Source organism: Bemisia tabaci, chromosome 10 (genome assembly GCF_918797505.1).
Source record: "Bemisia tabaci chromosome 10, PGI_BMITA_v3".
In the NCBI taxonomy this organism is placed as follows: domain Eukaryota; kingdom Metazoa; phylum Arthropoda; class Insecta; order Hemiptera; family Aleyrodidae; genus Bemisia; species Bemisia tabaci.
Genome location: NC_092802.1, coordinates 19774643 through 19887877, shown reverse-complemented (window position 1 = coordinate 19887877; position 113235 = coordinate 19774643). Strand labels below are relative to the sequence as shown.

The 113235-nt window shown below is 38.8% G+C and overlaps 5 protein-coding genes across 14 annotated transcripts; 1 reads left to right on the top strand and 4 right to left on the bottom strand.

Moving 5' to 3' along the window:
* Positions 1 to 16217: 16217 nt before the first annotated feature.
* Positions 16218 to 42195, top strand: LOC109036913 (alpha-amylase A). 4 transcript variants are annotated; one of them, XM_019051333.2, is made up of 11 exons: positions 16218 to 16460; positions 17399 to 17613; positions 18042 to 18208; positions 19970 to 20147; positions 27520 to 27635; positions 29149 to 29279; positions 29945 to 30061; positions 31325 to 31443; positions 31684 to 31894; positions 34787 to 34914; positions 41430 to 42195. In XM_019051333.2, the coding sequence occupies exons 2-11, from the start codon at positions 17428 to 17430 to the stop codon at positions 41805 to 41807; spliced, it is 1731 nt and encodes a 576-aa protein (XP_018906878.2). In that variant the 5' UTR covers positions 16218 to 16460; positions 17399 to 17427; the 3' UTR covers positions 41808 to 42195. The 4 variants fall into 4 exon arrangements, with proteins under 4 accessions (XP_018906878.2, XP_072160959.1, XP_072160960.1 ...); XM_072304858.1 differs by having other exon boundaries at positions 16218 to 16494; XM_072304859.1 differs by lacking the exon at positions 16218 to 16460 and having other exon boundaries at positions 17377 to 17613.
* Positions 42196 to 42342: 147 nt separating this feature from the next.
* On the bottom strand, positions 42343 to 57010 carry LOC140225579 (uncharacterized). Of its 3 annotated transcripts, none has more exons than XR_011900616.1 (4): positions 54763 to 57010; positions 47786 to 48018; positions 46615 to 46735; positions 42343 to 45461 (listed from the first exon to the last, which is right to left on the bottom strand). XR_011900616.1 is itself a non-coding variant. In XM_072304861.1 (4 exons), the coding sequence occupies exons 3-4, from the start codon at positions 47991 to 47993 to the stop codon at positions 46704 to 46706; spliced, it is 240 nt and encodes a 79-aa protein (XP_072160962.1). In that variant the 5' UTR covers positions 47994 to 48018; positions 54763 to 54880; positions 56028 to 57010; the 3' UTR covers positions 42343 to 46703. The 3 variants fall into 3 exon arrangements, 2 of the variants coding, with proteins under 2 accessions (XP_072160962.1, XP_072160961.1); XM_072304861.1 differs by having other exon boundaries at positions 42343 to 46735; positions 54763 to 54880; positions 56028 to 57010; XM_072304860.1 differs by having other exon boundaries at positions 42343 to 46735.
* A 7851-nt stretch (positions 57011 to 64861) lies between these two features.
* LOC109036897 (astacin-like metalloprotease toxin 3) lies at positions 64862 to 81260 on the bottom strand. The gene is made up of 8 exons (XM_019051316.2): positions 81153 to 81260; positions 79293 to 79377; positions 77276 to 77408; positions 75642 to 75819; positions 74645 to 74749; positions 72774 to 72906; positions 68235 to 68366; positions 64862 to 65115 (listed from the first exon to the last, which is right to left on the bottom strand). Exons 1-8 carry the CDS (start codon positions 81258 to 81260, stop codon positions 64862 to 64864), a joined length of 1128 nt encoding a protein of 375 aa, XP_018906861.2.
* An 813-nt stretch (positions 81261 to 82073) lies between these two features.
* On the bottom strand, positions 82074 to 105297 carry LOC109036892 (cholesterol 7-desaturase nvd 1). Of its 5 annotated transcripts, XM_072305461.1 has the most exons (9): positions 102729 to 105297; positions 100723 to 100834; positions 99094 to 99317; positions 96161 to 96359; positions 95087 to 95275; positions 93751 to 93929; positions 85749 to 85994; positions 84578 to 84760; positions 82075 to 83183 (listed from the first exon to the last, which is right to left on the bottom strand). In XM_072305461.1, the coding sequence occupies exons 3-9, from the start codon at positions 99253 to 99255 to the stop codon at positions 83022 to 83024; spliced, it is 1320 nt and encodes a 439-aa protein (XP_072161562.1). In that variant the 5' UTR covers positions 99256 to 99317; positions 100723 to 100834; positions 102729 to 105297; the 3' UTR covers positions 82075 to 83021. The 5 variants fall into 5 exon arrangements, with proteins under 5 accessions (XP_072161563.1, XP_072161565.1, XP_072161564.1 ...); XM_072305462.1 differs by lacking the exon at positions 100723 to 100834 and having other exon boundaries at positions 82074 to 83183; XM_072305464.1 differs by lacking the exons at positions 100723 to 100834; positions 102729 to 105297 and adding an exon at positions 101548 to 102650 and having other exon boundaries at positions 82074 to 83183.
* Positions 105298 to 106155: 858 nt separating this feature from the next.
* LOC109036921 (uncharacterized) lies at positions 106156 to 110205 on the bottom strand. Its single transcript, XM_019051342.2, has 2 exons — positions 109762 to 110205; positions 106156 to 108225 (listed from the first exon to the last, which is right to left on the bottom strand). The coding sequence occupies exons 1-2, from the start codon at positions 109801 to 109803 to the stop codon at positions 107902 to 107904; spliced, it is 366 nt and encodes a 121-aa protein (XP_018906887.2). The 5' UTR covers positions 109804 to 110205; the 3' UTR covers positions 106156 to 107901.
* Between the last annotated feature and the right edge of the window lie 3030 nt (positions 110206 to 113235).

Genomic DNA, 113235 nt, shown 5'->3' with positions numbered 1-113235 from the left:
ATTTTAAACTTTTTTTTTTTTTTTTTTTTTTTTTTTTTTTTTTTTTTAAGTTGGGTAAGTTAACGAGTTGGATAAACAGGGTGTTCCGTGCCGCCTAAAGTTCAATTTCAGCTGCACAGTGAGAAAATCGATTAAAAAATAATTATGTCTGTTGACCTGAATTCATTACACGCGATCACTAACGAAAGTTTGACACCATTAAAGCCAGTCGACATGCAGTTTTTGTATCTATTTTTTTTCTAAAATAAGTCTGATGTGGCTCAAAACGTTTTTGACCTTGCAATGTTTCCAAATTAGATCTTGATCATCAATATCATTTCTTTATCGCACTTTTAGAGCCCCCATCTCTCTGCCCCGCATCGTATACTTCAAAATCACTGCGGCGTGTAGAAAAACGTGCTAAAATCGTGGAAAATGATGACACGAGGCACATTTAATTTCCATTTTGTGCGTTTGATGGCTTTTTGGCCTCTTTGGCGTGTCTCCGGAATTTTCCATTGCCCTCGCATTTTAAACTTTTCCGAAAAATCGACTCTTAAAACGAATTTCGCGTTTTCCTAATCGTGAATTTTTCGTCACTTCACATTTTCATGCTGCAAATGTCCCGCTCTCAGGATTATAACGATTTCAATTTTTTCATTCTGGATATCGATGGCCAAAGATGGAAACCACGTATCTGCTTTGCATAATCTCCTCATCAGTGGCGTGGCGTGCTTTTCGATCCATCGATATTTCTCCATTTGAAGCTGTGGTAGATAATCGATTATCAAGGTGTTCGCTGCGAACATCCTGTTAATCGATACTTTTCCGTAGGTTTAAATTGCAGATCAATAGATATATCGCAAAGCACTCCACGCTACTGTTCCTCATGCTATCATATTTTTTCGAAGAGAAACGAGCCAAATTCATAGCTTGCAATTGTGTACAGAATATTTTGCTGACAAAGAAAGAAAATCAAAGACGTTTTTAAAGGATTATTTGTATGTTGACTAATTTTCTTACAAAATATAAAGTACAACAAAAATGCTGTAACATCAAATTTTCTGAATGTCGACGGTGAAACTATCAGACTACGGAACTCGGTTTGCGACGTTGTAGACTTCCTGTCATACTTTATTTTTTAGGTGTAAAACTACTCAACGTCAATTCTTGAAAACTTCCGTTTTTTTCCTCCCTGTGCGAAGAAAACTCTATGAAAATTTAAAGAAATAAAATTAATTTGTCCTTCTTCAAAAAAATAAAATGGGAGCGGAGATTTTTAAACATCGCCAATAAAAGACACGTGGTCTAGTAGTTTCACAGTCGATTTATAATCATACTCATGCTACCCAGTGGATTGTTTGCCTGTCTAGACGAATTAAAGATTTACTTCAAGTGGAACATGTTTTTGAGTAAGTGTACACAGATTGTACACCCTACTTACCCCGGGTCCATTACAGCATTCACCACTGATGTGTGTACATATGGTGGTGGTTAATATGCTTTACATGTTCCAACATCGTTTGGGTGTAAGCGAGAGTAGTGCCTATAATGCAAAAGCATAGTCTCATCTTCAAAAAAGTAAAACTTATTCTCATATTTATTTTATTTAGGAACTACAAAGTATAAACATAATTACTCTAACCCCCTAGTATTTACAACAGATGAAAAAGTTGCTGTAGAGTTTAGACATAAAATTCCAAATGGAAGTGCTGTTATTTTTCAGCTCGAGTGATGTAAATTAAGGGTATGTGAAACTAAGGTTATTTTTTTAATTTTAACCCACTCGAAAAGACATGAAAAGAAAACAAACAGTTTCATCCCCTGTGGATATACTTCGCAGTTCATCATATTTTGTGACGAAAAATCACTATAATCCACAAGAAGGATCAACTTTATACTCTTTTGAAAATTACTGAATGTTCGTGAGACATTTTCTCGTTTGTGATGAATCGGTTACTCCCTCTTAATCATATACGGATACGTATTCGAAAGATCAAACAGGCGATATTGTATCGATATCGATTGGCTCAACGTGTAAAAATAGCCTCAAGAGTTTATAGAGCAATCTCAGGGAACGGGTTTGTTTGTGACAGATATTTGATTTCTGTCAGTATTAAATGGCAATGGAAAGTAAAATTTACGGGAATTTTCTCATTTTAAACTTTTCCTACTGCAATCCTAAAATTTTTGTTCGAGGTTATGTTCTATTGTTTTGGACGAAACGATACATCGAACTACTATCGAATACAATCTAAAAGAAACCACATAAGCCTCCTCGAGGAAATAAGCAGTGTGAGGAATGGAAATGAACATCAAAGTATATTAAAACTGTATGGAATATCTGGAGAGTCTAGCATAATAAACCTACGGCGCTGAAGATAACTATTCATGCATAGTATAACTAACACAAGGCTGCATCGATCGTATTTGAAGGCGACTTTGACCGTCGGACTACACTCTGATTTCTGATGCGGTCGAAGCAAATTGTCAGTGGTCAAAAAGTTGATTACAAAAAGTGTAATAGAGGAGATCTAATCATATTCCAGCGTTACATAATTTCCATCATAATTCGTCTCATTACTTTAACAATGTATATAAGTGTGACTTCATCGATAACTTCCCTTGATGGTACGTTACTCGCAACAATTCGCTACCTTCCGACCAAAGTACCACAAGCGCCATTTTCACCGCGACATTGAGTCATGAACAGTTTCGAAATACCAAGATGCATTTACACTTGAAAATGATAATTTTCTCTACAACAAAAATGTAGAAATTTGAATAAAAATCGATCAAAGTTGAGTACTTTCGATTCACAAGCGTCATTTAGGAGATAAGTATCACAAGTGCCAAGTTCAACAACCACTCACTTTTCTGATTGCTTACAATTTTTGTCACAGCAACCCTCGGAATTCCTTGAAGCTACATTTTTTCGTATGTATGTGCATCTCGTTGTTTCGAACCTAAGATTCGTTTTTAGAATAAAAATGAATAAATATGGAAAATACTCCGTCGAAGTTGATGAAGTTATGTATCACAAGCGTCATAATTAAGAGCACAGTATCACAAGTGCCAAGTTGGGATCACATGTTTGGGATTATACTTTAAAATTTCAGTATCAACAATACTTGAATAACCTGCAGCAATTCGTCACTTCACATCACAAGCGCTATTTTTATCAAAATTGAGTTATGGGCGGTTTCGAATTGATGAAACGCAAATCATGATTTTTTTAGAGTACAATTGAATAAATGGACGTATTTCTGTCAAACGAAACTATGTGCATCAAGATATGAACCCCGAAACCCGTAAGAATGTATGCATAACAGGGCTCACGTCAAAATGCACTTAGTTCCGTTTGACAGAAACACGTCCAAATGTGGAAAAACCTCCGTTAAATTTGAGTAGCTCCGTATCACAAGCGCCAGGGATTCTCAGAATGCCCTGAGAATGCAATATCACAAGCGCCAGTTTTTAAAGAAAAACAATGTAAACGTTTTTTATTAACATTCAAGGCAGGAAGTCATGCTGGATTAGTATTCCAAGTTTCAAGCCGAAACTGTTTCTTATGCGGTCACAAATAAGTTTTTCGCATCTTTTGAAAAGTTGGCAAAGTGGTGCGTTTGACACTTTCGCCGGAAGGTGACACATGGACCATAAGACAAGATATGAAGTTAAGCATTCTGATACATGTTTCTTGACCAAAATTCTACGTAAAACATCATTTGTGCGACAAAAATTACTGAAATTAACTCCTAACCAATATATTTAATGTTTCTTGACGCGTGAATCCAAACCTCCCGCTCATGAAAACCCAATGGTCTACTTGAGTCAAATCGCACACTAAAAAGTACCATGACACCCTTTGCGATATGAAAATATGCCAACCTCAGTCTTGTCGCTTTGGCTCAGCTGTAGCAAGTTGTTTATGGTTTGAACAATACAAGGTGGGAAATGAGCAGTGCTGCATTCAGAAGCCTGCCGAAACCGTTGTAGCACGCAATTGGACTCACGTAGAGTATTGAGTTTCGTGTGATCGGGCAATTCAAATTTCCCGTAATCAATGTAAAATAAAAACGTTGATATCTTAGATAGGAAATGATTTCGGTGATTTTCGATGGAAGAATCGTGTTGTCCGTAAAGTTTTGGCTCAGAAACATGTATCAGAATCATTGAATTCGTACCCTGTCTAGGGTTGTCGGGGGGTCCACGGTCCAGGGGGTCTGGACCGCTCCCCCCCCCCCCCCTTTGTCTATGCCACTGGTCACAAATGTGATGAAAAAAGAATAGCTTGCAGCAATTTTGCAGCGAAATGAGAATTTTGAACGAACCCTCATAGGAAGCTAAGAGCCACCAATCGTGAATAACAGGAGCAACACTCGTGCGAGCGCAAAACATGCAACATGTTTTCATTTTCTCCTCTCTTCTCTTTTTCACTCGGTTCCGATGGGAGAGCATGATTTTCAACTCGACATTAAACATTTTTGCGCTTTTGTAATTCGCCTGACGCGTGTAGGGTGACATTTTTCCGGGGAAATGACGTCAAAAATTAAAGGCTACATAATTTTCACTCGGTCATGTTCAATGTCTTTCCTAGAACAGATTCCACTTAAAGCAAAAAGTTGTGGAAATGTCAGACGCAGAGAGGATTTCCAACACAAAAGTTTGATTAATACAGGAGGTAGAACGCAAAAGATTATGTAGCATCACGTCCATGGTATTGGACTCCATGCTCACCCTTGATATATTTGCCTGCTCATCTCGTCCAAGATCTTGGACTCCATGCTCATCGCTAACCTTTCTTACTTCTTTGCTTGAGCATGAAGTCCATTAGCAAGTAGACGTCTCTTACTTTTTAAAGTTCATCATGATAGAAAATCGTATACTTCTCTTATCTAATTTAACTTGAACTAAACTAACCTAACCTAACACCTAACCTAACCAATGCAAACATCTTTAAGAAAAAACTCTTTTTTTCGTCTGTATTTCACAAAAATTGTCTTAATAAATTTGTGGACCATACGCTCGTGTGTTGTCAAAGGATACCTGCATCCCACAATTTTGGACGCTATGCTCACTTCGATTTTTCTAAAAAATTACCCCTCATTAAAGTGAGAATGGAGTCCAAGATTTTAGACGTGATGAGCAACCGAACATTATATAGGTGATCATGGAGTCCAATTCCATAGACGCGATGCTACATTACCCATCAGATTCCTTGAAAGCGAAATTTCACTCTTTCTAAAAAGATCCCGAGGTAATGTAGCATCGCGTCCATGATATTGGACTCCATGCTCAGCTATATGATGTTCGGTTGCTCATCACGTCCAAGATCTTGGACTCCATGCTCACTTTAATTAGAAATAATTTTTTGGAAAAATCGAAGTGAGCATAGCGTCCAAAATTGTGGGACGCAGGTATTCTCTGACAATACACGAGCATGGGGTCCAAAAATTTATATGGACAATTTTTGTGAAATAAAGACGAAAACATGTGTTCTCGGAAAAATTGACATTGCTTAGGTAAGGTTAGGTTAGGTTAGGTTAGGTTAGGTTAGGTTAGGTTAGGTTAGGTTAGGTCAGGTCAGGTTAGGTCAGGTCAGGTTAGGTTAGGTTAGGTTAGGTTAGGTTAGGTTAGTTCAAGTTAGATTATATAAGCGAAGTATAGGATTTTCTATCATGATAAACTTTAAAACTAAGGGAGGTGTACTTGCTTTTGGACTCCATGCTCAAGCAAACAATTGAGAAGTTTAGCGATGAGCATGGAGTCCAAGATCTTGGACGCGATGAGCAGGCAAGTATATCAAGAGTGAGCATGGAGTCCAATATCTTGGACACGATGCTACATAATCGATCCCGAGGAACGACTGTGGGGGAGGTTCTGCCAATTAGATGGTCCGGAGTGGTCGTTCGAATCCCGTCCGATGTAAGACCAGCTCCCGCTGCCAGAGCTTCGACTTCCGCGGTTGACATTGGTATTCTCCCTGATTATGACGGGACCTGGACGGGGGCCACCTGCAGCACCACGTCCTCCTGGACGTTGGACGGTACCTCCCTGGCCGCTTCCTGATTGGACATCGCCTCCACTGCCTTGTAATACGCCTCGTTGAGGGTCACCTCCTCCGTACCGTTGGACTTCTTTGACGCGTTGCGATAGCGCCTCTTCTTGCCTCATCTGAGATTCTTCGTTTTCCCTTTCTCGCTTCTGCTTTTCGATTCGTCTGAGCACGAATTCAGCGCACCTCCTCAGGGAGACAAATTGTGTTCCGGCAGGCAAACAACCGAACAATTTCCCGGGGATGGCGACAGAGCAGGTATAAAAGCTGTCGATGTACGTGCACACGGAACCATGGATCACGGGACACTCTATTTTGTAGTGAGAGGGGAGGGCTTTGAAGGCGTTGACGGCAGTGACGCAGTCTTTCTCTGCATGTCGATTGGTTGGCGTAAATTGATCTTCGGCGGTGGGGCGGCTAGAGCGGGCCCTTGGTGCCGCTTGTTTATTTCTTTCTTTGAGAATCTGAAGAGCCCGACAAGGGTCATTAGAGCTTTCCTGGCCTGGTTGCATTCTCGCATCGATCACTCTGGTTACTCTATTGATGTTTTCCTGGGTATCGCTGGATGCCGGATCACCTGAACTCCTGGTTCTTAGCTACAAACAGACAAAATATTTTAGAGCGATCCACCTTACTGCGATTGATCGATCACAATGTGCTTATCACAGAAAAAAGGAGGTAGGAATTGTTTGATGATATGGATGTCGCAGGCAAATAGTGAAATCAGGCATTTTGTCAAATGCCCAGGCATATAGTCAAATTTTAACAGTCTACTAAATTTTGTCAACGATTTTTGTCAATTTTTTGTAACGATTTTTGGCAGTTAAAAACAAAACTGGCACAACAATCACGGTGTTTCTGTTACGCCCCGTTGGCAAAAGGGGCCAGTTGCGCTGGTCATAGAATCGTATTTGGATGCTCAATTCTTATAGATCAGCTAAAAATAATAAGGTCAGTCTAAATAGCAAGCCTCTACGTTCAATATTAAGGTGATACCAGTTCGACTACGTCAGAGAGCTTGACAAATTGAGATATCGCGCTTTGAAAAAATCGGATTAAGAGGTCAGCCACCACGGTAGTGACACTTTAGTTTCTTCCACCTTGCTTTCATCCGAGTTACACGTTAAGTAACCAGTGCAAACGCGTGTTTTCCTGACTGATGAAAGCAAGGTGGAGGAAACCAAGTAGTCACTACCGCGGTGGATGACGTCATAAACCGAATTGTTCAAGGCGCGATATTTCGGTTGATATTGAACGTGGGAAGTTGCTTGCATTCTTGACCCAAAATGTACCATCTCAACTGGCTTGCATTTGAAATGATTCGATCAGCTTGAGTTATTTACATATTGTTCATTCTTAGACGGCTCATTTCCTTGAGAGGTCATGTATGATTGAATTGTAATTAGTTAAGCTTTCTTAAAGGCAGTGGGGATTTTGCAAGTTGGCAAAACTGTTTTCCCTCCATGTAAATAAATTATAAATATCGATTTCAGGTGAAGCAAGCTGCCTCAGTAAGAATCGATTGTTTCACATACATTTAAATGGAGGAAAACATTGTTGCTAACTTTCAAGAAGCACCAAAGCTATTTTTAACATAGCTCAGCGAAAAGGCAATTTTAACGAATCTTCAGTGAGATTCAAGAATGTAAAGTTGAGAACAGACATTTGCAAGAGTTCACAATCATTTCATCCCACACATAATTAAAAAACGCAGGAAAAATATTGCAAGTTTTGAAAATTTTAAAGTAGGTTTGTACGTATCCTAAAGTTAGTTCAAATATGGAATTTCCTGTCCTATTTTTTAATTTTTACAACAATGGAAAAATATAACCCGAATTTTCCGTCAAGTAGATTTTTTCTTATATCAATAATATCATCTTTCGAATCAAGCAAATGTCTGATTTATACAAGCAAATTCTTATTCAATGTGACCTGCTACACTAAAGAGACCCGTTTTCTTAGCGATGAATTTAGGAATATCACTACTTGAATGAAGTTACCTTGTTTTACCATTACAGATGTGAATTTAAGGTAAATTTAATAGAAATAATACTTTCATATAGTTTGTAGTTCCCTGTGCTAATAATAAACAAATAAATAGGTAGATAAATAAATAAATAGATAAACATTTATATAAATTCGAATCATTTACATACTTTACACTGGTCCAGAAGTTATTTTGTCCACTGCTCCTTGAGATCCGTTAAAATTACCATTTCCACGATGCCATGATACTTCTTAATACGTTGCAAGTAAGTGAAATTTGAAATTAGAGATAAAAAAAAATAAGAAGAAGAAGAAGAGAAAAATGCTACGTTAATGATTCCGTTAAAGCCCGTTAAAACACTATGCTACCTATATGGGGCCGTATAACTGTAATACAACCTTTGGCTTTTGAATTGATTTGGTTGGATCAAAACAAAGCACAAGCAGTTAGTTATCGAATGAATCGGAAAAGTTTTCTGCATAAACTCACCACTCGAAGATTAGTATTACTTGAGTCGTTGCGTAGTGTTCGCCTCTCCGAGCCTTGCATAGCCACCGTGTAGTCAACAGCTACAGCCAATGCAATCACAGTCAAGATTGATATAGACCCCATTTTAATTGTCTCTTGCACCCTGGAGGAATGAATTTCATTCGCTGTGGGTGTGGAAATGAAGACACTTCTCACGATGTCAAATTTGAGTTGGTACCCTTCTGTGATGAATAAACTTTACGCACTATTCCCCTTCAAACGAACCCGTTCATTTATATATACGAGGCAGAGTTACCGTCGAAGCCAATTCAATGATCCCAACCGCCATGCTGAACTGCTCGAGTCTGCTTTGACGTCTCTTATTATAGGATAAAGTTTCCCGAAACGTCACGACTCCGATGGCTTTTCGCCTCTTAATTTTGGTTTGACAGGATATTCTGGGAAAAGATCTAAATTGTCCGGGGGTGTATATAGACGGTAAATGTCAAAAGATTGTTAACTAGGTCAAGATTTTTTCAGTTTCTACATATTTACATGCCAATAAACACCTCGTTAGCTCTAATTGTTTTCTTTTGACGACGTATCAAATGTTATCATATTCGTTTTCTATGGTCTTCCACCTGCAATTATAATAATTGTAATTACAATTGACTAGTATCCATGTTTGATTCGTTGATTTTTCAGGCGCACTCTTGCTTTATCATTTAATTCAATATTCATTATTCATATTAACTTCATCGTTCTGATTGTCCGTAAACAGCTTTTACCTCCTGGCCATCAAGAGTAAGGAAAATGAAGTGTTTTAAATTGAATGAAAGAAAAAATTTGTCCACCGTTTTGTTCAGATTATGAAATTTCAATATTCAGCATATCAAAACTTATGATAATTTTCAGCCATTAAGGATGGCTAACAAACATTTGGAGAGGGAATGAAAAAATTATGTTTAAACACTTCAAGTTGCGAGCTCTTGTGGATCAAAAGTAGATGCAGTTAGCCAAATTTGGCTTGTCGTAGGTATCAGAAATACAATTTGCATTCTAATGCAATCAATTTTAACAGTTAACAGTATTTCGTCTTTGGCAACTTAAAAAAATAAATTTACTTAATCCAAAACTGCGCGGAAGGTCTAAGAAAATGTTTAAGAATTGTGCGAAAAAGGCACAAGGATTGTGCGAATAGAAACCTTAACATCTGCTACAGGAATGCGCGAATTTTAAATTTAAGGTAGAAGTTTGGCAAAGCAGGAAAAAATTGGAAAATAAACGCATTAATATGTTACGCTAGTTTAGATTAGTTTGTTGACGAATCATCGATGACTTACCTTCTGATGATAAGTGCAGTGATATGATTGAATAATGGTCGAGGCTAGAACTTACCTAACTTTTCTCCGAATACAATATTTAATCGGAAGAATCGAGGCAACTTTGGCATGCTCATGCGGCGTTAAAATACAGCATGGGCCTTTTAATTTCTATTATTCGATGCAGCGATTATTGTAACGGGAGTTCGAATAAATGCGCCAAACAGTGCAGCCGGCGTTAAACGTATGCGCGCCTGCAAGGCTGCAGAAATACCTCACGCATTGCGCCGAAGAGTGCGGTCGGCGTACAGCCCATATCAGCGCCTACAAGACTGCATGAATACTTCTCGCATTGCGCCAAACGCAGTGCAGTCGATCAGTTGGCTTGAAACTCATATTAGCGCCTACACAAGAATGTATGGGAATGCTGTTGGACTGCGTGTCATCATTTTTGACTTTCTGCTGAAGTTTTTACCATAATTAAAGGGGATATATGTATCCTCATCGTAACGATTCAGAAATTCAGACGATATTTAATTTTTTTTTGGTTACTTTAAAAGAAAATAGAACGAATAAAAACATCGCGTCGAAATTTTCGATACTTTTATTTGAGATCATTCAGGTAAATTCACGGAAACTTTTCAGAAATACTGCGTGTAGCTTTTTCAAAATATACATTAAAAATAAACCATAAAAGCGATGCATAACGTTGCCATCAATGATAAATATGAGCTCGCTTTCAGGTGCACCTGTCGGGTTTTGAATCCATTCGTCTCTTAAAAAACTTGAACATGGCTGTTTTAAGATTTTTTACGTGTAGTTTTTTTTCAATGGTTGGCAGTCAGAGTCTCCTACTTCATTTTTTAAATGTCTATGAAAGCTCTCTGGGCTATTCGTGCTGCGAGAGCTATCCATCGAAGCGAGAAATACCCGTAAATACCACAAACTGTCAAAGTTGCCAGTTTAACGCTTGCTCGTCGAGTATTGGATATTCGCGCAAACATGTGAGTTTTCAGTAACAGAGAAATTCGCGCAATCCTATGTACGAGTATATCCAAAAAGGTAAAAGAGGGGGCATTCGCGCAATTCTGCGCAACCGCCACAAATGAGCCTTACCGAGTCCATTGTCGGCCGAGAGTGTTTGAACCAAGTGTGAACCAAACAATATTTTTTAACACGGCGCACAGCAGAGCGAGTCAATAGGAGAGGTCAGACAAAATTTGGAAACTTTAAAAGCTTATAACTCCGTCTATACAAAACTTCGAGGATCTAAAAGTTGCTTGTCTCTTTCTTCGTGAAATTTTCTTCTGTAAGTTCTGTATTTCACCCCTTGAAACTTAATGTGACAAAATGAACATCAAAAATCGCAGTTTTAGTCAACAATTTCATGTCCGATCTCTCTAATTGACTCGACTCGAATCACTGTGCGGTGTCTTATAAGAGAATCGCGGGCCGTGAGTGGCATTCGGGACTCAAAAATCAAAAATTCATCAAAAATCATTCAGCATTTACATCAAAAATTATTTTCGCAAATTATGGTAATTCATGTTGACCAAAGTCAAAATAAATTGAGAAATGAGCTCGGGAAACGTGCTGACGGCATAGTCAGTATCGCACGCGCGGAAATTTTAAATTTTCCTGGAAGTGGGTAGAGGGGGGAACATTGAGTCCGGGAAGCTTTTACACAAATTAATAATAGGAAAAGTCTGTTTTACCGACAAAGAAACTGAAGAGTGATGAAAAAAAGCGAGGTCACATTCGGATTCAGCAGCTTTCAATACAAAAGAATCTTTCTACCATGGGCCCAGGTAAATCTATAGGGTATAACTTGCATGCATGACAGATATGCGTCTAATTTCCTCATTTTTCCGGAATGAAGTCGCTTTTCCGGAAAACAGAGAGGCGATAGGTAAGTATAAAGGCCATTTTTAGATTTAATGGCGCAATACGAGCTGTTCCCACTTCCAGGGAAATTTAAAATTTCTGCGTGAAATGAAACACCGATTCTCACGTAATTTCAGCGGAAAAATCCTGGAATTTCCCTGGAAGTGAGCACAGTCTTTTTTCAGATCCAGTGACGCAAAATACGTCGGAATAATTCTATCTCGTATCTGAAAACAAATGTACCTACATTCTGGAGGGGGCTGCAGTCGCTAAAACACCAAAAATTACCATTTTCCCGGGTAATTTTGGCTTTTCCGGAAAAGTAGAGGCCGACGGAAAAAACGGAGGTCATATTCGGATTCAGCGTCTCATAATACCTAGGAGTTACTCAATCTTGTCCGGGAGACTTTTTTTATTTTGTTATTGTCATGGGAACGGAGTTCCCCATGATATTAGAATCGTTCCGTTGCTTTCGCTATGGGATTCCCTATACCTCTGCGACCTTGAGCGTTTCGCCCAGTCTCCGATTTTTGGTTGATTTTCCGATGTATCAAAAACCGTTGTATTTTTTAGCCAATCATGTCTCTACGTCAAGTTGTGTTGATTGCTAAAATTCGCTTTCAGCGAGTTTTTTTCCACCTTGAGATGTCGTGTCTGACTGGTAAATCTGCGCAGAACCACGAAGTTCCGTTTTCAGGCAAATTCTTTTTTTTGGGAGGTTCTGATTGGTTATTTTTCGCCATCAGTATTCTGTTCGTTGGTGCAAAAGATCGCCTACCTCGGTGCTCTTGAGAAGCCGCCATTATCCCACCTCAAATTTGAAAAATAGAAGTAAAGAAATAATAACCATCGTACAAGGTGGAAAATTGCTCTGGAGGACTCGTTACGGATATATGAGCCAAAATTGGAACTCGATTGATTGATTTATTCCATGAATACAGAAATATTGCCTCAGCTTACTGCCGCGATAGCAAATGCATACTGAGATGAACCTTGAGACACATGATAGCATAGGCAAACAATGTCTGACAGAGAGAGGCGCTTAGCTCATTTCGATCATATCTCAGGAACTACGAAGACGCGAATCGCTCAAGGACAACTCTTGTGATAAGTCCCGCCCATCGTCCGAGTCTTTTAAATGCTATTTTTTCTCGGAATATTGCGGTTTCGTGATAGCCTAGTTGACTGAGGCGCCCCATTTTTTTGATAAGGTGCGGGCAATAGGTGATCGGGAGTTCGATACCCGGCGATGGGAGTTAATTTTTAATGGTTGTATTGAATGTTTTAGACCAATCATCAAAAAATAATTAATACTAGATGATAAATGTACGAACATCTTCTCGTGAGTTAATATATTAAACAAAAATACTGGAATATACCTCCTTCATGTAATCAGCCACATGTTTCCCCAAATTAATGACGTTATTTTCTTTTTTTCAATAAAGTTTATTTGCATTCAACGTTCGTAAGTTAAGCAAGATGTACCTATTGATACAAATAGAAAGACATGAAAATAGTATGTCTAACATTTCAGTTGTTTTTTTTTTTTTTTTTTTTGTCTTTTCAATAAAACAAATTGCCTTGGACTAGAATCAGTGTATCTCTGAAGACAAAAGCTAAGTTTTTTTATACAGAAATACTAATATATTCATCCGTTATATACTCAGGGAGATGTTGACCCAAATATTGATGTATATTTTCTCTGTTCGCCCAAATTAATGATGGTATTTTCTTTTTTCAAAAAATAAATAAAGCAATGACATGAAAGTAGTATAGTGCACATCGAACATTTCAGTTACATCTATTTGAATGAAAAAATGGCAACTTAGAAGGCACATAGGTCACTTATGATGCGTATTCGGGCATATGTGTAGAGTAAAAGTATCATACTTTACGCCAAAAAAGCGAAACTGAAAGTTAAATGCGTTAACTTCCGAAAACCACGTATAATCCAACGAAAATAAATAATTGGTAAATAACAGCTTTCTTGTATGCAAAGAAAAAAAAATTAAAAATGTTAAAAAAGAGATGTTGACACAAAATTACATAGCCCCTTCAATTCTGAAGATACTGCAAACGAACTGTACCTTAAAATTTTCATATTCCAGAAGCTAAAGTTCCCATGACGAATATTGCTATCGCTAGCGATTGCAAAAACCAACTTGTTTTAATTTTTTTTTTCATTTTATTTATTTTTTGTTAAACAGTACTATTGCCACGAAGTATCAAACCAAAATGGCGGCCGATTTTGGCCCTTACATGGACTAAATCAGGACCATTATTGGCATGATTTTTTTTTTCGAATCTGCAACCTTGAAAACATACATTAACTGCTCTCTTTGCGCCACATTTGACGTTTTGACCGCTAGAGTGCTATAATCTGCTGCCATCTTGGTTTTTTGGCATTTCCGCGGGCCAAGGTGTCCGTTTGACGATTTCAGCTCCACCAATCAGAAGCCGTTGAACAAACTTATTTGCCTTCGCGACAAAATACGCTATGACTCATGCTCGTATATATAGTCGTTCTTTGAATACCTGGAGATCCTTTCTTTAGAGGGCCACATTAGGACTTAATACATATATTTATGTTGAAAGGAACTATGTGCATAGTCTTTGCGCGAAACATAGTTCCTTCTAGCAGGAATACGTCCATTTGGTCTAAATTATGACTAAGGGATGTTTAAGGAGGTCCTTGACACGGCATCATAAAAAGGAAAACTTTTGCAAACCTCGAGTGAAATTCAGCAGTATGACTTTCGGAATGGATTTTGGAAAGGGATTTTAATGATTTTTGTGCGAGTACACGTATGTGAGAGCGATCTAATCGTATCGTTATCCAATCGTAATTTACATTTGGACGTATTTCTACCAAACAGACCTATGTGGAGGTGAGAAATATGGGGTGTGCTCGTCGAAGCTGCATAAGAAGCAATGTAAAAGTGTGCGTGATTCCTTTTGAAGAATTGGAAAAGCGGGATTTTACATTCTATCAAACAGACCTATGTGCCAACTGAATGCGGGATTCATGAGCCGCGAGGATGGGACGAGAGCGTTGTGGACAGGGCTCATGAGTTAAAGCAGCCCACGAGCGACAACGGCGACGGTTTCTTCGCCGCTGAAGTCACTGGCGCTTCATTATTCTTATTCACTCTTATGGCCAGAGAACTAACGAGCACACCCCTTATTTCTTACTTGCACATATAGGTCTGTTTGATAGAAATACGTCCATATGAGAGTCGAGTATGAAAATATTTTCATTTTTTCGGTCGTTCTTTTGCCGACGCGGGCCTAAGAGAGCGCGAAGCGCCGTCCAGGGGTTGGGACGCGTAGGGGCCGGGAGCATAGCCCCCTAGTACATTATAATGAACGAAACTATAAGTTGCCAATTTACACTAATCGTCTTTTTGTTCTTTGCGCTCGGTAATATCGATGATCTTGCGAGCCTTGCAATCAAATTGCGAGACAAAGATCTCTTGAAGTCGACCTCTGAGTGAGAGCCACATAAAGATACACCCAATTTGCACTCTTATGTCACGAGAGGTAGTTAGAGTGCTGAGGTAGATACTCAGGCTTATACCTGATAACACGGAAACACGGGCTCCACATTGACTATAAGTGTCAGTTTTATTGCTTGTAAATCCTTGTTTGACGCTGATTTTAATGGTCGCAATCAGAGTCATTCTTTCGACAGCTGAAACTTCCTGAAGAGCTTACTTATTAGTATCTTTGTTTACTCGCTATGAGTGTTTGCTTTTTGGTTTGCTGACACTTCATACTGTAAAACTTTGGGAATGTCATAATATAGCCCATTTTTATATATTTAATACTCTTATTTTTTAAATAGATAAGTCACACGACAATGAAGTACACAAACATGAACATGAATGTACATTGTACATTCTGAAAAACCACATATAGGTCCAAGTAGTTTCGAAGTAGGTTGCGATTTTTCAACAATATCTAAATATGCCGCACCGTAAAGCAGCAGGCTCCAAAACAAGTCTGCGATATACTAAAACCTCTCACGGGTTTTTTTTTAAATGTTTTCTGACGTTTTCGTTCGTTCCCATTAAAGTAATAAAGAACGAACAAATAAATACTTCAAATTGCCTTTTAGCGGTATATTCCTTTACAGCATCATCAGGTGCTATTTTCCATGAGGAAAGAAAACAGAGCTGAAGAATTATAAACTAATTCTTTTTTAAAATTTATTTTCATCTTTGGACAAAATAAATGTTAAATTTATTCTCGGACTTTACAGTTTACTGATCTGTAGTGAGGAACAAAATTTATAAGTAGCACCATCAATTAATTGGGTCAACGATGAGGGTAAACACTTAACAATAATTGGAGTAATTATTCCTCAATGAGATCTTGACGATCAAACCTGGCAGATATCTCATTTATACATCTTTCTATGCCAAAACCTGTGATTTTAAGCTTGTAGTCGTCAAAGCTTACAAAGTGTCCAAATTGGTCACATCCGGATTACATTAGTCTTTTTGAGCGTTCTAAAGCACTCTTAAGATCATTTGGCTCTTCAGTACTAAGCCTTCCCTGATAAGAACTTGAAGTTGAATACTCTGTTTACCTGAACAATTTAGTTTTAGAGGTAAATCATACCTACTGCTCGTTTTCTACAAAGTGAAGTTTCTCAGAAGTGATTAAATAGTTGTGCACGATTTTTCTCTGATAGAACGTGGTCTTCACATAAGACGGAAACCTATTTAATTTTAATTTCGTCAAAAAAGAGCAAGTAAGGGTGAGAAAATTGAAAAAATTAATTGAACTTTAAGGTGAGAAATCAATATTAAAATTTGTTTTTTTTTTCTAAAATCTTACGTCTTATCTCATACCGTGAAAAAGTATTTGCTTGTTCGAACATTTTGAATATCAGTGGAAGTCGGATACGTCGCGTTGACGCGTGCCTTTTATTTCCTTCTCCCCAGGTCTTACGTACTAGACAAGCAACCACTGCATGAAAAAATGTGGACGCCTATTAAGAGCACTTCTCAAAATTAAATCCTAAGACGAAAATCATGAGTTCATAGAATTTTTTATCAATTACTATGTGCTTACATCCAAACGTAATTTTTTAGGCGTATTTAGAACCATCCCTGAAGCGTTGGCGATATGAATGAAAATTAAATGGTAAAACGGAATTTAAAGGTAATATTAAAGAGATTTTGAGGGACACACTTTTAAGGTTACAAATCAATTGGATGCTCATACCCTACGTCTGAAATTTGAATGTAGGGAGAAAGGAAAAAGTTGTAGTGATTTGTCTGTTTTCTTTTCTTCGCGGAGTATACTGAGAGACGAGTTTCACCTAAAATGACTAATATCTCTCATTTTTTTTTGGAAATAAGTAAAACAAAAATTATGATTAATAATAATAATAATGAAATCACTTTTTTATCCAAATACCTCTGATCACATGATTTTTTGTCAACCACGTCATTGTTTCAACCGCAACCACTGGTGTTTTGTCCACTTAAGGTAAAGAGTTACTCAGGTTTACGATGGAAGCTTTTTTTTATCATGATCTCCAAAGAAAAACCCAAAAATAAACATGCTCCTTCTGATCCGAATTTGGTACCTACATGTATTTCTGCGTCTCGTAAGAAATGTGCAGAAACCATTGATAATCATGTAAACACATGCAGTGTAGACGATCCCATCAGCCGCTCTTCTGTCCAGGATTCACACGGACTTCAAAAGCGTAGGAAATGAAAAATGCACTTGGAATATTTTCTTGCCTTGCGCTTTATTGGTTTCAATCGATTATGGGCCAATTTGATCTGGGAATGGAAGGAGACAGAAGAGTAATCGTTCAACTTTTTCAATGGCCTTTCGATGACATTAGACGTGAGTGTGCAAATGTCTTAGGCCCCCAAAAGTTTGGAGGTGTTTTGGTGAGTATAAATTTGATTTCCTATACCTCAAAGCTTTTTGAATAGTTGTTGGTGTCGTCCGTTGAATGTAAATGTAACTACAGCCAGCAACAAATTTCATTCAATAAATTAATTTGGCAATAGGTCAGAGCACTCAAAAATATTTCTTACAAAATTCCAATTTGAAAAATTTGAGTTTTAGAAGTTTTAAAACTCGAGTCCTATTCATAATTTGTATTAGAGAATAACAATTTCATTGAAATGTATTATCCTGAATAAAACACATTTCTTAAAAGATCACATTCCGTTCCAAGATGTAATTATTAGAATTACCTCCAATGTGCTAAAATATAGACCTCAATTTTTAAAATATGTTCATATGTGGGCAAAACATTTTGAAAATATTAGCTCGTGGCTTAAATTTTCATTCATTTGATTCTTTTCTTTAGACAGCGCCTATCACTGAAAATGCTGTGCGCAAAGTCGTGGTTAATGGCAGAACGATGAGACCTTGGTGGGAGGTTTACCAAGTTGTCTCCTGGGACATTAATTCAAGGCATGGAACCGAACAACAGTTTAAACAAATGGTTGAAGAATGCAACAAAAATAACGTCAGGTACGTTAAAACAACTTAAAATTCTCGATTCAGATTCCTGAGAATAGAAAATGTACATTATGACGTGAGCCCTGTTATGCATATGTTCTTATGGGTCTCAGGACTCATGTCTTAATGCACATAGTTCCGATTGACAGAAATACGTCCAAATAGTGTTCCTTTCTCACCATAGGTGAGCCGTCGCAACCTACGCCGTAAAATCATTACTTGCTGAAAAATTATTCCAATTTTACTACTATTATTTCTTCCATCTCCTGTGCATGAACCCGAGAGGAGTGCAAAACATGTCAACAACTACAAGACAAGGTGCAAATTTAAGCACTATCATGTATGTTATCCCATCAAAATTTATCGTGAAACACGATTTATTACACGACAATTACTAAGAGTAACTCATAATCAAGATATTTATGTTTTCCGCTGAATAAATTCAAACTTACCGCTCACTAAAACACCAAATTCTTCATCTTCTTGAGTTAAATCTCTTAATAAACATTATGCCGTGACAGTGTTTGCAGCATGGAAATATGGCAAACTTAGTCTCGGCGCGCCCGTGGCACGCTGCATGCGGCGCGGCGCCTACAAACCTAACAGGGATACTTCACGCATTGCGCAATGCTTGAAGTATCCCTGTTAGGTTTGTAGGCGCCAATGCGCGACTGCAGGTCTCGCGCTGGCATCACGCTGCGGCGCGCCGAGACTAAGTTTGCCATATTTCCATGCTGTAAACACTGTCACGGCATAATGTTTATTAGGAGATTTAACTCAAGAAGATGAAGAGTTTGGTGTTTTAGTGAGCGGTAAGTTTAAATTTATTCAGCGGAAAACATAAATATCTTGATTAGGAGTTACTCTTAGTAATTGTCGTGTAATAAATCGTGTTTCACGATAAATTTTGATGGGATAACATACATAATAGTGCTTAAATTTGCACCTTGTCTCGTAGTTGTTGACATGTTTTGCACTCCTCTCGGGTTCATGCACAGGAGATGGAAGAAATAATAGTAGTAAAATTGGAATAATTTTTCAGCAAGTAATGATTTTACGGCGTAGGTTGCGACGAATTACACACATTCCAGAGACTTTTGCGTATTTTACCCTCTTCTTGTATTGGAGAATACAGGATTATGTTCAAAGGTCACCTACCACCCCTGTAACTTTTTCCCTAATTGACATGGAAATTTGAAACTTTGGGAATGTTCCCAAAGTTTCCCCCTGGGTATACAGCTGTAACAACTTTTTGGTTCCCCCAAAATCCTGGGTGGTGGCCCACTAATATGGGGCCGGGGCCAACCAATTGCTACTTTATACTTGGAACCGAACAACAGTTTAAACAAATAGTTGAAGAATGCAACAAAAATAACGTCAGGTAGGTTAACACAACTTAAAATTCTCGATTCAGATTCCCGAGAATAGAAAAGAGCGCAGAATATTAAGAATAGAGAATTCAGAATGACAAATTGGTCGTTTTTCTCTATAGGCTTTAACAGAACGCCTTTGTATTTTTTTCATCGTTTGGGAAACTTTGATTAATTCCTGAAAACATGTGATATACTTTTAAATCCGATATTATTATTCCATACTAAGTGAGTAAAAGTAAATAGTAAAGAATTATCTTTTTCTTTTAAATATATTTTTTTTTCTCAAAAAGAAAAGTTGACATTTGCCGTTATAGGGATGTTTCAAATGAACGTTTCAACTTTTAGATTATTAAACTGGTTTACCATCTACACGTTTTACTGAACACGAGACTTGTTTTAGAGTGTACGTGGATGCTGTGTTCAACCACGGTGTCGGGAACGTTGATGGTGGTGATGGCGAAGTGTTGGGCGTTGGAGGAACTTATGCTAATGCACATACTAGAAAATATCCTGGCCTTGGGTACACTGCAGAAAATTTTCATAAATCGTGCCCAATGGACTGGGACGATAGAACTGCTGTAAGTTTCGATAACCATCTTGTAGCACGTACCACATATTAAGCGCTCAGCCGATAGGCAGCGCTTTTGGGCGCTTCTGGGTACCAGATGCGCCCTTTCCAACCGTTCGACTCCCCCGATGTAACATGTACTATACTACATGCCCTTTTGCCTTATGGGTAATGACGCCATTCTGGTACACCCGGGAAAATTTGATTTTTTTCTGCATCTGGTATTCGTAAAAGTTTTCGTGAAATGTTTTGCTTTTAAGCATAACAATCTCGCACGGACGTATTACCTGGTTAAAGTATTTTAGGGCCTCCTTATGCTTTAAATACTTATATCCGAGGCAGTACTTTCAGATTGATTTGAAAATATTACGAACAGTCACGTGATCTCTTCATTTTAGTGACGTATTACTGTGCTACTTTGTGATTGGTTCATTTTCTTGGCGCAGCATCGACACGTCAGCTGTTTGCGGCATTGAGCGGAAGGTTTAAGGTTATGTCATGGACCAAGAGAATGATAAGGACCCCCAACTCCAGTTAGCGGTTCACGCCGTGAATATGGGTCCAGCCAGCGCCAATGTCACCGCCGGCCGGCCAGTCCCTCTCTTCCCCGCGACCCGCGCTTCCCCTCCCCACTGCTGAACTCCTCTTCACGCGGCCCCGCTCCCCCGCGACCTGCGCGCCCTACCTCGCGGCGTCGCGACGCCGCTGTCCGCTAGATCGCGTTGACGCACCAGCTTTAGATAGTCAGAGAGCCAGACGACTTTGAGTGACAAACTCGGGATACATGTTTTGACCCCCTAAATCGATAGCCTTGCATGCACTGAAACGGAAAATTTTTGTCTGCCGCCCTCTAGCCTGTGCCATCACCCTCATCTAGGCCCTCAAAGTGGTCCAAAAAACACCATCTGGTGACAAACTCCTGACGCTCGGCAGACAAGTCTATTATTAAAGATCATACCCAGGGTGACTAGAAAAACTTTGTCTGCCGCCTTCTAGCCTGTGCCATCACCCTCATCTAGGCCCTCAAAGTGGTCCAAAAAACACCATCTGGTGACAAACTCCTGACGCTCGGCAGACAAGTCTATTATTAAAGATCATACCCAGGGTGACTAGAAAAACTTTGTCTGCCGCCTTCTAGCCTGTGCCATCACCCTCATCTAGGCCCTCAAAGTGGTCCAAAAAACACCATCTGGAGACAAACTCCTTACGCCTAGTGCGGTTGCAGATGTACTCCTGTGAGCAGCTTGTGTAATAAAGTTTGAATGATACATCATTCTCTTCGTTTTTTCGTGTAGAATCCGATTTTCGATGTTGTCAAGTCCAAAAATGATGCTGGTGCCCCCGATTCAAGATGGCGCCCAAAATGGCCGCCCCGGGGGTCAAAATTCCAAAATTTGAGAATATTGTCGAGTTTGGTATCCATTTATATGTAATTTTGGTCGTAGAATTCATATCTGGTGTCAAAAAATAATTTCAACCCCTTAGGGTCCGTCAAATCCAAGATGGCGGCCAAAATTTCAACTTTAATGATAATTACCCAAGATGCACCTTTCACTGTCGAATGACGTGTCTTCATTTATGTTAATTAGGTCAGAAAACCTACAAGGGAGGTCTACAATGCCACTGCACCCTATGGAGGGCCAGGGTTCACCCCCTCCTACCCCCAATATGGCCGCCGCGGAGGGCATAAATAGTGAAATTCTCTCAGAACGTCATAGTAGGTGTCCATTCCTATGTAATTTGAGGCGTAAATTCCAAATTTCAAGTCATAAATCGCAAATGTGAGACTTGCAATGGCTTATACCCTATATGGGGCCAGGGGAACCCCCTCAACCCCCTCTTCTTTCTAATATGGCTGCCATGGGGGGCATAAATAGTGAAATTCTCTCAGGACGTCATGTGAGGTGTCGATTCATAACATTGGGACCATATACGTTTTCAGATCCAGAAATCGTCCAGAATTAAGAAAACACATAACTTCCAAGGGAAATTATGAACTTGATTTATCGACTTTTTTCACCCTGAAATGGCCGCTATTCCAATATTTGCTCACATAGGAACAGTGAAATTCTCTCAAAGCGGCATAGTAGGTGTCGATTTGCTTTTAATCTGAGGCGTGGATTTTGAATCACAAGTCAAAACATGTAAATATCCCATAGTGACGAAAATACTTATATACTAGCTGCTTCAGCTCGCTACGCTCGCTTGCGCCGCTAGCCGGGGGCAAGCCCCCTGGACCCCCAGTTACTCGCTCTGCGAGTAACTGTTGGCTCGCTTCGCGAGCCAAATTTTGCTACTACCAGTGCTTAGAGGACTTCTTGGAGGCAAAATGATAAATTCAAAAACAAAGAATAGGAAACTAAAAATTATCTACTTTTAGAAAAAGAAACAACCTTGAAAAATAAATAACACTCCTGGAAGAGAAAATCAGAACACTTTTTGAAAATGTAACGGTGCGAAAGGGTGAAGATAAATCACCAATTCTCTTGGAAGAAGACATGAACCGACCCCCGACATGAGTGAAACTGCCGTAGGACCCATGCTAGGGTAGCAGGGTGACACGTGTTGTGAGCAGGTAGGGATGGATTTACGTGGAGAGGGAAACGGAAAATCAGAGGGTGGGAGGTCCCCCAACCATATGACTCGTCCAGCGTCAAAAACGCAAATATGTCGTTATCAAATCGAGGTAAATTTTGCAACTTCGGTCGCGCAAATCGAAAAACGAAGGGGTCTTGGCACATCTAGACCCTATGAGCTTTCATTTAAAACAAATCCGAGGAAAATCGGTCCAGTAGTTTCCGAGATCGAATTAGCACAAACTGTCCAGCGTCAAAAATGCAAATATGTCGTTATCAAATCAAGGTAAATTTTGCAACGTCGGTCGCGGAAATCGAAAAACCAAAGGATGTTGGCACGTCTACAGCGTAAGAGCTTTCATTTAAAACAAATCGGAGGAAAATCGGTCCAGTAGTTTCTGAGATCGAATTAGCACAAACTGTTGGAGGCCAAAAAAGGCCTTAGGATATTAAATATATAGATGGCAACCGCTTTGGCCTACATTTTGGACTAAAAATGCTGCTTGGGTTCATTTTTGTCGAAAGAGCTGGAAATGAATTGGTGATTTTAATGGTAATTGACAAATTTCACGCGTATTCTTTTCCTATGTACGCAAAGGACTCAGATGGGCGTCTGTTTTTTTCATTTTTAAAAATTTCCACAAAAATATAATTTTTTTGCCGACGAAGTATGTACAGAGGCGGATCCAGCAATTTGGCAACACCGAATTTCCTCCATTTAAACCTATGCTAAATAATCGATTCTTGTCGGAGCACCTGGCCCCTTCAAGAATCGATACATTTCCATAGGTTTAAATGGAGGAAATTCGGTGTTGCCAAATTGCTGGATCCGCCAATGAGTATGTATCTGCATTTAGAGTTCCTATGTTATTGTTTATGAACGCACTCAGTTTAATTGCAATTAAAACAACTGGATAATTGAGTGCTTTTTGTAGCGCAGGGTTTCGTCTCCTAGTAGAAGCGACACCTACAGTTTCCTGCGTTATCTGCAACAAAACGCACGCTCCTGCTAGAAGAAAATCGATTACAAAAAGAACCATCTATTATCCAGTTATCTAATAATGAAAGAACCAGAAACCAATATGAATCCTCTGTGTACATTTGAAAAAGAACACCGGTGAAATATGTCAATCACCATTAAATTATCCGATTCATTTCCAGCTCTTTCGACATAACTGAACCCAACCCAAGATGCATTCTTTATTCCAAGATGAAGGCCAGAGCGATTGCCATGCTTAAGTGTTTTTGTCACTTTGAGATATTGACGATTTCTGACTTAAAATTCGGAATCTACGCCTCAACTTACATGAGAATCGACACCTCACATGCCGCTTTGAGAGAATTTCACTGCAACTATGTCCCCCCGGCGGCCGTTTTGAAGAGGGTACGGGGCTGCTCCTGGCCCCGCGTAGGGTGAAATGGCCTCAGCTTACATGAGAATCGACACCTCACATGCCGCTTTGAGAGAATTTCACTGCAACTATGTCCCCCCGGCGGCCGTTTTGAAGAGGGTACGGGGTTGCTCCTGGCCCCCGTAGGAGTAATGGCATTCCAGACCTCTAATTTGCGATTTCCGACTTGGAATTCCGAGTCTACACCTCTATTTACATTAGAATCGACACCTCACATGCCGCTTTGAGAGAATTTCACTGCAACTATGCCCCCCCCCCCCGGCGACCGTTTTGAAGAGGGTAGGGGGCTGCTCCTGGCCCCGCGTAGGGTGAAATGGCATTCCAGACCTCTAATTTGCGATTTTCAACTTGGAATTCGGAATATAAGCCTCTACTTACATAAGAATCGACACCTCACATGACGTCCTGAGAGAATTTCACTATTTATGCCCCCCATGGCAGCCATATTAGAAAGAAGAGGGGGTTGAGGGGGTTCCCCTGGCCCCATATAGGGTATAAGCCATTGCAAATCTCACATTTGCGATTTATGACTTGAAATTTGGAATTTACGCCTCAAATTACATAGGAATGGACACCTACTATGACGTTCTGAGAGAATTTCACTATTTATGCCCTCCGCGGCGGCCATATTGGGGGTAGGAGGGGGTGAACCCTGGCCCTCCATAGGGTGCAGTGGCATTGTAGACCTCCCTTGTAGGTTTTCTGACCTAATTAACATAAATGAAGACACGTCATTCGACAGTGAAAGGTGCATCTTGGGTAATTATCATTAAAGTTGAAATTTTGGCCGCCATCTTGGATTTGACGGACCCTAAGGGGTTGAAATTATTTTTTGACACCAGATATGAATTCTACGACCAAAATTACATATAAATGGATACCAAACTCGACAATATTCTCAAATTTTGGAATTTTGACCCCCGGGGCGGCCATTTTGGGCGCCATCTTGAATCGGGGGCACCAGCATCATTTTTGGACTTGACAACATCGAAAATCGGATTCTACACGAAAAAACGAAGAGAATGATGTATCATTCAAACTTTATTACACAAGCTGCTCACAGGAGTACATCTGCAACCGCAGTAGGCGTAAGGAGTTTGTCACCAGATGGTGTTTTTTGGACCACTTTGAGGGCCTAGATGAGGGTGATGGCACAGGCTAGAAGGCGGCAGACAAAGTTTTTCTAGTCACCCTGGGTATGATCTTTAATAATAGACTTGTCTGCCGAGCGTCAGGAGTTTGTCACCAGATGGTGTTTTTTGGACCACTTTGAGGGCCTAGATGAGGGTGATGGCACAGGCTAGAAGGCGGCAGACAAAGTTTTTCTAGTCACCCTGGGTATGATCTTTAATAATAGACTTGTCTGCCGAGCGTCAGGAGTTTGTCACCAGATGGTGTTTTTTGGACCACTTTGAGGGCCTAGATGAGGGTGATGGCACAGGCTAGAGGGCGGCAGACAAAAATTTTCCGTTTCAGTGCATGCAAGGCTATCGATTTAGGGGGTCAAAACATGTATCCCGAGTTTGTCACTCAAAGTCGTCTGGCTCTCGGACTATAGAGGTTCCGCCGCTCTTTCCCGTCGTCTGATTTACAGTGCATCCTTAATGTTTCCACTCTCCAATAACTCACATTCATCACAAAGTGCTTGTGGAAGATTTCAGATCGTCGCGGTCAATCTGAAGATTTGGTTGGTTTTGCGGTTAATGAATCCCACTTTAAATTCCATCTTCGTCAGTCTTCGGGTACATTAGTTGGTTGTAATATGCTTTGTCAAAGAAGCGCCCTCCAACGCTTGGGCGTTGGAACTGCTTGTTTGATTTCGACTTGCCATTGAGTACTAGTATACTGGTGCTAATGCGTTTAAATGGCGCACCAGCTCATCGATGTGTAGGCTTTTTTTTGGGGGGGGGGGGGGTCCATTTTTAAAATAAATAAAGCTGTGAAAACTGTATTTTATGCTTTTAACGTAATGCGCAGGTAGTTTCGATCGTTTGTCTATAAGAAAATTTCTTAGCGGTGGAGTAATTCTTATCAAAATTGATCGTTGATCTCAAATGAAGCCTAAAAAAACGCGCCTGATGAGCTCAACGGTGAGCTCATTTTCGGGAAACAAAAATACGCGTTTACGGTTTCCTTGGTAACCTTTGTTTGCTATCAGCTAATGTTTTATTTCCATTTCCCAGCCAAGTCGACGGAGTTTATACGTCCTTTCTTCATTAAATACATTTACTAACACCTGAGCGCTTTTCTAATACGACAGTATTAGAACTTTCCCTCTTGTTTTTTTATATTATTTTACTCATGTTAATTTTCTCCTTAATACTCTTCAAGCAGGTATGCCCGTCGAAGGCATGTCGAAAGTAAGAGTTAAATGACACGTGCTTAAATTCTTCACGTACACATGGTTTATTTTCCTCTTTTCAAAAAAGAAAAATGAAAATGAAATTGGTAAAACGCAACATAGAAGTGTTGCAGAAGGGTGCCTGTAAATAGTCAGAGAAATATGAAGTTACCTAATTTTCACAACGCATCTTAAACGTTCTAATGATTGAACAGGTTGTTAGGAGTCAGTAAATATGAATGCATTCGTCAGTAAGTAAAAAAAGAGCTACTAAAAAAAATCGTTCTCACAGTATTTAAGTTATTCCGATGTATATCTATTTGTTTTTTGAAGCAATAAGAGAATCTAGAAAAGTTGGTAGCTGCGGTTGCCTTGATATATAACCCTCCTCTAGTTGAAACGTCTATCAAGACAACGCCAAGTTGACATGACAAAAATCACCTTCTTTGGAATAATTAACAATGGCGCAGAAACACCACGAATAAAATTATACGTTGTTTTAAAAAAAATTCAAAAAAGGCAGAATTGCTTATTTTTACCTCATTTGATTTCAGAATAACGCCCATTTTTAAAACGAAAAAAGCAAACTCTCTTCCTCTGGCCTTTTGTGGTTGACTTATTTATCATTGAAAAAGTATAGAAAATAGGAAAGGTGTACAATCTACGTCGAAACGAAATAGGAAAATTGTCTTTTAAAGGATAAATTTGGACTCATGACGCTCATCTTTGCCAAACACACTGAAAATGGATCGTTCATGTTATTTAACATTTTTATAGGACATTTTTATTGGATATTCTGTGCAATAGGAGGGAAATAACTTGACATTTCGAGACATGATTTTTATTAGGTGCTCATGAAAAAATAAAATGTGACAAAAAATGTGAAAGGTTATGAATCGAGGTCCATATTTTCCAAATTTTTATGATGGATGCACTCTGTGATAAAAAAGTTAACATTGCCCCCTCCGAGGTCTCAATAGCTTTAATTACTTATGAGTCTGTTGCACGCAAGAGGTCCATTATTTTATCCCACCATTTGTGCATCATTTCCAGGTTCGAATTTGTGAACTTGCTGGCCTTCAGGACGTGAATCAAACGCAACCTTACGTTCAGGATAAAATTGTGGCATTTCTCAACAAATTGATTGATTATGGCGTCGGTGGATTTCGGTGAGAAATATATATAAAAAATGGCACATTCCTTGAAGAGATTTATGAAAGCTCACATGATGATGATCCTCAGCCAACCCCAATAATTAAATCATCATAAAGTATCATGAATCAAACTTGCATGGTAATCGTACTGTGCGCATTAAAAATTTGCAAGTTGAACTTGTAAGTTGTAAGGATGGGCTTTGCGTCCATCAATATTACATCGAAATTAATCGATTCAAGCGTTCCGTTTGGGGCAATACCGAAACAAAAATAAACTTAGGTCAAGTCGGCTATCGAATACAAGCTAAGCGTTCCGTAGATAATTAGAGTTGGATTTTATTACAATCTCCGATTTCTTGTAGTGAAAAACACAATCGGGGGTGATTTCACGATAAAAGGAATAGTCCTGTCGCCGTGGGTTACAAACTACTTAGGGCAAATCGATTGAAAACCAAGTTGATAAATCAATAGGAGTGATGTTCTTGTACTTATTTATAGTAAAAAATATGATAAATTATGATTGTATTGAATAATATAAGACTTTAAAAGCCGAAAATTTCCAGTCGGTTACGCGTCGTCAACCCCGATTTCGAAGCAAAAGAGCAACTTGCGTTGGGAAATCAGTACTGATCATGGATTCCTTGGCAACATTTGCCAAAAGGAGACTCTAATGTTCAAAAAAAATTGCCCTGTTGAACTGAAATGTTTATATTTAATCGAAAAAAGTCATTAGAAAGAAAGTTGCCACATTCGGCAACGTATTTTTGCAGTTGTATAAGAGGCAGTGAGGCAGAGGCGCTGAAGTAATAAGTCAGCTTTTTCTGCACTGAAAAGTTTAATTTTTATGAAAACCAGTGATGTTTAGGTCCGTAGCATTCATTACATACACTACACAAAATACTCAAATTAATATTATTAAACTAACAGGAAGTCCCCAAAGATTATAAAAAGTATACGGCAGCTTTAATTTCACCTCATATCTCAAGCATTGCCAAGTTTCACCTTTTGTACAATCTTTCATTCCACATTTTCAAGTGTCGATCACGCTGTGTCGGTTACGTAACCGACATCATTTGGTAGTGCCACCATGTTTGCATGGACCTCTAGCAGTCCCGCGGAAGGGGGGGGGGGGTATTTGCTCTCTATTTTTACATGACTATCAACATATTTGGCAGTATAATGACTTAAAAATCTTTGCCATTTTTTTTTCTTTTAAATCAGACATTTCTCGAAATGGTGTCTCAATTCTATTGCAGGAATGCTGTGTTATGACGACATGTGTAAGATTAAGGTTGTACTTTTTTGCATCAGATTAGCCATTTGATGGCAATTTTTATGTTATTGTTAAAATGTTATATAAGTATCGTATTATTTTATTTACATTATCGATTTTTTTATTTTTTCTTTTATTTGCACAAGTAATTTAACAATGTACATTAAACACTTATAGACATATTATAATGTCTTTCAAAGCTTAATTAAACTGTAAGTAGAATTTAACTATAATATACATTTTAAAAATTTACAGAATCGATGCAACCAAGCACATGTGGCCGGAGGATTTACGGAAAATTTACAACCGATTGAAAGACATTTCTTTCGACAATGGAAAAAATTTCATCAGGCCTCCTTGGATGTTAGAAAATTTTGATGATGATGGTGAGGAAGATAAAACAAAAGAAAGGATCATAGAATTTCTCCCACAGCAAAATTCAAAAGATAACATTTCAAGGGATATTTACTCAGGATCAAAAGAGCACAAAGTCACTTTTCCCTAACTTCCAGAGAACTGCAAAACTAATCGCAACTTTCTTGCATATTGCATATTTACGAGCTGAAGTTTAAAGTAAGGCTTGAAACCAGTGTAATTAGACTTACAATTTTCAAAATTACAAATCAATATTATTACGCGGATTATTTCCTAGCGGGAAATCTGAATTTGTATAATTTTTATCCGAATTTTACCCGTTATTGTATATCTTATTAAAATTTACCCTCTTTTCAATTCAACACATTTCTGATAAAACTTTAGACATTTGTCCGGAGGACGCGAGATACACACAAACTCAAACTGCTGTGGAAGTTTTTATCTATGTTATTCAGAAGCGAACGAGTCTCAATTTTCTGAGCCCTAAACCGAGGCTGAATTCTCAGAAAAGTATCAAATATTATCTCAAATTTTGCGTACGTTTTTGGGGCGAAAAGTGTGTTCAAGTTTGAATTGGAGTAAAAAAAGAAAAAAAGAAAAAAAAAATGAGAAATACAAATAATATAATCTTTTCCTTCGAAGAACCACTAATTCTATGACCAAACGTAATTTTCAGGGGATTATCAGGAGGATTACAAAGATGTAGGATCAGAGTACGATTTTTCTTTTATGAAGCTACTGACTCCTGCTATCAAGAGTGGCTCTGTAAATATGTCAACCATCTATAATTACGGTAAGTCAATTTGGGCATTTCAATGAAACATATTTATCATTATATTCACTCTCCACATAGTGTATTAAAAATGATTATACCTACAATGAAATGATATCAGGGTACTAACTCTACATGAGTAAATGTACGATGTACTTAAAGATCACTTCCTCGCAATGAGGCAACATTGCATGTAACATGTGCACGAAGGAGCAACAGAGTAATGCCGAGAAAAAAAAAAACCAATCTCAAGTGTCTGGAAAAATTCACTAACGAGGTAACATACTTTACATCTCGTGCAGCGTGCACTCAAGATAAAATGTCTACAGGTCTAGACTTCAAAATCTCATTTCAGCATCGATTATAGCACAGTTTTAAAGCAATGTACCTCATTAGTGTTCAATAGAAACATGATAGTGATTATTTTTTTTTTTTTAACATGAAATGGGTTATTAAGCCATGAGAGACTTTTGACTTAAAACAACATTTTTCCAAATGTAAATTACGCTTAAAACACGATGCACACATTAAAAACGCAAAAAAGTAACTCCGAAATCGAGTAATACGCAGTTCAAAAAGCGAAACTTTTCCCCATAAATAAGTTGCCTCGGTTTCAAATAGTGCCGAACCTATAGTAATGTCATCCGGCACCAATCAAAAGCTTAAGCATGGGTTTCTACGACTTCCGTCATACGTCTTTCTGCTCCTTGAATAGGAAAGTCAAAAATACAAACTACTATGTTCATAGAATCAGAATCGAATCTCATTTATTTTAATTGTGGTAAACAAGCAACATCTCCACTTTAAAATAAGTTTTATTCCAACAAACATTGGTGAAAACGAGAAGAGATAGCAATTTGAAGCGATTTGACTGCCGTTGCACATCACTTCCATCATTTTCCCGCCATTCCAGCGCGTTTCAAACTCTTTGGAGTTTATAGACTTTTCAAAAGCGGATTTCTCCAGTATTTTGGTTTAAAAAACGCAAAAAATCACCGCAAAATTTACTGCAATACGTTGTTTCTAAACTGAGCCGGATATTGAAATTTCTAATTGCAAAATGTGGTCCAATTGTCCATGCCTGTAACTGAAATAGGCCACTGAAAACATGTGTGTACCGTTTGATATTTAAACACGTTGGAGCCTCATCAACCTGAGCATAGTAAAACACTCACCAGTGCGGTGGTAGGTACCAGTCTAGTTTAATTTTGGGAATAAGGTTTCCTTTCCTATTGGCAGTCGCATGATAACGTAAACATGTCTTCATTCGTCTTGTTTTTACAGTAAAAAGTCCTACTTATTTAAGTAAAACAAAGCAAGATTTTGGCACAAATCACGATTTGCAACGCTGGCATTGGGCGAAAGGTTTTGCGGAATCACCGGCACATACAGGAATACAACAGGTAAGCAAACTAAATACCAGCTTCTTCTCAATAATTATAGCTCATTTCCATTATCTTCTTTTTCTTCTTCCTCGTCTCCAATCTCCGCTTCCTTTCTTTCCTCATCCCCAGCTTCTCGGATCTGAGACCTTTTTCCCCGAGGCTATTGAGCATGGCATCGTCATATTAAATCATTTCTGAGATACCCAATTTTGCAGACGAAAATCAAGCTCATTCATCTCATGTGATATTACATTGCAGGTGATCAACGCTTTCCTTTTGACGTTCTCGAGAGAGGTGCCAAACATTTTCTCCGGATACAGTTTTGCGTCGACAGAATTGGATGGAGGACCACCTTCGGACGAGTCGGATAATATTATCTCTCCAGAAAATTGCAGTCACGGTTGGTTGTGCGAGCACAGGCACAAGCCTCTACAATGGCTCGTCAAGTACTTCTCGAATCTTGTCCAAGGTATGAGCCGTTGAGTTGTTGCTGATAGAGCAAAAGTCATGTTCTGCGATCGCGATCGAGTTAGTTTGTTGATTTATTTAGGTAGATGAATTTTTTCCTATATTTTCAAAATTTAATCGCGGTAAATCATCCGTTTTTTCATTGGAAGTTGTGAAATAAAAACTTTGAGTTGCATTTGGACCGCGTTAAGTAGAAAAGAACCAAGCCACATCAGCTATCGCCAAAAATGACGGGTAATTTAACTTTTTATTTGTAAACGGTTGTGCGAATTTTTGTGAAAATTTTACTGAATTTTTCGTACAGTCCAAAGCAAATTCCTTAAAATTTTCAAAGAAATCTGCAGAAACGTTCGCTTGTAAAAATGTGAATTACCGGCCCAGTTAAATTTTGCAATAGCTGACGTGGCTTGGCTCCTTTCTGCTAAACGCGCGGTCCATGTATATTCTATAGTTGCGTCATAATCAGCTCATTTCATCAGGAAGGTCCTACATGGCTTACATTGTAATTGATTGAGGTCTATTTTTGCATTTAATAAAGTCAGCTGTATCTTTCTTGAGAATTAAAAAAAAAAAAAAAAAATGGAAAAAAAAATTTAAAAAATTAAAAACACAGACTTGCCTCCATAGTTGTTTCATAATCAGCTATTTTCATCAGAAAGATCCCACATGGCTTACATTGTATTCGAGGAACGTTTAAGGAGATCTTTACCACAGTGTAAGAAAAGTACTTTTTACAGAATTCAAGGAAAACTCATTAGTGTGACTTCGAAAATGATCCCTTAATAAGGATTACAATGATTTGCCACTAAAAAAAAGAGATACTAAAGGAAAAATATGTATTACAGGTTTTTAATAGTCCTTGGATCCCCTTCCCCCCGGCTTTTGCCACGCCACTTAGGAGTTTACGAAAATGGAAGGGCAAGAAAATCGAAACGCGAGAAAATGAAAAAGACCTGCGTCATGGTCCACCTATTAATTTAATTGTTCAGACTTTTATGTCCAAAATCTTGTTGGCAAATCCCTGGTAAAAATTGGCAGTAGAATATGTGTGCCAAAATATCATAGACCTTCAGCCGACTGTAAGATTTCCAATAGCTTCTATAGCCGGCAACACAATTTCTTATAGCCTTTTATAGCCGATGGCGATTAGGCAACAGCCTGACGATAAAGTGTATGCTATCCGTCACTAATTAAGGATGCTAGGACTTAGTGAGTTTTTGGACTACCGCTCTCTTTTTTGGGCCGTAGTATCTTGATTTATTTTGCAAGGGAAGCTCCGTACTTTTGAAGGATGCCTGCCATTCCTAATATGTTGGAGCGCCTTCAATTTCGTACGATACTGTGCAATACCTCTGGTGTGAAATAGTTGATCCAAACGCCGTGGTACGCTGCGGCGCAGCGCGACGGGCGGGCAGCCATCGCGAAACGCGCATTGGCGCCTACGAACCTAACAGAGATACTTCACGCATTGCGCAGAGCGTGAAGTATCCCTGTTAGGTTTGTAGGCGCCAGTGCGCCGCCGCTCCGCTTTAGGTTAGGCTCTAATATTGAATCTCGTGGAGTCAGCGTTGTTCAACTCATGAAGTTGAAATGTTTGCACACTCTGTATGGATTATTCTCATTTTAATTGAAGAAAACAAATATGTATTAAAGGAAAATATAATGTGCGTTTTGTAAATATTATGGTGATTCCGTAAAAACTTGCGGATTTACAAAGCACACGAATTTCTGCACAATTTCTTATAGCCTTTTATAGCCAATGGCGAAAAAGCAACAGCCAGGTGATAAAGTGTAAAGCCCGGCGACAGGAACTATAGCCCGGCTGTTTAATTTTTTACTAGGGGGCTACGCCTCCTGGCCGCTACGCGGCCCAACCCCCTGAAGGTGCTCCGCGCCATCGATGGGCCGCTTCGCGGCCCGATTTTTACCCTCCTATCAGTGTTACCTAGTTTTATTTTTCCCCTAAAAAATTACGATATGAGGTATACTTTAATTTTAAACTTTACTTAAAATTACTTTAAAATTAAAAGGACGCGTTTTGGAATGACTGCTTGATGAAAAATTGCAGTAAAACAATGAACAATGATAGTCAGATAATAATCAAGATATCCGGGGTCGGGGATCGAACCTACACCGAGCTCAAAGCGGACGTAATCGACGTCTTAGACGACACAGCCACCGCTGACCATAAGAATGTAAGAGCGAATCGTGTGTAGATAAGTGTAGAGCTGTTGCGCAGGCTACCCATCTACTGCGTAACCTCCTCGACCACTGCGCATCCTCCCGCGCATAGCGGTAGCAGTACCGGAGCATTCTGTAAACTCACTCACTTTTATAACGTGATTTTAAAAAAACCTGGGTCCTTTTTCCAAAATCTGATTACAGCGGGCTCATCTAGGGCCTATTACCTGTCGATTTACGCAAGAATCATGGAAATCGGCCCGGTAGAACGCTCAAACGAACTATGACAAAAAGTATAAATTTACATTGTTTAAATGGGAGAATTCGCAACTTTACCACGTAATATAAAAAAACCTGGGCCATATTTTGAAAATCTGAAAAGAGTTGGCTTATCTAGAGACAATTGCCCGTCGATAGCCGCAAAAATCATGAAAATCGGCCCGGTAGAAGGCTGGAACTAAGCGTCACCAGTTTCGCAAAATTAGGAGGTCTCGGAGCTTATAGTATAGATAGATAGCTTCGTGCAGCCCGGCCGTATGATTTTTTCCACTTTCTACAGCCATGCTATATGATTTTCTATCGCCTCCTTCAGTCGGCTATAAGAACTCCTATGGTATTTTGAAACGCAGCTGCCATCGCCAATTTTTACCAGGGTAATGTTGATGTTGTATTCCCGTTTCAATATACATACTTTACTATGTTCTCAACTTAGACGCACCCGTCGAATCTTGGTGGACCAACTGGCCAAATGGAACTCCTCAGCAAGCGGCGTTCACAAGGGGCCGTGACGGCTTCGCAGTTTTTAACGCAGACACAAAAGCCATCAGTCATACTTTTAAGGTAAAACGTTTGAAACAAGTATGTTACCGAAATTTTTAGATTTTAACATTATGTATATTTTCTTTGTCTCTGCCCTGGAATTGCGTCCTGACTATTTACAAGTATATTTAAATACATTCAGTATTAATTGCCAACATGAACATTGACTTTGAGCTCTACAATTATCAAAATATTTTGGTGACATAAATTTTAAGTATTGGTAGATACGTGTATTTTTATCATCTAAATGTGAGAAAAACTAAACCACTTGAGAACGCCATTCTTAGAATTTTTTTCGGTTATGTATAGGCTAGTTGGTCACATTGAATGGGCAAAATTTCTTGGAAAAATATTTAAGTTTACATTCTACAGTCATAAACATATTTCTCACGTGAAAGACTAAATGCATAAAACCAAGGTGTTGGTAAAACTTAGTGCTGACATTCAAATCATAAATTTCAATATTTATACAAAATAATAATTAAAAAATAAATTGTGGTATTGGCTCATCAAAAAAAATGATAGGTGTAAGTTTATAATTTCTAAGGATAGACACTAAACTCTGGTTACTTAGACTTCTACTAGGAGATGCAGTCCATCCCCCAAACGATGCTTTGCGCCCTATGAATATCTTTTTTTGGGTCACATTTAAAAACCTCAAAGAAAGGGGGCTGTTTTAAAGGTTACTGTCCGCTTTCAGACCAGTCTACCTGTAGAAAAAAGTGATAAATTATGAAAATTTAGGAGGTCAAAAACTTGAAATAATGTATGATGAGATTTTAAATGCTATTCAGCAAACGAACATTATTTTACCGTGAGATTTCAATGATTTGGAGGTATTTCTGCCAAACGGAACTAAAGTCAAGTGGGAAAGATTGGGTGTGCTCTAGAAAGCTGTATAAGAAGCAATGTTAAAGTGGGCGTGATTCTCTTCGGAGAAATAGAGAAGCGGAATTTTATATTCGGTCAAGCGGAAATATATGCCAACTGAATGCGACATTCATGAGCCATGGGCAAGGCAAAAGAGCGTTGTGAAAAGGGCTCATGAGTTAATGCCGACCAAGAACGACAACGGAGGCGGCTTCGTTGCCGCTGACGTCACTGGCGCATTATAATTCTCATTCATTCTTACGGCCCTTGGCTATCGAGCAAACCCCTTCTTTCCCACCTGTCTCTGGTTCCGTTTGGCAGAACGATATCTGTAGCAGGCAAATAGTAAAAACGGGCATTTTGTCAAATGCCTAGGCAAATAGGCAAATATTTTAACTTAGATTGAAATTCTGATTATTTTCCTAATTTTAGACAAAATAATTAATTGCTCCTTTAAGAAAAAATGCTCAGTAAAAATTTGCACCACACGATAGTATTTTAAACAATTTTTAGCTCTTGAGCAGACACTTATCTTGAAATTGTATAGGATGTCATGTAAAATACAGAATTTTTAGAATTTTAAAATTTAAAAATATGAGAAGCAATTGAAGAGGAAGAGACAAAAAGAGTTCGCAGATTTATTGAGTTATTTTTGCAGAAATATTAAAAACTCGTGAGCTCCTCGCCATAAATTCACGAAATTTTGTAGAACGTCAAAATTTAATTATCTGTCTAGGCATTTGACAAAATGCCTGATTTCACTATTTGCCCTCGACATATCCATTTCTGATCATACACTAAAGGAAAATTCTAAATTTACCGACCGTTCCCAAAAAAGTTGAGAGCGAGATCCGTGTTCCTCCGTTCAAATCAATCCAAAGCTCAGCGATGAACGTGAGAGCGCTGAGAGTATGTCCAACAATGAGTGCAATAAACGCAAACGCCAAATCGTTAAGGGTGAAGGGTCTTAAGGGTTGTTCCTCCCCTACGATTGGCGAGGGTTTGAAATCGATCAAACCCAACGTGAGGTACTCCTCCATCATCCGCTTCAAAAGGCCTGTCTCCAAAATTTGAACGACTTTGTGGTTGACGTCCTCGTAGAAGAAATTGTGCTTCGGGAACCGAAACGCAAGCGAATACGAGTTCAAGCACTCTTCCACCCGGTGCAGCTCGAACCAGTCGACGGAGACAAAACTCTGGAGTTCGATGTTCCTCGCCGACAATAACGTATGGGGTATCGTCACCAGGAACGCATCGGTTTCAACCGCCGCGGTGACGAATTTTTTCATTTCCGCCGACTTATTGAAAACAGCGGGATCTATCCCCAATTCCGATATCGGATTCTCATCGCGAGGGTCTTTGATGTTGAAAATGTCCACCCATAAATCCCAGTTATCATCGAGCGTTTCGTACAGAATCGACTTGAGGAAGAAATACGTGTCGCTGAGTCTCTTCTTCTCGCCCTTGAAAAGGGGCACGTTTTCCAGGAACCTGGAATAGGAGGCGGTGTCCGGCACCTGGATGAACAGGTTGGTTCGGGTGAATTCTTCCAGAGTATCGACTTCCGGATACCGCACGTAGTTGCTCAGCATTCTGAACATGCTGCCTTGAAACGTCGTGACGATGATAATCGAAGCGAAAGAGAAGACTATAAAAATCATTTTCCCGGTCAGGAATTCGCCGAGGAGTAAGCGATGAGGACAACCGCAGAGAAAATAAGCGTATACGGTGAATACAGCTGATGTAGTTTCAAAAGAGCGTAGAGCTGCCTCGCTGTAGAAACTCCGGAACTCTCTCACTTGCAATTTCAGGAACAGATACAGGAGACACACAAAGGTCAGGATCATGGCGAAGATGAGTGCCCAAATAAAGGTCGAAAAACTGTAGAAAACAGCAAATGATTGGGGCACGAATCCAGCTCGAGGTGTCGCCAAACACAGATGGTAGGACTCCATGCTCGTTGTGAATTCGTACTGAGAGAACTCAGTTTCTGCTACGCCGATCCCGCGGGTCAGAGCCAGAATGTCGATCCCGAATTTCTGAGCCAACTGGAAGTCGCTGATGTCGACAAAGGTGTCGATGATGACGTCATCTCCGATCGGCGTGATGGAACAGTTCTTCTCGTCGGCGATCACGCCGGTGACTTTCATCAAGACCTGGTACCAGAAGAGGGGCCAGTAGGTGAACGTATCGCCACCTCCGTGGGGTCTGGAGGTCGGCACGAGGATGTGGAACGACTCGCCGTTGAAATCGGGCCAGGAGAAGTTGAAATACCGCTCGTCGCGAAGACCCGTAAAATGGACGATCTCCCTCGTGAACGGGTTGTAAGTGAAACAGATCTCCGCGAAGCAGACTACGGATTTCAGGCCTTTGAAAAAGCGCCAAAAAAATCTGAACACAACGCGTAGATCGTCGAAATGACTGTGGTTTCCGATGAGCGACGAGGAGTTTGCAGCTAAGTGGAAGTCTCTCGAAATATGGCGATTCACATTACTAACAGAAAAAACTAGGTAGTTTTTGCTGTTCCAGATGTCGTGAGAGTACAGACGACGAGTGACCTCGTATAGGTCGTCTGATAGTATGGAACCATGTCCTAGTTCGAAATCGTTGATGAATAAGGGAGATCTTTTAGAGGAATTGGAAATGTCTGATCCAGAATTGATGCTCCCAATTATACCGCAATATTCGGATGTATTCGGGTCGTAAACCTTCTCGATATTTGAGCCGTAATCGTTTCTTGTAGAGTTTGAACAGTACAGGACGTATTTCTCAGCGCGCGCGTTCTCTTCAAAATAGTGCTCGTTGACCGAATCCAGGATGATACTCAAAATATCAGATACGTACTCGACAAAGAAAACGATATTTTTGGGGTGAAAGTTTGTGTTGTAACAATTCAGACAGCGAGTATCACCTAGAATAGTCTGAATTGATGAATTATGGAAATTCTCGATCAGTTGAGAGACAAATGGGTTTGGAGCGTAGCTGAAGACATATAGCAACGGTTGATTAGATTCTTTTACTGTGCTTTCGGAAACTTTGAGAAGAAGTGAATTTAAGTTTTTACCACTCTTTTCCGATGTGTGGGGAAGAGCTTCGTTATACCGCCTGAGAGCTACCAAACTCAGGAAGAAATATTGCCACCAAACTTGATAATAACTCATGTTAGTTCTATCAATACCATTTAACCGGATAGTGTCGACTATCAAGAATTATGATTCGCCTGGTGAAATAATCATGCAGCTTTTCTCGAAAAGCTCTTGATAAAAAGATTTTACCATCTGGATTGATAATAAAAGAACATGTAAGACTCCGCAAACTCGCTGTGGCGTAGTGTAGTATTCCCTTTTTTCTGAAAAAAAAGAAAAAAAAGCGATCGTCTATATTTAGCATCATACTTCGTGTGATTTTCTCGATGCATTTAAAAACATCACCTGGACATTTTATGCAGAGTTACTCAGTAATTTTCTCTCAAAAACACAAAATATGGGCAGAGGTCTGAACTACCGCGATCGACATAGAGCTTCTGCTTTCACCATCATGGACAAAACTTAAGCTTGCGATCATAATCCACTTGCATACCCAGTGATCAAAACCAACTTAGCTATGACGTCACTCTTCTTACGTAAGGGCGTATCTCTATTTCCACAAGGATCCCGGAAAGCATAGAGTTACATGGAGAACAGAGCTCAAGTAGAAATCGAGATAGGTCCTTATGTCAGAGGAGCGAAGATGTATCTGTGTTATCCTGTGAGTTTATCGGAGTACACTATAAAGCTCAAAATGCACTATTTATACACCACTTTTATAAAATCTTCGTTGGAATTCAGAATTCCATATAAAAAAGAGGTTAAGTTTAATATTTGTACTACTTAACCCAATGAAAGTGTTAAGTCGGCATAGACAATTAGAAATGAGTCTTATTCCATTCGTTGGTAAACTAGTATCACGTTAAAATTCACGAATTTCTCACGATTAAAAGAGAATAGGATGGGGGTAAATGGAGACATTTTTTTTCAAAATCTGGCCTGAATGGAGTCCTGTCTTGGTTGCTCCTGCATTTTTGAAATCCTCAAGGCGCCCTCATTTTTCCCTGCACGAGTTTGTTTACTTTCAAAGGTTCACAAACTCACAAGCAGAACTTATCCTCCTTGCAGTTGAGTACCATCACTTCGTTAAAAATGTATAAGACATCCTATCTGTTTATGATTCGTGTAGGATATTGAACGATTGATATTTCAAAAACTATAAGGACGTATTTTCATGCTGCCATGTTAAGGAAGAACGCCGTATGAACCTCCAGGCGGTGCCAAATTTCCTTTGCTAAAATACGAAATTCCTGGTAAACTTGTGAATGTTTTCACTTCAACCTTTCAGATAATTTTGCTCGCAATTTCACCTATAGTTCCTGAAAATTTCAAGGAAAAAAATCGTAATTTTCCTCAAAAATGCAAATTTTATCGAGGGAAATTTGGCAACTCTCGAATGTTCATACGCCGTTCTTTCTCAGCACAGCAGCATGGATCCCAGAGCCCATGTCAGAATGGATATAGTACCTTTTTATTTAAATACGTCCATAATAACTTTAAAGGTGGTTAAATTTTGATGATTATGAATATTCAATTTTAAGCTTGATTGGGATATATCTAAAGGGTACGTTGAAGGGTACATTCAAATGGTTTTGAATTGAAGAAAAAGGAATCATGCATTAACAAGTGTGTAAAACTGCGAAAGACCCAAGTAAGACGGATATAATATTTTATTGAAAAATTGACTTTAGTCACAATCAATGCTAGTCAGTTTTGGGTCACTAACACATGATAAGGCGTATGTAGGTTAATTGATAGGATCTTGTAACCGTAAAAAGAAACACATAAACACCACAGTCAGTTCTCTTAATGTTGAGACATTTTTGGTTAACCTAATTTTAATGCAAACTGCGAAATTTGATTTTTAAAGTAAGCGTCATGTACTTAAACATCATGCTGAGCAACTTTCATGCATGTCGTAAATTGTAATTCACGAGGTTTTATCCTTAATATATATTCATCAATCTCTAGGAAGAGTACGAACATGTCGAAATATGGAGGTTTTAGGGCCCATGAGGACAGGCTTCTGACACGAAAAATGCCACTGCCAATTTTCAGTTTCCGATTTCAAATCAAGATGGCCAAGAATATCCAAAAGTAGACCAAGTTTTTCAGACAGGAATCAACCCAAATTTTCGAAAAAATTGAGTTGAGAATATTTCTGAGTTTCACTAGTCGGTTGGTTATCACAATTATATCGGTGGCAATATATCGAGATATTATCGCATAAAAAATTGCGATATATGGCGATTAAATCGCTATAAATCGCAATCTTTGGTTCGATAAAATCGCGATCAATTTCGCGATCAACTAAAATCGCAATCAAATCGACAAAATCGAAATTAAATCGCCATTTCTTGCGATATTCATTTCGAAAATATCGCGATTAATTGTCGGGCGGTTGATGATGATCCTAGCGATTTTATTGGCGATAAAATAGCAAAATATCGCGATTTTTCCGTTCAAAAATCCTACTTGGGTAGGTACTCTAAATCTTAGTTCCGTAAAAAAGTTTCCTGCATGGTGCCTTCCTAATTCTAAATATTTCACCTTCTCCTCTATCTATCTCTCTGTTTCAAGGTATCTTTACCACCGGGCGTCTACTGTGACCTTGCAACCGGTTATTACTGCCACCACCATCAGATGTGCATGGGCGTGAAAGGAACAACACAGAGGCAAGTGGAAGTGAAGGAGGACGGTACCGTGGAAGTCTCTCTGCCCGGGATGGTACGGCCAGCTTCATCCGCAGGCGACAATGTAGTGCCCTCCGAGCCACCTTACCTCGCCATCAGTACCAGGTCGATGATCCCACCACAAGGCAGCGAAACCGAAAATGAGCTGATTGGAAAGATCGGCTGGATCGTGCTGGGAATTGCTGCGGTTGTGTTTATTGTTTTGGTCGCTTGGTTCTTGCTCAGGAATTCCAAATCGAAAAGAGGCATCGATATCAAGGAATGAGGCCCATCAGCAGTTTATGATTATAATTAGGTCGAGTGATTGAATCAAGTAGATGCAGTTCTTGAAACATTGTTTGTCTATGACTAAATGAAGTTCAGCCCCGCGGGCTGATTGTTGAAATTGATAGACAAAGCTAAAGACAAAGAGGACAAAAAGCATATGGGGGGATCCTGTTGGTGGAAGCAGGAGGTTGCAATGGACAAAAAAATTTACGGCATTAAACAGAATCAGCGTAACTTTATCAGGTGATGCTCCATTTATTTTCCAATTTGTTTTATTTTAAAATACAACCAAGCAGCATCCTGTTTTGACGTTTCATCGATGAATATATGTATATTCTTTAAAACTCAAGGAAAAATTATTAGCTAATAAAAGCTCTTTGCTGTAATTAAGTTTTATCATTTTTTTAAATTCGTTCCCTACAAAAAAATATGTATAAAGTGTACATTTTTCATAATGATCGTTTGTGAACAATAAAACATATTTGAGAAATAAAAAAAACATTCGTTTTCAACGAAACGCAGCCTGTTGCACCTCTCTTTATAATAGAGCAACAGAGAAGGGAACAATTCAAGCTCGATAGGACTTTTTTTCTCATCAAAATTATATGCAGAAAACTTTATTGAAATGAAACGCACGTGGAGAATGATTATGAGAAATTGTGCCTAGAGCTTTACTTAGGAGTATATAGCTCCTGAACAAACTATTATATAACCTATAGAAGCTGCAAATCTCAGAGACCCTTAAAACAATTTCAATCTTACCTAAATTATACATAACAATGGCTTAAGACTAATCAATTCATGAATCTGGTTAGCTTTAAATCTAATTAATCCTTCAAATGTAGTCAACATTTTAGATGAATGACTTTAACCCTTATATGCTCGATCGCCGGGTCATATTGACCCAAGGCTTGTGAAAAATTTGTGACCTTCGGGTTGTATGAGGCCGGTCCATATAAGCTTCAGATATAAGTTTACAAACACACCCTAAAAAAGTAGACTTCAAACTACCAGGGCCGTATTTTTACATACTTGCCGCTCATGGGCCGCCTGTATTTTGCCACCTCCTTCTCATTCGTTTTGAAAATCAATGAAAATTATCAAGTGAACGTGCCGGGGGGGGGGGGGGGGAGGGGTGCATAATACGCGTTTACTAGTGTTGGACACATTTTTTGCGAAAGCCCTGTCAACACTACTGGCAAAAGTCGCGAAACTTAAGTTGCATAAACCTATCTCTGCGTGGACAAGGCCCTCCATTTATAAGGAATGAACAAACATAAAAGTGGTTTCATAATTATGACGCCGCGCTGCGCTGACCGCACTGCACTGTGTTTGGCGCAATGCGTGAAGTATTTCTACAGTCTTGTAGGCGCTATGCGTTTCACGCCGACCGCTGCGCTGCTGAACGCACTGTGTCTGATGCAATGCGTGAAGTATTCATGCAGTCTTGTAGGCGCTAAAATGTGTTACATGCCGACCGCCGCGCCGAGGGATTCTCCTTTTCATCTCAAGTCCTCGTCATCATTGCTCTCTGCGCCGCGCCGCTCCAGACCAAATCGCGTGTTTAGTTCCTCTCTAAACTCGACTAATTAAAGGTGCTGTCTCTTGTATCGCCAAAAGAGTACAAAATTAGAAATTACTTTACTCTCAGGAAATGAGAGATTTGGTCGCCTTTTCTCGTTTGTACTTTTTTTTCTGAATCAGATACTTTTTGTATACCTATATTTAAAAAAATTTCCTAATTTGCCGCCAAGAGCCGCGGCCCATGTGGAGATCACCTAAATCCGGCCCTGCAAACTACTAAAAAATAGGAGAAAAATCGAGTGTCAACAGTCAACACTGCCAAAAAGAAGATCTGTGGACGTATTCAGGCCCCCTTTTTTTAATCTTTTTTCTGGATCTGAACGACGGCACCTCATTCGCAGTACAGAGCGGAACATTGCGAGTTCACACCTCGAGCCATCGCTCCTTCAATGTCGCAGATGCAACACAGACATCAATCGAGCACGAATAGTTGTATTTTTGCGCCGTCATCAATGTGCATCCTTTCCCTTGTACTATTTTCATGGTGTGTTGCTTCCGTGCGTCTAATTTTCAGCGGTGTTCAGCGGTGCTTCAAGAGCTGATTTTTTTTTTTTTTTTCCCGCAAAAAACTTTAACGATCAAGAGTTGATAATTTTTACTTCTCACATTACTTCAACATCGTATATTACCAACGTCTCGATGGCAAAAGCACAAGATTTCCTATCTGCTATCTGATAATTTGGCAGAACGAATAAAAATTTCGATGTTTATATAATTTTGAGGTTAGATTTGCAATTTTTTATACAGTACAACGTCATTACAGGTCTCCCGTAGAAACCAAAAACGCTGGAATGAACCAAAAACATAAGCTTGCGTCTTTATACTGGAGAATGCGGTAATACCTCTTACTCAATTTTGCCAATTTTTTTAGTTAGGGGATTGTTCCTTAGCTCTCGCGTTATCTTTTGAGGTCGACCAAACTATTCAAAACAAAAGGGAAACTAAACAAGAGGTAACTGTCACAAGTTGGCAACCTTGTTTTAATGTAATACCTTTACTTAAATCCATTCAAAATAATTAATTCTGAGTGAATAAGTTTGCGATGACTTACACATCGATTTTGCAACGCCTCTGAATTGAAAAAATCAAATCTGCCAACTTGCGAGGACCGCTACAAAACTGAACCGGGTCCTGCGGGCTGATTGTTGAAAGTAGACAAAGCAATAGACAAAAATTACAAAAAGGAAATGGAGGGATCCTATTGGTGGAAGCGGGTGGTTGCAATGGACAAAGAAGGTACTTTGGTAATGGGTAATAGAGAATAGACTAACCAACGGCAACCCACGGGAGACCTTATAGCTAGTCTATCATTTTCTCCTTTAGTATATACGAACCACCCATCTCAACAAATGGAGATGTTGCATGTGTGAGGGATTTGCGATTTGACCATTGATTCTTGTGTAAAAGTTCGCGAGAAACACGATGGTGCCACTGGTTTTCTATGAAATCATCTCCCAAGCTAAAACAAAGCTCTCAAAGTGAGGCCAAAATGGAGGGGATATCCCACCCTACCGTGAGAGTCCACCTCTACATCAAAACAAACTCTCCATGCAAAGAATGGGAGCAAATACATTAGCAGGGTTGTCGTGTTTTCAGTTTTGGAGTCCCCAAATGAAGTGGCAACCCTGCTAATGTATTTGCTCCCTATCTTTGCATGGAGAGTTTGTTTTGATGTAGAGGTGGACTTTCAGGGTAAGGTGGGATATCCCCTCCATTTTGGCCTCACTTTGAGAGCTTTTTTTTAGCTTGGGAGATGATTTCAGAGAAAACCAGTGGCACCATCGTGTTTCTCGCGAACTTTTACACAAGAATCAATGGTCAAATCGCAAATCCCTCACACATGCAACATCTCCATTGGATCGCTACATAGTCCTTATAACTTCTTTGTCTATCGCTTTTTCTATCAAATTCAACACTCAGCCCGCTGGTAACTTGTCTATTGGTTTTTATCTCACAAGGAAGTGGATTTTCTGTTTTCAGCACCGTCAGTTTTCAGTTCGGCTCAGCGTCTTCTGCAGTTTGTCTTGCACGAATTGTGGTTTCGGCGAGTTTGTAGGGAGTCCTGCTGCTGTTGGAATGATACAAAGATAGTTATGAGTATCTCGGTCGAAGGAAAATTTCCACCATTTTGTTTCTTCCGTGCAAAAAGCCTTCATAAAAACAGGTAATTTTTTTAAAACCTACACATGTTTTACGAAGTATGTGAATGAGAGCTTTTATCGAATACTTTATCGTGCAAAATCAAAGAGGACATCAGAATGGGTCTGTCGCTTGCAAGAGGTGCAGCTAAATAAATGTACTCTTTAGAGATAAAATCACACGAAAATCATGTTTACTTCTCAACACGCTTTTTCAAGTTTCTCGCGTCTGCGGGCAGTTTTCAGGCACTGCCGACCAGGTTTGCATAGGCAGAGGAGCAAGAAAAACTAACCAGAGTCAACAAATTATTTCACTAACTTTATCTATTTTATGATTTCAATTGTTTCCAAGCGTTTGTTTCCTTAACCCCCTTTATTTTGCAAAAAAAAAAAAAAAAAAAAAAAATCCTTTGAATCAATTGGAATCTTATGCAAGGAGAGTCTATAACAGTTCGCGAGATTGTTTGTTTATTTATAGATTAGGTCTTTCTTTAGGCAAACCTGACTGCCGGCCACCAAGAAAAACTGCCCGGATATGCGGTTTTAAAATAGCGTGTTACAAACAACGCAGATTGTGCGCTAAGAAGTGGAATTTAAATTTTTATGGTGTACCCAATGTGAATTCCGAGCGAATCTACATATGTATCACTAGGAAGTGGACTCAATTGACCACACCTGTCACGTGCAACAGACCCTTTTCAATCACAAGTACCCATATTCACTATTTTCGCAGGTGCTTTTACTGAATGCTTCATCTATAACGAATAGCCTGCATCAGATCAACTGCTTTACTTACTGCTATTTGCCGTTCGAGGTTACAGAAAGTAGCATTAAACATGGTTATTTGTCATTTTTAAAAATAATGCGACTATTTGCAATATACTTGCGGATGTTCAGAAAATTATGGAATTATGGAAATATGGTCGATCCTTGGAACCTTGAAAAAAATTATTTAAGGTGTCGGAGAGGCACAGCAAAGATAGCCATTTTTAGGAGGCACTTGATGATGACTGTAGAAACAATCGCCTTCCCTATTTCCAAGATTTGGCTGTAATTTATTTTGGTAGGAATAATGATACTTACCTATACGTGCTTTCTCGAATGCTTCGTATAATTCTTTACCACTTGGAAGTGGTCCGTCTTCGGGCAAGAACTTCAAGTGCGCAAACTCTTTACGCACGAAGACATTTTTTTGTCGTCAGAACTGAAAATACATGTAAAGAAATAATGTTACTATAATTAAATGTGACACATATATACGAACTAATATCCAAATACATTGTAATGCCAACTTTGGCTGGCTAAGCTGAATGGAACATGGTAATTGATTTTTAAAAAAATGAGATGATGTAGAAATGTAGTTGAAATAGATTTGTATTTTCGCTTTACTTAGTTTGCTAATAGTTTTGTAACTTTTTTACTTTTTTTTCATTTTGTAAAATCTTTGCACTTTTTGTTCCTTTTGCACTGAAGAAGACCGCAGTTTGTTGACGGTCGGAACTTTTGCTTTGTTTTCTCATCTCCATGTAGTTCGAAATATTACTGGTTCAATTTATTTTTGGCTTGTGGCTCGATTTGTTTTAAATCGATCAACATGTTCTAATAACCAAAATAATTCATTCTCTCCTTGTCATTTTTCGTTTTATGCAAAATTCCTTTTTTCCTCTCTCCTATTTCTTTGTCCTTATCTCCTCCTTTTTTTGACTTTTGGTTTATTTCTCTGTATCGATCTTCCCTCTCTGAGGTGTTAATTAGAGTACCTTTATAGACAGAGTATGGCCATTTCTGTTCCGGTTTTTCATTGGTCGCGAGCGAATAGGCTGACACGATGCTCTTAGGGCCGTAAATAAACAAACAAGATGGCTGTTATCAGCAAGCAAGTTTGAGGTTATGCACATCTTACATCCTCCTGTGATATAGGCGAAAGGCGATTTAACAGTGTTTGTTTTCATGTGTTTTTTATGTGTTATTCGTAGATATGCTAATTTAAATTGTTACTGCCGTGTAATTGAAATTTTTGTCAAATTTTAGCTTCTTATCGATGTTACGGTGAGCCACCATCTTGTTTGTTTATTTACGGCCCTAAGAGCATCATGAAGCCTAAAAACTCGTTGACCAATCAAAAAGCGGAACAGTTTTCCTGTAGTAAAAAGATACGAATGGTCATACTCTGTCTATAAAGGTACTCTAGTGTTAATGACTGATTTGTCGAGGTACCTTCAAATAAATGTGTTCATCAACCAACCACACTTACTCTCGTTGAGTTGTTGGTCGAAGGTGTTGGTCGTGTATACGCGCACAAGGACCGGTGATTCGTATTTTTGTGGATCGTCACCTGTGTTCTGCAAATCTAAATAGGCGTACCGTTCGATTTGACGAAATGTCTCCTCAGTCGGCTGGTTTTCTTGCACCAGGTAAACGTCACCATATCGGTCGAACATTCGGTAAGGTGAACGCGCCATTGCCTTCGTTGAAACAACATGCGGCCTTTTAAGGGAAAAAAGAGTGAAAGTATGGTTAGCGGTACGTCTGCTAAGAATATTTTTTATCCATATACCTGAAGCAGAGGCGAGGCATGAATGGTCGATTATCGATATTTTCCCAACTGAAACTATGGTGAAGAATCGATTATTAAGGTGTTCGTTGCGAACGTCCTGTTAATCGATCCTTTGCCATAGGTTTAAATGACAGATCAATCAACGTATCGCAAAGCACGCCACGCCACTGACTTAAAGGGCAACTACTCATGGGCAATGATTAAAAAATCCCGATGTGCATATTACTGACACAAGTTAATTCCTGACAAGATGGAGACATGGTGCTGGGTCCACACCATTTCGCGGGGAAAACAAAGCCAAGAAGTTCCAAAAATTATAATAAAAAAGTTATTTTTGACTCATATCATACTTTTTTGAACTTCTTGGCTTTGCTTTCCCCACGAAATGGCGTGGACCCAGCACCATTTCTCCACCTTGTTACTTACAGTTCGGGCCACTTCTTGTTTTTTCGCATTAATTCCTAACTTCACAATAATTGCATAGATAATGGACCACTAGACAAGGCACGAGTAAGCACTCGGATACATGTGTTTCAACCAGAATTTCATATACATGGAACACTTTTCATGCCTTAAAATTATTGAATCAACTCCTAACCAATATATTACCGTTTTAATTTTACATTGGTTATGGGAAATTTGAATTTCACGGTCACAAAGAACTCAATACTCTACGTGAGTCAAATCGTGGCTTACAACGGTTTCGGCAGGCTTTTTAATCGATCACTGTCCCTTTCGCAACCTTCATCGTTCAAAGTGTAAACAACCTGCTACCAGTGGCGTAACGGACTTCCGCTGGGCCCCCCTGCAAAATTTTTTCTAGCCCCCCCCCAAGTCGATAAAATTCCAAAATTATCCCCCCTCCTACCCCTTCCCATTTTTTGGCCCGAGGCATCTCAAATCACGGACTTGGACTTAGAATGCCTCACCCCTCACCGTCCCAGATCCCGTACCCGATTATATGGGACCCCTAAAGGATCAAGGATCTAAAGGGTGGCGGGGGCCCAGCCCAGGCCCAAGGATCTACAGAGGGGCCCAGGCCCAAGGAGCAAGGCCCCAAGAGCCTTGGGGGACCTTTAGATTATTGTATCTCCCAAAGCCCGAAATACGAAAAGTGAAAAAAAAGAAAAAAAATTTAGTTATCACTGAGTGGAAATTGGAAGGCAGGGGCCCTCCAGCAAACAAAAAGTTCGGAACAGTCCGAAAGAAGTATGAAAAACCCCGAGCTAACATTAAAACTCAGAGGAAGAAGCCCCATCTCGGTAAGTGAAGGCCCAAAGTTTGAAACCAAAGCTAAGCATCAAAGAGAGAGAGAAAAAAAATTCCGGTGGCCGAGGGCCCCCTAGGCGCTTGGGCCCCCCTGCATAGCAGGGTCTGCGGGGGCGCCCGTTACGCCACTGCCTCCTACAACTGAGCCAAAGCGTCAGGATTGAGACTGCTATATTTTCGAATTGCAGAGCCTGTCACGGTAACGTATAGTGTGCGATTCGACTCCAGCAGACCATTTTTGGAGTTTTTGGAGTAGGTATCACTCTCTTTTTGTGCCGTAGTATCTTGATTTAGTTTGCGAGGAAAGCTCCGTACTCTTAAATTGTGCCTGTCATTCTTAATAAGTTGGAGCGCCTTCAATTTCGTATACTCTGTGCAACACCTCTGTTGCGAAATGGTTGCTTGAAGCGCCGCCGTGGCATGCCGCGGTGGCGCGGCGAGCCAGGGCGACCAGCGCGGCACGTGCATCGGCGCCTACAAACCTAACAGGGATACTTCACGCGTTGCGCAATGCGTGAAGTATCCCTGTTAGGTTTGTAGGCACCAATGCACGTGTCGCGCTGGCAGCACACCGCTCCGCCCTGTGTTTAGCTCTAATATTTAAACTCGCGGAGTCCGCATTTTTCAACTCATGATTTTGAAATGTTTGCACACTCTAAATTAATTATTCTTATTTAAATTGATGGGGGAAAAAGTGCGCGTTTCGCGCTGCTAACATGCCGCTTCGCTCTGTATTAGGCTCTAATATTTACACTCGCAGAGTTAGCTTCTTTCAACGCAAGATTTTGAAATTTGAAAATTAAATGCGTATTTTGTGAATATTAAGGTGGTTCCATGTCAACTTCAGTGATTTCCATACCACTTTAATTTTTTCTTTTATATTTTGTACTTTTACTGGGCTGCAGCGTGGTGTACGTGCAATCAAACGCTCAAAATTGGACGTATTTGACTCTAAGAGATTGATGTACAATTTGGGTGACCAAAGATTGTGTTCTTCTTGGTGTACTGATATCGAAACTGCACTCGAATGCGATATTTTCTCTCTAAAAAAAACTACGCCTTTAAAACGTTGAACTTCTTTGTTAAAATTGGTAAGTGAGTGCTTTAGTCTCCTGAAAACAGAATTGCGATCTCAGAATTGGAGAAAATTGACGAGTAGCTGAAAAAATGGAACCAATTGATGCGATATATCGCATGCCGTTCTGACACAAAATATGACGTCTATCGAATCCACCTTAACTAAATAAAATGCCAAAATTTTCAACTATCGAACTATCACCTATCAACTATCAACTATCAAACTATCAACTATCAACTATCATCTATCAACTATCACACTATCAACTATCAACTATCAAATTTCAAACTATCAAATTTCAAAATATCAAATTTCAAACTATGAAAATTTCCAACAATGACAAAATGATTATAATATACCTATAATGTAATAAAGTATACACGCTCTAATCATTTAATTTGTATTACCTTTATGTTATGTACTTACATGTTATACTATTTTTGTAATAAATTTTGCCAACATGCTTTTCAATTCATTCTGCAACATTTCATTTCCACGTGGTAATAATGATTTATAATGCCTATAATCCTTTATAATGCATTATAATAGTAATGCCGCATTATAATGTCGTATAATACATAGGCTGTCCCAAAACAACTGGCACTAAGTCTGTAATTCGGGAACTACAATAGATATCGACATGTGGTTTGCGGGAGGTGATAGCTCATACTCTTAGCTCTTAAACTAGCCTAAGTTGAGCTAATTTGGTTAAAAACTCAACGAGTTACATCGATTTTCCCGAGACGTGTAAGAAATACCCCTACGGAATTTTTCGGTAATTTTTCATTCCTTAACTTTGCCTCCGCAAGCTGTGAAATTGGTTCAGACGTTATGAATCAAGTTTCCACTTCTCTGGATGCAAGTTTCCACTTGTCAGCAAGTGTTTCCATCACAGCCGAGAAGTTTTTTTCTGTTTGCAAAGTCAGTTTAGTGAAATTGTCCGGCCTGATACAGCGTTTTTTTTGTGTTTCGTCATGAGTTCACCCGCGGAGTTGAAGCAAGAGCAACGATACGCAATTCGATATTGCGTTCGTCGTGAATTATCTGCTTCTGAAACATTTCTAAGCCACTGTCATTTCATTCACAGTTTCAGAAGCAGATAATTCACGACGAACGCAATATCGAATTGCGTATCGTTGCTCTTGCTTCAACTCCGCGGGTGAACTCATGACGAAAAAAAAAAAAAAACGCTCTATCAGGCCGGACAATTTCACTAAACTGACTTTGCAAACAGAAAAAAACTTCTCGGCTGTGATGGAAACACTTGCTGACAAGTGGAAACTTGCATCCAGAGAAGTGGAAACTTGATTCATAACGTCTGAACCAATTTCACAGCTTGCGGAGGCAAAGTTAAGGAATGAAAAATTACCGAAAAATTCCGTAGGGGTATTTCTTACACGTCTCGGGAAAATCGATGTAACTCGTTGAGTTTTTAACCAAATTAGCTCAACTTAGGCTAGTTTAAGAGCTAAGAGTATGAGCTATCACCTCCCGCAAACCACATGTCGATATCTATTGTAGTTCCCGAATTACAGACTTAGTGCCAGTTGTTTTGGGACAGCCTATGTATAACGCAACGATTCATGTCATACTGATTATGATTATTGTGAGATGAATTCTGTTTTCTCTGATTCTATGTTTCATACGTGCGAAGGACGTACGGGTCGCTAGTCTCTTTTAATAATTTTTGAATACCTCCTTTCCACACAGCTACTACTTATTGAGATAATATGGATATCATCGCTTGGAAAAGGTTATACAAATATCTGCCAAGTCTTAAGAAATGAAGTAATTCTTTCATATATAAACAAACAAACAAACAAACAAACAAACAAACAAACAAACAAACAAACAAACAAAAAATAGTTATAAGGTATTTTTCATATCGAAATTTTTAAGGATAGAAACAAAACCAAATATTCACCAATGACAATGAAACAAGATGAATCAAAGGAAAAAATGAAAGTAACATTTTATTTAAAAAATGAGTTACCACGATAACACCTCCTGCTCTCTCAATTTTCTCATTTCGAAATTGTTAATATAATTTTACACACGAGCTAAAATACAACGCTTGGACCAAGTCACTGTTATCAATTTTCCGCGCGGACGTAAACTAATTTACAAAACAGGTGCGCGGACAAAAAATCGTTGACGGAATGTTCTGAAACCTATACTCCTCGTATGTGAGTGCAATAAACTCGAAATTATATCTTTAGAATTAAATAATCAAATCATATTTATGTTATCTGTAGCTAACAAGCAACAATTTCACATTGAAGTACGTTTTATTTTAACCAAAATCAGTGGAAAATGAGAGAGGATTGCGATTTGACTATTATAATGCAGAACATCACCACCATTAATTTTCCGCCTTCCGGTGCGTTTGAAATGTGTTGCAGTTTTTTGGATTTTTAAAAGCGGTTTTCTCAGCGATTTCGGCTCCATAAGATGCGGAAAAATCTCCACACTATCTACTCACCTAGTACGTTTAGTACCTAGTACATGAAATAAACAAGGCTCAGTAACGCACTATTGCAATTTTACGTGTCGACACACATTCCGCTTGCAAATTATTGCCTGTGATTGCTGACTGCCCGAGACACAGATAACCAAAGTGCTAAACTTAAATCTCCCTTTCCTACGTTGCAGACTTCCTATCATATTACGTTTTTTTTTTTTTGTTTGGGAAACTAGTCATTTTACTATCTTGAATACTTCCTTAATTTTTCTTCTCCACCAGCAAATATTTCTGTATAAATTTTAAGCTTTAAAATTGGTTTGTTATCCTTCGAAAAATTAAAGTAGGAGCGGAAATTTTGAAACACCGCAATGTAGAAACGTGCAGTCTTACGCTTTGGCCTGTCATTATTTTAGAATTGCGTAACGAATGCGCGACTGAATTACAGAAAAGGGCATTGATTTCTCAACCTACTCACACATAAGGTGAAACTCCCCGAATCGAGTCTCCAGCTGAAAAATACCTCCTTTTTGCTGATCTTGCTCTCTGCTCCGGTTTTTTTCAGCTAGAACGTCAAAGCTGGGTGCTTCACCTCTGTTACATTATTTTTTATCATCAGTTTTTACTTTTTGCTTGAATCTAACATGGCCTTTCGATATGAGTCACTCTAGTTTCACAACTCCAAGCGAAATTCACAATTTCCACCATCATGTGGCATTTTCCTCAAATTGAAATGAACCATGAAAGTTTCGGTTAGATGATGTTTGCTATATGTATAAGTATATTGCTTCAAAGCGACACAAATTATAACTGTTTAAAATCTAGCCAGTGTGTTAATGATCATCGATCCATAAAGCAAATATTCAAATATATGTCATTCAATTTTGATGGAAAAACTGAGGCATTTAACTAAAACCATTTTAAGTTCTGCTTGGAGTTCCAAAACCGGGGTGGCTTGCTTTGATTCGCGATGAATTTAATTTTTTAAAAATGCCCGGATGGTTCTTAGCTTCATTCTCGCCAGGCTTAAAGGGAATAACTTTTTTTTCTCTCTAATATTGATGATGAATCAGTACCATAGCTTCATATATTTAATGTTTTTGCCTTTGAATGCTGATAAAAACCACGATGCACGAACTTCTTTCGCAAAAATAAAAATTGAAAAAAAAAAAAAAAAAAAAAATCTTGCACAAGGTAACCGTGCAACAGTTGTTTACTTTGCAGTTTAAGAGATAGAAGAAAATTGCCTATCATTGGAGGAAGAGAAGAAGACGAAAACTTGAGTGGGTTCAATGTTCATTGAACTGATAGTTTTAGTGTATGGACTACAAGATAAATTTATTTTTTTAATTGCTTGATTTCATCTAATTTAGTGTCATTATTATTGCATTTTGAACAGTCTTATTTTGTTTTTTCATGGCAGTTTGAATTCAAACTGCTATCAAAACCATTGAAATCAGGAAGCCATTACTGAGAATTATTGGACCACATATTAGAGAGGCAATGAGTACAATTTTTGTGTCTATGGTAGACAAGTCATGGTGCACTTTTGAAGCTAAGAGGGTGAAATTTTGTCATCTAGGTGACTTGATTTTAAATAAGTGGAATAAACACTGTTACACGATCTCCAAAAAGTAAGTAGGTTTTTTTTTTTTTTTTTTTTTTTTTTTTTTTTTTTTTTTTTATTATTAAGAATGCAAAATTAACTTTTTTTGCTCTGAAATAGGTAGGTGGAAAGACTCTGTCTTTTCTAATACTTACTTATCTCCCATATCAACATTTATATGAATTCCTACATGAAATGAATGAATGAATGATACAATTTTCTGTTGACCATACTTTTGAGGCACGTCGGAAATAACTTACCCTCCTGCCGTGAGACCTGAGTTTGTCCATTTATCGAAAGAATAATCTCTTGCGTGACGTCTATCAGATGTTGATGATGATATTGGTGACCGTGACTGACGACTCTTCCTCGCTGAACCTTGACAAATAAAAATCATATAACTAGTTTTTGTAGTTGAAAGTCATTTCGACGTAAGAACCCTAATAGCGTCTTTTTATGTATAAAATATTTAAAAAAAACTAAAAATTATATCGACAGATAAGATTAAATAACTGACGTATAAGGATTATATGACGAAATATGGACGAAAATTGGATGTCTATCAAAAGTATCTGTATTAAGTTATGTTATACTATGAAAATAGATATAAAGATTACAGGCTAGTTTAGGTTATTTATATGTAGACACTTAGATTAGATGCAAAGGCTGTTAACTATTCAATAACTAGGTACTATGAAAATATTCTACAATGGGTGCTATAATTCATTAATAAACGAGAAATAAATGATCATATTTTGTGTTCTACATATATTCATTTATTTTTATTCCGTTTCTCTAATCTTTTTGAGACTGTTGAATGAATCGTTTTCGATACATCAAACAGGCGTTCTATCGCTGAGTTTATATTAATATCCATTGGTTCAACATGTACACATGGCCTGAAAAGTCAATCGAGTAATCAGAGGGCACAGATTTTTGTGATTGATTTTTAATTCTTATGAGTATAAAATGACAATGAAAAGTAAAATTGCTAAGAATTTTCTCATTTCAATCCCGAAATTCTTGTCTGAGGTTATCTTCTATTGTTTTGAACCAAAAAATTGAGCCACTATATAACGAAAACCGGGAGCGGGACCGGATTCAGTAGCGTGGCGTGCATTGCGATCTATCGATTGTTATGCCATTTAAACCTATGGAAAAGGATCGATAAACAGGGTGTTCGCAGCGAACACCTTAATAATCGATTCTTTACCATAAGTTTAAATGGCGTAACAATCGATATATCGCAAAGCACGCCACGCCACTGACCGGATTATTTGTAGTTCATATATTCTTGATGTAAAACAATTGAATCTTTCATTATGTAACGAGATAATAATTACAAATCTGCACTTTTCGCACACAAATTCTATTTTCTCTTGAATCATCGTTGTGCAATTGCATCCGTTTTAGAATACAGTCTTTTAGGTATCCGTTGTATTTTCTTTACATACTTTGTTTAGGAAAGAAAGGTTTCGCTCCGGCCAATCACAATACAATAATGAATGTAGTCCAAGTGTCTTACCTGAACCGCCTTGTCCAATTGAGAGGTCCTGTTTTATGTTGCGCTTGGAGTCATTCGAATTGATCCTCCCGAACACGACTTTTCCACCTTTCCTGTGAATTATTTTTTACCATAAATTTAAATAAGAATAATCCATGCAGAATGTTCAAACATAGCAGAATCATACGTTGAAAATCGCTGACACCGCGAGTTTAAATATTAGAGCCTGACACAGAGTAGAGCGCCTGCCGTGTTAGCAGCGCGACATGCGGACTGGCGCTTACAAACCTAACAGGGATACTTCATGCATTGCGCAATGCGTGAAGTATCCTTGTTGGGTTTGTAGGCGCCAGTGCGCGTTCAGCGTTGGCCGCCCGCCGCGCAGCAGCGTGCGGCGCTTCCAGCAACTGTCGTGACAAAGGTATTGCACAAAATCATAGAAAATTGAAGAAGCTCCAACGTATTAAGAATGACAGGCATTCCTTATGTAAGAGCACGAACATTGCCTCGCAAAATAAATCAAGATACTACAACACCGAAAGGGAGCGGTAGTCTAAAAACTCACCAAGTCCTAGCATCCGTATTTAATAACTTTTAGCACAATTTTTGAATTTCATAAGCTAATAAAATGACTCAATTTAGGCAGAAAAATTCTTGAGCATACCGTCCAGAGGACTTTGCGTGGACGCAACTACGCGTGGACATGTAAAATCCCGCCTAAGCAATTCAACCAACCAATTATGTACCAAGTTATGCGGGACTCATGAGCCGTAGGTATGTGTCTTGAGTGTTGTGACCAGGGCTCATGAGTTAAAGTCGCTCAGGGGCGGCAGCGGCGGCGGTTTTGTCACTCGCGCTATATGTATAAGTCCCAATCATTCTTACGACCCTCGACTAACTAGCACACCCAATTTTCCCCACCTGCGCCTATATTTGGTAGCAATACTTCCATATGATCATATAAATTTTTTTTTAAATTTTTTTTATTTCAGGAAAAGTTTTAACATTTGACTCAACAATCAAAGTAAACACAACATTCCGTACAACTAAATCACTTTTAGCAGAGGGAAATCACCACGATTATAGTGTTGTAAATAAAAATATCAAATTATTGTACCACTCGAATAAATATCAAATTATTGTACCTCTCTCTTGCAGTAATTTGCATCGAAGATTGAGAAAACATTGCATGGTAAAAGATTTAATCAAGTTGGCCTTGACGAAAGATCGATCCCCCTTCGAAGCTCTTGAGAGCTTATAGTATAAATAGGGTAAAATTAAAACCTAAGCTTCAACAGCTGGAGTGATACGCACCGAAAATAGCTCCCGGTTTTCTGCATGGCATGTCTCAGATTCATAGAGTTAGACTGGAGCGCGTTTTTGAGCCTCTCCAATTTGCATCCTTCACTTTTCCTTCTCAGGGCATTCTGCGCATGAAATGTCAAAGTTAAGCTCTTGTGTGAGGGCGATTGGCCGGATTACACCAGAATCAAACTAACCGCACTTTTATTTTTTATAAGAGGAAAGAGTTAACATAACGCCTTGAAAATTGCTGTAAATTTTCTCTCACTAATTAAGAATGAACACCTAACATTATATAAAACTAGGGGGCTATGCTCCTGGCCGCTACGCGTCCCAACCTCCCGGAGGGCGCTTCGCGTTCTTTTAGGCCCGCGTCGGCAAAAGAGCGACCGAAAAGGTAACGTTGCATGGTGGCAACGATCATGGTGTCAATAAACCAAAAATCTGATCGTGGAGTCAACGATTGTTGACGTCGTGATCAGGCAGTAAAACGCAAAAATGGGCCCTGAGCATGGTGTCAACGATCACGGTGTCAACAAACAGAAAAATATCTTCCTTGTGAGTAAAATTAAAAAATTAAGTGTACAGGAGAGGTCTGGGTCACGTATAGTTGGATTAGGTTAGTTTAGATCAGGACATGTACGGTTAGATTAAGTAGGTAAGGTTAAAGTTATGTAGGGTAAGGTCGGGGAAAGTTCAGCTCTGTGAAAGTGGGATAGGTCTTGCAAGGTGAAGTTGGGTAAGGTTAGGTAAAGTTGGGTAAGGTTAGGTTAGGTTAGGTTAGGTTAGGTTAGGTCAGGTCAGGTTAGGTTAAGATAGGTTAGAGTAGGTAAATAACACGAGAAAAACAAGACTTGAAATGTAAAATGTGTTATTGAGGCAAGTTTTAAGTTTCTTGACGTCGTGATCGTTGACACCGTGATCATTTTTCATGAGGGTCGGAATTTTTTATTTTTGGATGATCGTGGTGTCAACAAAAACTTAGAAAAACTGTTTGTTGACACCATGATCGTTGACACCATGCTACGTAATCCCGAAAAAATGAAAATATTTTCATACCCCACTCTTATTTATCCAACCTCCCTCTGGCCGGGAGGAATTGAACCAATAAGAATCGAATGAAAAAATTCGGCATTTATTTCAAACTTCACGCCGAGACTTACACGAAACGGAACGGAGCGTTCCGTCGCTTTTGGGTAGTCTGAAGCAAAGGAGCATATCCTTCGATTCACTTACTCTACCAACAGACCAGCAACAGACCAAGATTCAACATTTCCCGCTTACTTAACTTTTCCGCTGAAATTCTCGCCATTTTTCATTGGCGGGAATTTCAAATTTTGCCCCCCTTTCTAAGCTTTCTGGTCTTCTCTAATATGAAAAAACCTGGGTCCTATTTTCAAATTCTGATTCCAGCGGGCTCATTTAGAGACCATCACCTGTCGATGACCGCAAGAATCATGAAAATCGGCTCAGTAGAACGCTCAAACGAACTATGACAAAAATAAAAAATTACATTGTTTAAATGGGAGAACTCGCAACTTTAGCACGTAATATAAAAAAAATCTGGGTCATTTTTTCAAAATCTAAATTAAAAGGGCTAATCTAGACGCAATTACCTGTAGATAGCCGCAAAAATCATGAAAATCTGGCGGTATATTTGCAGCAACGCATAGTAAGATCGCTAACTTCGTAAAAGAATAAGGATTGAGGCTCAGTTGCGTTGAGCTCAAAAGATATGCACCAAGTCGTGTTTTTGAAAAAAATGAATTTTGAGTCTTTTTTTTTAACTAGTTGTACATTGCATCCTGTTAAAAAGTCAGTCGAGAAAACGAATTTTTGAACATGAAAGTAGTTGATAAAATTTATCCTTGACATTGAGTCTTTTGAAGGTCAAATTTGATGCGGCTTTGAGCGTTGCTCTTACCATTTGACCGTATTTTACACTTCTCAGAATCCGTTCGTGAAAAAGTTCAAGGGTGCAGCAGCAAACTGAGATTATAATTAACATAATTGGCTACAAAATTAAAAATGAATTCTCATCTTCAAAGAGTCACCAACGGAGAGCGAGGATAAAACAATTTTTGCGATGAGGAACTACAATTTCTGGCTCATCTGTAAAAAACACTTACCTATATGTATCGGGAAACTAATGGCACATACGTTGTTTCTAAACTGAGCCAGATATTGTAGTTCCAAACTGAAAAATGTAGTTCAAATGAACCTTTTCGGTCCATATTTAGGGTTGGGCATTCATAGGCAACTCTGAGCGTAATGTATCTCGTAAAAATGACAGCGCAGGGACAGGATCGATTTTTTTGGAGGCTCTTCGAATCTTAATGCACATTGGGAAAATTAGCTTTGATTCGTCTTTTTAATTGACGTTTTTACAACAGACTATTTTGAAACATTATCAAATAACTTTAAGGAACACATTTTTTTCCATGATCATTTAATGACGATGGCACAATGAGCCGTTGACAAATGAGAGAATATATTTTTAATTCCAAAAAGAATCCATTTTTTCCGTGAATGTCTGCAAAATAACCGATAGTATTCTTTCAGTGTAGTTCATTTAGTAATTTGATTGTATGGAGTCTCGCACGGTGAAAAAGAGGAGTTATGAAGATTTTGGTATTTTGAAAATATCTTCAACACATGTCATCGAAATATAAATTAAATTTCATAGCGATAAAATGATCTTTTTAAAAATATTTGACAATTCTTTTGACACAGAGGTTCCTAAAAAGTTTTCAACACATTTTTAAAATATAATTGCACAGTTCTGCCACAGAAACAGAACGAGCGGATCAACATTAGGTGTTTCAGAGAAAACTTATTCGTACTTTTCTTTACATATCTTTGTGTAGATCTCAAAATTATATGCTAATTTTTCTTTTACTCTCGAGGTTTGTGGTTCTCCCTTTTCCTCACCATGTCAAAACTTCAAATTTTAAACATTATTTTCTAATGCCTTACAACTGATACCTTATTTTAGAACCAATACATGTTATTTATTAATACTCATATTTTTCGGAGGAATAATTCTTGGCTATTTTTGGGTGCGGGTGTGGATTTTTTTTATCAACGGGATTGAGAAAATGGACTCACCGAATTCAAAGACACTAAGAGGATGATCAGACACAGAAGAATCCACACTTGCATTGTTCCACGAATTTTGAAACCAACATGAAATTTAACCGTTCTAGCCATTTTGTTGAGTCTCTCTCGAGTGTAAGGAGTGACTAATACTTGGAAAGGAAAATCCTGGAGATTTTTCGTATTTTTTTGCGCGTCATATCATGCACATAGGACATGCCATTTTCTTGTTCGCTGGTTTCAATAGCTCGTGATTTGTAAACGGGAAGGAAAAAATCAAGCGAGATTTGAAAATTTATTTTATTTCCAAGAAGGAAAAAAAGGTCACAAATGAAGAATGAAAAAGCAAACATCATAATATTGCTCCTTTGTCTTCGGGGAATTTTCCACTGTTCATATAATTTATTTTTCATACTGGAAAGCTTTTCTCATCCCTTTTTAAAAAATTAGATATGCTGTATATGCCCATGGTATTCTCATCAGGAATACGCTATAAGAGCTTAACTGTACACAAAAAAATTCAGGAAAAACGAAATACTTGTATATTATTCAGTGATTACAAACAGTACCTTCCTTAGGTAGCGAGACAAATCATCATCATATAGCCAGGTTGAGGTGTAATATGTTTTGCTGCGGGACGATTTTGCGGTCAACGCAATGCACATATCCTTAAATGGGAAATTATTCTAGTACTAATAATATTTTTACTACTGCTAACAAATCACTCCCACAGCGCTTCTGTGCGCTCTGTGACTATGAATATTTTTACACTTTGAAAATGAAGGCAAAATAGAAATGAGGAAAGTCTCAATGCCCATTTTGTGTCAGTTCGTCCTCCTCTTACCTTTTAGTCGAAGCTAGCTTTGACGGTTGCCAAAAATATGTTACAGATTTTGTACTGAACATCATTAATTCAGTAAACTTTTTATGAATTAAAAATGTACATTCTATCTTCTTCCTCTGTCAATCCAATCACTTGATACCTTTCAGAATGTAATTACAGTCACGTCTTTTACTCCTCAATGGTGATAACTCAAAGGTGGTCACGTCCTCATGGACCCGAGCGTTTCAAATTATGGTCCTCTTGACGGTTCCGAAACTGACGCTGCAGACATACTAGAAGAGGATATTGAAGACCGTCCAAACTTGCTGGAAAATAACCGTAGCCAACCGCATTGCTTACCGTCCTTTTTCGAGTCTTGTCGGCTTATTGAGACCTGTTGGCTAAAGTTTGTGCAGGGCGTGTATCGGACCTCCAGATCGTCGACTCTTACTGAATGCTTGCCAACTCCATTCTCCAGAGATGAGACGATTTCGAGCTAAAATTTTGAACAAAAACTGATAAGAGCGCACGATTAGAGCTGACAAATCATCCATAAAGGTATTCTTGGTTTGAAACATTGGGTCAATTTGTTGTGTTATAGTCAACAATCGTATTTTAATGATCTTAGATTATAAATCACAAGGAACACGAAGATCTACGCTAGCACTAGGTTGCCACGTCCAATATTAATGGAGATATCGCCTATCAACGAACACGATGTATGACGTCATCCACCGCGGTGGTGCTTACCATGATTTCTTCCACCTTGATTTCATCCGCGTATAAGTTGAGCAAGAAGTGAAATTGAGTGTAGCACCTGCAGTTAATGAATCGAAGATGAAAGAAACCATGGTATGCTCTACCGTAACAGATGACACTCTACATTAATTTTTTCAAAAGACGATATGTCTGACAGACATTGCATGTCAATTTTAGATACAAAAACTGAAGATCTAGACTAATCCTACAGTAATCTCTCTCTGTAACGAGAACTCAAAGAACCGGCCAATTCCCTCGCTATAGATAGGTTTTTGCCGTTATGATGATAGTCAATCCGAAAAAGACGGACAAACTCCAATATCAATGCCTTTATAAACTAAGGTGCCATTCAGGGGCACAAAATGACCACAATCTCTCTATCCGAGGATTGCAGGCTCATGGTGTGCACCGGTCAGAAATTGTGTACGCGTCGCAGTGGCGTTTTGCATATTGGCAACACTGTTTTTCTTCGATGTAAACCCATTGAAACTATCGATCCTAGGTGACAAAGAATCGCCACTGTCACCACCGTGAGTTCGGCACCGAGACATTACTAACTCCCAACACTTTTAGCGCGCACTGTAGTAAACGCGCAATGCGTGAAGTACTCCTACAGTCTTGTAGGCGCTGATATGCGTAATGACCGACCACGACCACCGACCGCAATGTCTTTGACATTGCATTAACCGCGCTGAGTCAGCGTTTGTCAACTGCTAGTGTCATTGGATTTTTGCATCCCACCAAGCATAGTTGTATCTCTGCGTTATAATTGGACTGCATTATGCAATTTAGAACTATGAATTTTGACTCTTCTGGAAAAACACTTGTGTGCATAGGGAAACTAATGGCACATTCGTTGTTAAACCGGGCTAGAATTTATAGTTCCAAATTGCAAAATGAAGTCGAATTATTAACGCGCGTTGGGGTGTCTCTTATTATTAGTTTTGAGGAAAGTTACGGTTAGTAAAGTGTTCCTAAAATATTGCGCTATGATATGTCCGAATCAATAATCAGTTTGAGAGAAAATGGTTTAGAAGTATCTTGAGCACCCTGATGGGGAGTGCGTCTAAAAATTCGGTAATATGGCGAGACTTGTATGTGTCAGGGAATTTTTGCTTCACAACTGCCCATAGAAATCCTTATCAGGGTCAAAGTGACCCGACTATCTCTTCTGAAGGAGTTACATTACACACGATAGATGAGGAATTGGGCAAGGGAGCGGCAATCTTTTACCGAAAAGATGAACATTTCAAAAAATTATACCTTTTAAAGCATAGCAACAACATTGTACTGATAGTACTTCAAAAACTATAAACATCAATTTATCTAAATACGGGTCAGTTTGCCGCGACTTATGACTTTGCGTACATAGAAATGCTTGGGCATCTAAGGGTTAAATATTTCCTCTTTTCAACTTCAATCACGCCCCATTCCTGAGTATAAAGTCAAACTCAATGATAGCTGTCGTATTTCCTGTAAAAATGAATAAAATTCGATCCGAAAAATTTGTATATTAAAGTTCAATGGACTAAATTCATAGCTGACCGAGAATGGATCTTGAACGTCCACAGGAATGGAGACTTGCGTCCACTGCGGTGGATTTTTGTCACTGGTTTTACGTAGAGATTTGTTGGACAAAATTTCAAGCGATGATTTTCCATTCTTTGGATATAAAGGCGACAACAGCTTTTTCTGAATCAACTGAAAAAGAAAAACAATATTTATAGCTTAAGGAACGTGTAGGGTAGAGCATTTTGCGTGTTATTATTACATGGTTAAGATAAAATGACAGGGATGGACCCGTACGGACCGAAATGTATATTTACCAAACAATAATACAAAATCAGCACGCATGTAAGGCAAGACTTTCCATTGTACTTTAATCTTTGAAGAAACCATTGAACTTTTCAGTTTACTGCTCCCCGCAATTATTGCTGACCTAGTTGACCTGCGGTTAACTTATCTGACCCTAGGTCAATTATTACTGGTAGTTATCGGTAATTATTATTAGTGTTGGGTTCGAATTTTGGTGGTGACGATCAATTTTCATGAAATTGACGTCGATTCAGCTGAAACATATTCCTCTAGGTCGTAGTCCCTGAACTTTTTGAGGGCCTAAAGCTCGGATGCGTCAATGTCCTCTGGCATCCTCCACATCTCCTGATAATTGTAGGTTCCTGGCGGAATTTTAACCTAGAAAAAGCAGCCAAGAAATGGCGAATTGTAATGATGATTTTTTTCATTTTATCGATGATGATTACTTATTGTTTGAATTGTTATAGACCTTCTTCCTTTAACATTTGTTTTATATGTTTGAAATGAAGCATTGTAGGGACGCCAATTCATTTATTTCCGTAATACATATGATGGCAACAAAGAACCGAATAATGAAAACCTCAAAATCGAAATATTGATACCACCAATTGAAGGATTTCACGAAAGTCTTAACACATAACACAGTTTAAAGTTATGGAGTTCAAAGAATAAAAGGAAAAATGTAAGGATTGGCGATTTGAGGTTTCAATCTACAATTTGCGAAGCTCAGTGTCGGCGGACGTGTGTGCAATTTCACGCTTTCTCAGTAGGTGCCAATAAAATTTATTCTACTCTTTTCTTTCCCTTTTTTATGCTTTTCAATAATTAAATTCTACGTCCCTGTTTCCTTATTCCACCAGGACTTGAGCTAATTTTTCAACGGTTCAAGTTTTCTCCCTCTCTCATACTACCCTTAAAAGAGTCTGATAAATCTCTTCGTATTAGTCAGCTCAAGAGTAATACGATTTTATTTAATCTAAAAATGTATCTTTTTAAATTTGTCTTGTACTTAAAAAAAAGAAGAAGATCAAATTTGATAGAAATTCCACTTGAGAAAAATTCAGCTTCGTGAATTCAGGTCCCTATTCTCAAGGACTATCTTATTTAGAGGCAAAAACATTTGGTTACTGACTTTGAGTGTATGCACTCCTCTCCCGTGAGTCTGGAACATGTACTTTAAACGAACACATCCTTGCAGGTCACGATTGTTGGCGAGAAGGCTCCTCCCATAGAAACCGACACTCCATACGGATTCTTTAATCGTTGTCTTTCTGTTACAGTTAATGGACCAAATCAGGTTCCCCTCAGGAGGCTCTGAAAGTCAACAGTACAATGGGCCTGTTGCAAACTTTTGCTAGAGCAAAACTAAGAGTTGTTTCCTGCAGATAATGCCTCAAAAATCACGATGAGCGCATTGGCAAAGTCTGAAATGCACTCATAACTTCACAATCTGCGTAAGAAATTTGCGGTTTTTTGAGCTTCCCGCTTCGAAAACGATACTACGGTACAGGTGAACATTTTGTTAGAGGAGTCGTTCCATTGGCGACAATACTCATCATGGCCGACGCCAGTCCGCCAAAACACGTGTGATGGGACGAGATAACACCTGAACAGGATTAAACCATATAACAATCGGCGTGTTTACGTTCATATTTTCCTCGCCCGCCTTAATTGACCTTGAACTCTCCTCGAATTACGCGAGGAACTGCGCAAGCGTCGGCCATGATGAGTATTGCCGACGATGGAGCGACTCCTCTAACAAAATGTTCACCTGTGCAGTAGTATCGTTTTTGAAGCGGGAAGCTCAAAATAACGCAAATTTCTTACGCAGATTGTGAATTTATGAGTGCATTTCAGACTTTGCCGATGCGCTCATCGTGATTTTTGAGGCATTATCCATAGGAAACAACTCTTCATTCTGCTCTAGCAAAAGTTTGCAACAGGCCCATTGAATCAGTGAGTTCGAAAACACACCAACTCGGAAAAAAAAATTGTTCAGGAAACACCTAAAACTGCGCAGCGGGCGGAGAAGTTTGTTTAAGAAAAACCCTTTTGGTGCCAAAAGACAAATACTTAGAGACTTTGTAAAGCACCAAGTTGAAATCTATACAGCATGTTTGATGACAGAGAATTAAGCGTTCAATAATTTCCGAGTTGGTGTGTTTCTGTTCTCACCGACTTCCAGATACTGATTTTTCATAGTCTGCCCTGAAAAATTTTTATTTTTCGACCTGAATAACGCTTGAATATTTATATAATTTGTTGGTACAAGGTATACTGAACCGAAAAAATAAAACCACAAAATCGGATGGTCACCCTTTTCCTTTGAAATGGCCATAAATTGGTATTTCCAATGAAATACTTCGATTCTTCCCTTTTCCCGTCGCTGTTTCGAGCACTTCCGATTGCAATTTCGAAATTTCATTTTGCGTGCAGATGCTTCTATCCATAAGTGTTACTAAACCGTGAAAAAGTGAAAATCGAAAAAAACCCGAGTTGGTGTGTTTTCGAACTCACTGATTCAATTCCACAGTGATACGAGTAATGAAAGGGTCTAAGGCTAAAAGAGCTCACAGACTTGATTTATTGCACTCAAGTAATTGAAACAATCTTGTTATTTTTGACAGTTAAAAACGTGCGGAAATCATTCTAAATAAGCGGACAATTGAAAGCGTCCCGGTTCCTTCAGTGGTAAGAATGCCCGGTTGCAATTGAACTACATTTTGAAATTTTAAAAACTACATTATCTAGCCCATTCGTAAAAGCACTCATAAGCATGAGGAAACTAATGTTACATACGTATTCACTAAACTGAGCCAGATATTGTAATTCCAATTTGCAAAATTTAGTCCATTTATTATTATCTCTCTCGTAACATCCTCACTGCATGCACATTTGCAAGCGTTTGAATTGAAGGAGCTCCAGCTCACTAGAGTCCGCAAAGGTTCGTGGTACGAATTACAATGGGCCACAGTGTTAATGAAGAATTGGAAATAATTACGTCGGGCCATGAGACACTCTTATTCGAAATAGAGAAATGTGTTGTTTCAGCAACAATAATATTCGAATGAAGAAAACCTACCGTCATGTTGAATGAGCACAATGCGACGAAGTTTTCAGTAAACACCCGTTTGTTTTAGTGTGTGAGAATTACCGCAACACTGCACAGTCTTCTGTGTTTTGTTCGGTTCTTAAAGTACATTTATAAACCAACGCAATATTTGGATGGTTCCACTTAAGATCTAAGCCCAAATATCATTGGTAACAATCGACCGTAAGTTGCGAAAACCTTACCTCTAAATTCAAATAAAAGTAGGGGAAATTAAATTCTAAAACAAGATGAAGCAAGATCTGTAGTTATGGATCGTATTTGATGCATCGAAAAGGTGGATTTGTATGGATATCGATTGGTTTAACATGTAAACGTAGCTTCAAAAGTCCATTGAGTTATTTATGGAAACTAATTTTTTCGATAGATTTTTGATTCTCATGAGTACCACATGGCAACAAAAAGTTAAACTGTCAGGAATTTACTCTTTATCAGCTTATCTAAATAAAACTCTATAATTTTGTTTTTGGTTATGTCCAATTGTTTGAAACCAAACTATACATCGAGCCACTATCGAATAAGACCCATTAAATCGTGCTTGATTTACAGAAGGGTCGAGCCATTCTTAGTCCTACAACGGCTCAAACCATAAATCAGAGGCGGATCCAGCAATTTGGCAACATCGAAACACCTCCATTTAAACCTATTTTGAGTAATCGATTCTTGTCGAAGCACCTGGCACCTTCAAGAATCGATACATTTCCATAGGTTTAAATGGAGAAAAGACAATGTTGCCAAGTTGCTCGATCCGCCAATGCCATCAACAACGCCCGAAATGATAAAGTCGACATTTCTACCGCAACGCACGGTCAGTCACAACTTTGCCAATAAAATCGGGCCCAGCATAAAGTTTTCAATAACGCAGGCTCGGGTCATCAAGGTTTCATAAAAGTCAAGCGTTGTTTCGCAATCTTCACTTGTGAAACACAAACCGATTGGTGTTGATGATATTTTGCGACAAGACCAATCCACACAGGTCAGTCATTCCCGTGGACGAGTTTTGGTACTCTATTGCGCAGTGACGTAGTATTGAGTGCCTGCAATGTATTTATTATGGGAGCACCCATGGTGACGTAGCATTGAGTGCCGCTGAGTTAGGGCCGGGCGGGGGAGTGGATTTCAAAAAGATGCGCAATGAATGACCTGTGCGGAATGGTCTTGTTTTGCGATTCGCGTTGTAATGGAATACAGCAATGCTGTCTGTCGTGTTCATTTTGTCTGCGGTAACAAGCACCTTTGAATGAAAGGATTCGCGCTTATAATTCGTCCAGCACAACTAACAAGAGAAAAACTAAGGGTCAACATGTTTAAACGTTATACTAACGCTGAAAAAGACTTAGTGGCTTCCACTCCCAGATTTTCTGATTTTTGCGGGAACGGAGGTTTTTGAAGTTGCAGTTATCTTTGTCAAATGAACAAACGATATCTACAGGGAAGCTCGGTTTTTGAAATGCTCCTGTGGAAGAGAAAAACGTAGGCATAAATCGACGGTGAAAGTGTCAGACCACGTATCGTATCTCGGTTTCACGGAGAAAAATGTGTGGCTTTATATACCGATTAGTTTCCTCCTCTCCCCAGACGATGGTGTGCCGTCTATCGGCGTTTCCGGCGGGTCTGTCTCCACAGGATCATAATTTCTCTTTCTTTCGATTTCTATTTTTTCAAAACTGAGAATGCCCACAGGACTAGTAAGATCTAAAGACCAAAAAGGAGGGGTTGCGATTTGGGCCGAAATCGGCCCCTCCGTGGAATTGGATAATTTTTGGATATTTGGCAGTTGACGGTGCAAACATGATGGAAATAATCGAGTTTTTCCGATACTCACGTTTTTTGGCTGCGAAACAGGGGCCTAAACATGGCTCCGTGGCCGAAAATAGCTGAAATTTCGCGTTTTTCGCGGTTCTACCTCAGATTTCGACCTGGGCCCAAAGGCGACGGGTGATGAGCTTCAAATATGGTGTCTGGGACACCTAGACACGTAACATACTTGAATATAATCAACCGTCGCCTTTGGGCTCAACCTCAAAATCGAACTTTTCCAACTTTTTAGCCCGAAATAGTTGAAAAGTACTGTTTGTGCAACGTTCTATTCAGGTTCTGGACTGAACCCAGAACTTGCCTTCGAATACAGAGAATGGATTCATAACTTCTTGCTTTAGTGTCTGTCACAAGTCACTTGAATGACTGCGAAAACTGTGTTTTGTACTATTTCACGTATAGGTTAACTTGTCACTTCCAGATTCCTTGATCGCATGCTTGAGCTCTCCAGTGCTTGGTAATGTTACCTTTATGAAAAGCTCACTGTAATTAAACAGCATACAGGTTTGTACTTGATGACTATCTCAGGTGAGAGATATCTGATGATAGGAACTTCACGATAGGTTCTTTTTGACTGAATGCAGTTTTCACCAAATGTAACTCTACAGTGCTCATCATGGCCTCAGGAAGTCAGAGAAGTTTGCTTTGTTGGAAAGTTGGAAAAGTTCGATTTTGAAGTTGGGCCCAAAGGCGACGGTTGATCATATTCAAGTATGCTACGTGTCTAGGTGTTCCAGACACCATATTCAAAGCTCATCAACCGTCGCCTTTGGGCCCAGGTCGAAATTTGAGGTATAATCGCGGAAAACATGGATTTTCAGCTATTTCGGGCTAAAAAGTTGGAAAAGTTCGATTTTGAGGTTGGGCTCAAAGGCGACGGTTGATCATATTCAAGTATGTTACGTGTCTAGGTGTCCCAGACACCATATTCGAAGCTCATCACCCGTCGCCTTTGGGCCCAGGTCGAAATCTGAGGTAGAACCGCGGAAAACATGGATTTTCAGCTATTTCGGGCTAAAAAGTTGGAAAAGTTCGATTTTGAGGTTGGGCCCAAAGGCGACGGTTGATCATATTCAAGTATGTTACGTGTCTAGGTGTCCCAGACACCATATTCGAAGCTCATCACCCGTCGCCTTTGGGCCCAGGTCGAAATCTGAGGTAGAACCGCGAAAGACGCGAAATTTCAGCTATTTTCGCCCACGGAGCCATGTTTAGGCCCCTGTTTCGCAGCCAAAAAATGTGAGTATCGGAAAAACTCGATTATTTCCATCATATATGCACCGTCAACTGCCAAATATCCAAAAATTATCCAATTCCGCGGATGGGCCGATTTCGGCCCAAATCGCAACCCCTCCTTTGACAAATTTTTCTCATTTTATTTTTTCCCCTCAAATTCGCGCTCCTGGGAAATTTGGCTTCGTCCACTACGGTTTCAGGACATTCCGTCAACGATGTTTTGTCCACGCACGTGTTTTGTCCAGTAGTTTACATCCATAAGCAACAGTGCCTTGGTCAAGCATATTATGGATTGCATTTTGCAAAAAGGAACCACTAGCATTGCAATGATGCTAAGATTGTGCAACTTCATCTTTTGCAATAAAATTGAGGAAATCGTGAAAAACTATGAAATTTAGATGGTAATTTTTGTCTTAAATTAACAGTTTTTAGCGAGTAAAATAGAAACTATTAATGGATAATCGGGTTTTTCCTCCAAGACAAAATAAGTTGCACAATCTTAGCAACACTGCAATGCTAGTGGTTCCTTTTTGCAAAATGCAATCCATATTTAAGTTCGATTTAAAATTTATATCGACAATATCGAAATGAGGAAATTGAAAGAGAAGGAGGTGTTGTAATGGTAACGCAGTGTATGGTAATTTAGTGTGCAAGCATTTCAAAATCATGAGTTGAAAGACGCTGACTCTGCGAGTTTAAATATTAGAGCCAAACAGAGCGGAGCGGCGTGCAGCCAGCGCGAGAGGCTCACTGGCGCCTACAAACCTAAAGGGATACTTCACGCATTGCGCAATGTTTGAAGTATCTACTTAGGTTTGTAGGCGCCAATGTGCGTTTCGCGCTGGCCGCCCGCTCGGCGTGCCGCGGCATGGCACCTCAAGCAACTATTTCACTACAGATGTGTTGCATAGTATCGTTCGAAATTGAAAGCCCCCCAACATATTAAGAATGACGGGCATCCTCTAAAAATACGCAGCGTTCTCCGCAAAATAAATCAAGATGCTACGGCACAAAAAGAGAGCGGTAGTCCTAAAATTCATCAAGTCCTAGCATCCGTATTTAATAAAGTTTAGCATAACTTTCAAATTTCATTAGAGTGACTCGATTTAAGCAGAAAAATTCCTGAGTATGCCGTCAAGAATATTTTATTTTGAGTCTCAATAATAATTGGTACGTGGACCAAAACTCCCCTGCCGAAAAAACGCGTGGACGTAAACTACTGGAAAAAACAGGAGCGCTGACAAAAAATCCTTGACAAAATGTCCTATAACCTCCACTACGTTTCGGATTTTCATAGGTAAACAAAAATTGAACGATAAAAACACTAAAGAAAGATTGGAGCAGATGCATCGTTAGGCCACCACCTTCTGAAAATAATAATTTTGCCAAGATGGAAGGCCTTATATAGGTGATGGACGATATTCAATATAAAAATGATAATAAATCTATAATAGGAAAATGTGGCAAGGTATTTAAAATTAGAAATTCATTTCAGAGATAGCATTGCCTTCAGATTCTGACCGTGGAAGTTGAGCCCATGAGTGAACTAGAGTACCTATATAGAGAGAGTATGGACAGCTCGATTTATGTAGCTCTTAGGGCTCAAAAGAGCGACAACGTGAGGAATGAAAGTCACTAAAAAAGTGCTGCTGCCAACCTATGCATTTGAAATATTAATCAATAGGGCCGACAGCACATTGTAAGCAAGCGACTTCAAAACTGAGAAAATGTATGCGAAATCAAAGGTTTAAACGTGCTTTTATAATTATTGATCAGTGTACCTGTTCTCGCATAGTTTAACCCTCTACTGCATGAAATTTTTTTGCGACGCCGATGTTGATGAAAAATATAAATGTTATGGTAAAATGTAATTAAAAAGACATGGCTTTGAGCTTTTTTTGAAGTTTCAATTTTTTCTTTAACTTTTGAAGGTTAAAAAAGCTCGTTGCCATACGACAACAACATGTAGTAATTTCTTGCCAGAGTATCCACTTGTTTCCATATGGCAACAACATACAGAGCAGGAGTGGAATAGTGATGCCAGGGCATAACCCTTGTGCAGGACTTTTGAAAAAAAAAAGCTAAGAAAAAAAGTTTTTTTGATTCTTCTAACATTACCAAATTCAAAAAAGCGTCTAATGATGAATGATGGACCAAATCTTCGATTCGCGGAACTAGATTGCAGTTCTGTCGACCAAAAAAATTGTTTCGTTCGACTAAGGTCTCATTACTCCGGAGTAAAATAGTCTATCCTAACGTAATAGTCTCAGTAATAGTCCTGAACTTAACAGGTCGTTTGAGCAAGGTTTCTGGCTTTGTCTTCATTCTCAACTCCGAATGGTTGAAAAATCTACGAAAACTGACCTCACTTAGCAGCTATAGGTTTATAAAATGAAATGATATTCATACTGAAGAATTATTTTACCGCATCTCCGATTATTTGGACTACATTTTGCAATTAAGAACTACAGTATCCGGCTCAGTCTGAATATATGTATAACGTATGTGCTATAGTTCTCCACTGCATATAAGCGTTTTAATGGATGAGCCAGGAATTTCAGTTCATAATTGCAAAATGTCTTCCATTGTTTACCTAATGCCTCGACATTATAAAACGAATTCGGTAATGATCGCACCTCCAATAGCCAGGAGTTATAGAGCCGAAAATATCTGGTCCAGCTGCCGCAATTCTTCAAAATTCCTAAGCTTTTTCAGATGCGAAAAATTGTTTATCGTATAATTTTCGGCCCATCACTCACTCTAAATCTTTAAGTTTAAAGAGTCTCATTTTGGGACTGCGTTAACTTACCATCACACCGATAAAGGTCTTGGATTCGTTTCACGTCACTAGCGCTAAGTTTTGTGTTTAAGTTCCCAACACCTGCTTTAAGTTTTAAATTACGTCCCGTCTTTGACTGAAGCTTTGCCGGACGAGCAGGATCCTGTAACGCGATATATTTTACAAAAATAAGGTTACAAAAAAGTACCCGAACAATACCAAACCAAGAAAGATGAAAGGGAGTATGAGTTCGCCATACATACTTGAAATACCATGGTGTTCTATTACGATATTTGAGGTTTCGATGTGTTGCTCATTAAAACTGATTAAATAGTGTCTCCAGATTCAAGTTTTTCTTCCTGTAGGTAAAACCATTTTTTGATTCTACGAATATTTTTGCGACAGGATGCTTTTTTTCTTATTTTAATTCTGATGACCTGTTTATATTAAAGAAAAATTTAATTTTCAATTAATGTAAAAAAAATCTCGCGAATGCTAGCCAAATTAAATGACGTAAGACGATAATAAAGAACACTATTTCATCTTCATCCTATAAATTGCCGATTTTCATCGATAAACTTCCATCATATATCTGGTTTACTGAATGCGCCGGAGATTATAGTGCCTTATCGAAAAATATGGTCCATATTATAGGTTCGTTCCGTCGTGCATGCACAAGAAAGAACCTTAATTCGTGTAATGAGGCAAGTACAATTGGTTTACTCATAAAAATTTAATGGACAAATCCATCACCTACAAGTACCTATCATTCCATGTTAAGCACGCCCTAGAGCCCTTGGTCTTGGTGTCATTTTGCTTGACTCTGACGAAGCTATCGTAATAAATCAATGAAAGAAATTATTCGTGCTCTGAAGATATGTCTCTGGCCTCTTGAATATTGAAGGCGCTATAAAGAGAAATGCTATCCATTTTATTTCATACTATCAAACGGCATGAAAATATTATTGTGATGAATGAATATTTCTCGTGTCACTTAAGATGAAATAAAATGAATAGACTCTTCAAAAGAGAAAGCGCACACAAATCACGTCGAACAATTGAACATACTAAAATAAATACGAAGCACGCATGCACTGATGCAAAATTATTTTCAAGGAACCTTCTTTTTGCACAGAGACTGCAAGATCATGTATCTCGTTTGCGGCGTTTGTACCTCTAAACGACCGATTGATTTTTTTCTGAATGAAAACAAATTAGTAGCATCCCTTAGCATTTCCACGGAGTGATCTCTGCGTAGAGGAAAAAAATCACAGAAGTTTTCAATAATTGATGTTAAGTGATTTTCTATTTAAAAAATAAAGTACACGGAAAAAACAACATAGCGCTGAGCCCTAACATTTTGAATCAAATGGAGCCAACTGAAGGCCGTAGAGCTGAGCTCTACAGTCTGTAAAGGCTGGACCCTAAAGCTGTATAGGGCTTGACCCTGTAGGCTGTAGGGCTCAGCACTACTGTCTTTAGTTGGCTCCTTATGTTCTAAAACGTTAAGACTCAGCGTCAAGATGTTTTCTCCGTGTATGAAAGGAAGGCTGCAACGATGCAAACCGACATACGTGATATACTCGTAGTTTCACCGTTGAAATGCTTCAAACTACTGAAACACAAGCGAAAAGATTTTTCACCGTCCATACGAGATAGTTTGCTCATGTAGATTAGATTTTATCACGTATTTTTCACGACGCATCATGTGCTCACACGATTTTAGGGTATTATGACATTTAAAAGCTACATTCTGTTGCTAACAGTACCATTCACTGAAGAAATACTTGTAAATTGGTAGATGGATACATTTGAAGAGGCACTTGAATGAGTGATATACAATACAACGGGGGAGTAAAGTAAATTCTACCATAAATAAAATAAAATATGAGAAGAATTACCGATGAACTGCAATCATGGTACATCATTATAGAGTCAAAATCAAAAGGCTCTCCAAATAAGTTCACGGAACTCTTGTCCAGTTGTTCAAACTGAGCCCGTTGTTCCTTTGAAATAAGTAATAAAGAAAATTAGGTGGTAAACATTCACTTTAGGCATTAACAATTGTAAAAAATCAGTAAAAAAGGGACTCAATGTAAATTTTTTTTTAAAAAATCGAAGAAATTCGAGTCGCAGAGTTCAGTGTAGAATTTGATAACAATGCTGGTATCCTGAACAACATCCTGCTATCTTTAGTCACCCATCACGTACGTCCTCATAGAGCGGTTCATCAAGGAGAGCGTCTAATTTTTAAACGCAGAGGAAGATTGATAATCTATTGAAGTGTTCATCAGGAGTAGGTAAATGCATTGTCTGGACTAATAGAATGGATAGAAACGCCTGGATAAAAAAATTTACAGACCTTCAAAATGAGCTGTTTGTGTGATGTCGCGGAGCAAAGTGTCTACTTTTGAGCTTTTTATCCCTTGAAAGGGTTTAGTCCAAAGATCTTTTAGGAACTTAATTTAATGACCCAGGTGATGTGCTTGATGCCCACTGTTAAAGAATGAAAGGCATTTCCCAAAATTTACAGTCCTTCGAAATGAGCTTTTCGTGTGATTTGCTAAAAATGAATCTTGGCCCCTAGGCCCCCCCCCCCAATTTTAGCGAGCCCAAAAATCGTTTGACGTGCATAAGGAGACCATAGAAATGGTGCTCTCTGCAAATTTTGAATGAAATCGTAATCGAACACGTATATCATGGTGCTTGAATTCGCATTTTCTCTAGATTTCTATTGTTCTATTTTATACCTAGGTATGTAGCAATTTGACTTTATACTCGTATATTTAAAACGGCATAGAGGAAACCGACTAACATCGCCAGAACAAATGCCGGCATCAATGACTTTGCCAAAAACGATTGATTGATTTAGTATACATTACGTTACAAGTTTCATACCCTTTCAATGTTCTGCCATAAAACATCTACGTAGTGATCTCTGTCTGGGCGTTGGTGTTCGTGTCTTAGTCCTAAAGTATGTCCCAGCTCGTGCAGGATTACTTCTTTTACGAAATTTTGTTGGCCTATCCGTAACCACGACTGACCTATCTTTCTCCCGACGGCTGCATTGGATGACCTTCACGAGAAAAGTTTGAACAAGTGGTTGGTTTAAAATGTTACCCAATTCCTGCTTTAACTTCTAAACGGCCAAACCCTGCTAAAAATGGTGAGTACAAATGAGTAGAAAATCAAAGTCATATGAATAGAATTTCAATTCATATGAATCGAATTTCAACTCATGTGAATAGAACTTCAACTTAAATGAATAGAATTTAACTCATATGAGCAGAATTTCTCTATTCACTTTTCGCCGACTCATATGACTAGAGATTCCAACTCATATGACTAGAGATTTCAACTCACATGAGTTCAGCGTTGAATCTACCTTGTCCAATATCTCAGAAACTAGTCACCGCATCAAAATAATTACTAGAACAAAATGTTCTTATTTTTCAAAGTTACATATAAAGTAGGTGTGCCCTGGTCAAAAACACCACTTCTGAAAAATGAAAAAAATTGAATTCATATGAGTTGAACTTTTCTACTCTTATGAGTAGAATATTCTAGTGATGGGTTCTATGAGTAGGATTTCTACTCATATACGTAGGAAATTCTACTCAAGTGAGTCGGCGAATTCTGAGTAGCCTACTCATCATTTTTAGCAGGGAAACGTAGGTAGTAAAAAGGGGATCTACACTTTATGGTGATTCAATGGGCGTCATAATTTGTGCCGGAATGACACGCGATATATCACATCGATTAGTTGCATATTTTCAGCTACTTGTCATTTTCATCGAATTTTAACGTAATAAAGTCAGGGTTATTTAGTGAAGAAAAATTGCATTCGATACTGACATCGAAACTGCAGTCGAATGCGATCTTTCTCCTCTAAAAAAAATCCAGCCTTATTTAGATGAATTTGTTTATCAAATTTGGCAAAAGAAGTTTTTTTTTAGTCTCGTGACAACATAAATGCGATTTCAAAATTCGATGAAAATGGTATGTAGCTGAAAACATGGAACTAATCGATGCGATGTCGCATGTCGTTCTGACAAAAAATACAGCGTCCATCAAATCACCTCAAAGTTAAAATGACTCCTCTTTTTTCGAATATGTATGATTTAGAGAAGAAAGAGGTTGCATTACTTAATTGCCTGATGAAAATCGTCTATGTTGACGTGCTCTCATTATCATGTTAAGGAAACCGGGTGAATTTAGTCGAATTTGTGTCAACGTTTTCGAATGGGCATTAAAAGTAGCTATTTTTTTCCAGGAAAACTTTATTTCATCATAAGTAACGGCTGGTCGAGACAGGAAAATGGACATTTGCTCCGGAATAACAATACTTCGACAAACGTTTCAGCGAGATGCAACTGTAATTTGAAACCGTTTCTGTTTTCATAACTCAATACGATTCTCAAATTAGCCTTTTTCTTCCTGTTCAAGCAACATTTCCCTATGATCCGATTTGATAAGCACATGCTTCCGATGGAATGGAGAATTAAACCGAAGGATTTTGTGTCAAAACATACCTTAATCCCAAGTTGTATTCGACGAAAACAAAGTCTGGTTCTCCACTCCACTCCTTGAATCTAACGCAGGTTTCGCGCATAATGTCTTCCATGGCTTCAAACACTTTCAAATAATCGTGATTGAAGGACTCCCCTTGAAATAATGAGAAACAAGCAGTGAGCTAGAACAAGAGCCGCGCAATTGAAGTTTTGACTTCATAGTGTGAATCTAGCGCAATGGATCAGTAGACAAGATACAAATTCAAGCAATATTCTAAAACGTGTTCTGAACCAGAACTTCACTTAACAAAAACACGATTCGCGCAACCGATTTACTGAAATTAATACCTAATTTAAATATTTAACTTTTTCGATGCGTTAATTTTAACCTCATGCTCATGAAAATACAAAGTTATACGTGAATAAAATGGCGCACAAAACGTTACCGTGGCAATCTATGCGGTATGATAATTTGACGACCTCAATCTTAGTGCTATGGCTCAGCTGTTACATCGTCACCTTCCAGGCAAAGTATCACAAGCGCCATGCGACGTTTAAATATTTCCGCCGCCATTATATTTTTTTACAGAGAAATTGTTCAACGAAGCTGTCCGAAAATTTCACTGAATTCTTTTTTGTGCTGCCGATAAAATTTAGTGAAATTTCCAAACAGATTCAACCAACAATTTCTCAGTAAAAAAATATAATGGCGGCGGAAATTTTTAAACGTCGCATGGCGCTTGTGATACTTTGCCTGGAAGGTGACGACATGTTGTGAACACTTTGAATAAACACAAAGCGTGGAAAGAACATCGCTCGATTATGAAACCTTTTGATTTAAGTATACAATTATTTTTCTGTTGAGTGGGGAATCCAGATTTCCCGTGATCAATCCAAACTAAAAATGTTAACTGTTTGGTAATTTTTGTCGGCTGAATCGTGTTTTACTTGAAATTCTGGTTAAAGGATGTGTACTCTAGAATGCTTAAATTTTTTTTAAAATTTTAAATTTTTCCACTGGTTCATTAGGAGGAGGTATACGAAGAAGTATATAGGAGGAAAAAAAAACAGCTACATTTTCCCATAATTTTTTTCCCCGTCCTTTTCCACACCTTTTGAAGTGTGTGCCTGAATTTAAAATGCGCCTTGTCATACTTGAGACCTGAATTGTCACTACTTGTTTTTACCCCCTTTTTTTGTGTTTCGTTTGGTAGATCCGTACTGCTTCATGATGTCTAATGGCTGGCACTCAGATCCTAGCCGAAAGCAGTTTTTTTCGGTTAAGCACTACTATTTCTACTTACTATTATATATTTCTACTTATTACTTATATTTTCTCTTACTATTTTATTATTTTTGAAAAAGTTGGAGAGAAATTTAGCTCATTATTTTTCTTATTAGTTGAGCTGTAAGTGCAATGTGTGACGCATGATCAAATTTCAAGAGTTTTGTGCCCACCGCCACAAACAATAAATATTTCACGGCTCCCTTTCGTAATTATTTATGCAATCAGAGAGGATATAACAAAAACATCAGAGAAATTTATATGCAATGAAACTATAAGAAAAGAACGCAAGTAGGCTCATTGCTATTCGGAACTCGAACTATACTATAGTTGCGCAGTTTTTAGACCCCTACGATACCGATAATTTTCTTAGGAAGTAAAGATAAATTTTTGCTACTTCAGTGAGTCAGGAATGAGATCCTTGGTTGTCACTTTTCTCCACCCGATGCGGAACTGACGTCCCAGTCAAATGCGTTTTTGAAGAAATGATCGATCACCATTGTTGCTTAATCTCAATATATTCATTAATGCGCAAGTGATGGCACGCTCCGGTGACAAGGAAGGTTCTTTGACGAAATCATTTTTGTCTTGATATAGTCTCCAAAATGTATACATCATACTGATCAAATATCCGACAACTTGGAAACATGGCTCGCGTAACGAGTGACCTAGGGTCCAGGGGGTGCAGCCCCTTGGCTGGCCGTGACGGACGCGCAAAACGTGCCCAGAAAGGCTAGTACGAAATAAACTTACACATTAAATCTTCCACTTTGTAGATAACAGCTGCTTTCGGCCACAAAATTTCCTTGTTCTTCAGCATTCTCTTCCTTCGCCGCACCTAAAAGAAAGATGAATGTGAAGTACGAGTAATTGAACTGTATTTTGGTTTAAAGAAATCCAATTTTAGGGGCATAAAATTGAGGGCTTTAAAAAGAATTAGAAACATATTTCATGTCTTTCCGCAAAGCCTTATCAGAATAACAAAGTTTATAGAAGATTCTAAAGAGTGAACACAACTACATATCTTACAAAAAATGTTAGGGTGGTCACTTAAAAAAAATAACAATGTTTCTCGCGAACTTTTACGTAAGAATCAACAGTCAAATCGCAAATTCCTTACACATGCAACATCTCCATTCGCAAGATCTGCTGAGATTTTTTACTTGATCGATGCGATACATCGAACGCCAGCTCGGTCATCCGTGTCAGAAACTGGGACAACTCACCTCGTATTAACAATCATTAAAAACAAAAACTTTCTGTGGCCTTAGTCCCATTTTGAGTCGTTGATTTTACATCAACAGAAACGTACACATTCGAACTGAATAAAGACCGAGCAAAAAGGGTTTGAAGTTTTATTCGTCCGCAAGACGCAATGTTATATACAAAGTTTGACGACTTTCTTTGCGTTCAGGATATTTTTTCTCGACTTTCAAGTCACAATTTGATAAATAAGTAGTGTGTCTAAAAGGAAATTTTATGCTCTTCCTAAAAGGTTCTTTGACATTTGTCCGTAAGATTGATATTCTTCGAGATATAAGCTAACAACCGGTCGCATGCGGCGTATTTGGGCCCCCCGCCTCCCCTTTTCTCAAGATGGCGGCCTTAGCGGACAGCCGATTTCGGTAAACTTTTATTATGTTGTTCTGGTAATTTATTGCAGCATGTTTCCGCAAAAAACGGTAGATGCATTTATAGATTTTCCTAGAACATTGCTAGATTGACTGGACTATTTGTATCTTTAGCAGGATGTAGTATACTAGGGGGCTATGCCCCCTGGCCGCTACGCGGCCCAACCCCCCGAGGGCAATTCGCCCTCTCTTGGGCCCGCTTTGGCAAAAGACCGACCAAAAAAAAATGAAAAGATTTTCATACCCGGCTCTCATTTGTCCAATTTCCCTCTGGCCGAGAGTGATTGGACCAATAAGAATCAAATAAGAAAACCGCCATTTATTTCAAACTTCAGGTCTACACTGAAACGAAACCAAACGAACGGAACCGAGCGTTTTGTTACTTTTGGATAGCCTGTAGTAAAGGAGCACACCTTTGATTCACTTACCTTACCTTACTAACAGACCAAGGTTCACAATTTCCCGCTTGGTTCAAATTTTGTCCCTTCTCTAAGCTCCCAGGTATTTTCTAGTATAAAAAAATATGTATCATATTTCCAAAATCTGATTACAGGGGGCTCATCTAGGGACTATCACCTGTCGATTGCTGCAAAAATTATGGAAATCAGCCCAGTAGAACGCTCAAACGAACTATGACAAAAAATAAAAATGTACATTGTTTAAATGGGAGCATTCGCAACTTTACCGCATAATATAAAAGAACCTAGATCATATTTTCAAAATCTGAATAAAGCGGGCTCATCTAGAGACAATTGTTTGTCGATAGCCGCAAAAATCAAGAAAATCGGCCCAGTAGAACGCTGGAGCTAAGCGTTGCCAGATATGCAAATTTAGGAGGTCTTGAAGCTTATATATATGATGATGACGGATGGAATGCAAAACCTATTCTTTCTCATTATTTCCCAAAATACGACATGTTGCGTTTTTTGGACTCAGCTCATTTGAACGGAGCCTTCGGTGGTATTGTGATAATGATTATTACCGATGGATTCGTACTGAAGCGAACCCCCGCGTATTCGTCCTCGACATCTATCAACCCACCGTTCGGCAGTTCAGTAAGACGCCCGCTGACGTTCATCACAAGAACCATCACCAGAAATACCAACATCGTGCCACTTAGAATCAACGAGTTGAGCATGGCAGAGGCTCAACTAAAACTAATTCAACTCAAACTTCAACCAAACTAATTCAACTAAAACTGAAGCCGAAAGGTACTGTGGCGGCCAATCACCGCTCACCTCTGGCGACGCAGCCCATGCTCGCTCCCGATTGGCCGCCGCAGCCTCTACCACGGCTATATATGTCGTGACCTCACCACCTCAAGACACTCCGCTCCCGTCCCGTCAACCACACGGACCTCGTCACCATCCAGCGGACCTCTCGCAGCCGGCCGGCTTGCCCTTTTCAACGGCTCTTCTTAGAGCCACCAACATTAGAGCACCTCGTCTGGTCTTTGGCCATAGTACCACTGTTGTCGAGATCCTTAGGACCACGTTTATAAACCACAACTACCACTCATAGACGTCATTTCACATGCCGTACTCACTTTTTTAAGTGTCCTCGCGGTGGCGTTTTCCTTTTTTAAAACATATTTCCAAGGACAACGCAATATTTCCAGAAATGAGCGCTGTTTTAATAGTTCCGTACCGCACGAAGTTGCACACTTTCTGATTTTTAAAATGGGTTTGAATTTTTATTTCTGATGAAGACTCGACGTCGAGGAAAAAAATATACGCCTTTTCTCACATTCGAGTGATTTCTGCTTAACTTTGAACTGTGACGGGAAAAAATGTGTGGCTGGTTGAATCTAACAACTCTCCAACTCATCTCTTTAGAAATCGCGACTTGTCATGTTTGTGTGCGTCAGTAGCCATTTTCGAGTATAAAGGTTGGAAAATGGAAAAAAAATCGGCTTGAGTCATTTGAATGTGGGATCATTAAAGAGTCAGCGAACAAGAAAATAGATGTCTCACACCAAAAATACAATCGGAAAGCTCTTATACTCGGAAATACATGAATGAGAGGCCTCCCGCTTCGGGAATAAATCAATTAACAATGGTAGAGAATTTTCTCTACCATTAAGAAAGTTTGAATAATTTTATCCCGGCAGTGAGGCCACCTGCAGTAATACAGAAGTTCTTTTCTGCTGTTGTACACGTGAATTTCTTTTCATCGTTACGGGTTCAATATTTGACGTCAATCCACAGAGTGTTTATATATTTGATGAGTATACTTATACAGAAAATGAATGCAACAATTATTTAAAAAATGCGACTTGACAAAAACTGTCAAAAGATAAAGATAAAAAAGAAATAGAATTACAAAATTCAATGAAAATAACAATACTGAATATATTAAAATATCCCTGGCAAGAAGTTCAGAAAATTAAAATTATGCATATGTTTCCTGTTATGCTCTCTGCGCTCCATGTTGTAAATAATTAATAGAGATAGAAATAGAAAACAAAAATAGAATCACTTATTTAAGGACTTTAAATATCTACTATTTTTCTCCTTGTCTTTACAGTAAACTGTCTACGTTGCACAAATCTCTTTTTCTAAGTAAAGTGAAAAAGAAAATGCTTTAAAAACTATCGTAAAATCTATCGAAAGTCTTCTAGTTAAATATTATTAGTTTAATATATTTTCAAATACGTGTAGAGGATTCTGTGAGTTTGTTCTTCATTCTGATTTCAGCTGCTATTTTGTTCGTTTTTTCTACACGTCAATGAGCCTAGGAAATCATTTTACGATCATGATTCCGCAAAAGACATCCCGAGACTACTGTTGCGTCGATTCTCGGGTTTCGGCTGCAAATTGCATTATGTAGTGCATATTGATCACTTTTTATTTCACCAAGATGACAGTTCAGTCTGAATTTTGAGCTGAGGACTATTTTTTGAGAAAAATTGACTGTGCCAACGTTTCCATTTTACATATACATCTTCTTCTTTTGTAATAATGACATTGGGATGAATTTTCTTGTAGTTGTAAATCTTAACGTCTTCTTCAAACTGAAATCAAAAGAAATTTAGGTAATGATTAATTGGGCGTATCTCTGCCAAACGGAACTATGTGCATTGTGACAGGAGCCCTGTAATGCACATATTCTTATTGCCTCAGGGCTCATGTCTTAATGCACAGAGTTCCGTTTGATAGAAATACGTCCAATTTGCGCAAAGAAGAAATAGGTAACACTGCTGAAACAAGATAATTGAGATAAGCCAGTTACGGAATGAGCATTGATGCATTTTTTTAAAATTAACATCCGCGTCTAATGTGTCTAATGGGTAATTTTTTCCAAAAAATTGATAAAAAACCAACAAAATAAATCATTTATTTGTTGCCGTATGGACTGTATGGAGAAACATCTGGCGCTTATTCTTGGCAAAAAACCATGACGTCGAAAATGAGCACATCGATGTTTAGATTATTTTGACTGATTGCAATACGTACGTTACAATTCATATACTACGATAGATATGTTATAATGAATCAAGTGTATCGATCGATTTCGATTGGCCGAGAACTTATAGTTTTTCGCTCCTCCTTGCAAAAATACCGTTTTTTTTTTTATTTTTGATTAAGAGATTATCTTTTTTACGTCTGTACCACTTCAAACCCTCCCGACAGCGTGAAGGCCCGAGTTACACTCTACGGAAAAATAGTGCATTACTAATCACTTGATTACTAACTTATCCATAAAATAACTTTTAACCTTCGGTTATTTTCGCCAGTACTTCATTGACTGCAATTATTTCTTATTATTGCTAAATCTCCGACAAGAGTTTGACACTTCATCATTGATTTGATTATGCTTATCTATTGGATCAACTATGACCACCACAGAATCTAATTTTCTGTTCAGAAATGAATATTTGGTCATTATAGCATCAGGTAAAAAACTATATAACATGGGAAAATTATTCCTAGTATTTTCTCTCCACTGTTACATTGAGGATCAAGCCTCCTACTTTCGGGAAGGATATGATCAGAGACAAGAGACCCTCCACTAGTATCTTGGCCATTGTGGAAGCTTTTACTTTCGGGACTTCAGCACTCCACTGTTGACTTACCTACATGGTTGATGTTCAACAACGTGTTGGCAGTTTCGTTTTGCAAACAAGCCGAAAATGGCCGACGTTTCGGAAACTTGTTTGGCTCATGACGTCATCCGAAGCTCATCATCGACCATGTAGGAGTAGGTATAAGTCAACAGCCGAAACTAGGGTGATGACTGTTGCTCCCTAGTAATTGTCCATAAGGAATTGTTGAAACCTCGAAAGTAAAAGCTTCCACCTGTCGCTAGGAGGCCAGTGGAGGGTCTCTTGTCTCTGGATATGATGCATAAAGATCGTTGCTTAGGTTAATGTTAGTATACAAAATTCAAATATGTAATCATACGTACTGTGCATAGAAACAGGCGGAAAACCAGTCGATTCAGGGGCACGAGCAAAGGATGGCAATAATGCACAGTCACTACCCGCTGGATCGCAGGTCCGACAGGTGTGATACAAGTCAGTAATTTCATGTGCGCATTCATTTTCAATGTGCTTATATTTATTTCAGTCTCGAAATGGCCAGCATTAATCTAGTGATTCACACAATAATACCAACAAATTACGACGATTTATAATACATGGACTAGCATAACTTGCATGTGCGATTTCCGAGATTTGTTTTAAACCAACAAATGCATGAAACAAGGGAATTAGGCTTATCTATCTCCTTCACTAATTCGTCATGAGCATCCAAAATAAACAACCCTAGAGGATTAATTATTTGTAACGACACCAGGAACGTATCGCGTATCGCTTATATATGGCATCAATAAAAATAGTTCAAGACATGACCGGAATTTTAAGATTTTGATAGGAAAAGCCATTTAGAGTAGAAAACATGATTTGCGAGTGGTTCATGTCATAATTGTGCTGATTTGAAGTTAAACCAACACCAACACTCGGCCATTTTTTGCTCTTCACAAAACCTTAAATAAAAAAGAAATATAAAATCTCGAAATTTATTAAGAGATAAGAATTGTAATATTATTAACACGTAAGAGTTAAAATAAAAACATTTTTAAAACGGCACTTTAATAAATTTAAATGAATAAATTGAGAAAGATATTTAATAACCATGAGCAAGAGAGAGAGATAGAAGAATATATTTAATCATTAACCTTGTATTTTGTACCGGAATTTTTAATGCATTTTTCTTGGAACAACCTTTTCCCTCACGAAGTTCAGACTGTGACGGTCTCATTTTATTTTTTTTGAAGGGAACATATCAATATCACTATTTGAAGATTTCACAGAATTTTTTTTTCGCACAGAGAAGGGAAATCACGGAGGTTTTCAAGAATTGATGTGAAGTAGTTTTCCATTTTAATAATAAGAAGTGGCAGGAAGTTTCCAACGTCACAACGCGAGATATGTGCTCTGGTAGTTTCATTTTCGAAATGTATTTTATGAAGTGTTAAGATGTCTCGCCGAGACGAGCTATTCAATACAGGTTTTATACGTATATCATAAACGCTGCTGATACGATTTCATGAATAATGAAATAAACAAATAATTTACCCATTTCACACTTGCTCTGAAAGACAGCACTGTGATTCTGTCGAGAATATTAAGATGCAAGCAGGTTTTCGACAGGGCCCTATGAGGCTCAGTATGGTGAACTGTCCATTCTTCCATTTTCACAATCAACCTTAAGGAATGCCTTAAACTGAAGCTCTTGTCAGGTGCGAATGTCCTATCCCGCAGCCATGGTGGCGCATGTATTGCTTGAAAATGTTCCAGGTCAGCAGAGCCGTGTGAAAGATCCTGGAAGATAGAACATGATTTAGATACAAGATATTATTTTCTGCAAGAGTGCGCAATTTGACCTGCGTAAGGTTTTGTTTTCCTTGTGACTGGGCAATTCAAAGTTCCCGTAACCAATGGATAATAAAAACGTTCATATCTTAGTTATAGAAGTTGATTTCAATAGTTTTTGCTACGCGAACCGTGTTCTACGTGAAATTGTGGTGAAGAATCATGTATCAGATTGCTTAAATTCGTGCCTTGTTGAATGGTCTACTCAATCTAAAAACGCAAACACAGAGAACAGAACTTTCTTAACTTTTCTCAGAAAAAATATATTATCGGGTGAAACGAGGCAACGTTGGAATGCTCATACGGCGTCAAAACACAACATGGATCTTTTAAGCCCTATTGGTCGATGCTGCGATTCTCCTAATACGAGTTCGAATAATCGCGCCAAACACGGTGCGGTCAACGTCAAACTCATATCAGCGCCTGCAAGACTGCAGGAATACTTCACACGTTGCGCCGGATGCTGGGGTCGGCGTCGGACGCATATTAACGCCTACAGGCCTGCATGAATACTTCTCGCATTGCACCAAACGCAATGCGAGAGTTATTTGTGATAACTATTCGACTACGGGTATGGGCATATTGCCACTAGATGGATTGAGGGCTAATCGCACTGTGAAGATGACTCGACACTAAACCGTACTCCCTTTCCCTAGCTTGCGCGACGCTAAAATTGCCGCAAAACTAGGACCACGTGTAATTTTTTTTGACGGTCCCTACCCAGTTTTTACCACATTTCAAGGGTAAATATGTACATTGATGCAACGATTAAAAAACTTGGACAATGTTGAAACGATGCAGCGATTCTGAAACTTGATTCGCGTGAAATTAATTTTGGTTTAATAAAATGAATTTTTCGTGATTTTATTTTAAATCATTCCGGGAATTTCTCGAAAGCTTCTAAAAAATCGCGTGTAGCTTTTCATGAGCAAAACAAAACATGAGTAAGGATGTGCAACATTTCAGTCGGAGATAAGAACACTTTTCGCGCGCAGGCGTCGGTATTTGATCTCACCCACGGTAGGCGTAACGAAATAACTATTCGACCACGCCTGTAGGCATATTGCCGCCAGCCGGATGGAAGGCACTACATGCACAAAATTTCGAAGTAATCGAAAAATTACCTCTCACCGGCCCCATACTGAAATAAAACCCCGGTTGTAAAAGTCACAGTTACACGCATTCTACCGTCGTGCTAAGGAAACACGCCGTATGGATCTTCAAACGTTGCCAAATTTCCTTCGACAAAAAAACGAATTTCCCGGAAAAATTTAGAGTATTTTTCATTCATTTTTTCAGACAATTTAGTCCACAATCCTGTTGCCGCGCACTAGTAAAAAAAAAAAAAGAAAGAAAAGTTCTGACCAAAAAACCGCGTGTGCGCGACGACTCTCTCATGAGCTTGGTAGCAGAGCGCTGCGCCACTAGTGAATCCTGTAGGCACTATGACGAACCAAGCAGCCGCGCTCTACCAGAGAAACCGCGAACCCGTTTGGTGTCTAGAGCTCTGACTTTTTAGCTTGTGCTCGACGACTCGGTACTCGCGAGTTGTCTGACCGCCCAGCTTCTTAATGTTAATGGAAAATGGAATGTAAGGATTTCTTAATTTTACATTCATAAATCAGCACAGTAAGCATTACGAAGATCAGCGGAAAAGAAAACCTGATTTTAAAAGTTTGTTTTTCTGCATGTATATGCGGATGAAGTTAAAGAAAACTTACTGAAGGAAGTATTGATTCTGTTGTTTCGGAAATCTCTCTTCACGAAAACCTTTCCTCGTTTTTTCGCTCACCACGGCGAATAAAACAGCTTAAATCACGTCAATTAAAACTGGAAAAAAGGTTAGTATAACACTAAGAACTTAGAACGCCTTTTTTCCGCCCCTTCCTTTTTCCCGGAGGCTTTAACATAAAAACTCTTCGGGGGTTTTTCGCTCACCACGGCGAATAAAACAGCTTAAATCACGTCAATTAAAACTGGAAAAAAGGTTAGTATAACACTAAGAACTTAGAACACCTTTTTTTTCCACATTCTTTTTTTTTTCCTGGGATCCTTCTCGCGAAAGTTTTTTCAGGGTTTTTTCGCTCACCACGGCGAACAAAACAACTTAACTCACGTCAATTAAAAAATAGGAAAGGTTAGTATAGCACTTTAAGTTAGAACGCCTCTTCCATCCACTGAATACTCTCATCACAAGAGTGTTTTGTGTTTTCTTCGCTCACCATAGCGAATGAAAAGAACCTAAATAAATTGCATTGAATTCGAATAGAATCTCAAATAAAAAGCTAGTGCGGCTCACCCGAGCTCAGAACTTTACCTCCGCTTTACTTCTCCCGCAACGGAAGTCAAGTTAAAATTATTTAGAAACAATCCTTACAAAAAAATCCCCAAACAGGGACTGCAAAACCCCGTAAAAGCGGAAAAGCTATTTTTCCCGTAAGTCAATTGCAAAGTTTTATTAACCCTGCTTTCGGCCGCCCTGCAGGTCAGTTAGTAGGTTATTCTCTAAAGAATATAATCAAAATTATTCATCGCTCAGCGTGAATAAAACATATTACTCACTCATTCACTTAAAAAGCGCATCAGAAATTTCCCGCTCATTAAAGCATGGATGCAAGTTTCTGTAGAACTTCAGCATTCATTTTTCCAATGCGAAAATTATTATGTCTTAGATAAAAAACCGAGTTTTACCTGCTAAAAGTTACAAAGCAAAATTATCCAGGATTAAATAAATCAGTCTCCACATTTATGCGAGCCCCAATAATTAAGCGCGCTACTGTGTGTGTAGCTTCACCTTTCATTTTAATCTCAACTAAGCGTCCACTTCCCGCATGAAAATTAATCGCGAGCGGGAACGAATAATGAAAAAGATCCAATTTTAAATTTCCCGCGCAAACTTCGATCCTCACTACATGGTCGGAGCCCCGCCCAACAAATTCCAGGAGCCAATGAAATCATTCTAGCTTCGACAACGCCGGGGCGCGGAGCGTGCCGCGCTGGCCGCATCACTTCCCCTCCCGCCTAGCCAACACTCACCATCATGAAACCAGGCTGCAGAATACGGCACTTTCATTCTTTTTGCTTTTGATCACTGCTAATAGTTATCTTCTTCCTAAATCTACCATAAAACCTTTCAATATACGCCTGAATTCACTTTATATCAGTATTCAAGAACCCGAAGTTCCATGGGTAACCACCCATTGTCACCATTTGATGAGCTTTTCTTATTCTTCGCACGCAAGTTCATGCAAAACTGTTGTATTTTCTGAAAAGTACTTGTTGGAGCTATCAATTACAATCATTAAAAATGCAGAAAGTCAAGATCCAAGATTAAAAACTTCAGTTATTCGTTCCGCCGCTAGCACGAATCGGCCGGGCGGCGCGTCACCAGATCGGTCGATTTCGAAGCTTTGTTCCTTTTGGCTCTTGCGCGCCCACCTTATACTCCAGGGATCCACTTTTATCCTCACTTGTGTCTCAACTGCCGGACTGGACGGATCCCCCTTGGAACTCACTTGGACTGGACTCTCTCTCTCATCTTGGACATGATATTGTAGGGATGTCGATACTCGGGGAAGTATCGATACTCGGTATCGATACTGGTATCGACTCTAAGCATCGATACCGGTATCGAGCATCGAGCTGAAGTATCGATACTTTAGAGGTATCGATGCCATCGATACTATTTCTGAATTATGCCGTGATTCCGAGTGTGCGTATGTCTGTCGGCCGTTATATTCCGCCAGATTTACGCCTCTCTCGAAACAGCCCTATTTGCGTCCTTAGTCAACTATTTTGAGCCCTTTACTACTTTTATCGAACTGAGCTTTTAACGTTTTTAACGAAAGTAATCATCTTGAGAAACTTGATTACTCCGTCGTTTGTCACAGTGCATAATGAAGGTGAAATAGTGGGGAGAGAAGTATTCAATGTCTTTGGGAGAGAAGTTTTCAAAGAAGAAAAAGAGGCCTTCTTCATGGCCAAATCAGATAAAGTATCGATACCATCGATACTGGGGTCTGATGATCGATACCACATGGTATCGATATCGTTGAGTATCGATGCCAAGTATCGATGAGTATCGATCAAAAGTATCGATACTTTGGAAGTATCGGTTAAGTATCGACATCCCTAGGATATTGGACTCGGACTTTTACGAAGGGAAAGGACTTGTCCTCGGTGTCAGTCATGGATCAAGGACATGAAAGCGCCGTTCCTATTAAGAAGCGGAGGTCTCTTGCCCGCTTGAAGAACGAAGTTTGGAATCAACCCTGGCAGCCTACACCTTGGGCCAAAGGTCACTGAGATCTTACAAGTGGACGCACTTTTCTGGCTTTTTTCTCCCCGCCTTTTCAAAGCGACTTTCCTCCCCAGTCCAGCGGAGCATTTCACGAGACCAAGTCAAGGACTTGGAAAAGTGTCATATTATATGACGAAAATAGCTCAAGAAAGCTATCAAGTGATGCTTCATTAATAAAATTTTCCTTTTCAGCATTAGCAACTTGTATGCAAATATCCTTTAGTTATTTGCATACAAGCTTCACACAAACACCTTCAAAAATTCTCTCTTTCCTTTCTCTATCCTTTTCACTTTTTCAAGGCCCTTAATTAAATCCTTACCCTAGCGTACGTTGCAATTCGCGCTAGTTGCGAGTACATGAGTCTATTCCATGTACTTATGACTTCACTTCTTTCTTAAAAATTGGGTATTCTGATGTTAGCTTGCAATCGCGTCAGTTGCGAGTATTAGCGGCTATCCCTAATACTTATGCTTTCAACTTCTTTTAAAACCCTAATGTATGCTTAACATCGATGGTGAAACTACCATACCACGTATCTCGGAAAACTCGATTTTTCAGGAGAGCAAAAAAACTGTCTGCGTTCCTTACTTTTGATAATTAAAAGGTAATAATTCTTGGAGATAGAGATGATAAGATGCTTTTCACCACGCCTTGAGCATTTTTGAAAATAGTCGCAACCGTGATGAAATACGGAGGAAAAACCGAGTTATGTGTTTTGCGAAGTAGGAATTGACACTATTACATCGAGATATGTGAATTTTGAATTGAGGTATTGAGCCTCTTGTTTGAAGATTTTGATCGATTTAAGGCTTAGCGAATAGTCATTTTGAACAGTGTACTTCTATTCATGCACTGAAAGCTTCTGTTGATCCTACAACTGGACCAATCATCGTATCTTTATTAATTGCAATACTATTAAACGGCATGACAGACTCAGAATCGTTGCATAGCATAAAATTGAAAGACTGATACGACCCGTACCGCAAGAAGTAGAATACCACTACTACTACTACTTCTTACTTTCTTGAATACCTTAACACTTCTAATAAAGAAGGTGAATTTCCTTTCCCGGTGGATGAGTCGCCTTCTAATAAAAGCGTATCGACGGTGAAACTACCAGACCACGTATCTTGTTTGCGGTGTTTAAAAATCAATGCTCCCATTTTATTTTTGCAAATGAAAACCAGCCAATATATCATTCCTTGAAGTATTCACAGATTCTTCGTCACTCAAAGAGGAAAAATCACAGAAGATTTCAAGAATTGATGTTGAGAGGTTTTCATTTAAAAAATATAGTATGACAGGGCGTCTGCGACGTTGCAAACCGAGATACGGGGTCCGGTAGTTTCACTGCGGCACAGTGGATCGAGATAGTAAGAGAGGTCAGACAAAATTTGGACTTTAAACGCTTATAACTCCGTTTATACCAAAATTTTAAGATCTATAAGTGGTTTCGTTGGTTTCCTCGTAAAATTTTCTTCTAAAATCACCCGTCGAGATTTAAAATGTGAGAAAATAAACATCAAAATTTGCAGTTTTGGTCAAAAATTTAATATCCGACCTCTCTTATTGACTCGATCCACTCTGCGCCGACATGCTTTGCCATGCATTCAGAATGTTCCCGAAACGTACCCGATGCCGTGTGATGTCAAGAGGGTACGAAACACGACCACCATTCTTTATCCGCCTCGGTACTTCGTACTGTAGAGCGCGCCGTGTGTACGCAATAACTTCCCGCCGGCGCGAGATATGTGAATTGCGAATTAGCGCTGAGATATGTGATATTTGAACTACGGTTTTGGATAACTTCCTGATTTTATTCGACAAAAATATTTTGGTGGCAGATAAAGGACATCTCCTACAACTCATTTATGCAGCTAACTCAAAACCGACAAAAATCGAGATACGTGGTATGGTAGTTTCACCATCGACATTCACGTTAGTTGCGGGCATCCCCCCTGGTGCCTATGATTAAAATTAGTTCTTACATCAATTAGATTCATCTACCCCTATATCCTCATTTAATATTCCAATTCCAATTAATCCTAGCGTATGTTAAATTCACGCTAGTTGCGAGCGCTTTTGCACTCTGCAAACGCTTACGTGTTGTTCATTTAAAATTCAAAAGTAGTAATCGTTCTCCAAGTTTTCTCATCATTTCTTCATATCTGGATGTTATGATCTTTGCCGGTTTCTGGCCACCTCGAAAATTAAATCGGCTGGTCCCTCGGAAATTAAGCTAATCTTCTTCATCGGCTTGTGCCTTATTTTTGTTATATATTTTTTTTTTTGAGGCCCTCGCTGTTCCAAATCCAATTCAAAACATCTGAAAATTTCAAGGAAAAGTATGCATTACTTTCTTGAAAAATACAAATTTTTTTTCCGGGAGAAATTTGGCAACAGCAGCATGTTCCTATGGCGTTCTTCCTTGTCCGTTCCGGGCTATCAAGGCCACAAGTTTTGGTTGTACCTGTCGTTGTCTCGGTCACCAAACCAGAAACAGTTGTAGCTACGGCTCCAGCACCCAGAACTTTCGGCCTCTGAGCCCGGAAGGAATTAACGGAACGTCTGTAAGGCCCGTAGTTACACCTTTCACAGCTGCAGCTTTTTTTCCCCAGTGCAGAATTTCAAACCGTAAATGATAATCTGAATTAGTATTAAAGAAGAAAGCGAAAACTAGAGTCCCTTTATACTGAGAGTCAAGACAACACCCCCTCATGGAGTCACAAACGGGAATAAAGATTACACAAATTGAACGTTTTTTGTAATCTTTGATCGGCCCATTCTCAAATTCCTTTCTCCGTTCCTTCTCTCATTCCGTTTGTTCCTTGCCGAACCCGTAATTCCCTGGTTCATTCCAGATTATAATCTTTGCAATCGGTGAAAATGTAATCTTTATTCCCGTTTGTGACACTGTGTAGAGTACCTGTATAGCGAGAGTATGGACAGATCGCTTCATGGAGAGCTTAGGGCCCATAAGTGCAGCCACTCTTCTAACCAACTTCTGACGCACTCAATTTCACTGCCAGTCTGTGGATTCCAATTCTAACGAAGATGGCTAAGAAAGTACATAAATGAGCGTTCTTCCACAAAAATGAGTAAATTTATGCAAAAACTAAGTCAAATACGTGCTTTATAAACGATGGTTCGTAACAATTGTATTAATAAATCGTTCTGGATAATTGAAATTCATAGGTTGGCTGCATTTCTGGGCCCTAACTTTATTCGCGGAGACATCGGTGAAGGCCTGATGGATTTTCGGAGTTTCACATCTGTCTATACTCTCGCTATACAGGTATAACACTGTGAAGGCCTAAAATACGGGAACCAATCAGAAATGGATTCACATTGTCTTGACTCTCAGTATAAAGGGACTCTAGCGAAAACAAGGGATGCGGACTTACTCCTATAGATCCGTTTATGAGATATTCACATTTGCCTGCAAGGGAATATTTCCCACTCATGATCTCGTCTACTGGAGGTATCTCGTACGTAGGCTCCTCTCCTTCGGCATGATACCACACAAATATCATGTGATTGACTTCACAACACTTCCACGCCTGGACCTTCGCAAGTCTCGGCACTGACGACAAAATGTATCAATCATATAAATCGACTCTCATCTGCATAGGGAAACTGATGGCATATATTTTGTCTCTTAAATGAGCCAGGAATTGAAGTTCCTCATTGCAAAATGAAGACCAATTGGATTGAATTTTGCAAAAAGGAACCACTAGCATTGCAATGATGCTAAGATTGTGCAACTTCATCCTTTGCAATAGAATTGCGGAAATTGTGAAAAACTATGAAATTTAGATAGTAATTTTTGTCTTAAATTTACAGTTTTAGCGTGTAAAATAGAAACTATTTAGGGATAGTCGGGATTTTCCTCCAAGACAAAAGAGGTTGCACGATCTTAGCAACATTGCAATGCTAGTGGTTCATTTTTGCAAAATGCAATCCAATTAAGGGGCTTGGACGACAAGACGCATGAGTGCAGTTTTTGAAAAAAATTGAAGTGTTAATGATTTCAAGTAAAACTAGGCTTAATGCATACGATATTTTGAGGAAAAATCGCTCGCAAATTCCAATTTTTAAGCATTAAAAAATTAGACAGTATGTTGGAGTTTTTGCTAACGTGCGTTAAAAATTCAGCATACGACTGAGAATCTTATTTCAGAGGGAAAACGCTCATTCGAGTACCTACAGTTTTCCGTCAAAGAGATATGCTGTTTTACACAAACTGATTGCGGTAGACGCACTCTGTATTGAGATTTTCAGCTATGCTGAATTTTTAACGGACGTTGGCACAAAATTCCATCACACTGTCTTACAACCAATGCATCCACAGCAATCAGTTTGGGATTAAATATTTAGTTTGAACTTCCTTTCCGTCATAAGGATCCATGTAATTTTAAAACTTTAAACACGTACTTCTGAGTACAACAGTTTCCCTAGCTACTAATCATAATTATTTGCTGAGATGGTAGTTTCGTACTACGTACATGTTTCAAATGTTAATCACTCAATTTTATTACGAATATGTTTGCATAATGCTGTTATTCTGCGTGCATAAATAAGAGTTTTAGAAAGAAAATGACTTTCGGTACATACTCATTTTTGCCGATGTATTGTGTTCTCTCTCTCTCTCTCAAGGCAGTAAAATAAATAAGTTGCCAATATTCAAAGAAATCAGACTGGGAGGTTTAAACCAAGTGTTCAATTCCGTAATGCATTTACCTTTATCAGTGTAAGGTATGCTTTTGCACTTTCCAGTGTCGCCATCAAATCGCCATCCGTGGAAGGGACATTGCAAGCAATCATCTTTTACAATTCCGCCCACTCCCATGTTGGCTCCCAAGTGCGGACAATATGCGTTTACCACGTGCACTTTCCCGTTTGATTTTCGAAAAACAGCGAAATCTTCACCTGAAATGAAAAAAGTTGTATTACGTTTATCAATTTTACAAAGCATACTCTTTGGATCGTAGGTTTGCATACGACTAAATTTGTTGGAAGTATATCCGTGGAGTAGATCTAAAAGAGTTATATTTTCTATGATTGTCCGTGAAGAACTCCTCAAAACCTCCCTTAGTCCTTTGAAGACTTCCCTAAATAATAAGCGCCTTGCCACCCCTAGGATATGGCTCTGGTTGCATCCATGGTTGAAAACTTAGATTAAGAAAATAAACGATAGAAGTGACGACTGTTAAAAATTACTTAATTTAAAAAAGACAACATGGAGAAACTGTTTAATTGTTCGTTTTTGAAAACTTTTTCAGGGTATTTTTTGAAGTAAAATTGACGAGAGAGAATTTTTTAAAAAAGTGTTGACAAGTCTTAAAATATTAGCATATTTCTCAACACTAAAAATGTTTGAGAAAACGTTAGAAAACTCGTAACAAAGTGGCCATTTATCCGTTTCATGTACATTTTACTGCACGTTAAAACTTCAAAAATATCCCAAACCCGTTTTAAAAAAAAACAATAATTTCAACAATTTTTAAAGGCCTCTGAAAAATAATTATATGGATCATCCATATTATGGATTAAATTATTTTAACTATTTTTTGGTTTTTTGTTTAAATTTAGGAAGAGTTCTAGTTTCTGTCAAAAATTGTAGACCCGGAACTTCTAAAAAAAAGTACGGTAAATCGATGCGGGTGCGTTGAAACTTTCTTGATTCATTCGCATTGCTTTATCGAGTATTTGAGAGGAGCATTCGTTAGTTACTTTTTTCTGTAATTAAAAAAAAGGAAAATGCAAATAAAAGTTTGTAGCAAAACAACTTAAGCCACAAAAAAAAAAATTCACCTAGAGCTTCAATGTACTTGACGCAATTTGTTCTCACTTCATCAGAGTGGCACAAAAATGTCCAGCCGTTTGCGTACATGGGTATGCTTTTCGATGGGTTTTCATTTTCCTGGCGGGCTCGTTTCAGGAACCGTTGACGAACCATTGTTTCAGATGATGCCACATTGAAGCGTAAATCACTTTTGATGCCTGTAAGATCCTGGTATATTTAATCACAATTTATTAGTTATGATACAATATTCCGTCATGAAGAGCCGATAAATCTGACGATCCTACTTTTTTCGACAGTCAATTACGCTAATGCAGAGTAACAATGAAGCAAAAAGTCATGTCATGTCTTCAGTTGCTCGAACCAAGAATAGAGTGCCATAATAAATTAAAGCGACGTTGCCTTTTGAATTAACAGAGTCGCTGTATATTCTTATCTCAATGACTACTTGCAAAAATGCTTATCATAACTTTAATCTTTAAGAAGATCCATTCTCGTATCATTTCCTCGAGGATAAAGTCAATCAAAATGTTTCCCGCAAAACTTTTTGTGATATTTTTTAGAATGAGTGATGAATATTCACAGAAAATTTCAATTAAAACCGTTAGTTATTTTCTTTTTTAAAGCAGAAACTAACGATGTTGCAACCTCAGATCTTGGTGCAAGGTATTTTTTTGGTGTAGGTAGAGTGGTTCTTAAAGTGGTGTAAAATAAAATGTTTTTCAACATAGGTATCATGACCAACTGGACTGAACAAGTAGGGAGTTGTAACTTCATGAAATGTTTTACGTTTCTACAAACGTCAGTCGTTTCATACTAAACGTGTCTCATAAATTAGTGAGGAAAGGAAGGCATAGATAATTCTAGTGATTACACTGAACTCCCTCTCTCTTCATCAAATCGGAACCCGGAAAAGTTAGGACTCAGCGATTTCATTATTGCGGAGTTGCTCGGTCATTTGTGAAAGTTCGAGTTTGTTTTACACGAAGCGTCTGTTACTTAAGATAATCAGATAATGAAATACCTTTTTACAATATAAAAGCACCTATTATTCCCCAGTGGTGATTCTTACAAGTTGGCAACACCGTTTTTTCTCCATTCAAATGTATGTAAAACACTCAATGGACCACTAGACAAGGTACGAATTTCAGCATTCTGATACATGTTTCTCAACCAAAATTTCACGTAGAACACGATACGCACAACGAAAATTACCAAAATCAACTCCTTATGAAGATATTTAATGATTCTTGATGCGTGAATTCAAACCACCCGCTCATGAAAACTCAATGCTCTACGTGATTCACATCGCGCGCTAAATGTTTATCATGACAGTCTCTGCGATGTAAAAATCTTCAACTTCAATCTTGACACTTTGGCTCAGCTATAGCAAATTACAAATAGTTGAACAACACATGGTGGAAAATGAACATTGCTCGATTGAGAAGCTTGCTGAAACCGTTGTAGTGCGCGATTTGACTCACGTAGAGCTTTGAGTTTCTTGTGAGCGGGCAGTTCAAATTCCTCGTAATCAGTGCGAAATAAAAACGTTAATATCTTCGTTAGAAGTTGATTTCGGTAATTTTCGTAGTTTGAATCGTGTTCTACGTGAAATTCTGGTTAAGAAACATGTATCAGATTGCTTAAATTCATACCTTGTCTAGTGGTCCATTCTCGGTGAGGCAATTGCTTCACCTGAAATAGATATTTGTAATAGATGTAAATGGAGGATAACAATGTTGTCAACTTGCAAATTTGCCACGAACAATCCCAAAGTGCGCGTGGAAAATATATAAACCCGCTCCCAATCGCGCAACTTGCGGAGTTCGTCGCACATTTTAAAGTTTCCTTTCTTTATCTTTACCTTCATCGTTCACATCCAGGTTTTCCCATTATCGAGGAGGAAAACATTACCTAAAAAGTAACCCCAGGAAATGGTTTCAGCTCTCTTCCCTGTCGTAAAATTTCAATCGTCTTAAATCATTTTTTTTTGGGCCTTCTTTTTTTAAAATTAGGAGTGGGAGGCAGGTTTAAAGAGGCAAAAATCACACTTGAGAAAACCTACAGATTGCGATAGTACTCCGAAATAGGCGAAGAGGCCTCTCTGACCATTACTATAACTCGTCTTAATTGTGGTACTCTTTGCCTCGTGTGTAATTATACAAATCCGTGCTAATTAGCCAGATTCTTATTGATAAGCTTCGGTAATTTAGCTGGAAAAAGCTATTCTCTATTAACAAATTTTAATTGAAAAAGAAATGAAGGAAGGTAATGCAGAAATAAACCGTACATGGATATGATATTATCCTCACGTATTCAGACCTTGTGTTACGTGCAAAAATATCCGATTTCACGTATCCACCAATTAGTATAATTTTACATGTTACGTATGTAAATTTTTTCTCCTGCACTTCACATTTGGAAAATTAAAAAAATTACTCTAAGTATTGTCGAATGGAACTGGATTCTTCCCATTTTTGAGACTGTTAAGAGGTGATCAGGTGGAGAAATTGTGGAGTTAATAGTCGGCCTGGGGCCATTTTTCCCAGTATTTACATGTCGCACATTCAGTGCCTCTCTTTTAAATTCAAATGGCTACAATCGCTTGATATATAAGTCTGAGTTAGAAAAACGTTAGAACCGGGAACAAATTATTATTCCAGTTCTTTTTTTAGATCCACATTTCGAATAAAATCCGTGATTTGCCAGTTTCCTCGATGGTCGATTTTGTCTAAATTTAGCTCAACAAATTTTCACTGGTTATTACAAATTACAGATGACAGGGGGCCAAAAATTTTAAAATCTGATTTTCAATTTTGCAGTGAATAAATGCAGAAAAAAGTAGGAATCGTTGAACAATCACCACTTGATAATTAAGCGTAGAATATATCCCAAACGTTTTGAATATAGAGAGAAAATGTGGACTTATGAGGTTATATCTTACACGATAGACAGTGACGGGTCGGTAAAATATGAGGTAAACAAAGCTAGCGGAGAAAGCAATGAAGATGAACATTAGTGCCCAAGGTTGATTGAGAAGTGTGATGAACACCATTATGCTCCGGGTGATATTTTCAATCCAGTGGCATCCGATGTAATTGCCCATGTTCTTTTAGAACAACTTTTGCGTCGGGTTGAATAAACTTCCTTCCCGGTTTGAATTGAATCCTGATAAATTGAAAAAAAATCCATATAATTCAATGGCTTAATTATTCATTTATGATGGTCACAAAAGGAATATTCCTAAAAGCAAACTATTGGCATCTCCAAAATTGATCGATGCTGAAGATCTTCATTTAAACTTACCTTAGAGTTATACTTCAAATTGTCAACATTCTGAAACATCAACAAAGACTTGAGTCCCTGTTTGCCATGCCTGAAATTTTAGAACGTGCCTTGAAACAATTTTGGTTTTCAAATGTCCCCCAGGAATTCAACTAAATTAGTGGTCATACACAAAGTAAACCACATTTGGCGATGAGGAACTACTAAGCACGGCTCATCCATAAAAGTACTTTTCTGTATAGGGAAACTAATTGCACACCAAATGTAAAGGCAAACGAACACGATGTGTAAACAAAGCAAGGGGAATCACGCTAGTTGTTGACGGCGCAGAGATACAACTATGCGTGCTTGATGGACGTCCGTGTTGCATGCGCGAAATTGAAGGCGTGATGGCACGAGGCGTGACCTTGCAACGCTCCTCTCTGCGCTCTGTGCTGCTTGTAGAGTGTCAGTGCTAGTAGAGTGCCCTATTCGGAAGAGAAGTTAAAAGACGAGGCTGAATCACGTCTGTCCTATCCAGGGGCAAAGCGTGAATGATCGATTATCGATTCCCATTTGAAGTCATGGTAAGGAATCGATTACTAAGGTATTCGTTGCGAACATCCTATTCGTCGATCTTTTTCTATAAGGTTAAATGGCAGATACACGATATATATCGCAAATTATGCCATGCCACTGGTCCTATCTTTGGCCGTATAACTCTGGTAGCCTTTGCAACATTATAAGTTAATGTTGTTTCTAAAATTAACCAAAATAGTGGTACCTTGTCACAAAATGTAGCCTAATTGGACTAAATAATATCCACGTGATGGTTTCTTTTCTGCGTTCTTTCATAAGTTTAAACGGCAGATGAATCGATTTATCGCAAATCACGCCGAGCAACTGATCCTATCTTTGGCCATGTTGCTTTGGTAGCCTCCACTGAAAAAAAACTCCGGCCCTGAGAGCCGCAATTACGGGCTATATAGACATACTGTCCGTTTCGGGCTCAAAGGCCGAAAATTCCGGCTGCTGTAGCCTTAGCTTCGGCCTCTGAACCTGGAGCAATCGAAGCTACGCCTCCAGCAGCCGGAATTTCCGGCCTTTGAGCCTGGAACGGACGGTATGTCTATATAGCCCGTAATTGCGGCTCCCACGGCCGGAGTTTTTTTTTCAGTGTTTGAACTATTATAAATTAATTTTGTTTCTAAAATTAACCGAAATTGTAGTGCCCTATCACAATATGTAGTCTAATTGGACTAATGAATATCTACGTAATATCACAAAATAAAGAAGGACTCGACATTACCGTAATTCAGGGAGCCGTCTTCCACATGATGCGAGCACCCATTGAGACGAGTCGCCAAGTTGAGAACAAGAGAGAAAGAGAACTCAAATAAAGCGCCCACTTCACTTTTATCCTGGAATTTTAATTATTCTGACTATTTTTATGTTTTATTGCACCTTCCTAATACTCTTATCTTACGAATAAATTAGGTACTTTCATACTTATTCTCAGACTTGAAAGGATGCTCCATCTGCTGGACGGATTTCCGTCAGGTTCCACTTGCAGTAGTCGGTCATTGCCTCGTTTTTTTTCGACGGACAAAACCCATGGGACGAATTCAAATTATTCGTTTGAATTTTAAATTTTATCAGATGATGCCGTTGCGAGCAAAATTTGATATTTATTGTGATTTACATTGCCTATGATGCGGTACGCTGCATGCAGTCAAGTTTTTTTTTTTTTTTTTTTTTTTTTTTTTTTTTTTTGTCAAGCGAAATTTTATTCAGTAAGTACATATTTACAGAAATTGTAATGTGCGTATCTTATTACTAATTTGCTTAGGTGATGATAGATATAAGTTATATATAGTGATAACATAATGTGTTATAGTGATAACATAATGTGTATGATAATAAAAGAGACAAGTAAAGTAGGGAGATAGTTAATAAGATAATGGTATAAGTTTAGGAAATAGGGTCAAGAGTTTACTTCGCGAGACATGCCGGAATTACCATCTGGTATATCTTCGGCTGGGGGTGGGGGTTGGGGTCAAGTTAAAAAGTAAATTTTCATCATCGCTGACATTGAAGGTTTCATTGCGTTACACTAACGTTACATTCATGTTACCTGTTGGACTCCGACTATCAATAAAACTTCTCTGTGCGCATGAGTATATATCACTGATTGAAGTAATTTAATTTCGAGTCTTCGTGGACGAAGGGATTTTGCCGCGTGACGGTCATAAATGGGTAAGACTGTTTATCATTGGAATATATATATTTTCTAGAAATTCCACAGAGTACATAGAGTCGTAATGTAAGTGGGTGAGCTGGCGCCACTTCAGCATTTTCCAGGTCCCGAATAGAGATGTTGCATGTGTGAGGAATTTACGATTTGACTGTTGATTCTTATGTAAAAGTTCGCGAGACACAAGATGGTGCCACTGGTTTTCTCTGAAATCAACTCCGAAGCTCAAAAAAAGCTCTCAAGTTGAGGCCAAAATGGAGGGGATATCCCACCTTACCCTGAGAGTCCACCTCTACATCAAGGCAAACTCTCCATGCAAAGATAGGGAGCAAATACATTGATAGGGCTGCCACTTTATTTGGAAACTCCAAAACTGAAAACACGGCAACCCTGCTAATGTATTTGCTCCCTATCTTTGCATGGAGAGTTTGTCTTGATGTAGAGGTGGACTCTCAGGGTAAGGTGGGATACCCCCTCCATTTAGGCCTCAAATTGAGAGCTTTTTCTAAGCTGGGGAGTTGATTTCAGAGAAAACCAGTGGCACCATCGTGTTTCTCGCGAACTTTTACATCAACAGAAAGAACAAGAATCACAGAATTTTACAAGAATCAACAGTCAAATCGCAAATTCCTCACACATGCAACATCTCCATTCCGAGACTCCTTTTTGAAGCTGGGTCACTTTTTCGATACATGAACGATTGCTTGCGATACATGGGTACCCGGCCACCAGATGTAAACAAACAAGATTGGAATCACCACGTATTTCACACTGTCATTTTGGATCGAACAAGTATCGAAAAAGTGACCCGAATTCGACGCACACCGGGCTCGGAACTTGTCGAGCAGAACATGGCGTCAGCTCTCCCATTTACATTACGACTCTATGTACTCTATGAGAAATTCCTGCTGACCTCAAAAAATCCATCTCTGTTACTCTTATCATATCGTGTGGCTCTCTCTACAGCTGCTAAACTTCAGATCCATACGTTAAAGTATTTTTCACTACAGCATTATAAATTATTCTTCCTTATCTTTCCTTCTCCTTATTCATTCATTCACCTGTTTTAATCTGTAGAAGAGAAAATCCTCAAATTCTTCGAGGGGAGAGGATTACTTTTTGAGACAGTCACAAATTGATGAGAGATGTTGAATTGATTTAAACGAATGGTTCGAAGAGATGAACTGAAGATTTTTAATTTTTATCGTTGAATGAAATAAATAAACTTTTGTCCACTTGGTTAAATGGACGTATTTCTGCCAAACGGAACTATGTGCATCATGACGTGAACCCTGTTATGCACATATTCTTATGGGTTTCAGGGGTCATGTCTTAATGCACATAGTTCCGTTTGACTGATATACGTCCAAATGAGGGGCTTAAAGGGCAAGGCGCGTAAGTGGAGTTTTCGAGAAATTTCAAGAAATACGTATTCAAAGTTTCAAAATTACATGGATCCTTTTGGTAGAAATGACGTTTACACTAATTTGTTGGTGCTTTAAAGTTGGACTTTAGGTGTGAATTTTTCACAGATTATACCTTCAAACTAGTTTCAGTCGAGTTCATAAATATCTCAATTTTTTCGAAAACTTTTTGCGCCTTGTTCTCCAAGCACCTCAGATTTAAAACTTTGTTTAAACTATATATTTTGTTAGTCGCGTCGGCGCTATCTCTCTGTTAATTTACATTTCATCTAAGAAAAGGAGAATATACCCAGTCTATAAATTTAAAATTCTTTTAACCACTGAGAAAAATTTCTCCCTCTCTCTCTAACGCTGCTTAAGTTTCAGCAAACAAATGAATTTTTCTGGTGTAAATACTTCTTACATCTTAAACGTTTACACGCACTTCGTCTCGTACCTCATTATGCAGAGCGATTCTAATTACTTGTACAGACTGTTGTTTGATTCTCGGAAATAAGCCGGGGAAAGATTTTCTCCGATTAAAACTTTGCGTTGAAAAAGAAATAAAGAAAGAAATTCCGGCAATAAACTTTATGAATCTGATATCATCTTCAATTCTTCACGCATGAGTACCGTCAGTAACGTGTGAACTCATGTGATTTTATTGGCAGATCCACTTGGATCCGGCAAGTTTGCAATATTGTTTTCTCCTCGTTTTTTAAGCCCATGAGAATGATTCGATTTTCAAAGGGCCCCGCCCGCCCGTATGTGCTCTAACAAGAATCGATTGTTAAGGGGTGATTCGATGGACGCCATATTTTGTGTCAGAACGGCATGCGATATATCGCATCAATTGGTTCCATTTTTTCAGCTACTCGTCATTTTTCTCCAATTTTGAGATCGCAATTCTGTTGTGAGGAGACTAAAGCACTCACTTACCAATTTTAACAAAGAAATTCAACGTGATAAAGGCGTGGTTTTTTCAGAGAGAAAACATCGCATTCGATACTGATATCGGAACTGCACTCGAATGCGATATTTTCTCTCTAAAAAAACCACGCCTTTATCACGTTGAATTTCTTTGTTAAAATTGGTGAGTGAGTGCTTTAGTCTCCTGACAACAGAATTGCGATCTCAAAATTGTAGAAAAATTTCGAATAGCTGAAAAAATGGAACCAATTGATGCGATACAGCGCATGCCGTTCTGACCGAAAATATGGCGTCCATCGAATCACCTTAAACACACGTTTAAATTAAGATAAAACAGTGTTGTCGACTTGCTGGATCCTCCTCTGTCTAAATTCACGATCTATGTGTAGATTGGAACGATTTTAAAGTTACATTTATTGTGCTTAACAATACAAACTTGAGTTACTGATTCCGGATCCTGAAGGGGTTGTTCTAATAAATATCACTTTTACATGAAATACGTCTGAAAAATCAATTTTTATAGGATTTATGGTGGTTTCAGGTTTCAGTTCAATAATTGTAAAGTGTGTTGTCAGGATTTTAAATTATGTTTGTGAATGACGATGTAGCGATGCGCTGTAACTCGACAATTTTGTGCCCTCAACTTGGTGAATTTATTTCCTGAATGTGAGTTTTTGAAGTGCAAAATTCAAACCACCGTGTAAGTCAAGTTTGGTTTGACATTTTTCTAGTTTTTGTACCCAGATATTCCGTAGATCTCGCTTGTATGATAGGGCATGTATATTTTAATTTTTAATTTTTGTGGATTACGGTTCATAATTCTCAGTCCATTTGATGCTCAGGCTTTGTAATTTACATCATTTTGTCAATATATATGATGATAAAGATATAGAGATCAAAGAATATTAGAGAACAGACACGTTGATTCTCTGCTGGATTTTAGTAATCCTATCCAGCTCGTAGAGCATCACAACTTTTTGGCATTAGAGGGCTTTTTCGTGAGGGCGGCAGTTACTACAGGCAGTTTATCATTTTCGCACACCTTTGATTCTGTAACGAGAGCATTGCAATATTTTAGCGCGCTATGTTGTAACACTGGAGGAATAATTCGAAAAATATCACGATTCTGCATGAAATAAATGAGAGAGGGGGAAAAAAGAGAGTCACTTACCAATTGCATAGTGTAATTTTGAGCAAAAAAACGGGGACCATAAACAGAAGTACCGTCTGCCAAAATTTGGTCACTTTGTTCCGTAAGGTTCCGTAAATACTTGAAGCGCCGTGGCGCGGCGGGCGAGGGCGACCAGCGCGACACGCGCATTGGCGCCTACAAACCTAACAGGGATACTTCACGCGTTGCACAATGCGTGAAGTATCCCTGTTAGGTTTGTAGGCGCCGACGCGCGTGTCGCGCTGGCAGCACACCGCTCCTCTCTGCGTTTAGCTCCGATATTTAAACTCGCGGAGTCCGCGTTTTTCAACTCATGATTTTGAAATTTTTGCACACTCTAAATTAATTTTTCTTATTTAAATTGATGGGGGGGGGGGGGGGGGTGCGCGTTTCGCGCTGCTCACACGCCGCTCCGCTCTGTATTAGGTTCTAATATTTACACTCGCGTTGTTAGCGTTTTCCAACTCAAAATTTTGAAATGTTTACACGCTCTGCATGGTTTATTCTCATTTCAATTGATGGGGGAGGGGGGTATGTATTAAAGGAAAATAAAATGCGTATTTTGTGAATATTAGTTTGGCTCCGTGTCAACTTTAGTGATTTTCATAGCACTTTAATTTTTTTCTTTTATATTTTGTACTTTTACTGTGCTGCAGCGCGGTGTACGCGCAATCAAACGCTCAAAATTGGACGTATTTGACTCTAGGAGATCGATATACAATTTGGTTGACCAAAGATTTCGTGCTCCTTGGTGTATTGTCTCTTTTAATCAATTTTTAATACCTCCTTTATACGCAGCTACTACTTATTGAGATTAATATGGATGCCATCGCTTGGAAAAGGTTAAACAATTATCTACCAAGCCTTAGAAATGAAGAAATTCTTTCATTTAAAAAAAAAGAAGTTATAAGGTATATCTCAAGTATAAAGTTTTAAGGATAGAAACAAAACCAAATATTCACCAATGACAATTCACAAGATGAATCAAAGGAAGAAAAAGAAAGTAACATTTTATTTACAAAATGAGTTACCACAACAACACCTCCTTCTCTCTCAATTTTCTCCTTTCGAAACTGTCATTATAATTTTACATACGAACTAAAATATAACGCTTGGACCAAGTCACTGTTGCCAATTTTACGCGCGGACGTGAACTACTGGACATAACAGGTGCGCGGACAAAACATCGTTTACGGAATATCCTGAAACCGGTCGTTGATCCTTGCTAAGCCTCTCGCTTCGCAGTTTTTTTACGGGCAAGCGACGGAGAGGGGAAAGACGGGTGAAAAGCCTATGCTGCCGCGTTATCGAGCGAAGATATTAGTAATTCGCCACATTCCCCATGACAAAAATATGCTGAATATATATCGCTGGACAAAATTTGATGTTTTTTTTATAGCGTGAAAAAAACGTCGAAGAAATGAGGATGATGCATTTTTGATTTTGTGAGTTTCCTTACCGAAAGAGAATGTTACATAACGCTAACACTGACAACCCCCCACCACCCTTGTAACAAAGCGTTACGCAAGCTCATTACCCTTTTCCCTCAGATTGTTACGTAATTTATGAACGCTTCCTAGGTTTTGTCCAAACGAGCGCGGTTCGTGGAACTTATTCGACATGCTTCTCAGCGGGCCGATTATTGAAACTGATAGACAAAACGATAGATAAAGAAAACATAGGGAGTATGAAGCGATCCTTTTGGTTGACATGGTTGGTTCTTATAGACTAAGGAAGAAAATGATGGACTAACTGTCGGATCTTTAGTGGGTTGCCGGTAGTTAGTCCGTTACCTACCTCCTACGTCCATTGCTACTACCTTCTTCCACCAATCGGATCCCTCCAAATCCCTTTTGTCGTCTTTGTTTATAGCTTTGTCTATAAAAATCAATAATCGGCCCGCAGTTCGGTTCGCCGAAACTTGTTCCACGAAACGAGGGATGCTGTCCACAATAGTTTGTCCGCACCGGGACTTTGTGTGTTATTCGAGAATTTGGAAGGTCATACGAATAAATTATTGTTTTTTAAAATTACAACTTCAATAAAACTGTAAAATTATGATAAAATAATAAATTACTGAGGTCGAGAGATGACAAAATGTCGGACATTGTTCAAAAATTTTACACATTTTTTGCGGAAGAACCCTCGTTTAAGACTATTCTTGGCCATCCTGTTTCGAAATGTCAATCTGAAGATTGGCAGTGACATTTTTTGTGTTAAAAGGCTAATGGCCGTTTGGGTTTTAATATCTCCATATCATCTACCTTCCCGCCAAAGTATCACAAGCGTCATGCGAAATTTCAAAATTTCCTCCACCATTTTCTTATTGCACATAGGAATTTTGATTGAATGTGTTAAAGAATCACCGAATTATATCGGCAGCACAAAGAAAGTTCAATGCAATTTTTGGCCAGCTTTATTAAACAATTTTTCTGTAGACATATGAAATGGCGACGGAAATTTTTAAACGTCGCATGGCGCTTGTGATACTTTGGCTGGAAAGTAACTTTATGCCGACATGCCTGTTAACATGTCGAGCACTCTAGACAAGACCTCCAGGCCCTAGCCCTGAGTTTAAAAGATGTTTTCAGTGCAGATTCCTCCATCTCCATGTTTAAAGATGGGGGGGGGGGGAATTGTGAACTTAGCTCCTTCCGGTGGTGGCGAGAACCCCCCTTTGAGTATCTTGACCCACGTGATCGTGTTCCCATTGGTCTTCTATTGGCTGATCTATTCCTTGAGGCCGCTCAGACACGCGGCTAGAGGCTGCGTCTCGTAGACGGAGGCGTTGACCATTTTACCCATCGGCCATGTGAGCACCGTGCACTTCCACGTGTCGCCCACTTTCCGGCAGTCCGAGTCCATGGCGTCCGAGCAGTTGTGCCGCTGGTCCGCCGGCAGGGTGAAGAACTTTTGGAATAGTTCCGCGCATAGGTGCTTCTGCCCGTAGACTGGCGCTTTCGTTCCCGCCTCAAGGGTGCACGGATCGTCCGTCGCAAGGACCTGGCGCAGTTCGGCCAGAGCAGGGCTCTCGGTTGCTCTTCCTGACACCAACTGTTGTAAAAAAGGAATAAATTCAGAGGTAAAACTAATGGCTGTAGTCAAAAAACAAGCTAAAAGTACTGATTTGGAAGTATTAAAGAGACGCTCAACTCCTAGCGGGGTGAAACTTTTAACAATTGGACGTATTTCTGTCAAACGGAACTAAGCGTCATCGGGGTAGGAAGGTAGAGGAGGGCTTGGATTGGCGGCGGAACCGGGCTTCGGGCTCATTCGTTCCTATACTCGCAATGTTTTTCCATGGCGCTTAGTTCCGTTTGACAGAACGCGCTATCCGGGATTCAAAATTCCTCAAAAGGAACTCAAATTGGCGCTTAGTTCCGTTTGACAGAAATACGTCCAATTTATGCCTGATTCGAAGTTTTTCAGAGGCAAAGACTATTCTTCAGTTGACCTAGCAGCGGGAGCGGCTGACTCTGGATCAATGCTGCCGTGCTAAGAACGCCGTATAAACGTTCGAGAGTTGCCATATTTCCCTAGATAAAACACGAACTTTCGATGCACATTTTTCTTTGACATTTTCAGATATTTTAGATTACATTGCATACAAAATTGTCTGCAAATTTTCTCTTGCATACGAAAGTCAAATGTGATCAGGTGATGGATTTCATTAGTCCTAATGCAACTCTAATCTTATTTGAAGGAACAAATTCACTGGTAAAAAAAACCTCTCGGACCAATGCCGCATTGCATTGACTTAAGAGTGCAGTTTCTTGTCGCCGGATTTAAGAGTCTTGAACTCTTGATTCAAGCGGATTTTGCATTGATTCAAGCGGATTTTGCATTGAAACAAGAGTCCAGACTCTTAAATCCGGCGACAATAAACTGCACTCTTGAACCAAGAGGTTTTTTTTTTTACCAGTGTAACAACACTTGGAACCTAATCTCTAACAAAGAAATTAATGCAGAAATCCAACAGAAATTTTCTGTTTGAGTGTCATGTGGGTATTATAAAAGTTACGTTAGGAAAATTATCTATGATTTGATGTGTAAGCTGCAAAGACTGTAAGGTGGCACGGAATTCTGAAAAGCAGTTAAAAATTGGCATTATGAAATGAAAAAAACAAATTTGTAATCATTGAAAAATTCGAGTAATCTAACTTCATTATTTGTTTCTTGTGACATATTTGCTAGAAAAAACACCCTTAAGAGGGTATCTTTAAAGTAAATCACATTTAACAAAAAGGAACAAGCGCGATTCAAGTTTTTTTAAAATCATGCAACTTCTTTTTTCTTTTAAAAATGTTTCTAAGTCCCGACGTAAATAGCTTGGTTGCTGATCGTTGTAAATTAATTAACCAACCAACCAACCTTTACAATTAAGATTTTATTGGTGGGAAGCAGAGACTATTTGCTATTCTAGGAGATTTTCTAGATAATTTTGAAGAAGCAAAATGATTACAATACTGTAATCACCCTAATTCCTTTTTGCTAAATGCAACCCAAATGTTCTACCATTAGTCACGAGGCACCTTCAAAATAGTTCAAGGTTGGAACGTATGCTAGGTACTTACATTTTCTATTTCTTACCTGAGGTATGACGAAAGTAAAAATTACTGAAAATATCAGCATCTTAAATGAACTAACCAGCAGAAAAATCAGTACACAATCAAATGAGTTTTGTGAAAAATGAGAATCAAAAATGTAAAACCTATATGAAACTTATTTCCATGTGACCGTATGGTATAAGACACAAAACCTGATTATTTTAAAAATTTAAGATGTACAAAATTTTAATGCACTTCAACTAAAAAATATGTAACACTTCGGAGGTCGGAAAATGCGAAAGTGCGTAAACTCAAAACTGGCAATTATTCAGTTCTCTTTAAAAACTTTACGAAGTCATAGAGAATGAAATTCGCGAAACAGTCGAAAAGACTCTGAATAAATCAATGAGAAGTAGCCTTCCTTAGCATTGTACCGAAAACTGACGACACGTATGCGTACGTATCGAGACATTTCCTTTTTGCTTAATATGCCGACTGTGAAAATACATTTAGATTAATTTGTGATTATACGTGTGGACTTGATATTATTGACCGGTGCTAATTTTAATGATGGTGCTTCAATTTGATAATGTCTCCTAAATTGAGCTCGCGCGGTCAATTTTTGATGGCGGCCCATAATTCGGGATTCCTTTGAAATTAGCATTTTTTAGTTTCTTTGTCTGTAAGATAATTGTCTTGTTAAGTCCGCCATGCACATGGCACACTTTATTGCGATCACCGAGAGCCCTGCCGCTAGATATGTGTATCTGTAACCCATTGAATCCTGGGTTATTTTGCGGCCGTTTTCGTGGCGGGAATGTATTTGAATTTTTGCATCATGATAAATAATTTTTGAGAGCATTTAGATTACAAGCAATTGAGGACACCGCACCAAGAACAGCCTATAGGCGTATAGGTTGTTATTACGCCCATCTGCTTTTCAGATTCTACGCACCCTTGATTATTCTGTGGTAGCGATAGAATATAGATAGGTAACGGCTCGAGGTCGAAAAACCTTTTTTTTCCGAGTTAAGTCAGACCACTGGATCGATGGGTGCAAGAACAACCTATAAACGGGCCTATAAGGCGCTAGTAACCCCTTTCTTTACTCACTATCGATATTCTTTCATTTTGCGTTAATCATGCGTGATTAAAATGATTTATACTTCATATTGCCACCAAAATAACTGTTGGGCGTAATAATGACCTTAAAACCGCTTTTTTAAATTGAATATATTAGAGTGTAAACCCAAAATGTATCACAATATCTACCCGGCATTCTTCAATAGAGGGGTTAGGTCCCCAAAAACACCAAAAACAGGGTACCTGCATAGATAAGTCTGCGCAGTACATCAAAAACAAAACATTAAATGCGTTTTTCTCAAAAGGCGGTTTCAATTCATAGGCCGTTCTTGGCGCGGTGTCCACAATTGAAATAGCTTTCATGAAAGCTGGGCTTGTCGATTTTCTTTGACATTTTTGCAGTGGTGAATACATAGCTGAAGTGCGCTCCAGGTAGAATTGTATTTAGCAAATGGGTAATTTTTATAGGAGGATTATAAATAAACAAGTGGTTAGAAAAGACCAAAAAAAAATATGAACATTGCAAAACCATAATCCAGATATCGGAACTTGGCTGTTTTGAAAACGCCTTCAAATGCGGCGTCATACCTCACGCATTCCGGAGAGTTCAAATAGTTGTATCATTGCGCCTTAGAAATACGACGGAAGTTTATAATCGAAATATCCTTCTACACTCCGGCTTTTTCGATTTCCTTTTACATTTTTGCAGTGGTGAATGCATAGCTAAAATGCGCTCCAGAAAGAAGTGTATTCAGCAAATGAGTAGTTTTTTAGGAGGATTGATAACAAACAAATGGTAGGAACTAAATCATAATAATAGGAAGGAAGCAAAACAATATTCCGGCTGGCGGAACTTGGCGGAATACACTTCTGGCTGGAGCGCATTTTAGGTATGCATTCATTCACCACTGCAAAAATGTCAAAGGAAATCGACAAATCCAACGTGTATAAGACTATTTCGATTGTAAACATCCGTCGCATTTCTAAGGCGCAATGATACAACTATTTGAACTCTCCGGAATGCGTGAAGTATCACGCCGCATTTGAAGGCGTTTTCAAAACAGAAAACAAAACAAACATCACAATTGAGAACACCGCACTAAGAACAACGTATAGGGGTGTAGGTCGTTATTACGCCCATCTGCTTTTTGGATGCTACGTATTCTGGACTATGCTGTGGAAGCGATAGAATATAGATGGGTAACGGCTCGAGGTCGAAAAACCCTTTTTTTCCGAGTTAAGTCAGGTCACTGGATCGATGGGTGCAAGAACGACCTATGAACGGGCCTATAAGGTGATAGTAACCCCTTTCTTAACTCACTATCGATATTCTATGGCATTTTCCGTTAAACATGCGTGATAAAAATGATGTATACTTCATATTGCCACCAAAATGACTGTTAAGCGTAATAATGGCCTAAAAACAGCTGTTTTAAATTAAACATATTAGAGTGGAAACCCAAAATTTATCGCAAAATCTACCCGGCATCCTTCAATAGAAGGAATTAGGTCACCCAAAAACACCAAAACAGGGTACATGCATAGAAATGTCTGCGCAGTACATCAAAAACAAAACGTTAAATGCGTTTTTCTCAAAACGCGGTTTCAAGTCATAGGCTGTTCTTGGTGCGGTGTCCTCAATTGAAATAGCTTTCATGCACGCTGGGCTTGTCGATTTCCTTTGACATTTTTGCAGTGGTGAATGCATAGCTGAAGTGCGCTCCAGGTGGAATTGTTTTTAGCAAATGGGTAATTTTTATACGAGGATTGAAAACAAACAAATGTTATGAAATAAAACATAATAATAGGAACTTTTCAAAACAATATTCCGGCTAGCGGAACTTGCCTATTTTGAAAACCCCTTCAAATGCGACGCGATACCTTACGCATTCTTGAGAGTTCAAATAGTTGTATCATTTCGCCTTAGAAATGCGACGGAAGTTTACAATCGAAGTAGCCTTATACACGCTGGTTTTGTCGATTTCCTTTGACAATAATCTTTGCAGTGGTGAATGCATTGCTAAAATGCGCTCCAGCCAGAAGTGTATATAGCGAATGGGTGGTTTTTATACGAGGATTAAAAATAAATAAGTGGTACGGAATATAACAAAAGAATATGAACTATGCAAAACGATAGTCCGGATAGCGGAACTTGGCTGTTTTGAAAACGCCTTCAAATGCGGCGTGATACCTCACGCATTCCGGAGAGTTAAAATATTTGTATCATTGCGCCTTAGGAATGCGACCGATGATTACATTTGAGAACACCGCACCAAGAACAGCGTATAGGCGTGTAGGTCGTTATTACGCCCATCTGTTTTTCGGATGCTACGTACCCTGGACTATACTGTGGTAGTGATAGAATATAGATAGGTAACGGCTCGAGGTCGAAAAACCTTTTTTATCCGAGTTAAGTCAGGCCACCGGATTGATG

What these genes read in the sequence shown, in the direction of transcription:
- LOC109036913 (XM_019051333.2), top strand. Translation starts at nt 17,428, where the DNA reads ATGAAAAATGCACTTGGAATATTTTCTTGCCTTGCGCTTTATTGGTTT. An exon ending in AAAAGTTTGGAGGTGTTTTG is followed by an intron (nt 17,614 to 18,041) that starts GTGAGTATAAAT and finishes TCTTTTCTTTAG; the next exon opens with ACAGCGCCTATCACTGAAAA. An exon ending in CTTCTCGAATCTTGTCCAAG is followed by an intron (nt 31,895 to 34,786) that starts GTATGAGCCGTT and finishes TTCTCAACTTAG; the next exon opens with ACGCACCCGTCGAATCTTGG.
- LOC140225579 (XM_072304860.1), bottom strand. Translation starts at nt 54,899, where the DNA reads ATGATTTTTATTTGTCAAGGTTCAGCGAGGAAGAGTCGTCAGTCACGG. An exon ending in TCAGGTCTCACGGCAGGAGG is followed by an intron (nt 48,019 to 54,762) that starts GTAAGTTATTTC and finishes TTCCCTTAAAAG; the next exon opens with GCCGCATGTTGTTTCAACGA. An exon ending in CGACCAACAACTCAACGAGA is followed by an intron (nt 46,736 to 47,785) that starts GTAAGTGTGGTT and finishes ATGTATTTTCAG; the next exon opens with TTCTGACGACAAAAAAATGT.
- LOC109036897 (XM_019051316.2), bottom strand. Translation starts at nt 81,260, where the DNA reads ATGGTTCTTGTGATGAACGTCAGCGGGCGTCTTACTGAACTGCCGAAC. An exon ending in GCTTCAGTACGAATCCATCG is followed by an intron (nt 79,378 to 81,152) that starts GTAATAATCATT and finishes TCTTTCTTTTAG; the next exon opens with GTGCGGCGAAGGAAGAGAAT. An exon ending in ACCATGATTGCAGTTCATCG is followed by an intron (nt 72,907 to 74,644) that starts GTAATTCTTCTC and finishes ATCGCGTTACAG; the next exon opens with GATCCTGCTCGTCCGGCAAA.
- LOC109036892 (XM_072305462.1), bottom strand. Translation starts at nt 99,255, where the DNA reads ATGGGCAATTACATCGGATGCCACTGGATTGAAAATATCACCCGGAGC. An exon ending in TCATAAACGGATCTATAGGA is followed by an intron (nt 85,995 to 93,750) that starts GTAAGTCCGCAT and finishes TCTATCTTCCAG; the next exon opens with GATCTTTCACACGGCTCTGC. An exon ending in TCAGAGCAAGTGTGAAATGG is followed by an intron (nt 84,761 to 85,748) that starts GTAAATTATTTG and finishes GTGAATCACTAG; the next exon opens with ATTAATGCTGGCCATTTCGA.
- LOC109036921 (XM_019051342.2), bottom strand. Translation starts at nt 109,803, where the DNA reads ATGCTGATATTTTCAGTAATTTTTACTTTCGTCATACCTCAG. An exon ending in TTACTTTCGTCATACCTCAG is followed by an intron (nt 108,226 to 109,761) that starts GTAAGAAATAGA and finishes TTTTTACAACAG; the next exon opens with TTGGTGTCAGGAAGAGCAAC.